Genomic DNA, 123,739 nt, shown 5'->3' on the forward strand with positions numbered 1-123,739 from the left:
AAAAGAAACTTCAGGAAACAATAAAATATATAATCACGCTACTATAACATACATTACACAGTGTTCGTTGAGTCAGGGCAATTATTTGGCTTTACTTGTGTATCATCCTTGTAATTAAAACTGATTGTTTTGTTTACAGAAACTGATATGTTTACAATATATCCTTATTTTCTTGTATATTAACTCATAGTGTTGATAAAAAGCTGTATATTTAAATAAGTAGGGAATTTACTTACCTTTCTATATTTAAACAAAAGACTCTAAATAATAGATTGCACTAATTAATATTAAATAAGACTTCCATCTCCCCAATCTCTATTTTAGGGTCAATGTTATTATATTTAAGTTAATAAGTTTGCCTTGCCTTTATTTGGTTTACACCGCCTTCAAACGTGCTTAAATGAGACAGAGCAAAATGCTTTATTGATAAATGTCCTTCACACAAAATATTGTTTTCACCTCGGGATGTAATATAATATAATTTGTATATATATATACACAATAAATATATATACTTAAATATAGTGATATTACTTACACTTTTTTTAATAGAACCTTTTACACTAAGTTCCAAAACACCCTTAGTCGATTGTGATACTGTTTTTCTTAATCTATCCACATAGACGAACCCTTGTATAGATATATCGAAACCCATTTCTTTGTTTTAAATGTAAAAATCATCGTAGTACATCTTATAATACTAATAAACAACCAGTATATTTAAAAAGTTAACCGAAATAATAACACGGGACTATATGATCTTTGACTTATCTAACCTGAAGCTGAGAAATAAAATGTGTTTCAATTGTTTATTTTTAAAATAACATCAATTATGTTCTCGCAACAACCAGTAAATTTCCGACAGCTGAGATCAAAGTCATTTTTCTTCAGAAAAAGGAATGTTATTCTACTGCTGTTTCGCGTTAGAATATCTGACGAAAGGGTAGTACCTCTCCAAACCGGCTTGCACAAAGCCCTACCACCAAGTAGACTACTCTTTACTAATATGAAATATATCTTAAGATATTATCATATAATTAATTAAATAAGTTGTTATATTTTTTAAATTAAATTTCGATTAGTATTGCTCAGTTATTTTATTTAAGCGATTGAAACAATTAGGTAGGAGCAGAAATATAATTTATAATAAAAGTTTTAATACTTAAAACACCATGATCGCGAGGACATTGAAAGCCTCAAGAATGAGTCTTATACGCACCTACATAATATAAAAAATATATTTACGAACAACTTAATTAAATTTTTATGGGTTCTAGATATAAGTATAGGCTGCCCAGAGATGTAAAAATTCGATTCAGATCCTTTGGGTTATTTTCATTCAAAATCTTGATTGAATGGGAAAACAGAGATATTAGTAATGAAAAACAAGTTTATTTTTCCATTGTTATTGTTATACGCCTCTGTACTCTACATTGATAATAAGATAACGCTGTGCCATATAAAAATTAAATCAACAAAGTGGTTTTCGCGTGATGAGTGCACGCAGATAGATAAGTAACTTCAAAAGCCCTGTAAATAGTACAATATAAATACCTAATACATTATGTCACTGGAGGTTTCTGGCGAATGACATTTGTGAAAATATAGTTAATAGAAAAATTGAATGTGTTTTGTTCGGTTAAAGTGGTAAATGAAAATGAATTCATTGAGCCCTCTCCAGCAGTACTATTAATTAAAAATCGTAAAACATTTTAAAGCAGTGGTGCTATTTTGTAAAGATTTACGTATGTAACCCTTGAAATATTAACAACCGATTTAGAGTGAGACGGTATGACACGGTATGTTCATGTTCTACTTGGTGGTAGGGCTTTGTGCAAGCCTGTATGAGTAGGTACCAACCACTCGTCATATATTCTACCATTTAACAACCACACTTTGTAATGTTATTTCCCGGTTCGAAGGGTGAGTGAGCCAATGTAATTACAGGCACAAAGGACATAGTAACTTAGTTCCCAATGTTGGTAGCGCATTGGACATGTAAGGATTGATTAAAATTGCGTACGGCGTCAATGTCTATGAACGGTGGTAACCACTTATCACCTCTTTCATAAAAGAAAATTAAAAAAATAATGTAGCGTTTAAAATGTTATTACTTTTTATTTATGTTGTTATTTTAATTATACATTATTAAACTTAATGTAATTTTTTTCTGCTATCTCACGCCGTGTTCCGCGGTGAGTTTCGAGTTTGTTCTTCCCGAATAAATAACTCTGAGGTTCCATCCAATCGTATCGTATCGTAATCTGAAATGTAGCTACAAACTTTTGACGCCGAAGTCTATATAATCTAGGATACCTACTAAATATTCGCATTAATAAAAATCGATGACAAATCAATTTTTTTTTTTTTAAATACAATGATTTACAGTTAACATATTAGGCAGTCTATCAAAATACCGTAACATTATTATCTTCTTGATTATTATTGTTGATATCGATAATTCTTATCGTCAAAAGAGGTTTATCGCTGAACGTGAGACGTCTAGTCTGGTGAATGAAGATAGCGTTAATAACATTGGCGCCAATTCAAGCTAAAAAAAATATATAACCTATGCATGTAATGTTTTGTAATATGTGTAAATTTTTATTTGGATATTTTTTTTTATAAATATAGATAGGATAGACAACAGCTCTACTCAATTAGCAACTAAAGGCATAATAAGTAAAGTTGATATTCAAAGTAAACTTGTTACTCCAAGTACCCGATTACACAGGGTTAGTAACTCTTTTTTGGGGCAATGTATACGTTTTTACAACAGGATCCCAGAAAACGTTCAAAATTATTCAATTATAAAATTCAAAAGAATCGTTAAAGAGCGTTTGTGTGCTAAAGGATATTACAACACTAATGACTTTTTAGTTGACTGCACACCTTGGGAATGAAATGATCGCCTCCAGGCTGTTTCAAATAACTAAAATATAATTATTATTGTACATGCAAAATGGAAAAAAAAAAAAAAATATCCCGCTGAGTTTCTTTCGCCGGTTCTTCTCAGGTCCGAGGTGCTAAATTCCGAACCGGTGGTAGATTTTTGACAATCAATAAGCAAGTGTAAACACTTCTATATTGAATAAAGATTTTTGATTTTGATTTGATTTGATTTGAAACAAAATCATAGCAGAAAATCTTCTTGTTTGTTTTTTTTTTATAATAAAATTTGTATTGGGAAAGTTAATATACATCATGCATATTAAGTATACGTATGCGTTATATATTTGAATAACACTTAAAAAAAATCCTCGTTAGTTCACTGGCTCGTATAGCTGCAGATTTCGAGGTCCGAGAAGTATCCTCGTCGGAATGCTGACATAGCCCTAGGATTAGTAGTGTGAGGGCATAGAGAGCGCATCTATGTTGCAAACACGCACGCACACTACAATATCTCTGTGTATGTGACTGGTCTTAGTAGAGATTAGTCGCCGTGTCTGAAATAGGTCACTAGGACATCATCATAATATTTGAATAAAGCCTACGTACAGTGCGACACGGGCTATATCAACATAAGTTAAAATCGGAACCAGTTTCAATGTAATTTTAAAACCTCACAAAATAAAATTCTTAAGCCAATGATTGATCAAACTGAAATTATCTAGAACAATCTGGAATTGTGATTTTCAGCTACATAGTTGTTTCTGACACAGATCTTAATTGCTCCCATGATTCTTAATAGGTTACATGTCAAGATATCCTTTCATGAGGGGAGGTAATTAGTATCGAGTTTACTTTACATTAATGAATTTAAATGACTAAGAATACTAAAATTGAACTAAGAAAGAAAAAAAGTGAACTTAATCGTGTTATATGTTTATGTACTTTTTAAATTCGTGGAACTATATATTGTAGTGTTTTGTTTTACGTATTCTTTTTATAAGTACTCTACAAAAAAGGATGTTGTTATATTCGTTAAAATAAATCTGCCTTTCTGGAACCAACCTACTTAATTAATATACATATATCTATTCATTTAATGAGTATAATTGTGTATATGTTCTTACTGACTTTTAAAAATATTAGACTATTTTTTTAAGTTATAATAATAATCAACAATAACATTAATTACTATAAATAAAACATAAATGCCAACTAAAACGAAAATTTTTTTATCTAATATCACGGTTATATAAATAGTTTCGCGCCAAATGTGTATCCAAACCTCTGTGAGAGGCGAGAGCGTGCTTTTTTAATGAATTACGCTAATTAAGGTATGAATGCATTAGGCGTTAAGAATATATAATATTTCAATGCACTAAGGTGACATAGCAAAACCTAAGTATGATAGATTTAAACCTAAATTTAAAGAAACTTAAAAAGTATAAAAGAAAACATCAGAATTTTTTTTATTTAAATCGGAGTTATAAGAGCGGTCAGTATGATGTCATTCATGGCGTGTAAGCGTATTTTATTTGAGATCAGTTGGTTTTTATTAAATTTAAAATAATCTAATGATGTCATAAAACCGTTCAGGAAATTCATTGCTAGAGTTGAATTTAATAGAATCAAGAAAACTTGCAATTTATGAAAATAAAATTATCTCTATCTGTATAGAAAAGATCTGTATAACTATTTTTATAATTAACAAATCAAATGAGGAACGAGCTTATACAATCTATACTATTATCTATTCCAACCATAAGAGGAAAAACTTAATTACTTTACCTTACTTAAGTACTTAACTACTTAAGTATATCCACTTTAATTTTACTACCAAAATTCCAATAATAGTTTCGTCGACGTTCAAGACGCTATTATTTTGCAAATCCATAGTGAATATCATAGATTAATCAAGCCTTCGACCAATGATATCGCGTCAATTTGCCGCCAAATGTGGTTTACCTATTGTAAAAATCTATATTTGTGTCAAAATTTGTACGTCTTTAAAATTTAACAATATTAACAGTTTATTTTAAACTCGGTTATTATTTCCGTTAAGTATACAAATTATTACAAGTTGTTTGATGTAAAGCTGTTAACTCTGAACGCAACCAGAGCACAATGACATCAAATCATCGATCCTCAAAATCAAATGGTCTGAAACAGGCAAGAAAAACGAAGTGCAAAAGAATAATCGTAGATCATAAAGTCACTCATGAACCATTATGGAGCTACAGTAATGGAAAGCACGAAAAATATACCAAGAACACGCAAAACACTACTACTCACGCAAAGGAACCTGTCGGTTCGGAACGTTGATTCCACCGAATATAATCTGCAAGAAACTCAGAGGAGCTAGACAGAGTGCATTCGACAGTTGTCGACTTAGTTACGAACAACCTTTCCACAAAATCGATAATAATCATTTGGCTAAGTCATTTCTCAGTTCTCTTTTTTAATATCCGTGATTGTTGATACTTGTAACTATTTACTATTTTAAAAAACCTTTTAAAGTCGGTTAACCTTTTATATGTATACACATATAAAGCATCCGTGTGAAACCGGATATGGCGTTAAGGTTGTAAAAATGAACAATAGATCAGAAATTCATCAACAATATACCTGAGTACACGGAGCAGTGACCTAAGTGCTCTGATCCCATTTCATTCAACCGTGTCAAATGTCAGTCGGTCATTATGCGTTGGCTAGCTAGCGAGAGCTAATTGCAGCATAGGTTGCCAGATACGTAAATTTTACCACAATCATTACATTTTTCACCTATACCTGTATAGCTGATATTTTATATTAATAAATAGTTTATTTTCGTAAGTCATATGTTACTATAGCCTATTCCAATCAATGTAGGAATAAAGATAAACAAATCTTAGATTTAAGTATTTCTTGCGATTTGCTAAAATAACTCAGCTATATTGTGCACTTCTAAGAGTTTATGATTAATATACCTTTATTTAAAGTACAACACTATGACATTTAACTACTTATATCCATTTTAATTTTGCTTCCAAAATGTCAAAAAGCCATTTTCGCAAATCCATAGTGAATATCATAGATTAATCAAGATCTATGATATCGCGTTAATTTGCTGTCAAATGTTGTTTATTTGGTTTTTCTCCTCTTATATTTTGAATAGATTATATCTACTATACGAATGTCGTCACTAAGCGAAATAGTTTGATCAACGACTGAGCGGCGTTGTTAAAAAAATATCAAAGCAATGCTTATGTTAAACAACGTCTACACAGAAGTGACTATCTGTACTATACAAATAAATGCGTTACGTACTAGGTGTATAACAAACTTGCGGAGTTTCATGAATTGTATTCATAGAGTGTCATTCATATAAATATATTAAACAATTTAGAATTCTTTTGTTAAGTCTTACTAGTTTATTGGTTATATTTTTGTTTACTGCTTTTAGTGTGATAAGAAGGATTTTTGTAAATACATATAAAATATATTATTTAGTCATTATAACCGATGTTTCGATTTAACACATATTATGTAGTTGACTAGTTGATTAATCAAAACATATTCTACGTAGTTAATTCTGTTTTTTTAATACTACGTACCTACAATCATATAGTAACGCACAAAGCTAACTTCTTTTTAAATAAGTAATTGACGAATGAAATAAATATCTTATTAAAGTATTTGCTTTATTCTAAATAACGTAGGTATTCTTTCCTCATATTAAAAATAGACCCGTCTCAAGTAATAAAAATAAAGTAACTAAACAAACGTTTCATTAATAAACTTATATTTACACAAAAAGGCTAATAAGCAGCAATAAAATGGTACATCTGGTTTGCTCGTAAAGCTACTGTTCTGATGGCTATAAAAAATAAGTAACTCACACCACAAAAAAAACAACCAACCAACAATTTTCGCTAAATGGCGCTTTCTTCATTACCGTAGTTACCGTAGTATCACTTTTATTTATTATTTTTATACTTACAATGGGAATGGTACCGGAGGATGGATTATAGCAAAAAAGTAATTACTTGTATTCTTAATTTCGCGGGCAAATGTCAGATAGTGTTGTACTCACCTCTAGAAAAACCGATTATTGATATTTTTATTACATATAAATTAATGTATATGTCACAAGATAAGTAACAATACATGATGAGTTGATATAAATTGATACGAGTGTAGTACTCGTTCAATTCAATTAACTATATTACACAATACAACCATTCTTTTTATTGTTTTATCAATGAGATTCTCCCAATCGTAAAAATACCTAGTTGGAGTTTTAAAAATAGTTTATAAATAAATCGACATAATAGATTTCTTTAATATTTAAATATTCGAGGAATAAGTTATTATTTTCCTTGTAACACCATGACAGACATTTAAAAAAAGTTACCTTCCTAATTGCCAATTTGGCGCAAGATGGTACATCGCATAGCCAACTTCCGTGTGATTTATGCCAATCCATGTATATACATTTTTTATTATATTATTATTACAGTAACGAAATTACATATCTACGAAGCAATTACAAAAAAGGAGTAGCACTACTTTGTAGTAGAACATTTATTCCTACGTAAAAATAATTAAAGAATGTCTCTGCATCGGGTTTCTTTAAAATCTATATATATTATTATTTTGTAAATATCCGATAAAAAATATTTAACAATTACCGTTTTACATGTACAACACCTAATATAGTTCAACTGTCAATGTCACCATATCACCAGACACCAATATGTCGAATAAAATGGCGTCTAGCGAATAGCAAGTGACGCTATGTTTGTGATGATTTAAAAGTGAAATTTAACAAAATATTACTTACTTATAAGGGTACAATTTAAAACAGTATAAATATAGAAAGTTTATTTTCAGGTAATTTAAATTAATTTCTGTGTATATTAATAACTTAGTAAGTAGTTTAAATAAAATCAAAACGCGTCTTGAATCAACATTTATTAATTTTAATATAAATCTATCGTAATAAAACGCCGTGACGAAATGTTCCTAATAACTGTTTGACTTTGATATTTGTGTAAAAAACTTAATCATGTATATAGAAATGGGCAAAAACATTAACTTAATGTTGTCCATATATTCTTAATTTTCCATGAATTTAAAGATGCATTCGTAACATATAATATGTTCAGATTATATATCTCGTATTTATTACTTTAGTAAAAGTGCTCTATAATATTTGTAAGACACTTGCTTGAAATAAATTGTATTTTCTAGTTAATAATAAAGTAGGGTTTAAAGAGTATTGTAATACAATTGCAATTATCAATCAATAGCATATGATATTATAAATATATTGTGACCATAGAAAAAATACAGACTTAATACTACATATTAAAGTAAAGCACATCAAATTCAATAGCATAACCTATAAATTTCTACCCATCTACAACTTTACTTTATAGTCGTAAGATATAAACATTCAATACCATCACTGTTACCACACTATTTCACATACATTTTTGTTACCATGTCTAAATGTATATCATTTTGTTATAAAAAAAAAACAACATAATATTTAATAATCGGTCTTAGAAAATGTTTGAGTAAAGTGTTAGCTTAATTACAATAGACAGCCACACAGAAGGTATTATAATGCATAAGTATGTGAGCAGCCATAATCTGTCCTCTGATTACCATTATCCTATGGGATGGCAATTAAACACATGAAAGGAAGCTTTTGAAACAGAATTGGCTTCACCTCTTTCCCACGACACAGACGAAAACACTCAAACTTCCTAACTCCAGGCACACTACTTCCCGATGCAAACCCAATAAATAGAATCTCAAGACTTGCTCACTTCCTCTTAATTAGATCAATGATACAGTAAAAGTGCTTTGAATTAAATGACACTCGCAATACTGTTTCAGATATCCACGTGTTATGGCTACACCGAACAGCTATAAACAAAACACATCAATGTCGATGCCAAGCCCTCAAAATAATCCGCGTTCGTATTCCTCCATTTTACTTGAATATAATTAATCATTAGTAAATTATATCATTAAAAATTGTTCTAGACATAGATTCATTAGAATAAGGCAATAGTGCTGCCTTTTTTGCATCTAGTAATTGTTATGAGTTATGATTAATGTTTAGAATGTTAGATACTAACATACTTAACATGCAAAGTACGAAACCTGATGTGCAAGCTTGGTTGAAGTACTTAGTAATGCTGGTATCTAACCGCTCTGTCCGTCGGACAAGCATGACGCATTCTCTCTGCTTTTATTTCAAACAAAATTGCATCTGCAACAATACTTTATTTTCTCTTTTATTCTTTATGCATTAGACTTACATTCTTATGTTGGATTTGTTTCATGTTTTGTTATGTCGAAACAGACTACATGATTGCGGGGCCCCCAATGAGTTTCGGTATGATGAAAGGTAAACACAAAGTGATTTATTTTTTCTAATTTTCAAAATTTCACACATTCGTTTAGGTTCTGGGGTATCTAATAATTGATAAGATTTCATCTCGCAATCACATCTGTTTATTTCTTAGAGCTTACTAAACTCGCTAGTGCCGCTCAGACTAATTTTATTTTTTTAGTATTATTTGCCCGTTCCGTTCCCGTCCCGTCCTTTACGCTTTTTGTTTTTTCTTTCATTGTATTGCCGCGCTGCTTGGCTTGAAGGCGGTATGAATGCACCGCCGCCTAACCAATACCAGTACCACCCTCAATACCAGGGCGGGCCAGGCATGGGCCCGCCGGGGGGGTACGGGTGGCAACATCAGGCGCGTTTCGGTGCAGAGAGCGCGCGGCGCGCCGGCGGCTCCACGCAGAGCGCGCAGGCCGCCAAGGACGATAAGACGAGCCCCTTCGTATCCACGATACACTCGCATCCTGGATTCCAACCGCAGAAGATTGGAAAGGGCACCGGTGGTGTAAGTTCGATTTGCTATCTATTTAAGTCTTTAAAACATTACGTTGAATTTATTTTACAATTTAGCCTTGTTTTTTAAAACATTTTTACATGCACTTATTAACAGATGTATAGAAGTAAAATAAGTTACATTTTTTGTTGTATATCTATTTCACAAATTAAAAAAATATTATCCATTGAATCTTAAAATCAATTGTAAGCATTGTTTTGTTATTATGTCACAGGGTGCGGGTCTTCCAAAGCCACCGAAGCCTCCAGAGAAGCCTCTTATGCCATACATGCGTTATTCCCGTCGAGTATGGGACAGTGTAAAAGCGGCCAACCCAGATCTGAAGCTATGGGAGATTGGACGAATTATTGGAGGCATGTGGAGAGATCTACCTCAGACGGAAAAGTACGCTTTTGTTGACGAATATGAAGCTGAGAAGGTATGACTATATTTCGATTTGAAGATGAAAGTGACAAATAGAAGTTTTAATAATGCTACTATTGTAATTATTTTACCAAATATTTGTTATTTTTATGTTAAATATTTCGTATATACTGAGAACGTCATGATTGTTCTCATAAACATAATTTGCTACCATTTAATATTAAATAATAGTAAAACTTTTGGGTGTAGGCGCAGTACACAGAAATGTTAAAAGCGTACCAATCCTCGCCTGCGTATATACAGTGGCTGGCTCACAAAAACAGAGGTACAAATTAATATAGACCCTGTTGCCACAATACAGGGATCAAATTTGTGTAACACTCCATGTCACTGGCTTGATTTAACGTGGGCATAGGTCTTGATCTGTTTATTCTTTCGTATCGGCGAGTATTTATAAGCAGTAATTCGTATATTTTATTAATTATATAAAAAGTAACAAAAAATATTATTTTTACTTGCCATTCCGTTTAAGATGGTGTTAGTTATCTTGTAAAATATACTAACTCAGAAAAAAATATACTAAAGTAATTTAACTTATTGGAATTTAACATTTATTATTTAAAGATACATTTTAATAATTTTACTGGCAACACTATTCGCCAGATATATACTCAAATAGCCAGCTTATTTCGTGCACCTAAACCATAACATCTTATGTTAATATTATAGAGGTGGCACAATACTACAGTTATGGTCCTTACATAATATATTAATGTCCTGTTATGATATGTGTACAGGTTTAATAAATAAATAAATAGTTGTTTTAAAGTAAACTATACAAATGTTAGTCAAAGAGTTACAGTTTAAAAAACTCGCCGATAGAAATTATAACATCAGTGTTACTAGTGGTGGGTTTAAAGTACAAATTATTACGTTTGCGTTGACATAATCACATATTTGCATATGCGCGCATGACATGAAGCGCAGTTTAGTAGTTATATACTTTGCGACTTCGGCTGCTGGTGGCACTAGACTCGTTATTTTTTTGCGGCAGTCTCTTTTATGTATAGTATTTTTTATTCACTAACAGATGCATATTGATAGTTAATTTCATAATCATAATAAAATGTTAATATCATAATACTATTGGAATAAGGGATTAATAAGCTTCGGAAAAGACATTATTTACACCACGTCTAATGAATTATATATATAGACTTCTCAAATGCGTTTTTAACGTGCGCCGACTGTCGCTAGGTGACACTAATGAAGCAAAAACAAATACTAGCGAAAACGTAAATGGTCCAATTTGAATGTGCATGGAGTATCGAATTAAATCGCGAATACGCATGTGTAAATATTATATACCGTGAAACGTGCAGCGCCCCTGGCGGGCAATTATTGACGTACTTTTTCTTTTTTTGTAAACGCAAATGTGATGCTTTGTACTTAAAACTTAACACGTGTTCACTAGATGTCTTCCTGGTTTTAATCAATGTTGATAATTTTCATTCACGAAACATTTAGGCACATGTCAGTAAAAGCTATGAGATATTTTTTTAATTCACAGTAATATCTGCACAATATGGTTTAAAAAATGTTTGTCAAATATATCATTAAATCGGAATATATTTATCATTATAATGTAGTTTATACCATCATGAGTGTTTCATTAGACATCATTAACTTATTTATCTAAATAATTGAAATAAAAAAAATATTATCGTTTATTTTTAATTTTTTTGGGAGGTAGTTTTTTTTCAATGACAACAAATTGAGTGAGAAAATACCACAATGTCTGAACGCTACCGCTGTAGATTTTATATCTTGCGAGTTTTAGAATAATTACATAAGCTATAAAATATGTTATTAAAACGAAGATATTATAGAATGAAACGCTATATACCTAGTAGTTTTTTTTATTTCACATTTTTTTACAAATAAAATTGGAATGTTCAATACATACATAATCACTATAAATTGTGACTAACACACAAATTGCTAATTTCTCCTCCACATGCACCATCACCTCACATATATTATGCACACGGGATCACATGTACGCTATAGTCGGAGTACGAAAAGAGTCTGAAGACGTACCACAATTCGCCAGCGTACCTGGCGTACATAGCCGCGAAGAACAAGGCTGTCGGTAAGGGTATGGAACTATTTGCATGTATTTTTTTAATAGTTTAAGTTTAATTCATACATTAATATTTTTTTTGACATTGCAACACTGAATAAGGAGGTTAAATATTACAGTTTCTTCATACTGTACACCTACAACACTGCCCGTATTGTTGGTTTGTGAACTTACATTTTTATTAATTGGATAATATATATTCTATAATAAAATTAAAAATATTAACATAGCAAAGACGAAAGGTTATAAATATCCACAAGGATAACATTGATTAGTATTAAGTAGTAGTGATCAGTATTAAGTAATGTCAGCCTCAAAACTAAAAATAAATCATATTTTAAATAAATATTAAGAAGATAAAATTTAGATAGCAATAATGGTAAATCTTTCAATCAAACAGTTGGTAATTTGGAAGAAGAAAGTTCGAGCAAGAAGGGGGGATCCCAGAAGGAACAACAACAACAAGATCGAAGAATTGATATTCAACCAGCAGAAGATGAAGAAGGTGAATTTTGAAATATTAAATTATAGCTTTATAATATATATTAAAATAAGAAATAAAAAACTAAATAATTAACTTTACTTTTCTTCAGATCAAGACGAAGGCTTGTCAGTAAAGCACGTGGCATATGCCCGCTATCTCCGCAATCATCGCCTCATTAATGAGATATTCTCGGACACCGTCGTTCCCGATGTTCGCTCAGTGGTTACCACCGCTCGGATGCAGGTACTTACTAATAATACGGCACAGTATGTGGTATACCTCATAATGAAATTAATTGTCTTCACTCCAAACTCTACTTAGTTTTAGGGCTATTTGCAAGGCCGTCTGGGTAGATACCACCCATATTCTACCGCCGAAAGCAATACTTAGCATTGTTTTGTTTCGGATTAAATTTTATTTATTTATTTATTGGAAAAGTTACACCATCAACATATCACTAAGCACTTAAAATTAATATCTGTTGGGTAACATACAAAATGATACGTCATTAAAGGTGTAAACAACATTACAGGGTAGTATCCAAGTACAACTACAGGCACAAGGATAATAACATCGTAGTTCCCGTTCCTTGCAATTTGTTTATTGCTCTGCTATATTTTGCAAAATAATTCGTTCTTAATTTATATATTTTTTCATAGTTCCAATAACAATTGCACTGACATCATATATATTTATTTTAGATATTAAAAAAACAAGTGCAATCCTTGACAATGCATCAGAAGAAGCTCGAAGACGAGCTGCAACAGATCGAGGAGAAGTTCGAGGCCAAGAAGCGCAAGTTCATCGAGAGCAGCGAAGCGTTCCAGGAGGAATTGAAAAAGGTATGCCGTGAATGTCGCACATATCTTGGCAAAAATGTTATACGGCCGATAGAATTATAAAAAAAATAACCTGTTGATGTACCCGATCCACTAATCGACCGGAACGTCGCAGCACTGCAAGCCGGCGGTGGACGAGGACACGTTCGGGCGCATGGTGGAGCGCGCGCTGGAGCAGCTGCGCCGCGGGGCCGCGCCGCCGCACGCGCGCGACCGCCCGCACGAGGTAGCGCCGAGTGGCCACGCTCTACACTACGCTCACTGTACTTTGACATGGCCGCGATGCAGTTACATTAATTAGTGGTGGCAGCATCCCCGAGCCGATATGGCCCAGTGCATTAGCCGAATATTGCGCGTTCAAACCCGGGCAGGCACCACTGAATGTTCATGTGATTAATTTGTGTTTATAATTCATGTCGTACTCGGCGGTGATGGAAAACGTATGGAAACCTGCATGTGTCTGATTTCAACTAAATTCTGCCACATGTGTATCTATCAATCCGTAACGTGGTGGAATATGCTCCAAACCTTCTCCTCAAAAGGGAGAGGAGGCCTTAGTCCAGCAGTGGGAAATTTATAGGCTATCAGCCTATAATATAAAAATATGAAAATGAATAGAATCTCCAAATAAACAGAATGAGCCAAGTTTAACCATATAAGTTAGCCCAACTTGTAATGACCTTGACCTTCGTTAACTCTAAGAGATATATAGGTATTTACGTTTACCTTATTTTAAATGTCACATAGAGATTAACCTTTTCAATCTAAATGAGTTATTGTGCTGTATTCTCTAGCCAAAACTATTAAAAACACCGGGACTGATGGCTCTTGTGTGTTTTATGTACAAAAACCACATGTTAGTTAAATATCTCTTTCATCGCCAACAAAAACTACTTCCAATATACTCATGTTAATATATTTAACTTGTTTGTCAATCGATTTTAACGATACATTCAATGAATGTCAGCCCATGGATCAGAACGCGATAAAAGCTGAGTCTGGACCGAACGCACCGACACAAGTGGATAAGGTTTCGACGACGGAAGTGAAACCGGACGCCAATGTCACTACGGAACTAAATATACCGGAGGGCGAAGCGAAAGAGGCTGCACCCGAGAACAACGCTACGCAGGAAACCGAAGGTACGATCACTAATTCCTTTTTTTTAATCATTCAACTTTGCCCTGTCTTTAACTAACGCGCTTTTATTAGGTTATCCGTATGTATGTACTATACATATATGTATCGGGACGGAATATGGAATCTTTCAACGTGATTACCATTAGAATACCATTTTCAAGCATATAAACTTGAAAATTAGCATCTGCCCAGGATACTAAGTCTCCCAATTCTCCTAGCCAGGATAACAAAGTTAAAAAAAAGGGTTATAGCACTCCTAGGTAATTGATATTCTTTGGCGTGTGTTTTTAACATCTGTCCTAATGATAACTCAATCAAACAAATTCTTCGCCTTTTTAGTATTAATCATAATAATAATAATATCTGTTTCAAATGCTGTTAAGATTGCTCCCTCAACAGTTTCAATTAATTATGATCATATTTTTTTAACAAATCCGTTAAAGATATTACCGAAATTCTGTATGTTCAGAATAGTCTGGGTATTGGGCGTTGCTTAAATTTTTTCATCGACTGATAATATTACGTGTATTTCTCAGTAAACTTTATAGTTGGCGAACTTCGATCCTAAAATTACTTAATCTGTATTTAAAGGTGAACGCAAAGAAGACAAACCAGTTGAAATGAAAGTAGAGAACAGGGAAGTTCCAGGGCCAGCAGCTTTGCCACCACAGTCACAAATAACTTCACCAACACCCCCTGGTAACAACATAATAAGATATCTTACATGATATGTATTTATGAAGTCCAATATTTATTTTTTCACAGTTGTAGAGCCATTGTTTGCCTAAGTTTATATAAAATTTAATTATCAATAGATATAATATGAGTATAATTCTATAGTCAGTTGATGATTATTGTTTCAGTAACCATGATGATGCCTCCTAACCCTAATGCTCCAGCTCACCCAACACCTCCTCATGGAGGACCACCACCCCCACCAGGTAAACAAACCATAAAAATATTTTTTTAATGAAACACATTCTTCTTCACCTACCATTTCTCAACATGTGGCATGTTATTATTCTACTTCAAACATAATGATAGATAACTGTTTTTTTTTTTTATGTAAGGATTCTTAAAACGAATAAAGGTGCCGGGGTAAAAATACAGAGTACAAAATAAACTAAATTTGCACTGCCATTTTGTTGCTTTCAAAAGTACTAACACCATATTCATTCATTTCTGGAGTACATCCCATTTTAAAACCGTCAAATAGCATTTAATATTTCGGTATGAGAGAAAATTTGCTCTTTATTGTAAGCTTTCATGATGATAAATGATTGTTATCTTGTTAAAGGCGATCCACATAAGTTACCCCCGGACTTTTCGGATATTTTCTTACTAAAATTAATATAATTATTATTGAATGGTTATAATAAAGTATTACTAAACGCGCATACGAAACTTAGTAGTTCAATTGAAATATTATAAATTTAAAATTTTATTATCTTAGGCGGTTATGGCGCGGCAGGATATGGTGGCCGCTACTACCCGGGATACGCGGGCGGCTTCCCCGCCTACCCGCACTACTACCCGCCCGACCACTACCCGCCGCACCACGCGCCTCATCCCCACCATGAACTTAAGCGTGAGTGTTCATAATGTCCTAGAAAAACGATGATCGTATTTATTCCATTGAACGCAAAATTTTAAGAAACACGTGTCATAGTCAACTGAATAACTTGACTGGCAGTTACTGTGATATATTAACTACGAAGTCTCATTAGTATAACCTTTTTTAGTACTTGGTGTACTTATAATTTCGCGATAAAATAGTTTCGCTCAGCTTTTCGATTCTAATCCAGATTCATTCTTTCGAATATAACTTGGTACTAATTCCTCGTAATAATGTTACCTGGTAATAATAACCTCATTAATCATATTCGTCACCAATTTCATATAGCGTTACTAATAGCTAACAATTTGGAAACTCTTGGAACATTATTTATTTTTAATTTAAAGCAAAACAAGCACGATTTTCATTTCTAAAGACTCATAACCACAAATAACTTATCATTATCACGTGTTCTATATTTATATTATATGAAACTATAATATACATTATAGTTGTATGTTTAGAAGGTGAGATAAAACTATACTTACTTATGCAATATATTCTTGTGTATTGAAATAAAAATCCCTTTTAACACTAACATAGAGAATGGAATTTTAAGTTGACATTCGTAATTCAAATCATTTCTAATTGTTCCGATTAATATTTAAAAGTGTATTTTTATAACTCATCCAGATTATTCAATTATTACACAAATACTTTCTTAGGACTGTATAAATGTATCCCACTGAAAACACACTAGTCTTTGTTCACATTAATATACATTTTAGATGTAAATAAATGTAATTTAAGAAATTACATTTCAATTACTCTACAATTACTCTACTTACAGCCGAGGAGCCACCGGCTAAGAAAGAGGCCGAATGATTGTCACCGAAACGCGTCGTGAAACGGCGCAGAAAATCTTCATCTAAGGAGACGCAGTAGAGTACATCGAAGATTTTCAGTGATTTTAAATCGGACAACTTATGAATATATCTCAAACACTTGTGAAATATCGTTAACGAGATATTTATGATTAGTGAGGAAGAGTGAAAACGGAAATTTCATCTGAATATTTTTAACTAAACAAGGACTACAGGAAGAATATTCTTCGGAACTTCATTCTTCCATTTTTGGCAGGAAATTGTTAAGTGATTGTTGTTGATATTAAAACATTTAATGTGAATTACAAATTTAAAATCAATTTTCTAAAATTGTGATTATATAAGGAAAGGTTCTCAATAAAATAGAAGTAAGGTGTTTATGACTGTGTACTTTAGTTAGTGCGTACATTATTTAAGAAATATATTCAATAAATCTTAGTGATACAATAATCTGATAAAACATTTATAGCAACATCATTCCTCTATACTGCAAAACATTTAACTAAAAATTAATAATTAGCAGAAGATATTCTTACACACATCTTAATTTAATATCAATGATTTTGCAGATACAGTGTGAATATAACAATTGTTTAAAAATAGGATAAAATTATATTGATAATACTTTATTTACATTTAGTATGCTTAGAACCTAGGTATATATTAATTACGTAATAATAAATTAGTTACTTAAAGTATAACTTAGATGTCAAAAGCGTGTAAAAACTACAAATTGCAAATGTGTTTATCTGTTCTCCTCCATCTGAATTCTGTTGCTGTTTCGCCCAAATTGCGCAATTATTGGGCGACCATCCAAAATTGTTCCGTTTACTTCTTCCAAAGCCTGTATAGCTAAGTCCTCACCTGTGGAATAAAATTTGTATGAAAATGATTTGTTTTATTTTATCTGAAATTCAATTTATACAAAAACACATGAAACAATAAATTACTTTGAAAGGTGACAAAGGCTTGCCCCCTCATCCGTCCTGTCATCAGCCGTAAATCTACTGGCCCTCCATTCTCCAAGTGAAACTGGTTGAAGAGCAACATCAACTGTTCTTGTGGTACAGATGGTGAAATGTTTTTTAGGAACAGCACCTTAAATAATATAGTCAAATAAGAGAATTAATTTAATCAATCCAGTTTTTATTTTGATGTAATATAGTAATTTTCGTCTAGTAATTGTAAGTTACAAATATTTTTTATGTAATTTATGTTTTTTTCTATAAATTTTTTTTAGGTGATGAGTTAAACAATGACATATGTCTACTATTTTTGAATATCACACAAATGATATCAGAAAGAGATCCAAACACTCACAAAACAATATTTATATTCTTTAATTATGTGTAAGAAAGTCAATTTGTTTAAAAACGAGACACAAAAGCTTTACAATATTGATTTACAACAATTCAGCAAAAATACCAATACAAGTAATCAATCAACTTATAAATTGTCAAATGTAATTTGTGCAATTTTAAAGCCAATTAAATAGGTGAGGAATGAGGCTTATAAGGAAAGAAACCAATTATATCCGATAAGATTCTGATTCGATTAAACATTTTAAAAAACATTAAACTTACTTTAGATGGTATTCCTGGCTCATAGTCCTTGAACCTCTCAATCTTTTTAATATCATCCAAGCACATCTTTGTCCCTTCTAGAAGTTGTTCTTCAGCTGCATTAATCGGTACCACAATGTCGACAGCTCGGTACTCTTCTGCTTCCTCATGCTGTACTGGCTCCAACCTTACTATTTTATTCTCCTTCACAGTGTACATGGTCTGTTGTTTAGGTCCTATTATATCTTGGTGTGACTTTGGACGTTGAATTTTCCCAGGCATATCTTTTACATCCCAAAAGCTTCCCGGCTTAACTTTCGATGGACCTGCAATTGGATCCTTGGAATGTATTCCGGGATCTTTTTGCTGCAAAAGTAATTTTTCTTTCTTCCTTTCAAGACGTCTCAATATTTTACGTCGCTTAGTTATTGGTAAAAGATTATCATTCTTTAAATGCCCAAATAATTCTTCTTCAATTTCTTTTAATTCATTCATAGGATGTCCTTCTGGATAGAATTTCATTGGGTGTTTATGTATTCTGTTAATGATATCTTCAGCTGCAGCATTGGAAGTAGTGGGAGCATCCTTGTTTTCTTGACTACTAAAAATTATTATTATATTATAGATTTCTGATCTATCAACTCTTATCATTCTACGATTATTTTATGAATATTAACTAAGTACAGACTTAACTTTGTGCTTTTATTGCTCATATTATAATGTCTTGTAATTGCTACTTTACTTACCTCCCTGAAGCATTTTGAAAATCATTAATTTTATTGTAAAGTCCTTCTAATTTTGACTTCAAAACATTTGATTCAATCTTTTTCCGTTGATCTAAGAGGCCCGCCTCGTTTTCCTGGTACAACTTTATCTCGTCATTGGTTAAACCAATCTTTTTCAGGCATTCCAAATGCTGAATATCTTTTTCGACTTTTCTGAATTCTTCAGCTGTTGATATCCCATATTTCGTAAAAGGCAACACTTCGGACGTCTTTTGAAATTCTTTTGGCATTTCAGAACTAAAACAGTAGAAGAAAACTATAAAATATATTCAAAAATTCTAATTGAAAATGATAATAAATATTGCCGTAAAGTATCATACCACATTTCAAGAGAATTAATGTGACGTCAGAAGTAAATAACACTATTTATTTTGATACATTTAGTTAGATTAACTTTAAGCTATATATTTTTAAGCAAATATCCCATTATTACGCTTAAATTGAATTGCTCTTTGCTAATTCAATTTTAATAATTCACAAACAAAATCATCTGTCAAATCCGCTTCAGGCTATAGACAAAGTAACACTATATTTTTATTAAATAGAATAAATGTTCCATCTATGGTAATTTATTGACTACTGTAATATAGTTATGCAAAAAATATTTTTATTTGATTCCAATTCACCAACATTATAGCATATACTATTTATTATACTCGTGCTTCGTCCTCGAGATTATTAATGTGTGAGTATTATTGAACAAAATGTAGTAACGCATAGGTGGCACCGCTTCATCACTATAGTTTAGAAAAAAACAAATTCCCACTACCAAAGTGGCAACACTAAAACAAAAAAATAAATAAAGTATGTTCCTACCCCCCTCAAGTCAGCCCACCTGCGCTGAGCTTTTAGTAGGCAGCCTCATTCGCATTTTACTGCTCAACCACTTCGCTTATTCGCACACAAATTAGGCAAAAATCATGCCGAAACATGTAAGTGATAATAGTATAGAATTTATAGCAAAAAAATTGCGAAAACTAGAAAAGAAAGTGAAACGTTCATGTCGTAAAAAACATAATAATGTTTAAATTAAGTTCGTCATCATCGTCGTCGTGTCCATCTGCAAGTCCATCTTCTTGTTCATCGAGAATATCCTCGCCAAACCCAGACTGTAAGTATTTTAACTATTTTATTATAATCGGTTTGAATGTATTAGAATTGTCTACGCAACGCCCAAATTTGTAAATATGCATCAGAATAGTCTGTGGGACTAGCTCATCGCATTTATATTGTAACGGCCTTAAGCTCATAAGTTTATAAATATGCACCAGAGTAGTCTGCGGGACTAGCTCATCGCATTTGTATTGTAACGGCCGTAAGCACATCAGTTTATAAATATGCACCAAAGTAGTCTGCGGGACTAGCTCATCGCATTTGTATTGTAACGGCCATAAACGCTAAATTTCTTAATATGCATCAGAGTAGTCTGAGGGACTAATTCGTCATATTTAAATTGCAATGGCGATAAACGCCAAGCTTGTAATTATGCATCAGAGTAGTCTGCGGGACTAATTCGTCGCATTTAAATTGCAATGGCGATAAACGCCGAGCTTGTAATTATGCATCAGAGTAGTCTGAGGGATTATCTTGCCACATGTGAATCGTATCTAAGCTTAATCTCAAGTTGCGTCAGTGTTCTGTGGGAACATTTCGCTGCAATTCTACACCTACCCTCCACATAATAATATAAATGTTTAGATGATTTTTTACTCTAAATATAACAATATAATATAATGTTTTTACGACATTAGAGTAACCACCGTCGTCTCCTTACAGGCTAGGAGACAATTGCAAATATTGACATAGAACAGCATATGGCCCAAAATAGCGAAATTCCGCTCATTGAGATATACGACAATTCAGAAAATGACACAAGCCCTCCATGTTTGCATGAAGAACCAAGCGGCGTCGTTAACACCGAAATACTGGACGTATTGGGAGCGGATCCGTCCGTGACAATTGAATATGGCCCAGACATTAACAAGGACGTAGCATCCAGATTCACACACGTCGCTTGCTACGTCTGGGTTAAGCAGAGAGACTCTTAAAGATCTTCTTAAGTATCTAGTACCTGAAAATTGTAAAAATATAGCGGCACCACAGCTAAATGCTGAAATTAAGGCGGCTCTAACGGATCGGGTGGTCAAAAGAGACAGAGCCATTGAATCAAGACAAAAACAAATGGCGGCTGCCATTTCATCCTTGGGCAAAATAATTTCGGATCAATTGAGTGCCAAAGATATAAACAACGCCTTGATAAAGTACCTTATGGACGTTGGTAGAATATTCTGCGACATCCAACATACCGAATCGGAGGCAAGGCGTAACTTTGCACTTTGTAAACAATGGTCCCTAGTAACACGTGATCAGTCTATCTTATCATGGATAAACGGTAACCAAATAAAGTTTAATCAACCAGTCCATCAAATCAGTGCCAAAGCCAAACACATTCACAGATTCTGTAAGAACCCACTTGGTTGATACCTTACGTAACCTTTTATCTATTGGAGCAATATCTCAGTGTGAACCTTGTTCTGATCAGTTCGTATCACGTGTATTCTTGGTACCGAAACCGAATGGCAAAATTAGATTTATAATTTTTTTTTTAATTTATAATTGAAATGAATTAGTTAGAAAATACCAAAACATTAAAACGGTGCAAAATAAGACAATTCGCAAAGCTCATAGGCTTGTTAATTTCTGCCTGTCCTGCCATAGAATACGGATGGTTATATACCAAACAACTGGAGCGCATTAAGTTTCTTAATTTACGAGGCAACGATGATTACAATAAATACATGGTAATACCACTGACATTGTTGCCCGATATAAACTGGTGGCTTAATGTCATCAATGATTCTGTACATAGAATTAGGAATGAAAACTATGTGTTAGAGATATTCTCTGACGCCTCAACGTCTGGGTGGGGTGCGGTTTGTTATAAGCAAAAAGCCAGTGGTCGCTGCTCCAAAAGCGAGTTACTATTGAATATTAATGAACTAGAACTTTTAGCTGCTTATTTCGCTCCAAAAATATTTGCAAAAAAAAAATTGTAACTGTCAAATTTTAATGCGTATTGACAACACTACTGCTGTGAGTTATATAAATCGCATGGGTGGTGTTCAATATCCCCACCTGAACATAATCGAAAAAAGATATATGGCAGTGGTGTGAAGCTCGCAAAATATTTATCGTAGCGTCATATATAAGATTCTGATCTTGCTTGCAATGTAGTTGCTGATAGGGAATCCAGACGAGTACACCCTGATGTTGAATGGGAATTATCTGCCACAGGCTTTCAAAAAGTAATAGATAACTTTCAAGTACCCAAAATTGATTTATTTGGCAGTCGTCTTAATAAGAAATGTAATATTTATGCTTCTTGGCACAGAGATCCTGAAGCCTTTGCATTTGACGCTTTCACGTTAGACTAGTCCAAATACCTATTTTATGCTATTCCACCAGTAGCAGTTATTCTTAAAACACTAAGGAAAATAATATCAGATAAAGCTAAAGGAATTGTAGTGGTACCTGATTGGCCTACTCAACCTTGGTACCCTCTATTTACGCGACTTCTCTCTTCGGATGTAATAAAACTAAGAACTGATGTTATCATTCCTAATTCTAGCAACCAGAACATTCAAGCGCACACTACCCTGGCGGTCGGAATATTATCCGGACGGCGCTGCTACAGCGATGCGTCCCAGAATCCGCCTTAGACATCGTTTTCGTCTCCTTGTCGGAAAACACTGTAAAGCAGTCTGCCTTAAACGTTGGTATAATTTTTTGTTTTAAAAACTCAATTAACATGTATGAGCCATCAATTCCGATTGTGATAGAATTCCTTACAAATATATTTAACGATGGCGGTCAATATGGGACAATTAATAGCCATAGAGCTGCGCTTTCCTTAATTGTTGGTAATATATCCAATGATGATAGACTTGTAAGATTTTATAAGGGCGTATATAAGCTAAGATCACCGCTACCACGGTATAGTGCTACATGGGATGCAAGCCTGGTTATAAATCATCTAGCTTCCTTGTTTCCTAATGAAAGCTTAACACTTGAACAACTTTAAAAAAAAAATGTATTACTCTGCTTGCTCTTGTAACCGCTCACAGGGTGCAAGCGCTATCCAAAATTAAAACCGATCAAGTCATTACCTTAAAAGATCAAATAATTATTAAGATCACGGAACTAATTAAAACATCCAAAGTAGGCGGAAAGCATCCGATTCTATATTTACCTTTCTTTGGCGAGCGACCAGAGATATGTCCGGCAAAGACCCTTATGGCATATGTAAATAAAACTAAAGACCTGAGGCAATCGACACAGCTTTTTATTAGAGTTCGTAAGCCCCACATGCGTTTCAACTCAAACCCTTAGTCGCTGGATTAAGTCGACTTTAAAAGTTAGTGGAATTGACGTGTCTGTATTTTCTTCTCATAGCACAAGGCATGCTTCGACATCTATTACCCATAAATCTAGATTTTATTAGGCAAACTGCTGGATAGAGCGACAATTCCACTACCTTTGCCCGATTTTATAATAGACCTATTATTCAAAATGAAGATAACATGGCACTAGCACGAACATTGTGTTCTCTTTGATTAAGTATGCTAGGTATATGAATCCAAAATTACAATGTTGTTTTTGTTTTGTGATTTTCTTAAATTTGTGTATTTTTTTTTCTTGAGGAGAAATAAATATTAATGATCGATGACAATATCGTTATTATTTAAGATATTCCCTCTACTTTCTCTCAACATCTACATTTTGTTCAATAATACTCGCACGTAACTAATCTCGAGGACGAAGCACGAGTATAATTAATGATTAAACGAACTTGCCTGTAAGTGAAGTTCTATCATAATTATACGAAGTGCTTTTGGGTAGGAACATACTTTATTTATTTTATTGTTTTAGTGTTGCCACTTTGGTAGTGGCAATTTGTTTTTTTCTAAACTATAGTCATGAAGTGGTGTCACCTATGCGTTACTACATTTTGATCCTTAATACTCACACGTTACTAATCTCTTCGGACGAAGCACTTCGTATAATTATGATAGAACTTCACTTACAGGTAAGTTCGTTTAATCATTAATATTTTTACACAAAATTGCTTTCAATGTTTAGTTTATAAGACTTCTAATGGTTACTTAGTCTAAATGCTTGCTGTATTTTATAAATGTATATCTCTTTTTAAATTAATATGTATTTAAATAAAAAATTAACGATGACTTAGAGAAATTTGTCACACAGTGATAATCTTTATTAAAACTAAAAAAAAATTAAGGATTTTGCATAGTGGTTTTCAGGCCTCAGCACAAGGAATATTTCGCTTTTATTACAGTTTCTAATAATGCTAGAGTGAATTGGAATCTAAATCAGCATCTCGATGGCATCAGAATCAAAATTAGACGATAGATATTACAATTTTAAATTGCTACGACATTTTTTATATAATAAACAATATACAACTTTAAGTCTAAGTGCTTGGTGAAAACGTATGAAGTCACTGTAAAATATATGTTTCAGCCTTCAGGAGGTACTTAAATTGTTAAACAATAACGCATTTGGGAATCCAGCTGGTAGATTGGTGGCTGTAAGAGACTATTTGATTCGAAATGACTTGCTTAATTTATAGTATATAATAGTTAGAAAAATGTATTATAATTCTTATCTCTAATCATTGGTTATGTTTAATTAATATTTTTAATACATATTGTGCAACGTGACAGAGCATGGTGAGACAACCTGTAAATGGTAAAACATTTGCCAAGATAATTTTGATATGTAATTTTATTATTTTAATGTGATATTGTATCTACTGTTAAATAAAATAAAATAGAAAATGCTAATCTGTGGTTCACCGTTTATGATCATGTGTGTTTATTGTCATTCTCATTTGTCAAAATTAAAAACATAAAAGTTAAAACATCGGAAATCAAACAAATCACAAAGGAGAAACAGAAAATATACATGTTTGATTCACGCCAAAGAGAATATAAAAAGAGTCATAAAATATTAATATTTTCTCTGGTGTAAGATTGTCTTTACAAAAGTTGTTTATGTTATTTTATATTTATTAAAATGAATTCCTGGCGTCATGAAAGTTATAACATTGAGATGAATCAAATGGTATCTCCGTTAGTACCTCCAATGTGTTTATTGCCTCATAATATGAATATGCCTCCAATGAACCCGTCACCGAATGCACATGTGACTCTCATAGGTCCTGAAGATATGAACATCGAGGCCGAAGATTTGCCTAATGATCCAAATAATCAGGATCAAGATGTTCAAACAAGTCAACTGGACGATGTATCTAGTACACAGAATCAAAAAAGACGGTCTCGGGAACGTTCTACTTATAATAGTCGTCGTGATAAAGATAGAAGTGCTTCTGGTAACACAACTTCAAACTTACGGCCTCATAAACGTTGTTTAATGGGTGTTTAAATTATTAGTAATTCTCTTTCTGTTAACAATGGGGATTTGATATTCGGAAGGAGAAAATTCAGAATTGATTAACTAATAACTCCTCCACAGCATTTATAATCCATGCTATTCATTTAATAATTTATGCTTACTAGACCAAGTTAGTTATGTGCTTTTACATTTCTTACAGATCGGAGGCGGCGTTCACGATCACGGGATCGTCGTGACAGATATTCCAGAAATGATAGGAATAGACAGAGAAATGATGAGAGAGACAGACGCACTAAATGGGAAAATGCTGATAATGGTGTGGGACAAGGGGTTCTGCTTGGAAATAACGTGGGAAATATGAGTATGGGGATTATGCCAGGTATCTTTCTTTCTATATTGATTAATTTTTATTTATTTTGAACACTTTAGTCTCTTTCCATACAGCAGACACAATAATAAAACAATATCCATGAATACAAGTGCCTCATGGGACAGGGAAATAGTTAAAATTTTATTTATCTCCCATTCAAAAATGCATGCATAAATTAATTAGATTTTAGACCAAATTATTTTTAACTATTTTTTCCTTATTACTTTTGTTGAGAGTAATGTTTTCAAATTGACAAACAGAAGCAAATTATTTTATATATGTCACAAAGTATGTGAAGCAAATACACAATACCTTATTACTATGATGTCTACTGACAATTTCTATGGTGTCAATTTGCTTCCATATTAAATTCAGTGGTCATTGTATTTTATTATGAATATAAGATAAAAAAAAATTCAGTTAAACTTTTACTTCATGACTTTTGTTTTTATTAACAAGTAATTTTATAATCTCTAGGTATGAATATGATGCAGTATCCTAATATGCTGAATAATATGATGGGACAGCAAACAATAGATGGGTCTCAAGTGCAAATGGTCCCAAACATGAACATGATGGGCAACATAATGCCTCATATGATGGACCAGAATATGATGATGATGAATCAGCAGATGATACCTGCGATGATGGCTAATCAACAAATGTTTATTAGCAATGGTGTTCTTTTACCACCTATACCCGGTGTTTCCTTACGACAAAGACGAGATAAGCCTAAAGGGTGTCGTACAATTTTTGTGGGAGGGCTCCCATCAAATGTCACGCATGAAATGTTGAATGAAATTTTCCAAAGGTTTGGTATCGTACAAGATATAAAGTCGCCTAAAACAGGAGTCTATTATATTCGGTTTGAACGACAAGAAAGTGTGGAGCCGTCATTCTTTCTTTCTGGCTTTAGATTTAAATATCACAACCAAACTGAAAATGAAGCCACCACAATAGTTATTGATTATACAATAGTAAGCATATATGTACATAAATAACATTTAATTATTTTATGTAGCTAGATATAACATATATATATCATCACGTATTTAACTTTACTCTGAAATAGTAAAGATTAAAACTCAAGTATTATTATTTAATGTCATTTTTATAATTTAGATTTTATGTTTGATAATTATAATATCTTTATAGAACTGTGACGATCAGAATGAATTTGAAAAACATCAACGAAAAAGAGAGCCAACTCCTCCTCGTGTTGAACCTTTTACAGCAACTGCTTTGTCAAATATAACAGAGAAGATTAAAAGTGAGTCAGAATTTGCAACTGCTGCACATGTGAGTATTTATATTTATTATTTAATTAAATTAATCGCATATGTATATAACACATCCGAGATAAACTAAACTACAATATAATTATTCTATGTTTCATCACCTTTATCTTGGTGTATAATAAAAACTTGAATTGCAATTTTGGTTTAAAAGGTAGTGAGCCAGTTTAATTAAACATTGATGGTGTGGAATCGTAACTAATAAATACAAAAGTACTCAACCAATTATTCGGATCCCATCCTGTTTTTTTAATTCTTATTCTTGTTTTAAGAGCCGAGTCACTTGGGTGACTATGTTGCTCTGGTTGGTTATCCCATCCAATTCTGACCCAAAATATGAGCCCCCGTTCTTTAGACACAAACGAAGAAGAAAATAGTAGTTTCTTGCCATTAAAAATGGTCTCTTTTTCAATTTAAATAGTTTTGGCCAAATTAATAAAACACGTTAATCTTTATCATTCTAGACGTTAGCAGTTTGGTTGGAACGTGGTGAGTGTAACAAGAAGTATGCGAATTCATTCTACTCGCTAATTCAAGCCAGCAACAATCAAATTCGACGATTATTTAATGAGAAAATGCAACTTGATGACGAGTTCCTGAGCATGAAGAATACTATCAAAGACAAGTTTTCACATGTTGTGATGCAATGTGAGTAATAATTAAAATATTTAGCGGTTATATAACTCTAGGTTTTCGGCGAACCGGTTCGCCAATGTGGCAGCAACGGTACGGCGGCTTTGACCTACGCCACCATATTTCACATCATCAGGATCGGAAGAAATGTGATGCTGAATGTGTTCTGGGAAGCAATTTTTTTTTATAGGTTACCAGAGTAAAACTCCGGGGCCAATAAAATTTACGTCCAATTTCGGAAATGATTTGAATACGTAGTTTGGTTCGCGTTATATTACTTTGCAATCATCTGTGTAAACAAATGGAGGTTGCCTGTCTGTTTTTTTATTTTATTCAATAACTCTATTTTATTATGCAATATTAAAATATTTCTGTATAATTCCTTTATAATTCTCCTTAAGTACTACTTCTACAATGAACTCGAATTATCCACGTTAACTGTTAATTCTAAAAGGCAAGTGCGATGAACTTTGTGCAAGTTATGACTACTGCGCAGACAATTGTTACATAACACAAGAACGGCAAAGAAATATGATGCTAACTTTAATGTAGGGGGCTAATAAAATATTTCTAAAATGGTATATTTCTGCCATCTACGACCTTGAAATTAATTTGCACCTGAGTAACACCGTCTAGTAATCGTACAAACGTATGAAAAAAGGTAATGTTGAATATATGATTGAACAGAAAAACTACGACCGCTCGGTTTTTTTATTTCACTTCTCAACCTGTTGTTTATACTTCAAAAATCATCGGAAGAAGACACGAGAGATGCGTTATTTCAACTCGGTTCCATTCATCGATATAAAAATGTAACACGTTGGTCGTATGAATAAATAAAGTGAGTATACATTACTTTTATAGATAGCATTTCACAGCTTCAGTGTCCAGCGCATCAAGCAAGTAACAGCCTCCTTCAATTGGTTTATTTATGAAACTATGTATTCGAAGGTGATTTTTAATAGATCTACACGATGCTATTTCTACTCTACTGACCAAATAAATGTCAAAAAATGTAAATGAATTGTCAGAACCGAATTATTATCAATCTGTCCAGTACAATCGATATAACATATAACTGGTCAATTTCTCACATATTTTAAACTTTTTACATTCTAACAGTATTTAAAACGGGATATTTACCATGTTTTTTATTTTTATTTGGTGGAGCTCGATATTTCGACATTATCTACGAATGTCTTGTTCACGAGAGTTGAGTCTCGTAGTAATAAAAATAACCATGTTAATTTAAAATCTTTTTACATTCTATTTGTACTACTTAACTCTCACGTGGTAAATTAAAATAAATATATTATTTGGGTACAGAGCCCAAGAAACTATTTTCATGCAATTCTTCATTCTCAATCACTTCAGCTTTGACCTTTCATAATGCCGTCAGTACTAACATGTAACGATAAAAAAAAAAATCAATCAACTGTTAACACTATAGTTTTCCTCATAACAGTCGAGCAGGTAGCCAAAATATTGTCGGCGGCAAAACATCAACGCGTGTCGGACCATTTCACGAAACAGCAGCGTCGGAACATCGAGATGTGGCTCAAAATGACCGAGGTACAGTTATTTGTGGTTGAAGAGTTGTCGAGCATGTCCATATACAATTTGCTCATGTTTGATTGTGATCAAAGTTCTTGTCTTGTAATTTAAATGCCTAATCTCTGCTTTAGAGTTAAGAGCAGTTTAAATTTAAGGATTAAAGATGCTGCTTTAGGTCAAAGTTATCTTTAAATCTTGAAAATAAAGAATGTCTATGAGGCAAACAAAATGCTCTATAGTATTTGCCAACGACATAGAGGATAAAAGCTAAATAAGATATATTTGGCGTTGAAGTGACCAGATATCATTGGTTAAGAACTTGAATAATCAATGATATTCATTATGGATCTGCGCAAAAAATGTCACTTTAAATATTGCTACATAGCAAAGTTGTTAAATAGTAGTTTACGTAGTTTTGTAGTGCACAATCTAAGATAACTGTAATGCGTTTATGTTGAATATATTTTTTTTAATTTCATCGAATAATTCAAAATTGCAAGGAGTGCTTATATTTATTTTTTAAAACAAAAATTTACTACCCTTTGTGGGTTAGAGAACTCCGTTTTGAAATTTCGTAATATCAGTCTTAGAGATATGAGCTAATTATATATGAGCTAATTATATATGAGCTAATTATATATGAGCTTCATGTAGTCTGCCATATGAGATAATAATTTTAAAATTTTGGTCGACAGCTCCCTAACCATTTTGATGAATCCATATTGACCGTGCTGTGATTATATAATTCCCATATAAAAAAACACGTTCAATTGATATTCAAAGTGAAACTGTTGCAATATATCTCCAACTTTCACTATTCACAAATTAGAGAATAATATTTGTAACCTGAACTATGTTACAAATATTTTTCTGTTGTTTGGTCACAGCTCGGTTGATCTCTTTATATTTCCTTTGTTTATCGATACTCTATTCTTTCATAAAATCAATTATGCCACGTATGTCAAAATGAAGGTAAGTTAGTTAAAGTGAAATACGCGTAATTTACGTTGGCTAGTCCGAACCTCTCAGAGAAATTCGCGCGTGTAAATTATCGATATTATTAACCGCACATTATGTGTATTCGCATACCATAAACAACGGCAGCGGTTAGATGATTAGATGAAGTGTGGACGTCGGTGACATCAGTTTTCAAACAATCAAAAAAGTTAATGTTGAATCAAGCATGGCCGACGGAGATCGCCGCACTGCTTACCTACTTACCTTACTTACACATGTATAAACTGTATCGGCGAAGCCACTCGTGACTAGTATCTGACTGGCCAACTTAGATTGCGTATATTGTTAATAATCGGCAAGGCCATCTAGATGACTGTTCTAAATGGCTATCATTATTTATAATAGTTAGCTAGGCTTGAGTATCGCTTAGAGCTGATCTTCAGTGGGAGAATCAACAGAATATCAAATATGCTAAACACAAAATTCTGAATTGGTAAGAATGAATATGGCAAGTGGATTACCTAATTTTTATGCTCTCCACAACAAAAAAATAGTACATAGTACTTATTTAATGAAGACGTTTACATTATTGATTAAGGTGTAAAGGATAAATTGACAGCAATCCACTTGGTACATCCATTTATCAAAGGAGTTCCTGTATGGTACCTTTGAACTAAAATAGTATACCGTATAAGCAAAAAGAAATAAACTACTGCGACTTCGATGATCCTGGGTATCGTGTAAGTATAATGAAACTATGAAGAACAGTTTTTTGTACGCGATCTCGAATGCATCTGAGACACCAATTTATCTCGTGGATGATAAGGTAATTGATATACAAATCTGAAACATGCTCTGTATCTTGCAATAAAAACGATAGCAACATATTTATTATCTGTGTCGCCGAACTTTATCGTCGTGAAATCTTCGAGCGAAGGACATCAGGCAGAGCCACATATTCTCCAAGTTGTCATCAAATTCAGCAGGGGGTGAAGTGACTTCGAGTTTTTTTTTCAACATTCGAGGACATGGATAATAAAATATGTAATTTGTACATTTTGACAGATTATGAATAAATTTTACTTTATTTTTAAACCATGTTAAAAAAAAACTTTTATTAATTAGGTTCCTAAAAAAATATGGTTTGTTACCATTAAAAAAAAATAAACTTAATAAATTTTGTGCATAACTTATTTTCTTGTTTAATTAATAATGATAAATAAATGATTTACAGGAGGTAGAAAATATAAAAGAAGAATTTAATGCAATCTTTGAAGATGAAGAAATGGAGAAATTAGGCAAGAATGTAGTGGCTTTGGAGCGATATGAAGAGTTAAAGGTATTATTTATTATGTATGTATTAAATTATCAGTGACTTGGTTCATTTGTTTGCAATGGAAATCTCTGTATAGAATAGACAATTATTTTAATTTGTTATACTTTGACGCCTTTTGGGATATCTATTATTTAATAGCTCTCAAATTAATTATAACATCGAAGTGTCAAAATATAGTAAAATAATAGTTTAAATATTTTGTTCTAATTAACAAATTTGACGATTTAATTTTAGAGAGAAAACGAAAACTTAACATACGAATTAAAAGGTTACAAAAATGAAGCACATCTTGCAAAAGACGAAGCTGAGAGAAAATTTGAGAAGTTCAAGGCCCATTTTATCGCTCAACAAGCCTTACAGAACAAACAGGTAATACTGTGTAACAATAATCCTACTATCCTAATAATATTATAAATGCGGTTTGGATGGATGGATGCCTGTTAATCAATCGCGCTAAATTAGCTGAACGGATCTGGATGAAATTTGGAACAAAGATATACCTACTATTGATTAAACACATAGGTTACATGTTTACATTTTCCGGAATAGTTTTATTCCGGTAGGATATGTATTTGTTTTACAGAGCAAGAGATCGACATGAGTTTTTGCATAGTGATTATTTAGGGGTCAAGAATAGGGTACTTGTTATCTCGAAAAAATGCACGGTTCCTATGAGATAGCATAAAAAGGAAAGATTTGTTTATTTCTACTCGATAAAGTCTTATACTACTGATCCAATTTAAATTATTAATTTACCATCAGAAGTAGTAGTTTCAGCTAGTATTAATATAATTTGTCATATCTAATGTATGAGTAAAAAAAGTATTTTGACCATGAAATAAACAAACAAATTAATAATTAAAATTTAAGGTTTACCCGCCGTTACCATCTCATCATAAGGTGGAGCCAACATTAACAACATCCGTGAAGCCGTTACCACCACCTCCAACGCCGGATGACGACAAAGTTGTCGTTACTGGTCCATCAGTACCACCGTCTGAGGCTAAACTCATAAGCATATTGACGGCTTTTTTAATGGTCCATCCTTTAGGAGCATCATTAGATTATCTTGTTTCTTATGTGAGGTCTATGACACCAAATGTAACACAAGCTACTGTGCTGGCAACATTACAAAAATACGTAGATATTTTTCATTGTAAAACTACTGGTGTTGGTGCTTGTATTGAACATAGATGGTCTTTTATAACATTTGAAACAATTAAAAAAGAAATAATATAAATATTTATTTTAATTGCATAGTTCTAAAGATTAAGGTAATTATTTATAATAAATAATTAAGACAAAATTTATTATTTTCATTTTTACCCTAAACTTTACAGTACCCTTATGTTTAGTTTGTAAATCGCGCACAAGAGCCTTAAAGGACGCGAACGGAAAGCTTGGATCCCATATGTTCTTTGCGGCACCTAAACTAAATAATAATAAACTTTTACATACAAATGTGGACCGAATAAACAGCTGTAAAGTTACATCAACTTCTTAAATGCCCCAGAACCCTGGGTTGACTTAGTCCGATACTATAATTTGACAACTATTAATCCTACAACAGGTAGTTTCTCTCAAACGGTAGATTGTACAAGTGTCAATTCCCTTGAAATGATACTTGTTGGACACTTGATGAACTGCAAACAACTCTTCACAATGAGAGATATCATGTAACATGAATGTTAAGCTTTAAATTAATATATTATCTGTAATCGGATGACTAACACACACCAACTGTTATGTGTCAGATAATGTCGAAACAAGATGTCAATGTCATTCAAATTAAATAAAACATTACTGATAATGGGCTCCCATTGAGTGGTCGGTGTTTTCTGAATTTTGTTTGAATCAGTAACAATGAAAAAATGGTGGAATTGGATTCTTGTATTAACATTAGTGGGCTTATTATTCATTGTTATTCCTCTTACTTATCCAAAGAGCAAAACTAAGGACGAACTTCGACCAATTTTCGACAGTTATATACAAAACTTCAACAAAACATACAAATATAATTTAACCGAATATGAAACAAGACTTGAACATTTTTGTGTAAGTACCTACAAATCCAATAAATCTTATAATAAATAGGGAAAAAAAATCATTACGACTTCAAACTTAGCTAAGAAATATCATTAGGGGTCAATAACATTAAATTATAACAAAGTTAAAGAAATCGACAACATTATCGTATTATCTTAAAAAAAAGTTTATCTTATAACGTATTACTAATTTTTTTTAGCATTCCCTTAAAGAAATAGAAACGTTAAATTCAGCATCCAAAGGTCCTGAACACCTGAGAGCTAAGTATGGCCTTACAAAGTTATCCGACTTGTCCAAAGCCGAGTTTCAAGAAATACATCTATCAGATGAAAAACCACACCATAACAGAAATACTAGGAGGAATAGGCACAGAGGGAGATCTGATAAAAATTATATGAATGATAGAGATGCATATACTGTGTCACATCAACATGATAATGAAATACACAATGGAAATAAGAATATTCTTATAAGAAAGCGACGGGCTGCTATTCCACTGCGTGTCGACTGGTGAGTTAACTAATTACTTTTTAATTAATGAATAATTTTTTTGTTTTTTAAATAAAATAAAATAAAATTTGTGGCCCTTTAATACCTAGGCCTCTAGGCTCTCAGATGTAGCCCTGTTTGCGTACCTTGTGGGACAATTTCTGATTTAACCAGTGGTAACTATGTTGTTAGGAGAACTGATCTAATTCCACAAGATACGGCTCAGCTATATAGCCCATGGGTAGAACATAATCATGTATATATGGGTGGTTATCTGAAATTTGGTTAACTTATGACATAATTTTGAAAGTGGTGTTTTTAGTAAAAAATCAGAACAGTTTATATTCTATGCTGTGGGTATAACATTTACTTTGCTGCATCTAAAACTGCCAGTCACTTTACTTAATATTTTTGGAGACATTTATGATTTTTTAAAATCAGTGTTCTAGGGACTGACGAGACATGATAGGGACTGACACCAAAGGCAGTTATTATATCAAATCACATTTTTATTGTAAAATCAACTGTAACAACAAATTGTCTCTTAAATTCACAAATTCAATGAACTATATCACAGGATTTATCTTATTAATTATGCACACAAAAATAATGTATCAATATTTCTTAACAATCAAATTGTACTTTGAGTTTATTAATTACAAACTAATACTCTTTAAAAAATTAACAATTGCTTTAAATAATCAGCCTTATATAGTTCTAAGTAACTAAATTATAATTTGAACACAATATTCAGACTTAGTACCTAGTACCTCATATTTATTTTCATCACTATTTGTTTTACTTCTCGTAAACATTTACTGGTTTTTTAAATTTGTAAAATATTGTATTTCTCTTGACGATTAGATTAGGAACTGGCAGTTTTTCTAAAACATCTTCGTAAGGCACGTCGGCAATATCATTATCATTTATTTTAAATACTGTACCATCTTCACTGCAAACTTTAAAAAAATTAACTGTCAGCTCTCCTACTTCATCATCATATTTTGAACAAATTGCGGCATATTGGTATCCTTTTCTTCTCATTATTAACCTAACTAGAACAAAATCTCCACTGCCATAGCTCATTTTAGACCTTTCTTGACCAATGTGGCTCATACTTGCTAACGGCATCTTCAGAAAATGTCTGAAACTTGAAGCCGCTGTTTATTGGTTTGGTAAGTTATAGTCCCCAAGTTATAATGATCACAACCGACATTATTACAGAAGCAACTTAGTGACTTCAAGACAAGTTTATTAGGGTTATGAATATGACCCGAGACTTGATGCACTAAGAGAGTTCCTTTAAACGGTTTCTGCTCTTTCTCATGTTTCTTAATCATTTTGTTAACTTTTTCTATGTCAACATCTTTGATAACAGAGATCTGAATATTTGGACACCTTTCTCAAAGTACAGCTACAAAGTCGAACAAGTTTGCTATGTCACCTCTCTGAGCTATGAGTTGATCCGATTCCATCTGGTGCCCCTTTCCCATGTCCCACCTCATGGAAATTCCACATGTATTTCATTGCTAGTGGATAGAAATCCTGGATTCTGCAGCCCAAAATATAAAACATTGTTTTATTTCGATATTGGGTTACAGGACCGTCACTCAAAAAATGCAGGTTTTCTACAGAGGATGGCAATTCTATGAGGACAGGCTGTAAATGTGCCCAAATGACTCCAGGGTTGTGAGATAAATTTAACGACACAGTACAATGAGATGTTATTTTATCTTTTGTGTAAAACACAACTGTATGCAAAGAAATTTGAGTCCTGGAGCCGCCAAAATGATACGACTGTATTTCTTGGTTGCATTTAGGTGTAGTTTTCCGAGAAGTCCATGTGAATTACTGCATCCTTTTCTGTAAGTGATTCTTTCAAAGATTTAATCATTTTATATTGATGGACGATGTTCTTGTTCATGTTGGAATAATTTTGGAAGATCACTCTCTTCTAATTGCATAACTAAATCACAAGGTTTTAAGTTGTACATCTCTTTCTTGTACTTTGTGACGTATCGATCCTGTTTAGTTTTAATGTCCTTAATCAACTCCTTGCTATGCTTCCATTGTTTGACTGCAATGTCCATACTATTATCAAACTCCTTGTATGGTAAAATCTTTATCGAGCAGTCGTGGCAAGTTCTCGCTAAGCATTTTACCGAATAACGATCACAGCAAATTGATTCCAGTGCAGTTTAATATGTTGCAAAGTCAAGAACATTTGCATGTTTTAAGGCACTTAATTTTAAATCGATATTGTCATGAGTAACACAAACACAGGTGTTACGGTCTCTAAGCCTAGGCACAACAACCCAAAATGGACGCATTTTGCAGAACGAATTATACCGAACGAATTTTCATCAAACTCGTATTGAGAAACTTTTGATGCAAGTTTTTCAAGGAATCCAGCAAATATCTTTTTTGTTTTTTAATTTTTTTGCGAGTGATGTATTCTTTCTTTCCTGCTGCACAACGACTATTATTGTCATCTTCATAAAACTTGTGTATGATTTCTTCAACTCTCATTCTCTTTCGCTTAGCTTCATATTTTGAAATATTAAATCCCATCTTTTTATATGTAATGGCTTTGTTTCCAAGTCTCCATATCTTATACTTATGCGTGAGTGGACTGGACAAAATCGTTTTTAAGCAGGTTTTTTCTTTATGTGTCTCAATCTTTTTATCTAATATTTGTCTCTGAAGAATATCGCCAAATAACGCTTTTTTTATCAATTCTTCTTTTTGATTAGGGTCGTTGGCCATTTCTTCAATTTTACTTTTTGGTGTCAGTGCGTGCTTCTTTTTAATCATTCTATGCCTTAGTCTTCTGTTTTTTTATTTTTGTTGTTTGCTGGCAAGTTTTTTCTTTAAATTTTCAATTAGTAAGTCCTTCCTCTTCAGTATACTATTTCTTTTTTTTCTTTGAACTATACTCCTCCTTCTAGCTTCAGCTTCTCTTTTAGTATTTAATAAAGGAATCTTAGGAATGATTTCATCTTCCGATGGTGGTGGCGTATTTTGGTCCACGTATTTGTCTATATTTTCACCAATCTTTTGTTTTTCTCTGTAATCAGATGAATAGGCTACCCAGTTTTTCATTGCCTTTCTGTGCTTACGCGGAGTCATGTCTTTTACACATTTCCGTAGTCCTTTTTCTTTAGGTATTTTAGTCTTTCCTTTTCTTTGTACTCTGCCAGCGAAACAGGGTCATTTTTTATTTTTTCCAATCGCCTTTTTGCCTGTTCATACTTTTTTTCTGCAATTTCCTCTTTAGACAAAGTTTTTTTCTTTCTTGGCGACATATTCTAAAAGAAATAAATTGCTATTATGTTTAAAACCATGCATCACACAGTATGATCATCAGTCCCTAGATGTGACGTCAGAGCCTAGTCGAAACAGCGACTAGGGCTTAGGGTCTAGGGACTGACGAAACGAAACAAAATCAAATGAAACCTATTATTTAAAATCGACATCAAAACCAATTCTCAGTAAAAATAACAAGGCTGACCGAATTCATATTTACAATAAGTAATTAGATCAATTAGTAATAAAGTATCTTCAAAACGACTTACCTAGGGCCTGAGAGTTTGACTGGCACAGCACGTGTTTCCGCAGCGAAGTCGGCGACCGCACTAATAACAAAATGGCTGCCGCAGCTTGAGTCGTGTTTGCAACCAACTTCACACCGATGCTATCGTATTGAGTGAGTTATGAAAAAGCCATATACTTGGATGGCACATATTTTTGAATTTTGTAAATGAGTAGGGCCTGATATTTTTTATCGCTTACACTTTTTGACTTAAAATAATGTGATGAAACATATTGTTTTTATGTATTAAATCGTAATGATAATGTTATTAATGTTTAAGTAACGAATTTAAATAGAGTTTGATCAAATTATTGTTATAGAATTATAATTGCAGTGAAATTAATACTAAATTCGTGAGATCTTACATGGCTAGGGCCTGATATTTGGAATAAGAAATGTCAATTTTTGGAAATAAAGAATATTATCATATATATCAAAATGAATGACCGAACTAAATGGACTTTATAACATCGCTTAGTAGTTTCAAATATTGGACAATATTTTTATAATATTGTGAAAATTGCCAACATAACCAAATTTCAGATAACCACCCATATATAGTATAATATATATATATATATATAAGTATTACATTTTGAATAGATTAGGTTAATTACTAAACTTTTTGTAATATGTTACATATTACAAAAAGTTAGGTCACATCATTAAATTAATTGACTTTGCTAAACAATTAGAGTTTTAAACCTATTAGTTATTCAAGATAATTATTAAATAGAATTGCAGTCATCATTAATATTAAAAATAATGTAATTGAGCTAGAAAATATCAATATTTAATATAAAAAGGAAACTCAAAATACCACAGACCTAAGAATCTGTGGAGTCTGTTATTGTGAACAATGGAGAGTAAATTGTCTTACAATATGTATGTTGACAGTGACACTTCTAATAAAATAGTTATATCTGTCATAATTATACTTGTGGTGTAACATGATGATCAGTACGATAAAGATGGGTGTATTGAGTCTTATGTTTTGCTAAATAGTGTCCAATAATTTATTTTAAAATCGCCCCATATTGAGGAAGAAAATTGGAGAATATTGACTACCCCATTTTAAAAGGAACTTTTTTTTTAAATTTAAATATAACTTCATTTAAACATCTCACTCCTGGCTTAAGACCTTTTTCGTAAGGTTATTGGAAGGTTCTATCATGCTTTTATTTTAAACGGCCTGATGCCTCTGCTAAAGAAATCGTGACGGGAATCGATGAACTCTGTAAAGGAGCTTTCCGCCGCCTCATCTTTGAAAATTTTCACTGTAAATAATTATTCAAATAACGAATAATTTAGAGCAGTCTGCTGATTGTGTTGGGTGACGGTGCCTTTTTTTATGATATCTGTAGGCGGACGAGCTGCTCACCACCTAATGGTAGGTAGTCACAACCGCGTTTGGCGGTGGAATGTCTGATAAGTGGGTGGTACCTACTCAGACGGGCTTGCACAAAGTCCTACCACCAAGTGAACATCCTGGCCTAGCCTCAATAAACTGTAAAGAACAATGCCGGCATCGGACCTCCATAAACTTACACGCGGTTTCTTTTAGACTCCCAGTGTTTTCTTATTCACAATGTCATTATTGCAAACTTTTTGTAACGTCTTTATCGATAGTTTTTGTAATTAAAGTAATATAAAAGACGCGAGAAATATACAAAAAAATAAATTAAGAAGCCATTAAATGTGAAAGAGCTATGTAAACAGACCGCGCAACATTGTAATTAGCTATTTTTTGAATCGGAGAGATATCTCTAAGTTCAGATCTCGACGAGGAAAACAAAAAGTTTTTTACGAACAAACACACAAACCAATCTTTATTATTTAAGTTCTATAAATATAAAAATCATGCAGTTCTAATGAAATAATGTCACCTGAATATATAATATAACTTTTTACAACCATTGACTTTATAACGTTATTTATGAACATAAGATAAACTTTGAATGTCACGTATGCAAAACAATAACATTATTGTAACATTATTGTGTATTTATATGATCATTTTATGTGTCTTGTGCCTGTTTTCGATGACGTTTGATCTAAAAACACTAGTGTCTGTTGGTATCTTAACATTTGGCACTTACTCTAAAGTTGCCCATTGTGTTTCATTTAAAAAAATATATGCTAGGTTATAAGTTATAAAGACATGTTATAATCGCTCATCTACATCAATAATTGTTATCAAATCTATATATATTTGTTCATTATATATAAGCAAAATACCACAGCCTAACTCATCACAAGATCTCGGCAATTATAGGTCCGATTGATTGATATTAGTGTAGATACTCGCTAAGAAAGATTTTTGGAATAGAATATTTTTTTATGAATATTACTGGTACGTAGCTGGACGGACAACAGATCTAACATAATGTTAGTTATGACAAAATGTATGTTCAGAAAGTTATCTTTTATTCCGAACAGATGTTGTTGCCATACAAGTTTTATAAAAATACACCTAAAGTCAAAGTCAAAGTTAAAATCTTTATTCAATATAGAAGTGTTTACAGTTGCTTATTGATAGTCAAAAATCTATCACCGGTTCGGAAATTAACACCTCTGACCTGAGAAGAACCGGCGAAAGAAACTCAGTGGGATATTTTTTTCTTTTTTTCATTTTGCATTTTGCACAATAATAATTATATTTTAGCTATTTGAAACAGCCTGGAGGCGATCATTTTATTCCCAAGGTGTGCAGTCAATTAAAAAGTCATTAGTGTTGTAATATCCTTTAGCACACAAATGCTCTTTAACGATTCTTTTGAATTTTATAATTGAATAATTTTGAACGTTTTCTGGGATCCTGTTGTAAAAACGTATACATTGCCCCAAAAAAGAGTTACTAACCCTGTGTAATCGGGTACTTGGAGTAACAAGTTTTTCTTGTTCCTAGTGTTAATAGAATGTACGTCACAATTGGGAAATCACTAGGAAAATCATTTATGTTTTTGCGTACATACATAACATTATCAAAAACAAATTGAGAAACGACAGTCATTATTTTAATTTCTTTAAATTTACCTCTTAACGAATCTTTTGGGCCCAGGTTATAAATTGCACGAATAGCCCTCTTCTGCAGTACAAAAATGGTATTAATGTCAGCTGCATTACCCCAGAGTAGGATGCCATACGACATTATACTGTGGAAATAACTGTACTGTAACTGAATAAGTACACAAGGCGAGTAGTAAAAGTCAAGTAGTGCGTATATTGACGGACAGGTCCACCGCTAGCCGTCTCAATCCCACGCGTGAAACTGATCTCAACAATTATTATAAGGTGACGTGTATTATAATATAAACAGACGGACGTACTATCTCGGACAAATCCTGATTTCCTTAGCATAGAAGCCTTATTTTACCAGATAATTAAAACCAAATTTACTAGAATAAAATTTATTTCGAGAATATTCGACAAAAATCTCCTAGCCATTAAATCGGTAACCGTCTTTTTTATTTCTAAATTTGCGCGGCAAAACATTTTTAAAGCCATACGAATTACGTTCTGAAATCGGATACAATAACAAAATATGAGTTAATTATATAATTATAATATTTGTAAATGTAACTGCTTAATAAGTATTTCTATCACAATCGTTTTACAAAATCTTTGGTCTAGAGGACCGAATTATTATACATACAAATATATATAATTTGTGTTGTGTTGCGTCCAGTAGCTTCTAGATTTTTCTGTATAAATAATTTTATTAATTTATTATTATAATTTCATTACATTAATAAGAGTGAATTCATATCAGCTAAAATTAAAATATATAGTTAATCGTTTTATAATTATTTTACATAAAAATCGAGTTGGAAATATATCAGCTATGTTATATCAAATAATCACATCTATTATTAATATAAACATAAATTCGACGGTGTTTTTGGAATTTGTATAACATTGTAATCCTATTAAAATAAACGACCGCTGTTGTCGTGTCGTATTGTCTTATTGCCGCCTAGCCACCGACACGCTTAAATATTTAATAAGGCACTATAAAATATATTTTTTTTATAAAAAAAATTAATTATAAAGTTGTCCTCTGTCCTATTCTACGACGAGGTCACCGAGTTTTATACATGATAATTCGTCCCGTTCTTCGGCCGAGTAACAATTAATATACAAATTATCAAATTATGTATTATGCGTTATACATAACCTTGATAAAAACCCTTATGTCTAATTGATTTTCTTTAATGTATAAAACAAGAAAAGTTTTTAGTATATTCTTTTTTTTTTTTTAATAAAGAGTAATAAAACACAACCGCTATTAGGTCGCCTGCTTCGCCTTGTGCTCCGGTAACTTTTTTCTCTCGTTTATTCAAATCTCTTGTACTATCTAAAAACTAATCTAATTTTACTAAATTATGTTAGTAAATTGCAACATATGAATAATTATCTTTTTTGTCCTTTACTGTTTTTATAAATGGAAGCGCTGTAGCGCTGTAGGATCTTCTTATGCTGGACCTAATCAAGTATCAATATCGATTTTAACTTTTATTTGTATGAAATGTTATTAGTATACACATCATTATAATGTTTACTAGCTTGCTCCAAAGCCATAAATGCTATGATATTCTAATATTGAATATTGCGATCAATGTAGGCACGATTCTATCAACAATAATATTTCATTTAACTATTTAGTTTTAATAATTCTTAGTTCGCGAGATATTTCACATGAGTGTTGAGTCTTAATATATATTTATAAATAGAAAAATACTGGTTCTGTTTGTATGGCGAGAATATACAAGACGCGGGCAACGTACTCGTGAGTCCAATGCAGTTTTATAAATAAAAATTCATACTTCGGATTTTTTGTAATATTTTGATTAGTGAATTATGATTATCTTATACAAATTTATGTAGCCCGATTAATATACAAATGTATTTACTTCATTGTGTATTCTTTTTTTAAATATTTGTTTTATTACATATCCGTTCTAGAATCGCACGGAAAATGAATGTTTTAAAATAAGTTTTTTATTTTTATAATTTAATAAATATAATACAGCAACTATTGAGTCTAGTGATCGATAGGTATATCTTGTGTTAAATAACAATGTAGCAATGTAGGTATTATAATATAAATTTTCAAGTAACTAAACAAAACAAAAATATATAAATTCGAAAATGGTACGAAGAAAAATAGGAAAAGTAGGGATACAAATATTAATATAAAATATAATAATATTAGCCGTTTACCCGACAGGATATTCCATCACAAAATACTAACGTTGATCTTTTACTTATAAACAGATGTATTAACAAAAACTTTCATCACCAATTACGTCATAAACAGATTCCTAAATATTTTTTTTCCATATTTCTAACCTTTTAAAATGATGAACTTCCAAACGTTTGTATGGAAGTTTGGTCTTTAGTTTCACCCTCTCAGGTGATGAATGAAATTTATCCATTTGTCTAAGTAATGTATAAAATATCCAGTTAGACATTGGAATTGGCAAGATTGCTTCATGCAAGTCGGCTTACAAGCACTTTTGAATTAAGCAATCGCACTTTTGGAAAGTAGATTATAGCAAGGAGAACCGGCCCGAAATTCACTACTTACTCTTAAACCAAAAAAATAACATAAGACACAACTGAATTTATACATACTGCCTAAAAATCAAACACTCCACACCTTTTTATAATTTAAAAATATAACATTTCAGTATTTTTGATTCTCTGTTTGTTAACCGATTTTTTTGTTGTTGTGAGCTTTAATGTTATCGATAAAAATGGAAATAAAAGTAAAAAAGAAACGTTCGAAATTTAAAAATTCATTTGATATGTGTTCCTCAAATATTCAATAATGATTATGGTCATATCGAACAATGATCGAACGCTAATCTTATATAGTCTTTTTTTTTATAATACTACGTAATGTAATACGTAATGTTTTTTTTTTTATTTATATAAAAGCAAAAAAAAAAACAATTTATATTTAGGGAGTGTAGACCACTGGTCATAAAGGTATTTAGTAAATCCTCTTCATCAGTATATAAGACATCTTCGCATCGGCGTATACGTGATCACATATAAAATATATACACTGTTATCTGAACAAGGATTATATTTTTAGAAATATTCGATGTGTCGAAACAGGTTTTGTTTTGAAATATGTATGTCTGCTTTGTATCCTTTTTCGAATAGCCAAATTTGAATTTGATTTTTTATAATTATGACTGGCTATCCGATCAGGCTTTGCATGACTAGAATAACAGCCTACAGAAGTATATTATACACATTATACAATTATACACATATATATATATTTTTTTTTACTTCAACTTCAAGAATTGTATTATTATAATTATCAAATATTATATATTTTATAAACTATAGCGATGCAACTTTCTAATTTATAAATAAATATGATTATTTTTGCTTATTTAATGTGTTATGTTTTAATGAGTCTATATCTACTTATTTATTTAGATTCGTAAAGCTGCATATTAAGTACGTCGTAACTTATAAATAACTTTACTGATTGAGGTCACGTTCGGATATTTTATTTTGTTCTGTTGAGTTGTTTTAAATTTTTTTATTTTTTATTTTGTGGTTTTGGGCTAAGTTGCGATGTGGTACTAGTAACTTTATAACTTATAAATATTTTTTGATGTTTGATTTTTTTTATCGTAATGTTGTATGTTTTGGTTATCCATAAACAGAAAACAACTAATATATAATTAAATCTTATAAATAAACGTCGTATGGTTACACTGCTTCCTCTTTCGAATGTTAAATTGCATATGATAGAAAGAGATGAAAATATAAATCTGTATTTTTGTAACATACCCATGAATTTTATGGGTATGTTACAAAAAATGGATCCTGCCTGTTTAAGATTGTTATTAACAATCGAATTAAGATTACATCGTTTTACCATTTACAATGAAAATCGGTACATGTTTTTTTATCATTACCCGGCCATTTTTTCCTCAGTAATCTTAATTGCTGAGTTATAGATTTTGGCTTGAAAGTTATGGGTCAATCTTCAGTCGCTCGACTATGTCTCTTCAGGTATGTGTTTGTTGTCTATCCTACGTCACGAAGCTCTTTTTACGGTTTATTCAGTATTCACTTGTGTGCAACGCTTGCCCTTCATCGAATCTACTTCTATAACGTTCGAATGATCGCTATGAAGATTTGTATGTTATACAATTTTACTTGGTAGGGTTTTGTGCAAGCCTGTCTAGGCTCCGCCTACTTATCATATATTGTACTGCCAATAAGAAGAGTATCGATGTGATCAGATCTAGAGGTAACTCTAGGCACAAGGCATGACATCTCAGTTCCTAAGGTTGGTGGCGCATTGGTGATGTAAGGAGTGGTTACCTTTACGTTGTCAATGACTGAGCAGTGGTGACCATCAGGTGGAATATCTACCCGTCCGCCTACCACCACCATGAAATATACAAATACAGGACAAAGTTTGTCGGGTTTTGCTAGTTGAATATAAAATGAATTTGTCACCAATAACTGTGATCCAAGATTTGCTCAAATACTTTTAGATATAGATATATAGAAAGGCCAACGTGTCTGATACTCAGCCACGTTGGCCTTTCTATATGGCCACGTTTATATAAAACACTGTACTCGTTTTTGTTAGCATAGTATTTTTCCTACGGAATGCCTGAATATATGTATTTCGAATGTGTAATTAATTATATTCTTTATGACAAAACAATTACGATTTTTGATTGATTTTCGGATCTGCATAACGTGTTTTTGAACTTTTGAAAAATATATGAAATAGGATAAGTACAGACAGTCTTGTCTTCCACATTGTAGGATTATTTGACGTGAAGCTGAGTTTTATTAAAGTACGGTTACTGTATAGAGTGTCACTTAAAAAAGGTTACGGTCTTTTTATACGAACAAATTGATAATTATTTAAAAAAACATATAATTTTTTTTTAAAATCTATACTGCCAATGTCTGTTTTCGAGGTATTACAGTCTGGGTGGGTATCATCATATATTTCTCGAAACAGGTGTTGATGCCTTGGTGATATGAGGAATTATTTCTATTTCTTAAATGCATGCACTTCACATAGACTTTGGTACCAATGATTGAATGATGAATGAATGATGCGCCATGGCAATGTGCCAGTATTTTCCAGTCCGCCTACATATATAACATAAAAAATCATTTTGTTCTTTTGTTGGTTGGGTTAAATGAACAAATCTGATGATCTATTGGTATGATTTGGAAACTTACTTTTGCGTTAGATGGCGTGTCAATAAAAGGTTCGACCAATGTTTAAGTATATGTAATTATATATATATGTCCTTACTAATTATCCTTAATTTGTTATATTTAGAATAAAAATGATATTAGAGTTTAAAGAGAGGAAGATGCGTCATTGTTGCAAGATTATAGCGAATTAGTTGCAACGTAAGTTTTAGTACGTCATTACATATGGACTTACGATGACGTATACGCGATGTATCGTATCGCTATTATATATGAATTAAATAAATATGTTCACATATTATGGAAAATATGATTTTGATAAATCATTGTTATTTCTGTATGCATTGCGAACAAACAAATAATATGAATAAGCATCTTACTTACCTTTATATTCGATAGTTGAGTTTTATGGTACATGCATGACATTACAAAAGAAAAAAGAATTATTAAATAATAAACATTAATAAGTTAGTTATTAATAATCTTTCGTTTGTCCCGTCATGATTTATCAACGCACGAAAAGCTGAAACTACTTATTCTAGAAAGTTGAAATTTGAAGCATAGGTTTATTTTAAATGATTTTATAACGTAAGTATTCGCTAAGCTAATTTCAACATAATGGGAGAAATAGGATGAAACTATATATGAATTTTAGATTTTACCCGTACGAAGTTGGGACGGAGTTTTTAAACGTAGTAATAGTAATAAACTAACAGTACAATGATTAAATTGTTTGATTTTAGATTATCTTTTCATACGATTACATTATTTGACCAATTCTTGAATTACCCGGCGATTAAAATATGGAATGATTCTCCTTTTGATTAAAAAAAAACTATGTCTATTTCTGTATTCAAACGAGCTGTCAAACTGTTTTTAGAACGGCATCATTAATGCCAAACGACTTTCGTATTTTTTAAATAAACCCATTTCATGATAATACATTGATCGTGTGTCGTATATATTTATGTAATATTAATTTGTGAATTTTGACATATTTATTTTCTACAAGTGGATCTCATGCGAAACTTTTTTGGGAATTTCGAAACCTATGACAGGTTTTGTTTTGATTTTATTTCATGGTAAACTGCAAGTCACTCATTTAAATTTGGCGCTAAAACTATGAAACCTTTTTTAAATGAAATTTTGAAAATGTCAAATAGTACACATTAAGTTAGAATTTGAGTTTTTCGATGACAATTTACTTTAATTTTGTTTACGTTATTCATTTTGAGACCATAACCGATTTTTTATGTGCAGCTATCGTCCCATAATCACTGGGACAAAAATCGGCTTACGCTATTAATATATAAGATGTTATATGTAAGGTATTGTTATTTAGTTATTGGTACACATACAAATACACCACTGACCTGTATGTCAATGTACTGAACCAAAGGTTGCTTGAAAGAAATTGCTATAAAGCGATAAAGCATAAGCTACCAATTTTTTTTTTGGTTGTGTAATCGGCGTGCAATAAACAATTATGTAACTGGTTTTTGTTTATTTTTTTGTTTATGTTGCCAAAAATAAAATTAAAAAAGTGCTATTGTTGAGATCGTTTACTAAAAGATCTTAGTTTTTAAATAGCCATAAATATGTTTTCTATGGTTGATTATACATGCTTTTTGTTTTATTTTTCGTTGGATTTATTATATTTTGTTATTGTTAACAAAAGCATAATATTTACAAATATATTTGAAAGGATCAATATTTATTTTGCAGGAGAGAAAAGGGCGTAATAGGTCCAGTTAGGGACCAAGGGCTATGCGGCGCTTGCTGGGCGTTCAGTACCGTTGGTACCATGGAGGCTATGGCTGCAATAAATACGGGAAAGCTGAGCTCTCTCAGTGTACAGGTGAGATGTTTAAAAAAAAAAATTCGAATTGAAGTAAACGCTCACGCTCAATTATGGACATTTACACATACGCACACTACACGTCGAAAAAAATATATATACACAGACAATAATATAATAAACAATACACAATATGGATTTCAGTCTCAAAAAAGTACGTCACAACTCTTGTCTAAATTCACCAATAGTATCAATAAATATTTAAATGACAAAAAACATGTGCTAATTGTCTTTATCGATTATAGTGGGGCGTTTGATACATTACGACATGATAAACTTATTGAGAAATTAGATAACTGTGGGATAAGAGGACCCTTAAAAAAATTATGCGAAAATTACTTAAAAAATCGATCGTATCAAGTTAAAATTGGTAACGAATACAGTGACAAAATTCAAGTTTCAGAAGGCACGACGCAAGGCTCAGTACTGAGACCGCTACACTACATTTCGTATGTTAATGACGTAAACAACTTGTTTAAAAACTGTGATATTTACCGGTATGCTGATGACGCATGTCTTATAGCAGCGGACACTGACGTAAATACAGTACTCACAGAGTTACAAACAGATTTTACTTTACTAACAAAATGGTCTCATGACGCAGGCCTTGTAATAAACGTTAGTAAAACTAAACTTATGTATATCAGCTCCAGCCAAAACAGAAGCTCTGTATTTCCAAAACGAATTGCTCATAGCCATACATGTTTGCATCTAAACAAACTAAAGACGTGTAGATGTAATTCGGTCGAATTAGTTAATAAATATAAATATCTTGGACTTATAATTGATGATCGCTTTAAGTGGACAGAACACATAAACAACGTATGTGATAAACTACGTACAATGTTGGCAAAATTTTCTATTATAAAAAATAATATCCCAATCAAAATAAGATTATTATTATTATATAAGTCACTTGCGGAGTCGATTATAGCATATGGTCTCAGTAGCTACGGAGGAACGTGTAAATCACACTTAGACGCAATTTACCATCTTCAAGTGCGACTATTAAAAACCCTTGTACCGTACAAAATTAAAAGTAAGTGCAAAAGTAATTATCATCAACTATTCTCTTATTGTGGAATCATGCCAATACATGATAAACTTAAACATACATTGCTTATACAAAACTACTTTAAACAAGACTTACAAACATTGACCGATATCCCAATAAGAACACGAAATGTAACATACTCGAAACTTATTGTCCCCCGGTGTAATAATACCTACGGTAGGCAGACCTTAGAATACCTTATACCAACATTATTGGACAGTCTGCCATATAATTTAAAACTGGAAATAAATGTAAAAAAACATTAAGAAACGATGTTGTTCTAATCCGGTTAATGAACAGTCACAGCTACAATTCACTGCGCTGTTTTATGAAAAAAAAAAAAACAACTAATTGTTACATTATTTATTTGCTATGTACCTGCTTTTTGTTTCTTTTATATTTTATTTTGTTATTATTGTATAGTTTTTTTGTTACATCGTTTTTAATACATTACAATATAAATAAAATGTATATTCACTTAAAATAAAATACATGTTATTATTTGATTCGACGAAAATAAAGACGATATGGTTAGAAAGTTACTTGTGAGATGTCGTACAACAGAGAAGTATGGAAGAAGAAGACATGCTGCGCCGACCCCAAGTAAAATTGGGATAAGGGCAGGAAGATGATGATGATGACGAAAATGTATTGATTCCATTAATTATTAATTATTTTATTTCAAAAACGTTTCGTTGTGAAGTTTACTTGAATAAAATTGATTTGATTTGATTTGATTTATGTAATAGGTCTTGATGCCTGAAATTAATAATATAAAGTGCTCGGTAATTAATATTTATACTTTTCTAAAATTTGATAAAATAATAACTATACATGCTTAAAATGAATGTTAAATAAAAAGTACAAGTTTCATTGCATGTGGCAACACTTGTCAATTAACGAATATTTTTGAAATTGGTAAAAATATGTCAATGTTAAAACAAAATTGGAAACAAAACTTTAATTAATATGCAGCTTAGTGTAGTGATGTTTACTTTATTTTATTTTAATTAAAGTCTTCATTAAAATTCAATAGAAATACGAATAATGACTATGTAACCTAGCTAGTTCATTAACTAGAATCCAGTTTATATTGTATTTTATTTTGCCTCTTAATAAAAGTAAAGAAATACGAATCAATACTCCGTTCGCCATCGAAAACAAAATTTGGACCTGTTCAAGGCTTCTGACGTATGTATTTTTAGAACAGGTTTAGTTGTTGCAAATATGGGCTTCCAAAATTCTTGTTTTCAATTTACTGGTTGGTTACTGGCTAAATTTCAATGCACCGGTTCTTACATTTTTTTTAAACTTTATTTTAATATTATGACTGTATTGAATTACAAAGTTAATTGTAATTCACATATATAATTAAGTAGGTATTTAAATAAAATAAAACAATAGCGTTTACTGCGCGTGTCGATTTTTCCTTAAAATAAAAAACCTGTATAAAACCGTGTTCATAAGTATTCAGATAATGTTTCCGGTAAAATTGTAAATCGTATTAAATTTTAAAAATCGAAGTCATTTGACGTTTTGTATGAAATGTTTAAAACGTTGCTTAAGAGCTCTAACTTTGATAATTTTTATGTCTAGATAGACTGACAAAGCTAGAAAGCGTCAAATAAAAAAAAGTGGCTATCATTTAGCAGCTAAGTACACGCACACTAGTAAAGTAGTATGACGTTGGGCCAGTATCAAGCAAGGCTGCCACGCACGCTAAGTTAATAAAGTTGGCTAGTTTGTTTTAGTTATTTTGTAGTGTAACACTATATATAGATTTAGAATAAATAAGTAATCTAAGTTTTAAAACATACTGACTGAAGTATGATAAGTAAGAATGATTTTATTAAATGTAATACTGAATTGTAGATCTTGAAATTGTCTACTGAAATGTCTGTGACGGTACTAACTATCTTCTGTAAATAAGTCATCGTAATTTAATGTAAAAATTTAAACGATAGGTCAATGATCAGTAATCTTACTGTTTATTTCCCATCGTACTAATAAATATTAAAATAATATATAGTAATGTTAGCCCGATTCTTACAGAATATTGAAGTTATAATTACTACAAGTATTTAAAACGGCATATTTTCCATGTTTTTTATTTTTAATCGGTGGAGCTCGATATTTCGAAATTATCTACGAATGTCTAGATCACGAGACTGCATCCCGTTTTAAATACTTGTAGTAATAAAAGTAATCATGTTAATTCAAAATCTTATGAAGTTATAATATTTATGAAAGTTAAAGACTACAATTGAAGATTATAAATATTTGCAAAGGCTATCGCGCGTATAGCAAACGAGATCACGGATTATTATGTAATTAAATTTAACTCTAAAAATATAATTAGATGTGTGTTTTTGTTTATATAATTTACATGGAAATGGAAACAATAAAAATAAGCATAGTCAATGCTTTACTTACCACATACTACCTTTAACATAACGGTAAAGCGGAAAGCATAAACTGTAAAGTAGTTGGCCCTACGCCTGAACTCTGCGGTCGTGTCGGATTTGCGTCCCATTGGATTACGAGCGTGTTGGAATTGAGATTGTACTTGTTTTTGTCTATATGTCTTGCTCGATTGACTATATGTTCCAATCGAAGTAGGAATTCGATAAACAAACTTTAGATTGACGTATTTTATGCGATTTGTTAATAACTCAGCTATGTTATGCACCACCAAGACTTTATGATTGATATATCTTTGTTTGTAATGCAATACTATTACAGTTAACTACTTATATACACTTTATTTTTACTTCCAAAATTCCGATAACAGTTTCGTCGAAGTTCAAAACGATTTTTTTTGCAAATCCATAGTGAATCTCATAGTTTAATTAAGCTCTCGACCAATTATGTCTGCGGCAATTTGCTGTCGAATGTTGTTTATTTGACTTTTCTTCTCTTATGGTTGGAGAGTATAGGTTACCAAAAGAAGGCTCGCTGGGCCCAAAATCGGTCAGGGGTCGAGGGGCCACTCGTCCATTAAATATTGACAGGCCAACATAGACCACACAATTGTAGAACCAGTGTATAATAATGTAACTAAATGAATCGTATTAATATGTAAACATATTATATATGTATCTATGTCATACACATTTATTTATGACGACCTCCGTGGTCGAGTAGTGTGTACACCGGTTTTCATGGGTACGCCACTCCGAGGTCTCGGGTTCGATTCCCGGCCGAGTCGATGTAGAAAAAGTTCATTAGTTTTCTATGTTGTCTTGGGTCTGGGTGTATGTGGTACCGTCGTTACTTCTGATTTTCCATAACACAAGTGCTTTAGCTACTTAAATTGGGGTCAGAGTAATGTATGTGATGTTGTCCAATATTTATATTTATTTATTTATATATATTTATATTGTCACTTATTGTCAGAGTATGATGTTTATGTAAGATTATGATTGTTTGCAGGAAGTGATCGATTGCGCCGGTCTCGGCAACAGCGGCTGTTTGGGCGGCGACATCTGCCTCTTGCTTGACTGGCTGATGTTAACTGATACCGCAATCCAACCAGACAATGAATATCCTTTGAAGTTGACCAATGGCGTCTGTCACAAGAAAGCCAACGCGACCGGCGTTCGTGTCAAGTCATTCACTTGTGACGAGTGAGTACATTATATTATAATTTAACGGATCGTAGCGATCAATAGCGACCCGATCCAGCTTCACACGCGTACAATAAGGGCATATATACCTCCTACTTCGAGATTGTAGAATAAATAAAAAAGAAAAATCTTGTTTTATTTTGTGCTAGGAAACTTGGAATACTCGGCTTTTGTCATAATACTTGAATTACTCTGTTCATTTATGAGAACCGTATTAAAATCCGTTGCCTATTTTAAAAGACCTAAGTGCACAGACGGTGGTAAGCGACTGTTGGGTACTATGTAGGAGTTATACATACGACAATTAAGAGTACTTAAAGGCCCTTTGCATCTATTAAAAAGTTAAATTTTTAATTGTTGAAAAAATTATATGCGTCTTTTAAAATTCAGTCAACGCTGATTGTTTAAAAACAAATGTAGATAATAAAATAAATACCACTACATACTTTTAGTTTAAGTATGTTTCTTGTTTGGTTATCTATGTTACACGATTGGTCCAAATTAGTAACTGTCTTGCGGCACAAATTTTAAACTCTTACAATAGGATCAAGAGATTCATCAATGTTCTCAGTTACTTTTGAAAAATTATAGTCTAGGATGTTTTTGTTTGAGCTTATTTTTATATAGTGATTAATTATTGGTTATTTTTTTTACTTGTGTGTAAGAATATCGCACTCGAACTGCTAATATTTATTCTCGATCGTTCTTCTAGGTATAAACTACTCTCCGAACTGATGATCGCTTTCCATTTAATTCAACACTGTATGACGTTTTAAAAGTGATTTTATGAGCCTATTTGAATAAAGAATGTTTTGGTTTTATTTTTTTGATTATATAACTAACAGTTTACTTGCAATACTTGTTGGCTTCCAGGCAGGATATATTTATTTTAAACATATATCATTGTATTTAACTAACAATTTTTTATTTCAAATATTGAAAAAGAGTAACTACTGGGTTTCTTGCCGGTATTTCTTCAGTAGAATATACATTTCGAACCGGTTTTAGCTTCACATAATATAGTTTTGTTAAATAACAATCAAATCAAAAGTGCTTGTAAAAGCCTACTTAAATAAGGTATATTTTGATTTTCAATATACTCGTATACAAGAATTATTATAAAATAATGAACGCTGGTCACGGTCAGTGTCTTCCGCCGATTATTCCAAGATCTGATTGATTCGCTCAGACTCATTCATGAATGAAATGAATGAATGAGTGAACGAAAATGAATGTTGTTATTCTTTACAGCTTGATCGGGCAAGAGGAGACGATTCTGCAACTAATAGCGACCCATGGCCCGGTGGCTGTCGCCGTTAACGCCCTCACCTGGCAGAATTATCTCGGCGGAGTTATTCAATTCCACTGCAGGTAGATAACACTATTATCAAAGTCTTTTTATTTTTACAATTTTTTGTTAGGAGTTACTAAATAGTGTTTTACTATTTACATACAAAAAAAGTTTGTACAACTTCTTCTATTCATATAAATAAAAATGAATATTAGTATGTTTGTCCTCTAAGCGTTAACAATAACTTAAAACATCAACCGATTTTGATGAAACTTTTGCGAGTTCAGCGTACGCCCACGACGGTTTCTAGTCATAAAAACCCTAGACAGGTTAAATACCTGTCTCGTTTTTAATATATATTGAAATAATTTCTGTTATTTGCATTTTCAGTGGCAGCCCCTTGGATCTCAATCATGCCGTGGAGTTGGTGGGCTACGATATAAGTGCCGATGTTCCATATTACATCGCGAAAAATTCTTGGGGTAAAATGTTCGGTACCGATGGTTACATCCTATTGGCAATTGGTGATAATATCTGCGGGCTCGCCAATGAAGTTGCCAGTGTCGATATTAAACCGTAACTTCTGATTGGTGTTCGTAATTGTGCTGCCATTAAAAACGTGTCTTTATATTTGATAATCAAATGATATTTTTATACTTAAAAGATATGTGGGACCAATTTACCTCGAAAGTGGTTTTTTTTTATGTCTTAGTATGTAATGAAAACATTCGAATAATTTTGAAGTTCTGTAGTCAGATTTAAGTCGGATCATATCACAGTGCATGTTCGATCTATTGGATATAATACATAAAATAATTAAGCTTAATAAGATCTGTTCACAAAAATTTTTTTTGGGAAGATTTGATCATTATTGAAAGACCCAAAATACGATTTACGATAATACTATCTGTAATTTACTGACGCTCTAATTAATATATCTTGTGGGTTTTTCATCAACAATTCTCAGATTAAGACAATTCTTTGTCCAAAGACAAAAGTTGTCACAGGCTCAAAAGTCATCTAATATATTTTCCGTCCTTTGATATACAATATGTTGTTATTAATATTTTAATATACTATCGATTCTTAATGATAAGTTTTCTAGGATATAACGTAAACAAAAAGACTCATTAATAACGTTGTTATAATTAGAAATATATTAATTAAGTAAACAGCTCATGTTAGTTTAAGCTACATCACTTTCGAACAAATCTTGCCATTATATAGTTTTATTTTTGTTAAACGTTTATTTTACGTATAATTACAACAACCTTTTTATACTCATATATACAACTAAATAATATAATTAGAATTTATAAAGACAGTTGGGTGGATTGTACAAGTTGAATGTCAAGGTATAAAAGTAATGCAAAAAGTTAACTTAAGCTGAGAATACACATACGAGTAAATTGGATTATAATCTGACACAATGAAATTGAAAAAAAAAAATGTATAAACGTGATAGTAACTAGGATGCCACTGTGTTGGCTAATGGCTATGTGTATTCCCGGCTTAATGTTGGGCAATTTATTTTAAGAATGTTTTGATTCTAATTGTATTATTTTGTTTACATTTCATTTTATTGGTATGTTTAATCTATGGTTTATATAATAGATTGATTTAAACACAAGTGTATTTAATTGTATTTCGTTATTACGTTTATTTTTTTTAATTATTTACGAACTTTTTTGTAATCAATAAAAGTGCTGGTATATGTGAACGTGCCTTGTTTAAGCTATTTCTTTATGAATAGTCAATGAAATTTTTTTTGTAAGAATATTACTTTTTTTACTCGAATAAATTTTTTAATTAAACATTTTTTTTTATATTTATTTCTACTATTTTTCTATTTCCCTTGCCTTATTGGCTGACAAAAAAAAAAGTCTAAAGTCGGCCAATGTCGTTTATATTATATTATTTATATTTGTTTTCAAAAAACAGTAAAGCAAATAGTAAATTTAAATACAGTTAAAAAAAGCATATAAGTTATAAATCCATATGACGATAAAAAATTAAATACCTATTTTATCTTTATCTTATTTAAATACTAATATGTTTGTCACATTTTTTATATTTGTATTTTATATACAAATTTTATCATTCCAACATTATGGTATATAAATATTTATTGTGGTTAGTTATGATAAGATAACGAATCACTCAATTGGCGGGTAATTTACCCACACTTAAAATAAGTACGTTTACATGGTAATAACAGTGAATTTTTTTAATAATAATAATCTTGAAGCATTAGAGTTGCAAGCGATTATACCTTTACCTGTTGTCTGAATGTGTTATTTCTTATATTAAAAAAAAAAAAAAGTTAGTCACTCTTTTTTGTTGAAACTGTTGAATAACAACAGTTTTGGGATGCGAATGCGAATTTAAAGACTCACATTTTATTAACCTATCCATAACATTGTATTATCTAACAACGTATCATTTCTTACACATCAGGTCAATGTACTAAATATATATATTTTTATTTCTTCATCACCTTTATTACTGATAATTATTTTCCCACAAACAAAGCTATGTTTTATAATTAGTTTTAACCGCGAGCGTAGGTGTTCTTCTAATTTTATTTGACATTTGTATGAACTTCAGTGACACTTGTAACTAACTTAACTCCGTAACAAATTGCTTGGCAATTGTCTGATAAGTAACCACTATAAAAAATACTCTTCAAAACAGTCATATTCAAACTGAAGTGAGGAGCGCGCGTATTTAGTGAGTTTTTTTTTTACATCTGTTACTATCCTCTTGAAAAATAAATACATTTATGTATTATGACAAAGGAGTAAATTTATAGAGTATTGTTATATAAAATGGAAACACACTATAAATTTAAAAAAATATGATCAAATGAATATTAATTTAAGATCGGTTACCGGCATTTATATTAGATAATCGGATCTTGAATTATTTGAATGATAATACGATAGCCTTTGTTTTTACGATTGTTTATTGAAGATATATTTTAATACGAGTATGTATTCATATATTTTACCTATATATGTAATTGCTATTTTTTTTAAATAAACTAATAGTTAAAAGTAACAAACACTTGCTGTTTTGTATGAATACTATATTATTTGAAAAAAATGATGACGATGATTATTTATAATATTTTTCAAAATGTTATCACAATGTTAATTTTATGTTATTAGAAAATGGTGCAATTACACGAGGAAGATTTTGGTACCTTTAAAAATGAACCTGTGAGGAAATTTATATGGACTACGGATAGCGGGTTCTCAGTCTCCGTAATATCTTATGGAGCAATCATCCAATCAATTGAGGTACTTTAAATACGCACAAACAAACCCATCGGCAGACGTCTGTCATGTATTATGTACCCTACTAACACCTTTTAATAAAGACTGGCTATTTGAAAATGCGAAAAATAAAGTGTCAATTATTGTAATCAGCAAATATTATAAGTTTAAAAATGGTTATTTATCAACGAAAGTTGAAAATAATAATTAATTTATTCAAAAATGCATAAATAAAAATTCATTTTTTTAAACGTTTGTCACGTGACACAAAACGCTTCTGATTGGTCACCGACCCCATTGCAGCGCCATATTGTCAAAGTAGCGTTTTCGCGCGCTATTTAAATATGGAATTTTTATTTTGATATTTTTCAGCAAATGTACTAGAATTTAAAAAAACAAATAATTATTTTAAAATACATTTTAAAAACCAGTCAAATAGCCTATTCGAGCATTTAACGAATATCTATTAATAAAATAATTAATATCCGTTAAAAACCTTAAGTATTCTCGTAGGTTCCAGACAAAAACGGCACTAACAGCGACGTAGTCTTGGGCTTTGACGATATCGATGGTTACATAAATCGAAATTTGCCGTATTTAGGCGCAACTGTTGGGAGGTGCGCAAACAGGATTGGTGGAGCAACTTTTGCAATAGACGGAAATACCTATTCATTGGCGAAGAACATTGGTCAGGACCATTTGCATGGAGGTTTAATTGGGTTTGACAAGGTGAGTCGTTGGATAACTTAATATTTTTCTTACTTACGTTTTTAAACTTAAATGCAATTAAAATTAAATTGCACCAAAATTGGCTATGTCTGAATCTTATTGTCTTTTTTGTTTAATCAGTACGCCAGAAGGCTATGTTTTACACGCCGCGGAGGTAACGAGACAAAAGCAGGTCTTTATATATGTATATCTTTGTCTGTTAGGCCGAAAAGAGCCGAGATGGCCCCTTAGCTAGAACTCGCCAATGTTACCCGTAGCTTGAGGCGATTTATTTGTTTATTATTATTATTTTATAATTTATCACTTGCTCACCGGTGAAGGAAAGAATCGTTTGGAAAGCTGCATATGTCAGATAAAAATCTTCCACATAAACATGCGCTCCACCACCGCGTCAACGCCCAAAAAACATTGTTCAATTAGCTTTATATTTCTTCTAACGGAGAAGAGACTTCAGCCCAGAACTGGGACAATTACAGACTGTTACCTACTTTACTTTTTCGTTTGCAAGAAAAAGTATATTTACAACGATATTCTTCTGTTTCCAGGTCAACTGGAAGTCCACCGTTAACGGTAATAAGGTTGTTTTCAGCTACTTGTCCAAAGATGGCGAAGAAGGATACCCTGGTGATTTAGTTACCAATGTTATTTACGAAGTTAAAGACGACGATGTGCTGTACGTGGAGTTTGTGGCAACCACCACTAAGAAGACCGTGGTCAACTTAACCAACCACTCGTATTTTAACCTGGCCGGTCACAATGCTGGTTCAGCTGAGATTTACAACCACATTATCAACATAAATGCTGATAGGTCAGTCGTTATATTGTATTAAGGGACTCGTAATAAAATTACTGAGTGGAACCACGCGTATGACGCGTTTTGTCACTCCTACGCTACGCCATAAGATACACTACGTTAGAATCAATGTATTTTATGATTAAGAAGGTTACAGTGCAAAAGACTTATTTAAAAATATAAATGTCTAAATTTCAATTAACTATAAACTGGCAGAACGACCGGCTTCCTTCGTTTCGTATTCTGTTTCTGGCAAAATGTTTCAAGAATTTATAAAAAAACTCTTCATCCCTACAAGGGCGATAAATAGATAAGAAGCTTGCTTCGTAGGGAACAAAATTTCATCAAAATCGATTCGATCGGTTTAGCCATGAAATCGTAACACACAAACAGACTATATTCATATTAATAATATTAGTAAAGATGAAAAGAAAATATTAAGATAAATTGTTTTAACTTCATTATTAAAATGTTAGTATAACGTTATACAAATACATAATTAAACCTTTAATGGGAAACTGTAAAGACAAACTTTTTATATTATTATTTTATGTTACGATTTTCTAGTATTCTCTTTGTCTATTATGAACACATTTTTAAACTATATTTAAAACCTTTCATGTTTTTGTAAATACAAATCAAATCGGATTTGATTTATTTTTGTTTGATTTTATGGATTTAAGGTTTGTTAAACGTGACATGCACAGGGCGCCAATTTTAACAAATTATTATCACTAAATCGTATCAAATCAAAACGTAATCGTTGCCGTTTAGCCATTTTCTTATTCTACGATCACAGCGATCCTTTTAGGGATCGCATAACAGATATAAATAAGTAATTGGCCCCTTAACTAATTTTAAACACGTTAAAGTTTATAGCAAAAATGTATAGGTATGCAGACGAGCAAATGGGCCACCTGATGATAAGTGGGCTCATAGACAATGGCGCTGTAAGAAATTTTAACCATTTCTTACATCGCTAATGCGCTTCCAGCCTGCGGGTTCAACCTTGGGAATTAAGATGTTATCTCTTGTGCCTGTAGTTACACTAGCTCACTGACCTTCAAACCGCAGCACAACAATACTGAGTACTGCTGTTTGGCGGTAGAATATCTTATGAGTGGGTGGTACCTACCCAGAGGGGCTTACACAAAGCCCTACCATGATAAAAATCTTCAAATTATACTTCGATAATTTTTATAAATAAATTAGTCTTATTTGTCCTTCAAAGAAATTAAAGCCGTGATTTGATATGGAAGAGATACGTAATTTCCGAGTGTGTCAATCACGATTGTTCTTACAGAATTACCGAAACTACATCCGAGTCGATTCCAACCGGCCGTTTCATTAAAGTCGGAGGTACACCTTACGATCTCCGAGTTCCAACACGACTCGGTGACGCCATGAGAAGAGCGACTGACTTATATGACGATAACTTTTGCGTTACTTCCACTGGAAAACAGGTAATTTATAACGAGCTTATAGCTTAACGAGTTACTAGATATATATTAACATTATATTAATTAATATATAATAAGATTATATTAATATATATCTAGTAACATAATAAAATCCTCGTTCACGTGGACGAACACAGGCAGTGTGCGCCAAAAACAGCTCATATTAGTTCCTAGTCTTTTAGTTGGATTGTTGGTTGTCTGGTGTGTTGGATGATTTGATCCACATGCAATATAGCACCCTATGAAAAAATAGTAAGCCCAAAATAGTGTGTAATAGTACATTATTGTCGATACTGGTAACTTCCGGGAGCGTTCTATGTATAGGACAAAATCATACAGCAAAGGTTTGTCTAGTAACAACGCTTACGATAATGTATTTAAAATTTTATTATAAAATATTTTGAACTTACAATTCAGCTTATTATACCTTAACAGGATATCAACTTCGTCTCAAGAGTTATCCATCCAGCCTCTGGAAGATACCTAGAAGTTTACAGCAACCAGTCTGGTGTCCAGTTGTACACCAGCAATTTCTTGCCATCACCAAATGAAGTGGCTCTGGTAGGGAAAGGGGGAGTTGGATACAGACGCCATGGAGCCTTTTGTCTTGAGACCCAAGATTATCCTGACGCGGTTCACCATGCTGGCTTCCCGAGTGCAATACTGATACCAGGAGAAATTTATAGACATAAAGTAAATTATCACTTTGGATCAGTTTCTGTGGATGGACCGCAAGTGGTTCTGAACTGATTCAGCCTAATTTTTGATAAATCTATTCATTGATTCTGTTTTCAAGTTAAAGTTTAATTTGATTTAATTATGTCAGCATAAATAATAAATTTGTTATCAAATTTTAAATCTTGTATTTCCTTTTCGTTTTTTGATTTCTCGGTTTTTTTATTCCCTGAAGGCCAACCTGAATTTGAACGCACATGCAAGCTTTTGGATAGTGCAAATGTTCATGAGCGGTGGTAATCACTTTTCATCAGCCGAGCTTCGTGCTCATTTGACAACTATTATATTAATAAATGTGAGTTATTCCTGACTGACCATAGCCAATTCTGGTACTGGCCTCGGGCATTTTACCGTAACCGGGAAAGGCCAGGTTCCATCTTAAGCCGATGTCTGTCTAATAGTTTTTTTATAATACAGGGGCAAATTGGTCACCTGATGGTAAGTGGTTACCACTGCCCATAACATTGGTGCTGTAAGAACTATTAACAATCTTTGACATCGGGAAATAAGATGTTACGACCTTTAAAATTGGAAGACAACGACAATAAGTATTGTTGCTCGGCGGTCGAGTGATTGATATCTATACAGCCGGGCCCACACAAAGCGCTGCCACCAAGTAAAATTGTGTAAAAATATTAAAAAAAAGAAAGTCATATTGTCAAAACAAATTTATTACCATTTAATTATCAACCAAAGCCACTGGAAAACTTATAATTAACATTTGAAGATTTTATTAATTAACTAAGACATGCCTTAATTACATTTTAAATGCACCCACAATAGCCTAAAGTATACAGTCTAAACTTATACATCGTATATACGTACATACATAATATATATGGATATATCAGCACAACTATATTCCACAGAATAAAAATGTTAATAATTTATAAAATACTTTTTTTTTAAACATGAGCAATTTTTATAAATGATTAAAAATGTTTTTTTGTTGCACAAATTCTTGATATTTATTAATGAATTATACAGGAAGTTGACTTCATAAATGAAAATTATAGCTAACTAAATTATTATTAAGGATTAATCGACAGTTTTGATACAGAATCATCCAGGCCATTTTGTTGGTGATCTCCGTTCTGGCCGTTCTCCTTGATTTGTTCACCCCATGTTAAGTTAAGATCTTTCTTCATCCCGTCATCGAGAGGGGGGATGAGAGAACGAGGTAGGAGGAACGTAGATAAGTTAAATAAGTCCAAGAATACCTTGTACCGGTCACTGGTAAACAGAAATGTTGTAATTAGTTACATCGAATACGAAGTGCAGACCGAGAAGAACCAAGAATACAAGTAACTACGCTTATTTATCACTAAATAATCAATCAAAAAATCTTTATTTGGACATACACATTTTACAGATCATAGAAATATATACATACAAAATAACAAAAGACACAGAGAATGTGATGCCCAAATTGGTAAACCACTCAGCTTATGTTGAAATCATTGTAAAATGAGTTTCAACGCTGGTATTCTGTGGTCGCCAGTCAATTCGTACGTCACGTCACAGGTAGTGAATAAATACAAGATAAATAAAAAAAGAAAAAATATAAAGATTTGTGTGATTATATATAAATAACAATAAAGTGAACGCCTTAGTTAAAGTCCGGACGCTCGCTTGATCGAACTTTAACAAACGTCACGGGACTTATCGAGATAATCGTACAGATAATAATTTAATATTACAGTATATAATAGTGTCTCCTAAATGAAACTACCTAAAGAAGAACTGTTAAAACTAAAATAAATATAAAATGAATGCTACAACAGGGGTAAGTTGAAAATAAATTTTGTTAATCCCTCATTATGGAATAGATTATGTATGAAATTGAATTTGGTAATATATAGTACAGTCATAATCATTTAATACGCGCTTTTCGCAGTTAGCTGTGGGTATAAAAATAGTAAATTTTATATAATAAAGAACATTATTTTTATGAAATAGATAGATGAACCTGCACACGATAAATATCATGGGCATCGATCATGAACATTGGCGCTTTAAGAAATAATCGCCATGAAATCGACAAAAATGTGTCACCAATCTTGAGAAGCAAGATATCCCTTGTGCCTGTAGTTAAAATAGCCAACTACCTGTTCAAACCGATACACAATAATCTCGGTATTGTTGTGTTCCAGTTTGAATAGTATTACATTTCAGCGGTAGAATGTCCGATGAGTTTGGGTTCACATCTACCCAGGCTTACACCAAGCCCTACCACCGAGTAAAATATACCACTAACTCATTTATCATTTAAATAATCATTTACGGTATAATAAGCCTTATTTATCAATTTAACTCTTATTAGGTATCTTTGTTATTTAAACCTTATTTATAAAAGTTAACTCAATTTCAAAATATATTTGGATTATTTATTTCTTACCTGAGCGTAGATCGTAGATATTGGTATCCCGAGGAACCGCCTGTTCCGAGCTGCTGGGAGCCAATCATGCGTTGAACCATTATCACGTGATTGTCTGCACCACGAATAGAATAATTAATTAAACGTAACTGTTTCATGAAACAAAAAACCATCATTTTATAATACTGAGAAACATTACCTTCGCTCATTGTAATGTAGCAAAGTAATGCGTAAAAGAAAATATCCTGATCTGAACATAGCAAACTGTAAAATTTTGCTGTTTTTGTCTTTTTTACTCGGATGAAAATATCCTTTTGCATGTACTCGTTAAAGCTATGACAATACATTTTGTGTGGATATATTTTTAATGCGTTCAATTTTAGAGTTAAATAATATAGATTGTCGATAATCGATAATCTATTAGTTCTTGTTAGGAACATGTCAAACTAGTTAAAAAGTAAAATTGTCTATGGGAACATCTCAATATCTATTATTAGTATCAATTATTTGACAGTCTGTCAAAATGTATAGGTTCTATGCTGGATACCTTTATAGCAATTATAGTTGTTATATCGTGTATTAAAAGATAATCAAGACTGAAGATTAATAGTAATAATAAAATACTTACAACGCCATTTCGTTATCAGGCTGTCCATGTCCATCAGCAGAGTCAGCAGTTGATGCGGCTGAGAGAAGCGTGGCTCATCACGGTAGAATGTAATCATGATAGCGCCTTGTAGTGCGCGATGTGAAAGCCTGGAAATGTTAAAAACAATTAAAGTTGTTATTCTTGGATACAATTCTACAATTGTTTAACGGATACGATACGATTATTTCTCACCAAAATATACTTCAGCTGAATCGTAAAGGGGGAAATTCTACTGCTAAATTTATAATGGTTACAATCCTCTATCCGTATTCCGTTTCTAGTCTATTCCGATTCCAACTTCGACCGAACCGTAACTAGATCGCTATCAAATCGTAATCACACAAGTGACTATGTCGAGATTTGATATTCATAAAAGTGGTTTCGATTCGCTTGCGATAATGTAACAATTTGTTTGTAGGATCGCCCTTGATCGTTTGTCAATCAATCTCTAAACTCAATTAGAATAATAAAAATTTACACCAAAGGAGGTATGTACCCGTCTGTAGAAATTATAACAAAAGGATTTGTGTCTGAAGTAATTATGACAGTAGCTTGAGATCAATAACCTTATAAAAAATACAACTGCCTCGATGGTCGAGCGTTAAACCATCGATGCAGTAATATTGAAGTGATGACTTCTTATGGGATAAGCCGCTTCGTTACGTAACGCGTTACGGCGCCAGTCTGTCTGGCTTCCCTTTCTCTTACACATACGGCAGCGGTAGGCAGGCAATAATGATACTAATAATGTATATACACAAAATTGTAATGTACATATTCAAGAATTGTAACTATGAATAAAATTAATTTAATAATCAATAAAATATTTTATTAATTAATAACCTTTCCTTAGATTATAATATTAATATACATAAAGTAATAACCTAAGCTCTTTTCAAGTTAAACTATTTCAATATTAGACGAGAAGCACGCGTAATTTTTTTTTGACAGTATCGGTGATGCCTCTTTGTACAATTTATTCAATAATTTTTATTTTTAGGTGACATTCCGATAACAAATCGTAGTGATGTGTAAGCACGATTGATTATATCGATGGTTCCGGTAATTCAAATGATATTTATTATATTTTGGTTATTTATATAGCAAGCTATAATACTGGGAACCCAATGTGTTATAAATAAAAACAGTTGTATAAATATAATTTTATAAAATTAATTAATACACGATTAAAACATAATGTATACAGGTGTAGCATTGAGTGTTATAAGGTGACCATGAGTTTAGGATTTTTAGTTTCATTTATGTATCGCCTTATCAAGTTGCATCTACTATTAAGGAGCAAAAACTGTATATGTACTTATAAGTTACTACTGTGTTTTATTTTATTCAGGTTTTTTATATTACGAATAATTGCATTTTAAGATAAATGTTTTGAAATTAAAGCCTGGTCGTTGAAAGAATGCTTTCCTGGCAAGTGGCAGTCTGTCTCAATATAAACTGTAGTATAATTGTAGACTTGGGATTGGTCATGCCTATAGTCTATTACAATCGATGAAGGAATTAAGATAAACAAACCTTAGATTGAAGTATACCACGCGATTTGTTAGAAACTCATCTATATTGTGCACTACTAATAGTTCTTGACTGATATATATTGTTTTTAATACAACACTATTCCACTTAACCACGAAACTTCCAAAATTCCCATAACATTCTTTGTGAATATTATAGATTATTCAAGCTCTCGGCCAATGATGCCGCGTCAATTCTAAATCAAATGTTGTTTATTTGTTTAATGTCCTCTTGTGGTTAGCATAGACTATAGGGTGGTACTATACAATAATAAACAATTGCCATAACTTTGCAACATGGTCATAAGGATTTAATTATATATATATATATATGTGTGTGTGTCTTACCGTCTTTCTCCCCTCGAGCGTAGCGCGTCGTGAACAGCTGGGTCGAATATGGATCGGTATATTTCCCGCCTGTTTTCAGCGTCCTGCAGACGATGACGACGCACCACTTCGTTGGGTTCACGCTTAAATGTTATAATTAAGTGTATTACTTATTTAAACATAATGATTACGTCTAGTAACAGAGCATTCGCTATGGAAACGACTTTTTCCAAAATTATCCGCTATAATATTGACGATCATCTATTCGTTTTAATGTTCTTCAATACATATTATTATTTTGTAATTTTTATTTGTAGAAAAAGACATATAATTATACTATATGTTCGTAATTATGTACTATGATGTTCGTAATTATGTAATGATGTGTAATATGTGACTATAGATACATAGTCATGATTTGTAAATAATTAGTCTGCATTAGTCAAATATTAGAAATTACAAATGTTACATTTTTAGTTTGCAAGAAATGGTTTCGGATATTTATATATTTAATTTATAAAATTCTGTAGAAGTATTTTACTTATAAAATAAACGACATCTGTTTCTTATACAATAATTATTTTTTAAATACCTAATGAGTGACACACTGTTAAAAATATTTTTGTTAAACCTACCATGGCATCATCGATGTCACCTTTGATCAGCTTGTCTACAGCCGCCTGAAATTTACCCCAGAAGTTGAACCCATAGGTATTAAGACCAGGCGTCCGTTCCAGCCATCGTTCTATAAGTGCAAGAAGCGCGGGCTCTTCTTCAGACCTGATAAATGAAAAAAATGTTTAATAAGATAATTGTCACGATATGGGATACCCCATATTATTAATTATATCTAAACGAATATTAGTGTCTTTGTCTTTATTATTAATATTAGGAAAACAGCAGTGCTGTAATGTAATGTAACTCGTTACGTATCTCACTCGCGAAATTTTAAAAAATCACACACGGTGATACGCTGTTTTATGATACGTTTATTTTTTTAATATTTTCGGGGTCGATTTTAATTAATGGTAAGTGGTAGTGGAGTCCAAACGAGAAGACGACCAGTACATTCAGCCGCCCGCTATGCCGGGCCGCAAGATGCCTCTTCGCGCCTCGTTTGAAGGACCCCAGGTCATAAGAAACACGTGTGCTGGTCAAGAATGCTATTTTTTAACGGTGTGACAAAGAGAAGTGTTGTCAAATTTCTTCATGTGCGATAGAATTAATGTCACAGTTAGGCGGCGACTTCGAGAGCCAGCTAGTGTAGACTCGTGAAGGAAAAGGTAAGCAGAAATTTCAGGGAATATTTCCTCAGAGCACTCACCGTAATACAGTAAATAGTCAGCGCTCAGCGTCACTATCTCTAGACGCAATTGGAAAGGTTCGAAAAGACCTTATATGATATTGACCGTATATAATAATTAGTTACTAATATTAAACATTATACAGACAATGTCATATATTACTTTCAGGCTGTCTATAGTCTCACATTCTTTTAATTCTTTTGGAAGGCAAATCCGCCACGATTGATACCACAACGATACAAAGATACAACCACGGAACCCAACTGCTTTATTTGCTTTCCGAGGCACGCGAATAGAAAAGAACTTTCAACTTCTGAAGTCCAGGTTGCTATTGAGAATTTCTCCTCAGAAAACTATATTAACTTATACTGGCCCAACCCAGGACTAGAAGCCAGGGCATCTGCAGACTTATAAACTAGCTACTAGACGAACGAAACAATTGAAGATATTTTTTACTTATGTAATGATTCCATGGCTTCTGGGTCATCTCCGAATACAGTTTGGTAATTTTGATTGTATTTAACACGTAGAGCTTGCTTTAGACCCAACTGAAACAAATAATTGAATTTAGATTGAAGGCGAGAAAAGTCAAAACAAAATGCATTGATAGTATAATTTCGCCAACATTATAATTATGTAAAAATAATACACTTTAATTTATGATATTTGTAATTATTCGACGTTTTTGAACTAAAACATTGTTTTGTAGTATAGTAAGTATTGTGCTATTTACAATGTTTTAATTTTAATTAAAAGATACATTGTTTTGTACGTTTTAGTAAGGCTGCACGTAAAGTAGATTGTTGTGCTAAGCGCATCAATCACACCAATGCGCTTCAACCACTTGTTTGTTTGTAGAGACTTGTTTCAGCCAGAATTTAATACATCACTGCTGTCTGTCGTCTCGTGACGTGACCGAGTAGCACTTATATTCCGACGAACGTCAAAATCATTCTCATAGGACCTTTAGACGTTCGAATCATCGAGTTAATTTGGACTCGGTTCTTATTTTCAATGACGCTGCTGTAGCCAGTAGGGCCAAGGACGATACAAAATTTTCTTAAAATGTATCTTTATATGTATGTAGCAAGACATTGATTGCGTCTCGTGTATGAAATACCTCAATGTTAAAAATTGATTATCCAATATACTTACTTTATTTTCCAGTAGTCGAAATTGTAGACTTTGGAATCCAGACGCCGGTCGTAAATAGTTCCTGAAGTCCATAAAGTCTAATGGCGTCATAGTCTCTAAGATCATTACTTGGTCGACTAGAAGCTGCAAGAAAATAATATCGTACAACAACCATATTTACTATTGACAATGATTAGACGTCCGAAGACTACATGTGAGTGGGGTCCTTTATTATACCACATTTTTTCTCAAAGGATAAATTAAATGAGAGTCAAAAATAATATTAATTGAGGAGCGTTTAGTTGTTATCTATCATCGCTTAAAATACTTATTTATAAAAATATTAAACCGATGTATTACAATTACCTATTCAGAAAATTTCAAACTAGCTACCCGTCTCAGCTTCGCATGCGTAGAAAGACATTTATGTCGAAGGAAAAACATACGCCGAAAAACTCATATTATTTTGGGTCAAAAACCTTTCCGAGCTTACGCGGAACAATTTACTAAATTTTCATCACAAACGCATCAATGGTTTAGGAACGCATAAAGGACAAACGTAAAACATTCTTATATAATATTTATTTATATAAATTAAATATACATAATAAATAAATAATATCACATCCAATTAGACATCTACAGTTAGACTTGAATTCGATTTTTTGAATACCTTTTACTTGTCTCTCTGGTCATAGTTTTAAGCAAGTGAAGCTCAAACGTAAGGGATTTAAATCAATTTAATTTGAAAAACATTAATATGTTTTCTAAACTCTATAACAAAATAACAATAATGTTAATTAATCATTAATTTCATCATCGTCACGATAATCATCAATAATATTAGAACGTCACTAGTTACGACTGGTTTATCAATAAAAAGTGATGCGACTCCGAGTGCCGGGTCGGATGTCATGGCTCTAAGCGTTGTATTATCAGGCCTATGCGTAATTTAATAAGTAAACAATATAATAATTTACAATGAATGCGTGAAATACGAATGTACGGTCATTTTATGTGATAGGTGATTGTGATATTATTAAGTTTAATAATAAGATTAATAATTTTATTATTAACATTGTTCAGGCTTATTGCTATCAAGTCAAATTTATTATTACAAACATGGCAATAATTTAATTAGAAATAATAATTAGAAGTTTATTTTCGTTAGATATTTTGTATACTATTTTAGTATAGTTTACGTTATGGTTTGGTTGGTTTTATTATATGTATTTTACATACAGACTTATACGTCTGTTACAATTTTTTTACTTTATGGTCTTTATATTCGGTTTGCTATTTCGTTCGGATACTTGTTAATTTAAAAATAAATACACTACATTGAACAAATATAAGGGCAGGTTTAGTTATCCTTTGTCCATTATTACACTACTGACAATGTGTAGGATATACAAACTTCATGATGATCGTTTGAGTAGCTATGACGTAAAAGCCTAAAAAACAAACAGACATTTGCATTTATAATATTAATTAAAACATTTTTTTATCGTTTTAAATGTCGTCTTTGAGATGCAGCCGTTGATTCCGTTGTGAAGTTTACATGGATATTTAATCCATTCCTCTTTTTTTTTTAAATCTTCTTCTGTTCAAGCTTATTCAGCTTGTTCGGCTGAAGAAAAAAAATGAATTGAATGAGTGAATGGACTTTAATTGATAGTCTAAGTGGCTTTAACAAAATGTACTTCGGTAGACACGATAATAAACGGTTGTTTATCAGTCATTCGGAAGTTGAATGTTAATTTTATTATGAAGAAAACGTCTAATAAATACATAAGATATTATCTGTTACTGATAAATAGGTATGTGTACACATGTTCGTGAATGTTTCTTTCGTGTCCCTTAAATTAGTAATTACAGATATACATAATTAGTACGCTGCGTGGTTAGTTGTACGTCCAGTTTTGCTTGGTTAGAATATGTTTTATCTTCAACATTCTGTTGCCGACAAGGCAGAAACATAATGAAACTGTTTCTTTATAAAACGTTTAGTGAGGCCGCAGTTATAAGGGTGGAACAAAAATACAATCAACCTTTAAAGAGAGTATAGAAAACGAATGAGAGAAAATTTGTTACCTTTAATATTAAGACTATTCGGTTAAGACGTTTCAAAATCTCCATCGTGTGGCTTTCGTCTAATCCTTCTACGTCTAGTAATGATCTCACGGAGTCCACTTCAAATATTATCTGTTTAAACCATAGCTCGTATGCTGAAACATTATATTAAATAGATTAGTTAATATTACAAAAAATATCTGAATCTTAATATCATCAGGTCTTGTATTGAGTCTAAGTTAGCTGTGCCCGCGACTTCGTGCGCGTTGTTTGAATTTAAGTTATTTGGATATTGTAGCGTGATTTTATTTTTATTCTATATATAATTCTAAAATAAAAGTAGCCTAAGTTACTCCTTATTACAACCGCTATCTGCCAGTGAAAGTCCCGTCGAAATCGTATCAGCCGTTCCAGAGATTAGCCGGAACAAACAGACAGACAGACAAAAATTGTAAAAAATGTTATTTTGGTATATGTACCGTGTATACATACATATGCATTTAGTAAAAATAGGTTATTTTAATATTACAAACAGACACTCTTACTATATGCATAGATATTATTTTAACTAAAAGAACTCCTCTCCTAATTAGTAGTAAATTTGATGTTTATTCCTCTACGCTATTACAATGTGGGTTCCGGGATGGATAGTTGATACACATGTGGCAGAATTTCATCTTATAGATAAGGCAGGTTTCTCTTCTAAGCTTTCAACTTCAACTGAAAGACTTTAACTGACTAATATACACCGGTTAATTTAAAAAAATCACGTTAGTTTACTTTCATCCTTTCCTCTTAGTTCTGTGGTATTTAATTCATGTTTTAACTTTAAATTAGGATCTAACTCTTTCAAAAAAAAAAAAATCCATTATACATATTTTCTTACCTTGATGTGTCACAATAAACAGATGTTCATCATGCACAGGTTTCGATGATTCGGCGCTGAGCATTCTCTGAGCGCTGAGCAATTTATCAAGCATCAGGTACTCTCCGTAAAGCATTCCTGCCTCATTACCGAGGTGGTTCCCTTCTTGCCCTGCTTCATCTATTATCGATCTAAAAAAATAAATACAAATTTAATTAACATATAATATAATCATCGTAACATCGATGACTTCCGTGATCGAGTGTGTGTACATCGGTTTTCATGGGTACGCCACTCCGAGGTCCTGGGTTCGATTCCCGGCCGAGTCGATGTAGAAAAAGTTCATTAGTTTTCTATGTTGTCTTGGGTCTGGGTGTTTGTGGTACCGTCGTTACTTCCGATTTTCCATAACGCAAGTGCTTTAGCTACTTCCATTGGGATCAGAGTAATGTAGTTTATGTCGTCCAATATTTATTATTAGTAATAACTTTTAATTTTCAAATCTTCATATAATTTATATAAACATATATATTCAAACTGTTTAATACCACTGAATTGTAGTAAAATTTAAATTTTATATATACTTAAGGCAATTAATTGTTACAATTTCATACATAAAAAAAAACAATTATTTTTTAGTAAATATTGTAAGTATTAATCTAAAAAAAAATGTTAGACAGGTAAAAAATGTTGAAATAAAAGTTGTGAATCGTAGCGCTTATAAAAAATAGTCGTACGCAACTGGTTTAAGAGTAACTCGTGCTTATGATATTAAACCATCTGTTATTCGGATTAAAATCTCATTATCACGTGTCAAGACGAATTATTAATGGTACCTATATATAAAAAGGGAGTTTTACCGCCTAAATAATAAACTTTGAAAAGCGATAATTAATTAAAGTAATGTTAGTTACACTATTATGATAAAACTAAAATTTGAGTGTTTTTCTTATGGATAATAATTGTAATGAGCAAACAATTTAACAAATTTTATTTTCTTTTTGCTCATTCAAACGGGCTATAATGCAGAATCTTAATTGACAGGAACAATGAGGATGGAAAATAATGGATTCGTATTGGTTTGAAGTTTAATGAAGAATACTTGCATGCTCGTAAGTTGAATACCTATGTTTTATTTTTCGATTTGTTTTATCATCATTATATGGATGTATTATGGGTGCAGAATCTATAGCGTATATATTTTCTATATTGTGCTGTTGGTCATGTGCCTGAACTCATTCCTTATTTGCCCTTCCATCGGATTATGAGAGCGCACCTGTGTTTGCGCAAACACTTATGCACACGTCCTTTTTATTCCAACCATAACAGGAGAAAAGCCATATAAACAACATTTGACAGCAAATTGACGCGATATCATTGGTCGAGAGCTTGATTAATGTATGATATTCACTATGGATTTGCGAAAAAATGGCGTTTTGAACGTCGATGAAACTGCTATCGGAATTTTGAAAATAAAAAAGTGGAAATAAGTAGTGCAATGGTGTTCTATTATAAATGAAGATATATTTATCATAAACTCTTAGTAGTGCACAATATAGCAGAGTTATTATCAAATCGCATGAAATAAGTAAGTATAACGTTTGTTTATCTTTTTTCCTACTTCCATCGGAATAGGCTATAGCTAGTCTCCCTTGTGAATAGCCATCGTGGCCGAAGTCGGTTTGGATGACATCAAATAATTCGATAGATAAAGAGGTATATAACGACTTGAAAAAGATATCCAATTTTACATATATTAATATTACACACATAACATAAAACATAACATAATCAGCCTGTAAATTTCCCACTGCTGGGCTAAGGCCTCCTCTCCCGTTGAGGAGAAGGTATGGAGCATATTCCACCACGCTGCTCCAATGCGGGTTGGTGGAATACACATGTGGCAGAATTTCGTTGAAATTAGACACATGCAGGTTTCCTCACGATGTTTTCCTTCACCGCCGAGCACGAGATGAATTATAAACACAAATTAAGCACATGAAATATCAGTGGTGCCTGCCTGGGTTTGAACCCGAAATCATCGGTTAAGATGCACGCGTTCTAACCACTGGGCCATTTCGGCTCGCTATTACACACATTCTAATTCATATTTAAATATCTATTTAATTTTTGGTTCATTTGAAAACTTGTTACATCCTTATCGAAATCAACTTTAACCGATATGTTTAACAAAAACATTATTGAAACTCGTTCGATTGCTTCATAAAAACTGGTTTGAATACTATCTAAAATAAAAAGTGTATGATAATTTAATAATGTTACAAATAAACACGACTTCACCAATCGCGTGTTTTAAAATATATAAGTATTTTTTTTTTAGGTTTAAACTTAAAGATAAATAAAATGAAAGTGTTAAATTGGTGTTAACTACGCGCTTTAATTTCGATCAAAATAATACGAATATATTATAATTTATTAGCATTTTTATGGTTTTTTTCATATCTTATTAAATTTGTTATGTTAGGGCTCCACATGTAATTTGCGTAAATTATAATGGGATGTATCTTTATTAAAATTTATCGAAAACAGTTATAGATCGAAGGATTATTTGTAAACAATTTTTGGGAGACATGGTTTTAGTAGATTGTTTTTATGTATCTACCTAAATAGAAACGCCACCAAACCTAACTTAACACACATACCTATGTTAGTCTTTGTATGTATGTATGTTTAACTGACAAAATAATTTTACGATATTGACTTTTCAATTTTTATTCTCTAAGATGAGATGTGTAGTGTCTGTAGTTAAAGCATCCCTCAAATCAAAATACTTACAATAAAACTAAGTATTGCTTATTAAGTTATTACCACCGCCAGGTGCCTAGTCCCACGGGCTTGCACAAAGTCCTACCAGTAAGTATATAAGTCTCGCAAGCATCAAGTTTAAACGGACTGCGCGTTTCAGCTCCAAAACGTCACATGACATTCTGAACGCGCGCAGTTCATAAAAATCATTTGATTTACCTTAAATAAATAACATTATCATTACTATCGGTTTCTACCCTTAAACAGTGTCCAAAATTTGCGATCTAGAGAAATATGTGTAATGTTTTCTATAAAAGTAAATAAATTGAAGCTAACTCACTAGACTTACTAACTTAGAAGACTTTATTTCTTAGATAGTTTATGGCGGATTTATAAAAGACAAAAAAATTACTGGCTAAATGGCGGGTTTGAATGTAAAGTAAATAAAAAGTGAATCGTCGGTTTGTATGGCAGAGTTTTCTTACAATAATAACGACTAAATTGTGTTTGTTTTGTATCTGTATTCTTTATTTAATAAATATTAAAATAATTAAACTATGTATTGTACAAAGTAGTTTTCTCAGCACGATACTGAATTAAATATCTTGTTATTTTATATATTTATTACAATATATACTTAGGTACCTTCCTTTTTTCATTTACAATATATTTTTTTCCTGGCAGAATTTTGACTATTTATAATTTTGGTATAATAATAAAATGTAATACTGTTTGGCTGTTTTTTATTTATATTAATATATATATATATATACGTTTTGTGACGTCTTGAAATGTATATATTTATTTATGTTATACAACCTATTACTGCTGGTCTAATGAGCAGGTTTAGACACTACAAGGTGCTCCAATGTGTGTGCAGCATAGGATACACATGTGGCAGAATCGCCCATGACACATTTCCCTATTTTTATACTTCATCACAAAACACTTTACTAGTGGAGAGCTTTGTGAAAGCCCGTTTGCGTAAGTGCCATCCTACCAAATGGCTAACAGCTGTTGAATGTTCGAGTGAGCGACAAACTTTTGGATAGGTTTTTTATTTATTAGTTTGTTATTTACAAACTATAAATAACAAATATATTAATAACAGATTACTTGGTGGTAGGGCTTTATGCTAACCCGTCCGGGTAGGTACCACCCACTCATCAGATATTCTACCGCCAAACAACTGTACTCAGTATTGTTGTGTTCCGGTTTGAAGGGTGAATGACTCAATGTAACTACAGACACAAGATCTTGGTATCTTAGTTCCCAAGTTTGAACCCAACCTGCAGGTTGGGGGCGCATTGACGATGTAAAAATTGGTTAATATTTCTTACAGCAATATTTTCTATGGGAGGTGGTGACCACTTACGATAAAACAAGTACGAAATGAATTATAAACTCAAATTGAGCACAATTTGACAATTCAACGATGCTCGCCTGAGTTTGAATCCGGACTCATCGGCTAAGGTTCACATTTCTGATGACTAGGCCATTACGGCTTTTTATGTTTTAAAGTTAAACAAAATAACTTAATCCGATCGCTTTTCACAATCCGGATTTCTCTTATTTGAAGAATTAACATTACTTATCTAGCTAGTATTTCAAATATTATGAACTCATTTTTTTTTTAACTAATTATTCTTGTAAAATATGTCAAAAATATTGAGATGCTATCCTACGCTTTTTGGGTTCTGCCACTGACAATAATGATTACAAATGAAAACTTGCATTTCTATCTGCAAAGTAGAAAAAAGTCTGGCTTCTAGCAATATTATTTTATGGTTTTGTTATAATAATTTATAATAAATTACAGCTTGTTTTTAATATTTTTTATTTAATTCTGAAACCTTAATCATCGGCTGTTTTAATTGAAGTAAAAACGTTGATTGACTTTTATTTTTATACCTTTAATTTGTGTTAATAAAATTATTAAACCGTATTAGTAATAAAAAAATACAGAACACAGATATTATAATAATCCATAGTTGGTTTGCAACTGAATTAATTTAATCGTGGTCGAAAAGGCATTTTTATATCTTTCCTTTATTTTTATTATTTTATATGTCTTGTGTTTAATTTAAATTAAAATAACTTTTCACTTATATTCCGATAAGAGGCAACAATATTTACATCATTGCCAAAAACTAACAATTAAAAAATTCACAAACCTCATAGGACAGGCCATTATTAAAATTCGAAACTTTCGAAAAAGAAATGTCAAATAAATAAAATGTTCCAAGTTTAAAATCACGTGGCACAACACAACGATGCACACGCGCAATCCCTGCGCGATTTCACTTGAAACTAAAGTGTAAGCATTTAATACTCGATTCTCGAATGTCCAATAGGGTGTTTTTACATGCATCAACGTCGATTTCATCAGTCTGCAATACCAGCACTAGTAAATTAGTTCAATGTTCAGATTTTTTTATCCGAAACGAGTTTCTATCGTAGATATTAATTATAATATGTAGAGTTGATAAACACCTTCGTATGATTAGAACTGTTACTGTTCTACAACAGTGAAACCTTATAAACGAATGATAAATAAAATACGTAAAAAATATTTGAATGCCGCCGCTACTTGAACAAATTAAATCTGTAACAAGATTTATAATCATATAATGTGTCCTCAGTTATCATAAATTAAGATAAGGATAATTCAGTTCAAAATGTTTATCTTTACCTATTTACGATTCAGTCTATTAAAAAAAACAATACAGTAGTTAACATCATAACGCTTACATTTCGCTGACACCAGGAAAGCATAAACAACAAAAAAGGGATTTGCATTTTTATTCATTTCAGATTTAATATAATTTTTAATCAGAGTTCTTTTTTTATTAAATAAATATTTTTTAATTATAAAAAAAATATAATTTTACATAAATAAAATTTCTTTTTAATAATAATTTCGTCGGCCGTGTTATCATAACTCGCATGGGTATAAATATTTAAATATATGAAAAATTTAAATAATTAAATATAAAAGTACGAAATGTTAAAGAATCGTTCAATTGTAATATTGGGTACCGATTACCGTACTAACGAGAAAGCATTAGAGTGAAAGAGAAATAAAAAGATCTCATAAAAAAACATTCATTCTCAGAACTTGCAGGTATTTTTTTTAGACAATATTAAACATTTATATTATAGAAAGCAACTAAATTTGTGCCTTCGTCTTTATAGTTTTTTTTTCTTATAAAATGAACAAAGCAAGGACGTTTGCTATAAAAGGAGAGATTTTAGTCTACTTAATAAGAATACTTGAAAATTAGTTAGTTAAATTACCTAAATAAAACAAATTTTAATATCTTGGTTATAACTTATTTCTTCATTCATCCAACGACAATAGAGACCCTCAAATATAATTTGGAGGTAAATATCGAGCATATGTATACTATTTAATATTGCAAACGAATGTGAACCATTATTCATTTAAAATCAGTAAAATAATCATGTTATTTATAGACGATAACACATTCTTAGCAGTTATTCTCCCGCCAAATAGCCTTTGCGAATACAAGTAATTAACATAAAACCATTAGTAAGTAAAATAAAACCATTAAGTCTCCATAGTCCTTAGGTAATTGGAAATCATATAAAATGGTTTACGTCTAACTTACAATCATCCTCTCGTTTGACCGTTTTCTGAAGAGAACCAAACAATATTATGAAGACATACAATACTATATCGGTGGTCGAACCACCTTTGAAAATTACTTTCAGAATATTATTAAAATGCGCCAGAAGGAATGTCTTATAATATCGAAGCAAAGATGTGTGCTAAATTCCACGACGAATTCGGTTTCCGCATACTATAATATATTAAACCTTGATGACGTAAAATTCGACTTTTCAAAACTAAAAATCCCCCAAGGATACTCTTAGATAGTCTGATGGAATACTTGAAACAATTTTCATGATGAAATTTGGCTTCTGCTAGTCGTATGTACATAGAAGTAATGACGTAAACTAACATTAGCATAAATTACATTTGATAAAAAACAATAATATATAGTTTATTCGAGCAACCTCTTAAAAACATTTGGAACACGATTTTACTGTTTTAATTTAAAGAGTCTACCGTGAGGAACTGCAATGAACTAAATTTTTTCACCAAAAGTAATTAAATGCAATTACCTATATCCAAGAAAATAACTGAAGAAAAGAACCGAAAATTAGTGTTACAAGTTTGTCTTTACTTCTCGTATTTAAACAATGTTTTCTTTTTCTTTTAGTAGGTGTAAATGTCTTACTTCGAAGCTTCTTCTCCTTTTCAGCTGATTTGGAGTTTATTAACATGTGACAGTTTTTTTTTCATAATGCAGCCAGGCGAATGTGCAAATGAGTAACGGTGACTGGTCAAAACCGCCCATAGACATTGGCGATGTAAGGAATGGTTAATATTTCTTAGAGCCCGATATTTCATAATGCACCACCTACCTTGGGAACTAAGATGTTATGTCCCTTGTACCTGTAGTTACACAGGCTTACTTCAAACCGGATCACAACAATAAAAACAACTTCCTCACGATATTCCTCTTCACTGCCAAATACGATTATAGGATTATTATAGTACGATTATTATAAAACACAATTAATTCATATTCGAAATAGATAGCTAACAATGGAAATTAAAACAGTTTTTTTTAAAGATAATTTTAGTGCTTTACTTTTTTAAGAAAAGCAAGTGAAAGCTCGTTCAATATTTTAAATATAGAACTGCAAAGAATCTTAACTCAGAATACGGCGTCAGATTGGATATATACCTATTGATTGTTGTAAATATTTATAGGAATATATTAAAATAAGCTTCGGAGAAGAATAATTAGTATTGTATCTGTATTGATGATAACTGGCCTGATTTGCATTATGCACAATAATATGGAAATAAGTCTAATAATATACATCTAACGCTTAACTTATTGATTAACTACATTTTACGAAAAAACTGCTCCCAAAGTCTGATGTCGACACAAAAGTTTGGATTAACTTGATTCTCTTCGTGGTCAAAGATCTCCCAAGCATTCTTCTACAACATAAGCCCTTTTCCCTTTGCTTTTCCAATTGTCCATGCCTCTGCGCCATAAAGGAATCATCCTTCCTAGAGAAGACTAAATATTCTATGGGGCTCCTTTTCTGATGTTAGATATCTTTCGTTTTCGCACACAAACAATCGCTGAAAAACTTCAAATTTTAAAGAGTAGACAGTATTAAGTAATAGTAGAGACTATACTAAGTTAAGCAAGTTTATTCTTTAACTTTATTTAAATCAATACAACACTTCATTGTGTATTTTCCACAGTTGTTTCCAAGAATAGTAGGTAGTCGACCAAACATCCACAACAAACATTCTTATCTTACCTTAGTTTAATTTCTGTCTTGAATTGTCCGGAGATGATGTAAGTTACTAAGTCCATGTCAACCATGCCCATTTTCTTGGATGTGTTGATTATTTTTCTCATGTTGAATTTTTTTTTTGATATTCCTGATTTTGCAAATCTTTTTTCGAAACGTGGTTGCTGACTAGTCAATAGGTCCATGTCGTATTGATCCAGGTAAAAGTCCAAAGTAAAATCGATATCAGTAGGATTTTTGTATTGATCACTGAAATATATATATATAGAAAAAAAGAAAAAAGCTTAAGGAAGTAAAAGTATTGGTTCTCGATTCTCGATAGGTTTATATGTATTTTTTAAGGTGATTTGTGTTCGAACAAACAAAAAAAACTTAAAATATTGTTGCAGGCACATACAAGGAAATAACATCAACTTGTTACCCCCGTTATCAGCCTCCACAGGGCTAGTAATTCTTTTGTGAACAATGACGCTTTGACAGCAGGATCCCAGAAAACACAAATAAAGTTTAACGTAACACAACTTTAAAAAAAAAAAATTGCCTTTTGAATTAAAAAAAAATATTGTAAGCAAAAAATATTGATAAAAAAGGTGTTTCTTTCATCGGTTCTACTCAGGTCTGTGGTCAATAAGTCAGTATAATATTTATATATATAAATCTTCTGTTTGGACCGGTTTCGATGATTTTTTTGTGTGTATTCAGGGGGTCCCGTGATTGCTTAGATTGGACCGAGTAGATTGCACTGCGATTGGGAATTAAAAGAAATCCTTATTTCGCCCGGAAGAAGTCAGGATGGGCAGTTATCGTTATATAATAAAAGTAAAAGTGCTGACTAAGGCCTCCTCTCGCTATGAGGAGGTATAGAGCTTATTAAATCTTCAATGCGGGTGGGATACGAATGTGAAATACACATTCCAATGAAATTAGACACATGCAGGTATTCTCACGACATCTTACTTCAAGTACAAATTTAATAATAAACTTGGGCTTGAACTCACCAGTGGGCTGTCTCGGCTCAGCGGTTAGGACGCGTATTTAATACTTAACTAATATGCGGAACGCCCGAGCGATAAGAATTTTTGCTGTCTTTTTATTAGGCAGGATATGCTTGTAAAACTAATCAATATGAAATTTATTTGTTTTTGATGGATCAACATAGACTTTGGTTTTGTTCAAATTACTTTTGGATATCGGTTATCTGGCCATGCAAGATTCGGAAAATAATGTCGGTTTAATTTTTTCGTAATAAGTGCTGTCTTTTTATAAAACAATTTTTGTTTTTTTTTTTTAACAACAAATAAGTCTTTTTAAATGTTGTACTTAATATTTTTACAGACTTTTCTGTATGGCCTGTATAAGAATTTGTAGAAAATTAATGTATTAATAATGATACTACATAAAAGTATTGATTTTATATCAATAAATAAATTATTATTTACTATGGTAGTGATATGGTCAGCACCTCAAAAGGAATTTTGACGAAATACATCGTGAAAAACTAATGTAAACCATTATTAGTAGTTTAGAAAAAGTTAATGCCAAAGTCTTTATTCAATCTAGAAGCGTTTCACGTGTTTATTTATCTTCAAAAATATATCACCGTTCGGAAATATACACCTCGGACCTAAGAAGTACCGGTGATAGAACTCAGCGAGACCTTTTTTAATGTAATATATTACTATTTTAGTTTTCATATACAAATAAAATTTTATTTTCGTTATTAGCATGGAGCTATCATCTTCTTCCCAAGGTGAACAATCAAGAAAAAAGTAAATAGTATTTTAATATTCCTTAGCAAACGAACGTTCTTTAACGAATCTATTAAATTCTACAATTGTATATTTTTGAATGTTTTTTTGGACCCTGTTGTATAAACGTATAAAAGATTTACTAAAACTCTGTAATCGAGTAAGTTTATGCCTGTTCCTAGTGTTAACAGTAGGTACGAGTATGTACGCCACAAGTTTTAGAGAAATTCGTTTATCTTATTGCGTACATACATAAATATTATGGACGAACCACATAATGATGTCGACATACGTTATTAAAGATAATAAAAACAAAATCGTAGGCAAAGTTGCTTATGTAATGAACGCAATGAAAATACACAGCAAAAATTATGCTGATTTCAATCGATAAATTATGACATCATATTAAAGGCTGAGGCAATTCTTGTTTATTTTGCGTTAGGCGGTGATCGATTTAAATAACAACCAGAACTAACAACCTTAGTATAATATAGGAAAAATTAAAACATTTACTTCTAATTAGGCAAAGACCTTAATCTTATATACTTAAATATAATAAAAAGTAAACAACTAGTAAATGTCTATATGAGATGGTCTAGAGCTTATTTCACCACGCTGCGACAATGTGACAGTTTTCCTCACGATTATCATCACCAAAAATAGTTTTGCCCGGGCTTGTGCACAAATTATTTGGTTAGTATTTTAACCATCTCAGCCAAGCAGGAAAAATGGCATTCATACCGAAGTAGATGGTTCAAAGTGTTCACTTTTATTGGTACCAGTTTTAAATAATGGTACAACTTAACAACATTCCAATAAATTGTGAGGAATTTAACACGCGTCCAGACCCCAGTCATTTTTAAATAAAGCTGTATATTGTTATAATTATTATGATATTTAGATTTACCGTAATATACCATAGGTCGCTAGATTTTACAATATTATCGGCATTAAATACTTTTATAACATTTAATGCAGTGACTGGATTAAATGAAAATTTAATTTTACATTTTTATTGATAATATGTCTGCATTTAATGGTGATATCAGTTGGGTACCTATTGCATCTAAAAATTTTAAAACAGTCTTCTAATTCAGTTTTCTTTTTATACTACACATAAATACGTTATCAATATTGGCAACATTTGTTTTTATTTGGTGCAGCTTTTTCGCTCTTTCATTTTTCCATAAATTGTACGTAATAAGTATCCGATTTTGGTTTAGGAAACCTACCGAATACCTAGCTATATAATTATTATTACAACATATTATTTAACAATTATAACCTACAGTTGGTTAATAATCAAATTTTATTAAAAATAAATTAAACTGACAATGTATTCAATGACCGAAGTCCTTAGAATTAAATTATAATTAATGTCACCTCATGGTAGTTAAGTTTGAGGCCATATTTCTATTTTGCAGAACAAAATCATTAGTTTGAGGAAATACGTCATTAATAAAAATATTTATCCAATAATGCTAACGCAAAATCATTTTAGACAGACACTTAAAACAAAAAGTTTTTAATACATAAAATATAATATTAAATACTAATATGACTAGCATACGACAAAATTACATTGACAAAAATTAAAAAAAGGGCTTGTCGTTATCAATGAAATTTTAGTAGTTAGTTTTTAATGTTGTTGACTTTATATTTCTGGTTACAATAGTTTGTTAATTAAAGCATAAATCAATTTATAGGGTATCTACTTCTTATTTTGAAAATATTAATTATGTTTGCAGCATCAAGAATATTAAGGTTGGCCATTTTACTTTTACATTGAAGTTATTAATATCTGTCATTAGCTATTTGTATAATTTTTTTTTTAAATACAATGGATCTGCAAATAGCTGTTGTTTTATTTTAAATAAGGTGTAACTAGGGTTAATAGGTACAATCTAAAGGTTATAAAAGTTGTCTATGATCATATGTTTTTAATTCATTATTTCTGACGTTTCTGCATCATAGACACATTAGTTGATATTTACCTACGCACTTTACGATACTTATTTTTCAGAATTTGTACAGTATTAAATAACAAATCACGACCAAATTAGTGTTTTAGTTACAGTTTTAAAAACATTGTAAGTATAGTTATCTATAATTTAGTCGAGTTGTTAGGAAAATGTGTAACATATTTATATTTTTAAATATATATTGCAATTATTATCTTGTGTTTTGTTATTTCTGTATTATCAGTAAGTAGTCTGCTATCTTATTATATACTTGTCTGAAATAGTTAAACATACTTTTATTTAAATTAAATTCAATAGTGATCTTCCAGAGAAGACGTATTAATGTCTTATGCATTAGTGACATCAGATCTTAGTCATGTATGACAATTGAAGGCTTAGTTAGGTGTTCTATTTCATAGAAAGTATGACCGGCTTTCTGTAATATAAGTCATTTTTTAATTGTGCTATTAGATTTGCACTCAAAGACAAGTTATCTTCATTTTAATACTCATACTTGTTATAGAAGTATCCTTAACTAATCAAGGTAAATTAATATAACTTTAAATTATAGCTTAGTTATGTTTTAAAATGTATTAGTGATATTAAAATTTAGTTGATCTAAAATATTGTAATTATTATTTACTTTTATACAAGTTGTGTTCAGTGAAAGAAATCAATACATACATCCTCTTTACATTTGTACCTAAATCATGAACATATGAAAGTTTTGTATGTGTGTGTGTCAGCAACACTAATTTATACTGATTTCAAAATGAAAATCCCCATATTCATTATAATGAATAAAATGGAGTTTATCTATTTGCGATTTTGCCTTGCACTATTGTGATAATGTTGTGCATCTATAATATCAACCTCAGTTGATTAAAATCATGAAATATATACCAAGCTAGTCAAATAAATATCAAGTCTTAAAAGAAACATTCATAACTTATTATATTGTTTAAATAATGATTAATTATTGCCTCAATAGAGTTATGGGGCAAACCCTCTCTGAGCCCGTGACAGAGAAGCAGTCATCAACATGCCAGGACTCCAGATATCTTGTGGGGTCCTCATGTATGCAAGGATGGCGTGTATCAATGGATGACTCACACACACAGATATTATCACTGCCTGATGACCCTGGTACAGCATACTTTGCAGTTTATGATGGCCATGGAGGTATATATGAACTATTTTTAATCTTAAAGCTTAATAATAATAGTAATAGTATTATTGAAAACCTGTAGAAATAGTGACTATTTAAGATTACATTATTTAAAAAAAGTATCATACAAGCTTATAAGCAATAAGTAATTATTGAATTGAACAGTTATTATATTTAAAAAGTTTAAAATAACCATGCAATAATACTACAATACTGTTTACATTAAAATTAAGAGATATGCACATAATTTATTGTCTTACAATACATATATTTACATAAGCAGAGCTCGTAATCAGATAAATATTATAATTTCAGGGTCAAACATAGCTGAATATGCAGGGAAACATCTACACAAATTCATAATGGCAAGACCTGAATATCACCTTGGAAATATTGAGGAAGCAATGAAACAGGTTATTAGAATATTAATAATTGTCATTTTGATCAATATCAAATTGTGTGATAATTAACTTTATAGTATTCCACAATGATGAGTAGTTTTAATTTCTATAAATTAAGTAAAATATAGTTAAATTAATAAATCATACTTTCGTCTACTTACTGATGCACTTATTGATGGTATCAAAGATGTAATTCATCAGAAAACTTTGTATAAAAATATATTCACCCCATCAATATTACATTTTATGCATCTACTAAAATGCATCAAGTTTAGTATATTTGATTTCACCTTAACCAAAAATGTGTGACATATATAATTTGGGTGAAACTGGTTCAAAGATCAGATCAGATCAGATTAGATCTTTTGCACTTGACAGTTGCAAGATTTAACTCAGTAGAGTTAATTCATTTTCTAGCTTAGAATTTCTTGTGTCATTAAAATGAAAGTAAAAATTACCAACCAAAACGGATAGACAATTTTTGTTTATTATATTTGTCTTGGAGTTACTGAATTACCTTCTTTATTTATTTTTAATTAACTTCATAAGTAAGTACCTTGTTATTATCAAGAGATTTAATTATAAGTAGACAATCTAGACAGGCTGCAGTGGACAGGAATAAATGGTATTTAATGGAATTACAATTACATATGAATCAATGAAATCAGTATATATGGTTATGTTTTTAGGGTTTTCTTGACCTAGATCAGGCAATGCTGGAAGAGAACATGCAAGAGAAGGTAGCAGGTAGCACAGCCGTGGCGGTGCTTATAAAAGATAACACACTGTATTGTGCTAATGTTGGCGACTCCCGAGCTATAGCCAGTGTCAGGGGTGCGGTAAGTGATATTCATTAGTGTTTATAATATAAGTAATTGGCCTATAAGCTATCTTGTGTGTTAAAATGTCTATTACATTTTGTCTAATAGCATCTGAAAACTTAAAAGTGTTGATAAAGAATTATAAATGTGTCAATATTTTATCATCACAAGGAATATCCAAACTATAATGTTGCTGTTATTTTTGTACATATTAAAGTTTTTTATATGCATATATTGCTTAATGAAGAATTAAAAATGAAATATTAGTATTGGTATGAGTATAGCATAAATTGTTATACAGCAATCAGTGATAAGATAATAAAAATAATTAACGGTGCAGATGTGCAAATACCAAGTTCAAGATTACTTGTATTCTTTTCTATAATTTTCTATTTATATCTGAAAATTTAATTTCTGCATAAATTTCTTCAATATGACAGTCATTTTTTAATTTTTATTTATTATGTCTTGTTAATTTACATATTTAATTTTATGATGAGTATTTATGTTTTATTATTTTATGTTATTGTAGGTCGAGGTCCTGTCATATGATCATAAACCATATCATAAAGAGGAACTTCGCAGAATAACAGCAGGCGGGGGCTGGGTACAGTTGAATCGTGTGAATGGAAATCTAGCCCTCTCTCGTGCATTGGGCGATTACATTTTTAAGCGTAATTACCGCATGTCACCCCGGGATCAAATAGTTACAGGTTAGTTGTAAATCTTTGCTACAGATTATTATTGTGGTATTGTTAACAGTGGCTGGTTGCTATACTATCACGTCGACTTTGTTAAGGTGAATTACGAATATATTTTTTTTATAGTCAAATTGCTTTAATATATAGCACAAAATAATGATTTGAATATTTTTATAATCCATACCTATCTGACTATTACGGCTTACATTATAGGGTGTTTCTTTATGTGGAGTTACTTAGTTTCTTTTCCTACATAAAGTAGAGAAAGAGGATGTTTGGTGTTGATTAGGGCACTACAACTCTTCAAGTTTCAACTTCATCCAATCTATAATTTCAGTGTCAAGTTTTTAATTATATTAAAACAAATAAATATGCATATTTTGAATCAAATAATCGTGTTAAGCTTATAATATAGCGTGTATCTATATATTTTAACTGTGCTATGAGTAGTGTCAATGTATAACTATTTTATATTATGTGTTTCAAATCATTACGTGTACTCCTTTTGTAACTTAAATCTTTTTTAACTTATAGCATATCCAGATGTTCAAGTGAGGCAACTCAATGATGACTGGGAATTTATTGTGATTGCATGCGATGGTATTTGGGAAGTGTTGTCCAATGAGGTATGTAAATGTGTGTCTATATTTTAATATATTATATATTCTACTATCATAATGTTTTCTTGATCATTTTAAATTTCAGAATAATTTTCAATACTAGTGTTCATAACTTTCTTGAATACCGGGTCATGCCTAATTTCCTTACTTTACTAGTCCCAAAGATGGTTATCTCGTAAATTCGAAATTTGCAATCGTGCAAGCTAGTTAGTTGATCAATGAGGCATATATTCATTGAATATAAAAATATATTTTATCTCAGGAACTATGAGGTAATTTCACGGATAAACAATATCGTAGGTATTTTTTAGTAAAGCTAGTATTGTCCCTAAATGCTCATGTCGATCAGACTTCGGTTCGACTGACGTTTCAATTAAAAACGTCCTTTTTTTTTTAAAAAAAATCTTTTCTTTCTTTTTATAATTCTGATGATGTCATATTATTCTAGGAAGTTTTATCATTCTGTCGTGTGAGGTTGTTAAGTGGATGGGAACCCGCTGCCGTCTGTGAGGCTCTGATGCAAGTATGTTTGGCTCCCAACTGCGCGACTGGAGGTCTAGGATGTGACAACATGACGGTTCTGATTGTATGCCTGTCTCCATTCCCGAGAGCTGATATGGTGGTAAGTTGATTTAAATATTAACGCTATGATATAAAATTGATATATAATGTAACATAAAGTAACTTGGACCGTTCATAGAAATATAAACGGCATTAAAGGTTTAGAAACTATTTTTAATTGAAAAAATGAACAATGGTAAGTTTGTATGTTTGAAGTTGTCGTTGTTTTCTGTTATATTTTATTAACATTTATGTGCATGTTTGCATGTTGTGTGTCGGTGGTGTGTTTATTTATGCATATGTTTTATCGTTTTATTGACAAGGCCAGGCTCAATCATTTTAAAAACTTTCAATTAAAAACTTTCAATGATCTCAAATAAGATATAAGTTTAGGGTAAAACGTTTTTTATATTCATTTTATTTTACAATGTATATACATTAAATCACATACTCATAAAAATGATCGTTCTACATATTTTTGTTTTTAGTTAAATAAATGTACGGTATCTGTATCTTAAGTAATTTTCTTTTTTCACAGTCACCATTCCAATGTCTCGATAACTCACGTCCGAACCAGTATTGGACGATGCCTCCGAGACGGTTTTCATAATTTTCTTTCTAATTACACCAGCACAAGCTTTAATCTGAAAACTTCGTTATAAAGTAATGAAATTGTTAAATACGTTCATACATCAGTATTCTTAAATTGAATGCATATATAATATATTTTTTAACGACAGCCAAGATTATGACGAAGTTTTCTTATGTTTTGATACCAAATAGTGTATGTGTTTCATTAAAATATACTAAATGCTATGATTAAATTCATAAGAAAAACCTCAATAAATAGGTTATGAATTAAAAGTTTAGATGTTTTTATAATGTATAAATTTTAAGAGATTTTTGTGACAATAAATACGATATGACAAAAATTTAAATTATAAAAATGAAAACTTTCTCGAAAATATTTTCTGAGTAATGAAAAAAAGTAACTTAATAAAAACCATTTGCATATTTTTGAACGAATTGCATGTAAGTTGACTAAATCCTATTTTGTAATGTATAATAATGTGTGTTTCGCTTATAGTATGTCATGCATGTTTTACGTTTTTGCAATATTTCAGAACTTGACCTCCTACCACTGCCGTGCACGTTTATTATTATTTTAATAATTTCTTTTATTGCATGTTACATTTTATTAGAATTTGATTGTGTTACTAATTATCGCTTAATTTTAAAGAAAATAAAAAAAAAGACACCTTTTATTTACTTTACGGCCTTATATTAAAGATACATTCGCAGATAATATAACATAATATCGTTGTGTACAAATTATTAAGTCTAATATTGAATTAAACAGAAATGTTTATTGTAATTTTTATAAAAGTATAAGAAGTATTTATTGTTAGTACAAAGGACAGTACTATGCATTGATAAGCCAAAAGTTATATAAGTAACAATCATGATTTTTTTACACATTTTTGTATACAAGTAAGTTTAGTTTAAATTTTGTTTGCTTTGACATTTTGATAACGTTTCATAATTATTTTGTCTGATATATTCACATTGTTTTAATAAATATTCCTTAATAATTATGTCTTTTTCTTTGTGGTACTTGCGGATAATTTGAACACTTGTAGTAATTTAGTTCAATTAATAAATCGTCTACATTTTTAAATTAGCAACAGGAATCTTCAAAATGAGGCATTAAAAATATATATCATTCTACAAATAAAATTAATGATAAAATTGTTTTTGTATTTTAATTTTTTTCATAGCTATTCTAAGTTTATATACACATTGCATGCTGTAAATAATTTATGCAAGTAATAATACCGACATGAAAAGCAGCTACGGTAAGTAGATTTTTTATCAAACATGAGAAGTGAGAATTTATTGCTTTAAGTGTAGCACTGCATGAACTTGAAAGTATGTAAATTTCTTCGGTGTCTCGCGTACATGACCTTGTTTTACAAACATTTATCGATTTTTATAACTTTCTTTCCTATTTGTGTTATTTTAATATACATCAAACATATGTTTATGTTCCAATTTATAAGATTCTGTCGTCGTTACGACATTTCATTTTCTAAGTAGGAATATCAAGTCCAAAATAAGATGTTACGGAATGCTAATAACCTAGTCGTCCCGTAACAATCTTTTTTTGAATACGAGGAATATTCTATAATAAATTACCAGCTTCAAACGACCAGCATACGTTATTTTTGCTTTATTAGGATATAAAATTAGATATTGTCAATATTCCAACTGGATTTGTCTAGTTTTACTAGACGATCTTGATGGCGCAATGGCGACGTAAGAATGGGTAATATTTTTTAAAGCGCCAATGTTTATGGGCGGTAGACGGTAGGCGACCACTTGGGTGGGCCATTTGTCCGTTCGCCTTCCTACAACACTAGAAAAAAACTATATTTTTGGCATTACATGCACTTATTTGTATGTTTTATTTTGAATTTATCATGTAAATTTTAAGGATCTTAATGAAGTTATTAGTTATATCCCTTGTGACTTTGGTAATACAGGCTCAGTCACTCTTCAAACAAGACCACAATAATACTAAGTAGTTCTGTTTGGCGGTAGAAAATGTGATAGGTGCTACTGGTCCAGATGGGCTTGCACCAAATGCTTTAGACGTATTTTGAATGTTTATATCGAGATTACTAAAAATGTATTATTTTATATATTCCAGAAACCTTTGCCAGAAGAACAGGTGTTAAATAACAAATTTATGACTAAAATGGAGGATTTGCTTTACGTCGAGGAAGAGGAAGATTTAAAATGAGGAGTTTTAGGATATATAATAAACGTTTGTAAATAGTCTTTAGACTGGGTGTTTATTATAAGGAGCTTCGTATACAATTTATTATTCCTTATTAGTATACTATCTAATAAAACAAGTTAGGTATCAAGGAGTTATAAGGAAAACCAAACTGTCAACCAAACAAAAATGGCGGGAAAATAGGGGTTTATTAAAATTTGAAATTAGTTAAATTTTAATTTAGAATTGTACCTAATTATGTTCTATTGTAATTATATTAACGCATATAAGAAATTGCTTTATATTGACGTTACATCGAAACAAATTTTAGCTAATATGCACATTATAGAATAAAAAATCGTATAAATCATTTAATTAGAAGCTATTTTTTTCTTTCTTTGTCAGTATTTTTCAAGATGGCTTATCAATAAAAAAAAAACAATATTCCATATTCAAAAATCATAATAGGCGGTGATATTTTTAATGTCCTCGATATTTATTATGTTTTTATTTTCTGTAAAATTTTATATAGCTTTTTGTATATGATTTAAAAATAATAATGTTTTGAAAAATGGAGCAGAGTAAAATTTATTTTTATTAAACTTTTAGTTATTATTGGATGTTTTGAGTTTATATGGTTTAAAAATGTTTAAATTATAATATTAACAAGTTATATCTTTATAAATATTATTGTAGTTTTAAATCTAGAAGAAAAAAAGGCTTGCTTCGTATAATTTTATATATTGGAATTGATATAGAATGTTGTAAAACAACATTTTTTGTAGGATCCGTCCATATTATTTGCAAAAAATAATTATCCTTATTGCACAATAACATTGCCTTTTCCAAGAAGGAAATTAATACACACGCTATCAGTGTGACATCATCGAATTTTAATTTTTATCAAATTTAAATATCTTTGAAAATTTGCATTACTAGTATACGCGCCATAACAAAAAAAAAATGCATTTAATTAATAATGTTACATGAATAAAATAAGTTATGTTATTTTTTACCATTTATGTGTTGCCATTTTTTTTTATTGATATCAGTTACTATTTCATGGCTTATTAGGGAGTTGAAGTGCAATAGCATTTGTGAACAGCTTTGTTAATACATAAAGCAACCTTCATTGAATCAGAGTTGTGGAATAATTTTCAAATCTTGTTATGACGATAGAAAGCCCGCTTTGGGTATATACAGCCTGATACTTCAATGTCAATAAAATACACGACTATCACTTATGTTTAACATAATGAATATTTTTACAGAAATTATACATACATATAATTGAAATAAATCCTACCAACCATGAAAGAGTAATTAAAATATCAATTTAAAAAAAATAAACTATAATACGTAAATAGTAGGCTGGTAGTTTAATAAGTAAGAAACATTACATTTTGAATATTTAGTGTTTGTGATATAACAAGAGGCCATCGTAATCTAGTTTTTAAAATCAATTCGAGTTTTATGCAATGTAGTGCCATTTCTTTTTATTAATTTAGTTATGTATTATTTGATATTATATAGATGTTGTTATGATTTTTTTTTTAATTGAGTATTAATTTGATTTTCTTTTTATGGGGAATAGATAATAAATAGTTAACTTGTATCTATTTTTTACTAATTTGATTAATTCTTTTATTTGTTGTAATTCTATTATAGAAAGATGTACAAAAATATTGTGTATCTCGTTGAAAGTTATTTTTATTATTATTCGACTATATTTCTATTATTTGACGTCATTGTTTTCAATATAATATGTTTTTTTAATATAATATTTAATGTATGTTTTGTTATATATAATTTTAAAGTTATTGATTATTTCTGTATATATTGATGAGCAAATAGAGCGTGTACTGTGTTATCTTTATTATAATTTGTTATTTTTTTTTAAATGTGGAATATATTTATTAAGTACATTATATATAGTTATAACCCACTAAAGTTAGGTTGATTGTCTTATAACCTGCTATACCTAAAAATAATTCTGAGTAAATGTTATGGTATAACAACTGCACATGCCTATCGATTTGTGCAAACGTGTTTGCACAGTTAGGCGCTACAGGGGCACACCTAATGTTGGATTAAGTTCATCATCCCTACTACTGATATTTAAAATTTTACATCAAATAATATTATGGTATAAGTATAACGACTGCACAAAGTAATCGATTTGCGCAAGTCTGTTTGCACAGTTAAACGCTAAATAATCACTCCTAATGTTGGATTAAGTTCATCATGTCTTCTATTGGCATTCAAAAATTTAATTGGATTTTGTGTCAAGATTTTACAGTGAACTGCCAAATTTCCAGTAGCAATAGTTTATATGTTATAAATTGTTTAGTTTATTTCCTAACGAGTGTCAAATTTTGATGATAGTCTTGATATCAGCGGGCATAGACAAGATTTTAGATATATACGGGCATAGGTTGATGAAATTCATTTGAAAAAAAAACATCAAAATTAAATGCTTTGTGATCAAATAAATGATAAAAAAATAAAAATAGCTTTGAAAATGAATGGATGGATGGATTTGTCTAAACCCGCTGTACTGCTTACCTCAAATACAACGATTTTAGTAGACTTTTATATCTGGACTTTTAAAAATTAACTCAATAACCGCTGACCTAAGGTAGAGATTACATCACCAAAGTAATATTTGATTAAAGGAAGTGATTGAAATACATTTATGATTTAGTTGCTATAAGTTTTTTTTTACAATTCATTAGTGACTAAGTAAATTAAGAAAAAAAAATAGTTTATTTTATTTATACTAATTTAAAGTTGGTTCATTTAAGTTAACTAATATAACATTTATTTTTATTTATCCGATTTTTAATATACTTATTCTGTATACCCATTTTTTGAAAGGGATATGTAATTGCCGATCAACTATTATTGTCAGATATTCAGTATATAATTTGACTAGTGTCATGCATAGTCGAAATAAAGGCTACCTTTTAGAATTCTGATTTCCACAAAATTTTTTTTTTTGATCCGTACTAAAACTAAATATCAATTTTCACGTATTTTATTATTATTAATATTAGACATTTGATTCCACAAACGATTGACATAAAATATATTTGTATAAGACCTGTCATTATTTGACTCAATAAAACACAAACGTGACTATTCTTGTGTTACTTTATATATTAAGAAAGCACCAGAAAGTGCAACGTATTTACACCAATTTCAGACATTCATTCGGAAATTATTTTGAACAATTTTTTTTATTTGACTAATAAAAAAAAAAATATTTTTAAAAGTTTTATTAGTAAACAGTGCTTATAAAATTAATTTTGATTAAATTAGCAGTTGGTTGAACCGTTGACGTATAACCTTTCAGAAATTGGGCGTTAACCTGTCATTTTTTTCTGACTATAATAGAACACTATCCGCAAAAAAGCAAAGCTATAATAATTTATTTACATTTATGCTTAAGTTTTTAAAAGAAATAAAATAAACACAATTGGTATATTATAACTACATTGCCATAAGAAAAAAATGTTGTTTTTAATAATTATATCATGCGTATTAAATAAAATAAACGTAAAAATGGAGTTTAGGGTCTACTATTATATAGAATGAATAACGTATGTTTGACGTAAAAGTGTTGTAGTAAAATTGAGATTATTTTTGGTTAAAACTTGGTAGAAAAGTGTCCAGTAATTTATAAGTGTTATTTATTATGCTGTAGCTAAACCATAATAATCTTTTATGATGAATTTGTTCAAAATTTCATCTTACGTTCTTTATAGAGCACCAAGAGATTCAAATTCTTACTGGATTTTAATATTCCTGTATTAACCATTTGTAAATTTATTTAAACTGCATTCATAAAATAAAGTATCCTGGTTTCTCAAGCATGATGCAAGTTTTATGCCAAATATTAGGATCATAGCTTAAAATGTATAGTCGTACAAACGTTTACTTATTTGGTTCATATATTTTAGTCTGCAATTTATTTTCAGTCTGTGTTAATATAACATATCTTTGAAACACTAGTCAAGTTTAGTGGAGTAGCCTCGTGTGTATGTACAGTAACTAATATTGATGATGTTGAAATAAAGTTTTACATTTTAAACGTTATTTTCATTTAATACCATCCATATACATAATGTTCCTTAAAAAAACGGTTATTATATTTTTACATTAATTAACGTAATAAAAGTAAAAAATAAAATATATTCGCTGTCTGGTCGGTCTAGTAGCTTTTCTCTTTGAAACTAAAAGGGAGGTACACCACGGGGTGCCTTCTTATCTTAGGAGGCTGTTAGGAGCATACCTCCGGGACCGGGTGATCCTCTGGGAGGGGGCAATGATCGTTCCACAGGGTTCGGATCTCGGCCATTCCACATCACATTCCGAAAAATTGTGGAATGTCTTTGACTGACTCCTGCCCCCGAGCACCCGTCCTTCCCGGGATGGGCGTGCTGATTTACGTAGACGAGACACTCATCACAGTGAGAGGGCGGAATTTTTAGGAGGTAGCCCGCTCGGTCGTCTCTCACGATGGAACGTATTGGTATGTACGGCTTAAGGGGCTCCTCAGAAACAGAGGCCCTCTTAATCCACGGTCCACGTTGGGGCTCTCTCGGGGCCCGCCTTAAGAAGGTTTCGAATTAGGACATTTTAGAGACGTAGGATTTTTTTTTGTTAAACATTTTAATCCTTCTCTTTATAAAACCAACTATTTGTACTGCTTTCTTGACTATGATTACAATATAAGATGTAAATGTAAGCTTTGAGTCGATAATAATCCCCAGATCTCGAATATCACTAACCTCCTGAACGGAGTCTCCGTATATAGTATAGACAGTTGAAAAACTTTTTATTTTTTTGGTGAACCGAATATGAAAACATTTTTTCGAGTTTAGTTTTATGTTGTTAAGTTCACTTTGAATTCTGTTCAAATCTTCTTGAACGTTAGAGTTTGCTTTTATTGACCGATATATTTTGAGATCATCGGCAAAGAGCAAGTATTTACTTTGACATATGTATCGAGCAATATCATCGATGTAAAACAATGGTCCCAGGTGCGAACCTTGGGGGACTCCAGATTTTTTGCTTTTGATAGATTGAATTATACATTCATACAAATGACTTACAACCCTTAATGGATTCCGTTTGAGGGCGACAGATTAGAAACGATCTAATCCAGTCCAAGATTGAGTCACCAACACCAATAGACTTGATATTTTCAAGTAATATTAAGTGATCTTCTTTAGCAGAAGCACTATTAAAGATCGTGTAAATAGAGTTCCCTATATTTCCTACATCTATCGGTAAATTATGAAATTAAATTGCTTTTCTTCCTAAAACTATGGTGCGTTAAAACATTATTTATTATAGGATATAAGCTAGAACAAATAAGAAATTCATATATTTTAGAGAGACAGGGCAAAATAGAAATTGATTTAGTAATAAGTTTTTGATGTCACCAGGAGCGCTTTATTTGGAAATTGGCAATTTCTAAGCCTAAAAAAATTCTAGACTGTTTCCATCGTAGAGGAAATATACATTATTGAACGAATGATGACTACTAATAGTCAAGATAAAAAAGCTGCACAACATTTCACGAACAAAGATGAAATATTGTCAGGTCTAACATCCTTAGCAGAATCTAAATTATATAATTATTTGAAAGATTAAAAAAAATATTTTTTGTTTTGATTACAATTATTTTTCACCCCTGAAATATAACGTGATTTTCTCAGCATCACGTTATTGCAAAGCTGTAATCCACGTCGAGGAACGTGAATAAAGAGTGAACTACAATCCTATGTGACCCCTAATGGGATTACACGGGGTTGTATATAAGTGGAGGGTATTTCGTGTCGCGCCGGAGTGTGTCGCGTCAGCCGCAGCGCATTGTAAGTATTAACGATACTTATTTCAATTTTATATTATTTTTCGGAAATAATTATTTATAATTTTAAAAAGTAATTCGAAATAATTACATATGTAATGGTTAATTTTAATTTAGTTTATTAAGCTATTTTAAATTTTTTTTATTCACGTTATAACGTAAATAATAACAAAACGTTATCGAAATTTTAAGCAGTCTGTATTTTTATCCAAGCCTTATGCTTAGCTGTTTCAATTTGTATTGTACTTACATACCTGTTTGATACACATTACAAAGTAATGACATAACCAGATGCATCTCTTCAATCCGGAATAATTTCACTCCGCCTTGTTTTGGTTTTTTATTTACGATTTAGTCTTCACAGACTCAACGGTTGTGCGCTTGTTTAATTGAAATGTTACGAATGTCTAAATATTTAATTAGAGATATTTGTATTGGGATCATCTTAATGTCTTTAACATGATAGTATTTCGGTATACCATTTGACAGTACACCAGAAGGCTATGAGTAGGGTCTATGATGTTTTATAATAACTTCTTAGGGACATAGCGTTAAGCTTGTTAAATCTATCAGACAAGCAGGCGACAAAATTGTTATTATTGAAAACGACAGAAACAGTTTCAGAGAATAGATTAGATTCGATTAGATTGACTGACCCTTTGGTTTGTGTGACTGCAGTTGGCGAGGTGCTGGATTCAAACCGTAGGTAGGGTCGATTTAGAGATTTAGAGAAAGACTATTTTACTACTTTTAAATTCCTTACAATGACATCATAAAATAGATTACTTTCTGATAAAGTATTCATCCATTATTACGAATGTTATTCGGAATAATTGTACGACTGAGATTAAATGGGTACTCTTCTAAAGCCTATAAAGTTTTCGCACTGATACACGTTCGTATTCGATTAAATTTTCTTAAAAGTGTATTTAATATTTCTAAAACAAGGTAATAATTTATATTTATTTACTCTATTGAACAACTTTATTTCAGTTCAATATTAATTGCAACGTTGTTAGGAATATGTCAAACTAGTAAAAACTATGGGAAAATCATATTGTCTTTGATTAGTTAAACAAGTCTAAATACTTAATAGTTATAATAATTTAACCATAATAATTTATTCTATTATTTCTTATGTTTAATATTAGTGCTCAAACGTCGGGTTTATACATAAGGTTAGTCTACAGTTATCGTTCCCTCGCCCTCATCGTATTTATTAGGTATGACCATAACGTGCACTATATATAAAAGTGTTATATAGCTGGAACTGGGATATTTATTAACCAGATTGGTTTGTTTAGTATTTTGGTTTATGGTTTTTTTGGTAGGACTTTTTGGCAAGTCCGTATGGGTAGCTAACAGCCACTCATCGTATATTCTAGCGCCAAACAGTAATACTTTGCATTGTTGTGTTTCTGTTTAAAGGGTGAGTGAGGCAGTGTGACAGGCATAATGGACGTAACATCTTAGTTATTCCTCTTTTTATATTGATCTACCAAAGTTGGTGGTTTCGTATGGAATGCATTTATTAGTCGTTTGGGTTCCTGCGGCATGTTATATGGGCATTGTTTTGATACATGTAGTTATGACATAACTACCATGACCTCTTAACCCAAAATTACTAATGCCAGAAGTTCTACAATGGCTTGTGTAGGCAATTTGACTGAATACTTGTAATCTAATTATAACATGTGGGTGATGCTTATGATAGAGGATTAACGGAATGTTATTGTATCAATGTGGCTTCAAACTGCGTTGAAATTTGAAAATGGAATAATGGAAAACATTTATTTCATTAATAAGTTAAAATATTGTATAGCACATCTTTTTTAATTTTATACCAATATTTATGCGTTAAACGCAAAATATTCTGCCATTATCGATTTTAAACCGTATGTATTTGATGTCGCTATGATAATCAAGCTTGGACAATAGAATAGATCTGGTTTACCATACCTGACTATAAATAACAATAAAACCACTTAAATAATGAAAATATTCTAGAGTACTTTTTTGCTGAATAGTTTTTTCCTTTTTTTATAATTACATTAAAACATAATTTTTTTTTGTTTTGGTAACATCGGTTTTTTTTTGTATATTTTTAAGTAAGGACGTCAATTTGTTTGTTTGCATTTTATGATAGATTAAATAAATATGTTTCTCATATAGATTTAGCCTGCGGGGACGGATAGCTCTTCAGCATCTCTTTAAACAACCAATTATCACAATGGGCGAAGGAAAGGATTTGGAATGCGTAAGTTAAAATATATAAATATTTTATGTTTTTTTTTTATTTAAGTATTGTGTACATCACTGCATAAAAATAATAAGTTTTAATCATTTAAATGAAGTAAATGTATTTAAATGAGATTTAATTTTTATTTATAAATAGCAACACGGCGTCGTTTTAGAATTAAACAACAATTTAAGTAGATTTATTTTGCTTAAGCTAGTACTTAGTTTTTTTTAGTATATTATTTTGGTAATATATTTTAATAATTATATACAGTTCAATATGCTTACAGCGAACATTTTAGTTACATTTTAAGTACCCAATAATTAAATGGTAAGCCAAGGATGTTGCTGAAATGTTATTTGTAAGTATATTTCATTATAAGCAGATTAAACGGACCTTTGATTAATTTGTAAATTTCTCTTAATTTCATAGAATATACTAAAGTGTAGAGATTCCTCTAAAACATACTGAATACTTATTTATTTGTTTCACAAATTTATTTGTTTTTGTACACAGATTAAACAAAAGTGTGTTGAAAAAAAGTTATACTGTAAGGAGAAACTTTAAACGCACCGTAGTACTGAGACGTGATGTGTCAGCAAGTAATAAATCAAGTGACTCGTTCTCAATTCATACACAATAATTATAATATTAAAAAGACACATTCATTGAGATAGCACATCGCCGTATCTTTATTAATAATTTAGTGTAGAGAGTTACAGACACGATCGAAAGCTATCCACAATTTCAATCGTTAAAAAATAATGTATTTTAGTCGATAACATATTTCTGCAAAATTAGTTTAATCGAAATATTAGTGAAAATCATTTAATTTAATTATTTTTTCAACTTGTGAGTATTATTACTGAAACTTCAACGGTTTATGTAAACAGGAATGTCCTATGTTTTACATTAAATAATATTTAATTTTAATTTATATTATGATAAAATAAAACTAAATCCCTACTAAACAAATTCGCCCTTCAAACGAAATTTCAAGTACATAATATTAATATTGTTTATCGTCACGTGTTGTTTGTAATCGCATTGGCTTCATAATTTAATAAATGCATATGAAGTCTGTTACTTTTACAATCTCAAATGTAAATGTATTCGGCTTCACTTGACTTCAAGGCTGATAATTAGTATTATGATCGGTTCTTATAAATTCGCAGTTTTTATGCTGATATTTTTTAATACTTTAATATTTAACACATTTAAAATATAACAGCTTATATGCATTATGAATCAAACAGACTTAAGCCCATAAGATCTTAAGATAAAAGGATACTTAAGTATCAGTACATGTATTTTTCCATGACTTATTAAATGTAAGATTTTTGTTTAAGGAATGAAATACACAGCCATAATTTAAATTTACACGTTCAATTGATGGATCGATAATGGTTATTTAAAGTAACAAAATAAGATATTAAAACGAGATAACTCTCCTCAATTGTGAGCTATCTCGTTAGCTGAGTGAATCGCGATTTTACTTTATACTGAATAGAGCACCACGCCGCTTCGAGGCGTGCAACATACATAGACATAACATTGACTCGGTTAAAAAAAAAACAAATGTACCAGAGTTTCGCTCGGCAGAACTTCGTAGTTCGACACAAAATCTGAGTTGAATGGTTAGAGCCGTTTCGGAGATACACGAAATAAATGGATAAATAAGAATTGCCCAATACTCAACACGTATCTACAATGAAATTAAGCTATACATAAATGCCAGTATAACTATTGAATGTTTTCTAAAACGTTATTATATAATAAGATTTCAATTTTATATGTATGTCACCGTAAAATTGTTAATACCGTTAGATTATAATCTATCTCGCGACATATATTAAGAATAATTTGCAGGCAAATATCATACATTTCATAAAATATCATTCGTCCCAAAAACATGAATATAAATGAACGAAATGAATTTTTAAAATTTGCAAAGAAAAACATTTGCGTTTTGAGTGTTTGTCAGTTAGCAGAACTACAAAGATATTTGCCATATAGTATCTAAAACGTTTTAAAATCAATTGAAATTTATAGAGATTTTTTTTTATAGCTATACATATAAACTGCATGTATTTTTCAATAGTTTATGTTATGTCTCTTGAAACAAGGACAATTTTTAATTATTTTATTCTAATAGTTGACAAAATTGCTATAACAGGGTGATCCTGGTATCACAAGGCGGCAGTCGGTGAAGTTACCGATGCTGCCCAAAGCCTTAACCCTCGAAGAGAAGAAATATCTTCTAGCGGTGGAACGGGGGGACTTGGCGAATGTAAGAAGGTACGTTAGCTATATTAAATCAAACTATATAATGATAAAAAATATTTAATGTAATCTTTAATGAAAACCTTTGTCAAAAATGCATTCAAAGTGAGACAAAATTGAATGAAAGAACAAGCTGAGAATTTCTGACGTATCTAATAGTCGTCAAAGGAGAAACCATCAAATAAATATATAGGTTATGATTTAGTATTTTTTTATTTCCCGGCAGGATATATCTATATATAAATGTTATTGTACTTTATTGACATAACCTATAATTAAAGTGGAAAAGAGATTTTATTGCCGGTTATTCTCGGTAGAATCGAGTTTCCGAACCGGTGCTAGCTTTAAAATTAATTCAACACTGTAACGTGATTTAAAGGAGCTTTTATGAGTCTGCTTGAATAAAGAATATTTTGATTTCATTTACGTCGTAATCGTATAATATATAAAATGAATAATATACATTGTGAAAGATTAATTATTAGTTTTAAGTTTATAATTCACCTTTGAAAGTTACTGAAATTCATTGAAGTATCGTGAAGGAGTAATCTTCTAGAGGATAGGATTTAGTTAATGGTTGGGCTGAAAAAGCTGGGTAGGTACCACTTACTCATTAGATATTCAGCATATTTAGTACTGTTGTGTTCCGGTTTGAAGGGTGCCAGTGTTCCCAAGGTTGATGGCGCATTGGCGATGTAAGGAGTGGTTAATATTTCTTACAGCGCCAATGTCTAAAAAACAAAGAGTCCAATGGTCATACAATAGGTAATTATTGTTACTATTATTGTAATTGTATTGTATTATTGTATATATTAGATGTCGATATATATGAAAGACTACAAATACTTTGAATATTTTTTCGCAGTAAAATCTATATAACACTGACGTAAAAAATTGGATCAGCTCGATCGCGTAGCCTTGATTAATGGATACATCGCATCATTGCTTTTAACTAACTAGTTTTAGAATCTATGTCACTCCCACTATATATTCAGAATCACTGCTGCGTGATATTATTTAAAATAAAAATAGTAATTTGAATAAAACCAGATACACTACGTACAAGTAGTACAAGAGCAACTGCTCTTGTATGTGTTTGTTGTTTTATAAATCCAATAATATATTTTTTAAGTAAATAATTACTAATATTTATATGTACTTTTTTGAATAAGAATCAAGTTTTACAAGTAGGACGAAACCCAAATGGTCAGGACCGGATCTTGGACTATGACATCGGATATATAACGTTGAGCATTTCGGCTGAAAATGAAAATAAACGTTCAATCCTTATCCAGACGAAACTGGGATTTACATTAAGGGGCCTCTTGACTTATCCCAATTTGAAAATCGTTTTCTAACTCTTCTTTTATCGACATTTTCTTATCTTTCTTAGACTCACTAATGGCTAAAATGTGAGCGTGATAGTACAGTCTGTCACGGCTTCAAATCCGATCGTAACTGTAAGAAATAAATGCAGATGTAAATCCAAAAAATATTAACACTTAATCTAGTAATTTTGTAGAATCATATGTTTTTATTTCATATATTTTTTAGTTTACATTAAGCAGACTGTCAAAAGGGTCACGTGATGATAACCAATGCCAATAGATATCGGAAGGAATATCAACGGTTACTTTTCATCGCCAATGTGCCATTAACCTCGAGAACTAAGAAACAGCAATTGGTGATAGATATTTTGAATGGGACCTACCCATAAGGTCTTCCATAAAACTTAAGTTTACATAAGTAAAATAAATAGGTATATTTACATTAAATGTATAAATTGCGTTATGTATTTCGACCCATGTATTCAATTCAAACAAATAAATTCGACATTTTCAAGGTTTAATTTTCAATGTCCCGTTTATATACCAAATGTTGATTAGATGCAAATTACATTTGCAGCGAGGGATAATGCTTGCAAATGTAATTGTAACAAATTCACTAATCCGATTGTATCGAGAGATCGTATCGAAAACAATCGTTAATCATTTGATTATTCAGTGGAGTGCTTTTGTTATTAGGATCATTTTTGTATGATAATTTTTTTTAGGAATTAAATAGTTATGTTACGCAAGTATTCTGCCAAGTTCAATGAAAGGGTTTATACAGTTTTGAGTCTGGAATAATTGGCGTTCATATTGAGGGAAGAGGTGGATATAAATAATGCATATTTGTATTTTGACAAGTTTTATGAGCTTCATTTGTTTATACTTCATTTCGTGTTCGATAAAAAGGAAAAATGTAATTAACGACTAGTACTTACTTGTAATGGAGAATCACGTTACATTAAGCTCTAAGCATTCTCAATACCAGGAGAAAAGGACTAGTGATGATATTTCATGTATTATACCGCCAAGCAGTAAAACTTAGAATTGTGATCCGGTTATTGAGCCAGTGTAAATTCGGGCACAGGGGACGTAACATCTTAGTTTCTAAGGATGGTGTCGCATTGGCCTTGTAAGGTATGTTAAAAAGTTTACGGCGGTAATGTCTGTTGGCAGTGGTGATCACTTACCATCAGATGGCCCTTTAGCCCGTCAGCCTACCAATGTTATAAAAAATAATTTAAAAAATAGTAATGTAAAGCAATACCTTCGTTTATTGTGGCCTTGACATTATGCCGAGATCAAATCCATTGCATGACATCTATATTTATTTACATTATATTGGGCATGGTATATAGTATCATATTAGTATATCTGGCGTCTGTCAAATATTCTTTAACTTTTATACTTAACCTTTGTACTTTTAGAATGATACAAAAAGCGCATCGCAAGAAACACATAGATATTAACTGCGTGGATGCTCTGGGTCGTGGCGCTTTGACCCTGGCTATCGATGGTGAGAATTTGGAGATGGTGGAATTGTTGGTAGTCATGGGCGTGGCTACGAAGGATGCTCTATTACAGGCCATCAATGCTGAATTTGTGGAGGCTGTGGAACTATTGCTTGAACATGAGGAATTAATACATAAGCACCCCGAGCCTTATGTAAGATATTATAAGCCATTTTTATATTGAGTAGTTCGATACCAATATATTGTAGTATAAATAATATTATATTATGTTTTGAAGTTAAAAAGTCTAAAAAATCATTGCATTTTGAAATAGTTTTTTAGTCCATTGATTCAATCATTTAACAAATAATTTAAATATTTAAACATAAATATTAATGATTGGTATTTATTTAGTTATGAACCAATGTGGAATTTTTAAATTTATTTTTGTAATTATTACGCTTTTCTACTTAGAGTTGGCAAAAAGTAGATTCAAACACAGCCACGTTTACGCCGGATATTACGCCTCTGATGTTGGCGGCTCATAAGAACAATTATGAAATCATTAAGATTCTACTTGATCGGGGCGCTACGTTGCCTGATCCTCATGATATAAGGTAATATGACTTAAAAGTCTAATTAAAAGATAATGAGGGCGTGTCTTCTTAAGGGAGAATAGACTATACTAGGGCATATATTAGCATAAATATATGTGTTCACCAGGGTCCCCTTTTCCTCACTTTTATTATTCGATGGGATCGCTAATCCGACACCGAGAGTTTAGATGTGAGACCAAAGCCTTTACGTGCTCTATAAAGCACGTGGGATACTGCCAATTTCCAAATTCCGGACTGCTACTGATAATTTATTGACAAAAACACCCATATATTGGAATACACAGTCTACGTCCTTTTAAAACAAAATCTTAGGATTAATTTGAGACAACTCCATCTTTTAAAATTGCAATTTAGTATGTTTGATGTTAGTAGTTAATATTTTTTTACGATACATAGCCTTAGGTAATTAGATACACATAATTTCACTTACAGATAATTTTAGAATGCCAATTTATTATATAGTTATTTGAATAAAGATAAGAATAACATTGGGGAGGGATTATTAGAGATAGTATCACTGCGCAGGTGGATAGATCGCTAGTTTAAAACTGATAGTTTTCGTATATTTGTTTATAAGTCATTATTTAGAAATGTAAATGAATAAGCCTTTTAATTCTGTAATATAATTAAGGTGGATTGTGAATATACTAGGAAACTATTAGTAAAGTATCTAAACAATATAAAATTTTCAGTTCATAGCTAAAATGGAGTTAAACGAAAAATGTTTGCAGATGTGGCTGTGATGAATGTATTAGGGACACAAATGAGGATTCTCTGCGTCACTCTATGGCCCGCCTAAACGCTTACAGAGCGTTGGCCTCACCATCTCTTATTGCACTGTCTGCTACAGACCCCATACTAACAGCTTTCCAACTGTCTTGGGAGTTAAGGAATTTGGCATTTGCTGAACAGGTAATTGAAGACCCATAATTATTTTAAGTACATGACGTTTAACAAATTCAAATTTATATACAAAAAAGTTTTATACATTTACAAAACCACTTATAAAATGTCTTTGTGTAGGAAAGTAAAGCCGAATATCTAGAACTTCGTCGTAAAGCGCAAAAGTTTGCTGTTGATCTCCTGGACCAGTCTCGCAGCACGCAGGAACTGGCCATAATTTTGAACCATGATCCAGAAGAGCCGCCTTTCGAGGAGGGAGAACATATGAAACTAGCAAGATTGGAGTTGGCTATTGACTTTAAGCAGAAAAAGGTATGTAGATAGTAATTAATTTTTTCGGGACATTTCAGTGAATAAATTTAGATATCATATTGAAAAGCCATAATTATCTGTTATTAATGTCTTTGTTATTTATAGTTTTTAAACAATAAAATATTAAATAAAAATGCTATTCAACAGTTTGTCGCTCACCCGAACATTCAACAGCTGTTAGCCACCATTTGGTACGAAGGTGTACCAGGTTTCCGCAGGAAGAGTACCTTAGAGAAGATTATGATCATTATACGAGTGGCATTATTATTTCCCTTCTATTGCTGCACGTATATGATTGCTCCAAACTGTTCTACTGGAAAATTGATGAGAAAACCTTTCATGAAGTTTTTGATCCATGCCTCGAGTTATTTATTCTTTTTATGTAAGTTTTAATTTATTCAATTTAGGTAGAAAATCCATATGAAGTAGATAGGTTAACCAAATTCATCATGCCATTCGCTTAAGAGGTTATTTCTTCTTAACCGGTTCTAGCCACGACTTTCATTCTCAACGGAGTATTGCAAATTGGGCAAGAAGTTGTGGATAAATGTTTGCATGGATATAGGTGTGCATCTCACTCTTTTAATCCGATGGCATGGAAGCCGACTTTATAGAGTTTTGGTGCAGGACAAACGGCATTACGTTTTTTCCAACTCATTGGAGCGTGTGATATGAAGACTACCAACGCCCATACTTGTTATTGATAGTTTATTGGTAGAGCAATAGCTTTTTGTTGGTCTCGAGGTAGTTACTATTTTAATAATAATAATATTATGAACTTTTATATAGTGATCCATCGTACTGTTATAGTTGATTTTAGGTATTTGTAAAAATATGTCTATGCGTAGTAGTAACCATGCATTGTTACTAATACGCATAACCTAAAAATAGTACGGCTTCATATTAAAATATCTTGCATAATTATTGTAAGCAAATGTAATAAAAAATTTGGTGTCTTATCAATATTATTTTTGTTTATAGTGATTTTGATTCTTGTATCACAAAGAGCAGAAGTTAAAATAATACAGATGTTTGGTCCGGATTGGATGATCAATAACTTGGAGAAAGAATTATTAAAGCAGAGGGGCATTGGACCAACTTATTTGGAGATGCTCATTTGCATATATGTTTTGGGTCAGTATCTAGTAAGCTTGGTGAAACAGTATTCCAGTATTCTATTAAATTAATTATAAAAATATTCAGTATTTTTTTTTTCTGAAATATAGTGGCTTTTGCGTGTGATAATATTTGAAATTGGTAGGAAGCGAACAACAAGTAGGACTTTTTTTAATAAACAGTGTTTTATTTTCTTCAGGTTTTATATGGGAAGAGACCCACGAAATATATGTCCAAGGTATACGTTGCTATCTCCGGAACATGTGGAACTTTATCGACTTCACCCGAAATTCCCTTTACGTGGCTGTCGCGGTGTTACGTTTCGCTGCATACATACAGCAAAGCGCAGAAATACAAAGAGATCCTCAAACAAAGTACATACCAAGAGAGGACTGGGATGCCTTCGACCCGCAGCTGATCGCGGAGGGGCTGTTTGCAGCGGCGAATATATTTAGGTTAGATCCTTCAGTTGTAAATAATTTTTCTTACTAAACAACTAGTATTCTAAATATGTTTTTACTAAATTCTATAATACTCTTTTAAAAATCAGTAATGGCTGTTTTCTTTATCCGAGAGTAGATTTACTTTGATCGGTTATAACAATAATGTAACGCGTAGGTATACATATTCCTGAAGTAAAAATCTCCAACCAGGTTTCCACATCCAAAAAACCTTCTTTGGGCAAGATGTTCACTTCTATAATAAAACTCCGCAAATATTTTTAGCGTTGCCTATTAATAAATTTAAGCACACGTTAAATGAAAAATATTTTATCAAGTAATATGGCATTTACCCCTAAAATATTTTAAAAGTAAATGTTACAAATCGGGAGGCTGTGTTTTTTTGGAAAAGAGCAACTAATGAATTTTTCGATACGATTCTTCTTTACCATATTATCTTTAAATCCAATTAAATCTTCTTAATTGGTTAATTAAAACCTTTTTTTGTTTTCATTCGATTATATTGTTTTGTTTCAGTGCCCTTAAGCTGGTTCATCTGTTCTCCATTAACCCACACCTGGGACCGCTGCAAATATCGCTAGGACGCATGGTTATAGACATCGTCAAGTTCTTCTTCATTTACAGTTTGGTTCTGTTCGCATTTGCTTGTGGTGAGCCATTTTTAATATAAAACATTAGATTTCAATAATTTATTTGTTCGAATATGATAATCGGAAAACATTTCTGCAATTGTTACTTTAGATGGAATAAGTAATATATTTTGGTGTAAACAAACAGAAAAATCAATCAAAGGTGGAATATATTACATACTTATTATTATTAACTCTTACTAGAGTTAATTAAATACTTGAGTTATTTGCTGCAGATCTGAACGTTCTGATCATCAACATCATCATTTTTTTTCGTTATTTAAGATAGTTCACTTCATATAAATCGTTTCATGTACCTAATTATCAGGTCTGAACCAATTACTATGGTACTTTGCTGATTTGGAAAAGCGCAAGTGTTATGTTTTACCCGGCGGACTACCGGACTGGAATAATGCGGGTGATTCGTGTATGAAGTGGCGAAGCTTCGGGAAGTGAGTTAAATGTTGAAATTGAAGCTAGGTGATGACACAGTATATTACCAAAATTGAACATTTATACAGATTTACATAGTCAAGTACGATAGTTAGTATTTTATGTTTGCTTGAAAAATTGTTTTTAAATTGCAATTAAATTGACTGTTAGTAAAAATAAGACTTCAAAATTGACAAAAAAAATTTTATGTCATTGGTATTATTTATTAAACACCAATCATACATCACCTATTGGCCATCAACCTTAGGAACTACAATGTTAGGTCACTTGTGCCTAAGGTTACACTGGCTCACTCACCCTTCAAACCGAATCATAAGAATACTAACTATAGCTTTTCGGTGGTAGAATATCTGATGAGTGGGTGCTACTTACCCAGACGGTAGCCACAAAGTTCTAACACTAAGTCTTTGTATAACATTTAATTAGTAAACAAAAAGTCGCGTATAAGCAAAGTTTGGTAATCTTTATTTTTATTCATAATAAAATTTAATTTATCCTCTATTATTTCTCATCATTTATGTATTTATATATAAGTTTGCTTGGATTCATAAACAATCTGGGAAACCATAATATCTAATTTGTTTGATCGAACATTGCGTTACCACGGTGATATACTATTTTGTCAATTTCGAACTCTTATTTTTAGTACCAGATTTTTATCTGATTTCTTTCGTGAAATTGTATAAGTTTTCATTGTTAAATATTAATCAAAATGGGTGAAGCTCAATTCGGTGTGCGTCATGTTATTGGAGTACCGGTGGCAACAACCAGATTGGCAGAACAAGCTCTTGTCTGTATGCCACCAAGAGCCGCTAAGTTTACTCTTAACGAATGGAAAATGAGCAATGAACAACGATGTAGAAATACTGAGGATCAGCAGCAATTAGCAGATCGTATTTTAGGAGAATGTGAGAGAATTCGAGAAGAAACAGCGGAGAGAGCTATCATCATGAAAGCTACGTCTGATAGAAGGATTGAAGAAAGAATAGGCGATATTGAATTCAACAAAAATGAACTACAGATGCAAAGAAGAGAAATCTGCCTTGAACTCGAGTCTTTAAGTGTATATAAAATTCGAGTGCTAGACTGTCTAGCATCTTTACAAACAAATGCTTTAAATATTTGCCGAAAGTGTTTAATGCTTAGAGATGGAAGAATTGGTATTGATTTGGTCGTCGATGAAGTTGAACATGCGTTGCAACAAGAGATTACGACAATACTTGGAGGTCAGAGTCTATTAAAGCGGGCTTTGGAACAGTTGAATGAACAAATGCGACGTCTTCGATCTACGCGATATCTCTTAGATCGTGATCTTCAATACAAGCAAGCAGCAATAGATATTGACAAAGGTTCTCTTTCCCTAAAACCGACCGATTTGTGTTTATCTGTTTATGAAGGTTACACAAGTCTTGACCCAGCAAATATATCTGCCGAGGAATATAATGCTTACTCTGCTAAAAATATTCAGTCAGCCGCTAGAGAGGTAACCAGTGCTCGTCCTATACGTATATTTATCGACACTTTGCTGAAGCAAGTTATTGATGATCTTTGGAGTGCATATAACAAATGCAATCACGAGTTTAAAGAACGTATCGAAGACACGAAGCGAGCTAAAGCAAAACTTGAAGATATGCATCGCGAAACAACGGAAAAGATTGCTGATATGCAAAATAATATATTGGAATTGCAGAAAGCTTTATCAGCCAAAGAAGGAAATGTTGGACTAGCACATACAAGGCTTGGAAGACGAGCTCAACGAATTGGTGCAGAATTGGTTAAGGATCCTCCCGGACAGGCATTGTACTATGAATGTGAAATGCTACGACACAGTACTGAGCAACTGCAACAAATGTTGCATGAAGCGAATGCTGCTTTACGTTTTTTACTCCAGACACAAATACAATTGGAAGAAGACATAAATGTGAAAATGAACACATTGAAAATAGATGAAGTAGATTGTATGACATTGCGGGCAACTATGGACTACCATTCATACTGAAACCACGTTAAACTCTCGGATTTTGCTTGCGTAGAAATGTAGTTGTTTGTGCTTAGAAAATGAATCTTAACTATTTTTTATACAATATTTAGCTAACATTTAGACTCTCACTTATAAAAGATAAATCTTTTTTGTATATTTTCTATTTAGTACTCTGTAAAATTCAGAATATTTTTGTCAATAATTAACTTTTAAAATTTCAAGTATTTATTAGAATAATAAACTTAAGATATAACCAATAATTTTTTTTATTGCTCTTGAGTTTTGTGGTTACTAAAATCTTTTAGGTAAAGATTAATGTTATCTAATTTGTTTTTGTTACGCTTTAGAATTGACAATAACATCGAAGTGTCTTTTTTATTATTCATATTTTATTTTGCTAGTGTCTTCGAAGCATCTCAGTCACTCTTTTGGGCGTCCTTCGGAATGGTTGGTCTTGAAAACTTCGAGTTGGCAGGAATAAAGAGTTACACTCGTTTCTGGGGTCTCCTCATGTTCGGATCGTACTCCGTGATCAATGTTATCGTTTTGTTAAACTTACTCATCGCCATGATGTCTAATTCCTATGCGATGATCGATGTAAGTATTATTGTTTGTAGAATGCTTATCCTTTCGCAATCATAACAAATTTATGAGTATTCAAATTTATTTAAGAACACCTGTACTTATGGACTTATACGTCTAATAACGTCTTTTTTTTTTCGCACGCCTCTTTTATATTGTAAAGTTATTGGCTTAACGTTACTATTTAACAAACATATCCTTAAATCATTTGTAGCAACATTCGGATGTTGAATGGAAATTCGCACGAACCCGCCTCTGGATGAGCTACTTTGAAGAAAGTTCTACTCTGCCACCTCCCTTTAACATTTTCCCGACACCAAAAATTATTATGAAGCTTTTTGGCAAGAATAAAAAGGACGAGTCAAAAAAATTGGAGGTAAATATTAAGAAAATAATAAATGGAAATTAATATATATTACTAACGTCAACCATAAATATGTATATTTAAGTAGGCGGACGAGCACATGGACCGCCTGATGGTAAATGGTCATCACCGCTCATAAATAATCACGCTGTGAGAAATTTAACCATTTCTTACATCGTCTATGCGCCTTCAACCTTGGGAACTAAGATATTATGTCCCTTGTGCCTGTAGTTACACTGGCTCACTCACTCGAGTAGTGATGTTTGGTGGTAAAATATCGGATGAGTGGGTGGTACCAACCCTGAAGGGTTTGCCCAAAGCTCTACCACGAAAGTAAAATTAACAAGACAACTCATTATTACACTGAACATCCGTATTATATTATTTTACACTGGTACTGGGAATTATATGGTTATTATTATAATTATGTAAAAATATTATTTTTCTAAAGTATTTCTATCTTGTATAATTTTTAACTTTGTATAGGTTTATTAAAATGATAATGCAACCGCCTGATATTGTTTAATTAATTTACATCCCAGCATGTGTACAGATTTTATTAAAAGCCTTTGAAATATTAGACTAGATTCAATTTGAATAATAAATTATGCTTGTATATAAAATCTGATTATGACTTTGAAATTATAATTAAAAAACAGTTAAACGGAAATATTTACGTTTAGTATTTTTAAAAATGTATAGAATATTTTTGATTGTAAAAAAGGCAATAGAAAAATTCCAATTTTTGAAATGTTATGGAATTGGAAGATGAAAATTTATAAAAAAAAATATTATATTTATTTTTAATAAATAAATATTGACCGAAATTCGATTATTATGGTTTTCTATTGACTGATAATCCAAAAGCATTTTAATGGATTTATTGACTGTACGTTTTTCATAATATTTAAATACTAATTTCAAGATAACCAATTTATTAAATAGGAACAGAAAGAAAAGGACGACGTGCGATACACTGCAGTAATGCGTGCTCTCGTATGGCGCTATGTCTCAGCTATGCACAGACGAATGGACGATGATCCAGTTACAGAAGACGACATCAATGAGCTGAAAGGAGATGTATCCGCTTTGAGATATGAGCTTCTAGAAGTATTTGAGAAGAATGGAATGGATGTTTCGTTCACTGACAGGAAAGAAAAGAGTGAGTTTTAAAACGTAATGGATGTTCATAATTGTTAATCACAAGACGTGTTTAAAATAACGAGTTTAATGTTATTCTTTCTTGCCTTGCTTGTCATTCATAGATGGCCTAATGAATAGAACACTTGCATTTCAACCAAATCGGGGCAAAGACTATATAAGAAGACTTAACGTTTTTTTTTTAAATGACCTAATGTAATGTAAGAAATAATCTGTATGAATCGAGATTAGTAGTGTTTGGGAATAAGTTTCGAAACCAAGGATAATATTCCTTAACAGAATGAGGCCCTACTGCTAAGCTTGGGTCCTCATTCTAATACAGTCCTTACATTAAACTACGTTATTTTAGGCAATATTTATAGTTGATGTTAAGAAATTACAATCACCTCATTATTGATATTTGACGGCATTTGAAAATTTGTTCTTTTTAATATTTTTATACACTGATAGGTTCATTAATAATTCAAGCAATAAATCGAAAGTGTAAAAGTGATAAAATATTATCTTATATTTTATACAGCCGTTCTTGCAAAACGCATGAAAGTATGGGAACGACGATTAATGAAAGACTTCCAAGTGACTCCAGTGTCAGTGGAGGATGATGGGAAGCCTGTGCATGAGGACAGCCTCGCCAGGTTCAGAAGGATCGCCAAAATGGCTGCAGCTGCTGCTTCTGGCTCCAAGTGGGATCAGACACTGGCCGCGACTGGGATATCGTAAGTATTGTGTTACATATATTAGAATATGATTTCCTATTCTAATTACTTTTAAATAATACATGGAATTTTATAATATTATATACTTATAAGTATATAGACAAAGTTGTCTGGCAAAATATGTATACCTTTATATTATATCTTAGCATTTGTATTGTGTTTTAAAAAGGTCTCAAATCGGTCGCTGTCGTACTCGACAATCTTTCAAGAAACAGCAAAACTTGCAGCGCGCGATCGAAGAAGCTAGGAAGTTGGTCATGCATTCACCCATGCCCGGTACGTTTATTTCAACCTCGTTCTTTAAACCTTTAAAGGAAAAAAAGTGAAATTATAATATTAGAAAAACGAAGAGGTAAAAAAACTGAGACGTTTGATGTCACGTAGAGGTATTTCAACACAGTAATTGAATTTTTTGGTCACATTTTCTATTTATATATTGTTGACATTCTCATGGTATATGTTCAGGTTCAAGGGCAGCGTCTCCAGTAGAAATGCCAGTGACTCCTGGTCACACCATCTTAGAGCTCATCAAGGATATCTCCACTGAAATTAAGGAACAGCATTATTCCAGTGCACGTATACCCAGATCTCCGTGGAGAGGAGAGCCAGGTAATAGGAATGCTTTAGGATAAGAAAATATAAAAATAAATGAATATACTATATACAACACTTTTAAGAAGTAAGAGTTTGACAGTATACCATGTCTTTTCCTCGAAAAAGCATTTATATATTTATACATGTATTCGGGACACGACTTAAATGTTCGACGACTAAATAGTAGCCAAGCAATTACGACAAAATGATAATGTTCGTTGGTCCGTCTTGTACCATCAGGAGTATCTTGATGCTGTTATTTCCAAATATTATAACTATACAATTTGCATTAAGAACTTTATTTTATAAACATATATGTATATATTTTTAATTTTAGGTCCAAGTGGTGTACTACCTAAAGTAAGACTTCTGACTCCGAATGGCATTCAGAGCAGGTCTCTCTCTCCCATTCCTAGAGGATCCAGCCCTACTCCTTCCAAGGTACCGTAAAGTATGAGTTGTTAACAATTCGACATAAAACTTGGAAGCTATGCTTATTAAAAAAGTTTTTAATATAATTCAGATATCTACTACAAGTGTGTCTCAAGATCGAAGCCTGAGTCCAGTGCCAAGGCCTGTTAGCCCTACTGGAAGTGACAAATGTCAACCAGGTATGTTCTCAGAAAAATCGTATTTTCCCAATAACTAATTGCAAAAAAATACTATTAGAATTATTTGGTGTGATCTGTTATTATAGAGACCAATCAATTCTGAGTTTTTACCAGTTTAGTCAGTTTTGCAAATTGTAAAATTGCAAATTGATGTTTTTTTATGAACTTTAGAGCCAAGTCCTCTGAAAGCTCAGCGTATTTCTGGTAGCGGGTCGCCGCCACGGGTGGTGAAAAAGAAGCCCCCCGCGCCACCTCAGCAACCAACAGACAATGTGAGATGACCTTTATTTTGATGGCTACAACTGATAGACTTTAAAAATGAGCCTTAGCTACATTGATAGCTAAAAGTCCGTCAAATAAATTTGCAATTGAATACTAAATTATTCTGAGCTATTGGCAAATTTCAAAATTTTGGCAATCTTGGGATGACAATAAATACATAAATCCTTCTAATATTGTCCACAACAAGGCAAAACATTGTTGCTTCGTAATTAGGCATAGTGTATACTTACAATTACTTTAATGAGATATTATACAACTTCATATTAAGGGGTCGCGTTAGATCAAAGTCAAAATATTCAATAAATATAGAAGCCTTACATTCGATTATTGAGCGTCAAAAATGTAACATCGCCTACGGAAATAAACACTTCAGATCTGTGAAAACAGTGCAGAACCAGTGAAAGAAGCTCAGCGGGATTCATTCGTCTTGTAAAATTAATTTCAAAGTGTAAAAGAGGCTACTATGGCAGTTAATGAAAGCAATGTTACGATATAATAATATATTTTACAAATGTACGAGGATTATTGCAAGTGAAAAAAGACATTGTATGTGTATTTATATTTTGACGTGAAACATTTCACGTGGTACGGTGACACGCAGGGCTGGATCTACCATATGGCTTTTTGGGCTTTAGCCCAGGGACCCGTGGATTCAAGGGGGCCCCAGCTAAGTCAAAAATAGACGATGATGCCAAAGAATCCATAACTTTATTAATTAAACAGATCATATGGTTTGCAGCCCTGCGAGTCCTGCAATTAATCAAGCCCATTCAATTAATCTAATTCAAGTCTACGTTTAGATATGTCTTAGGTGGGTCCCTAAGTAGTGTCAGCCCAGGGCCCCCTAAACTTACGGTCCCGCCCTGGTGACGCCTCACGTCGACGGCGAATGATTGTACAACTCTTTAACGATTTCGATGTTCCACATCCGCCAGCGTCTCGCGATGCCAAATTTTTTTAAACATCAATTTATTAATTCCATCAGCAATTTTTGCTAAAACATTACAAATGTATTGCTTTTAAATTCTCAAACGGAGCAGATATCCTGTTTTATTCCCTTAGATCCGGGTCTCTGTTGAGGTGATGAGACTTAAATGATTAAACATTGACAGATAAGAGATGCGAGATGCAATGACAGATCATCTGATGCCATAGCCGTCGCTCGACCAGTCGCTCTTGACATCAAACCCGTTAAAGACGCATTACCGCCACCACCGCCGTATACTAAGTCTAAGGTAAGCTATACTTTACGATAATAAAAGCATTTGTACTATGAAACTTAATAATATCAGTCACGTTCACATATATAGCCTATTCCAAACAAAGAAGGAATTAAGATAAACAAACCATAGATCTACGTATTCTATGAGATTAGCTAATACCACAGCTATATTTAATGCTACTAACAGATCTTAAATTGTTTAATTTTTTTATGTCTATGTAGACGAGCAAATGGGTCACCTGATGGAAAGTGTTCACCACAGCCCATAAACAACCTCACTCACTCACCCTTCTAACCGGGACACAACAATACTGGATACTGCTATTTGGCGTTAGAATGTGTGATGAGTCTGTGGTATCTACCCAGACGGGCTAGCACAAAGCAAAGTCTTTAATAATATGTCTTTATTTATAATACAATACTCTTCCATTTTACTTTCAAAGTTCCTATGACAGATTCGTCGATGTTCTAAACGCCATTTTTTCAATAATACATAATTAATATCATAGATTATTCAAGTTCTCAATGATGTCCCAATGAAGTCGCGTGAATTGGATGTCAAATGTTGTTTATTTGGTTTTTGTCCTTTAGTGGTTGGAATATATAAGAATATGCATGACTCACTGACTGAAAAAAAATGTTTAGAAGTAAAGCAATATCTTAGTATTCGTTGTATTTTTTGCTTCGTGCTTTGAAGCTGACAGTACAATTTCAAAGAACAAAATTAAGAAAGTGTAAAAACACACTATTAACACAATTAATGCAAAAAAGTATTCATATATTTTTAGAATACACGTATAATGCAACTTTGTTATATTTCTGGTATCTCAGCCTACAACGGAAGTAGGTCCAGGTGCACCGTCAAGCAAGCATCCAGTTGCAAAGCCAAGGTCCAGATCTCCGTCTCCAGGACCGACACAGATGGTGGTAAGATAAAGTAAATAGTATATCTATGTATATGTCTATGATATAGATATTTTGTATGCCGGAACGTTCTTTAATCTTAGAAACGTCATTGGAATTTTTCGTCACACAGCTATTGCGTGTAATTATTGAATCATTTATTATTCGGTTTACTAAAAATCACTTCAATAAAGTTATTAAAATAATGGACACGATGAAAAATAATAATAAATTGAAACAATATTTTTTTTATATATAATTAATAAAATAATAATGAATATTATTTTTCATTCTTTTGCTAAGAAGAAGAATGTTTTCTGACTTACTTCTTCGTAAAGGGTTAGCAAATAGGTCGCAAGGGATCCACGATTTGCATAAATTTCTTCTGAACATATACAATTCATATAAAAAAAAAATCAAAATCAAAATATACTTTATTCAAGTAGGCTTTTACAAGCACTTTTGAATCGACATTTAACAAACTATTTAAAGTAAAGCTACCACCGGTTCGGAATGTAGATTCTACCGAGAAGAACCGGCAAGAAACTCTTTTTCAATATCTAAAAATACAGTCATGTTAGTTAAATACAATTATATATGTATGTTATGTCTCCTGCCTGGAAGTCAACAAACATTAACTCCACGCTTTTTTATCATCAATATAGGTACTCTTGTATCGAATAATATGCCTTCTTTACCAATGTATTTTTTACAATTGACTTGAATTTATGAAACGGCAAAGTTAAAATAACTACACGCTCCAAATTTATACGTAAATAGAGGCCATAACGTCATTAAAAACTATATAGTTTTATAATTTTCAATTAAAGAAAATTATTATTATATTAGTTCAAAAAAGTGGTTAATTTTACAAGACTTATATTTTTATAACTTGCCTATTCTATTATCAAAATACTCTGATGACGAATAGGTTCTAAAAATAGTGAAATGTCGGTATTTTATAACGAAATTAAACATTTTATTTATTTTTTATTAACCATTCCGCTTCTTAAGATCGTAAAAAACCTCCTTGCGTTAGCTCAAATGTAAATAATCTTTTTATAACCGAGATCAGAAGCCACTTTGTAAATACTAAGTACCAGTTTGTAAATAGTAAGTATCCAGGATTAAAAATTAACCCTTACATAAACTGTTACTGAAAAGACCGAATCATTTGGCTTACTAAAGAACTACAACAGCCTATATTTCCCAGTCGGGTTAGACGACAGAAGGCCTCCACTTTACATTAATTATTACCATCCCTACAATTATTGCATCAGTCCTTCGGGGGTCAATCGGAGACTAAATTCATCTGTATATATATATACATATATGTTAGAGATAATTAATTTACATGGGTATACGACCTCATTTATTAGTATAACACATAATGCGATTAAAGTTTTAAAGATTGTCAGTTGGGAGATGTCAATTGTAAGAAATATAAGACGGGCAAGTATTTTGTTATACAGCCCAAAGATGGAAATATAAAGATTTAATGGTGTATCAGTCAGTGTGTGTTTCTTTGTTGAGTGAGGCACTTGGTCTCTTGGTCTTGGGACAGCGCCAGCGCCAGACGTGCGTACTGACTGAATTAGTAAAATCAACATATCGGACGACAACAGTAATCGTTTAGATGGCTATCCATGTGAATGTCCGACATATATATATATAAACAGTAATTTAAATAAAATATTAGTTCGTGTACATATTATTACATGTTTTTTTTATTAACTAGTTATTTATTATGATATCAAAACCTTAAAACTTTAAACGTAGACGAAGACGTTTTTAACTTTGTTTTGCAGAAAACACCTGACACTTCACGTCTGCTTACTTCGACTAGCACGGAACTGCTCATCCCTCCATCCCCAGACGTTCTCCCTCCAGGGAAGAAGATTAATGACGTCAATACAATCAAGCGGCAACCAAAAACTGGTTGGCTATAGAACATTCTAGAAGGTTATAACATTTCTAAAATGTACAACGATATTATTTTTGATGCAATAATATTGAGTTAGATAGGTTTTGTTTAGAAGTATTTTTATTGTTTTATTTTATTGTCTGTGAAAACACCGTAAATTTAATGAGACCTGCTGTATACTTTTTTTTTATAATTTAAAGGACAAGCATGCATAATGTTTTTGCCCTATAATCAATTATTTTATACTAAAGTTATTTAAAACAAAATCCGTCATTCAGATTTAGTTTATAGGAAACAGCTGTTAAATTAAAGAGAAAAAAAAATCATCAAAGATGTAAACAAAAAAAAAATTTTCATTTTTAATCTGTTTAGATAAATGCACTATTTACTTTTTAATCTATGCCACAGTGGTGCCATTGAAAATTGTTCTAAGAACTTTTATCTTATAACTTACATGTTTTTTTATATCAATAATAATAAAAAAAAAATTAAATGACACAGATAAAAAAAATATATTATGATTAATGAAGTAAAGCAGATGAGATAGTTTCGAGGTAATATATATCGATAGATTTCTTGGCTTTTCGAAATGACCATAATTCCTTACTAATAAAAGTTGTTTAACCATTGTATATACAGTATACAGGTGACGTTGCCTTGCTGTGTCTGTACTTGCATCTATTTATTAAGCTTTGTACTTATTTGTTAACCTCACCTTTCGTTTCTGAAACACCGATCAAAGAAAAATGAGTTATATTGGTTTTAATCTGAAAGCTCATTGGTCAATTATTACGTCATCATGCCACTGACCAATGAAATTGGATTGTATATTTATTATTATAGCCAATCTCGTTATCCTTGACTGACGTTTCAGTAACTAAAAGTTAATTTTGTGTTAAGCCGTAAGTATATTAAAAACAATAATGTGTGTGCTATATGCATTTTTTTTTAAATTGTTTAAATTTGTATTATTTTTTATTATTTATAAATAGTTGTAATTTTCTATATATTATCTGTACAAGATGTGTAAAATAATAAAGATGAAGGGAACAGAATGAAATTCGAAACATGCTCTGAAGAGGTTGAGGAGGTCGAATACGATCTGTGACCGATAAAACATTTGCTACAAGATATAGGTACGGCTTCATGGTCATTGTTATTTTTAATATAATTGAATATATAGGAGTTTGCCTGTCTTTTATTATAACTAACGTTATGAATTCACCGACCCATTATGCTTCGTATATTACTTCTACGTATGTTGTAATCGCCGCTAAAAGATTCGACAATTATAATTATTGTTAATATATATCGTAATTTTAATTATGTTTGTTAATAATGTACTTATAATTTATGATAATATACGAGTGCAATTTTATATTTATAATTAGTAAAATTATACAAACGAAAAGGCATTTTATTTCTTTAGAATTTAAAATCGGTATAATTCACGTTTGAATGAATGAGCCCCTGCATTGCGATTCTGAAAGTTTTCACTTCGTATCTCACTCGTGAAATATTGACAAGTGATACGCCATTTTGATATGTGTATCCAATAAATTTTATAATTGTTATAGTCAATGTCACATATCACATTCTAACACTCGTGTTCTCCGGTGAGATTCGAGTTTTTTGTTTGATAATAGTCCTCCTGAATCAAAGTCTTAAGTAACTAAGCGGAAGGTGTAGTTCTTAAGTGAGTACGCTAAGTCGACTTTACATTTTCTGATTGTCATAATTTGATGGTTCTCTATCTAAGAGAGAACAGTCTCAGGATGTACTCCCATACTTAGAAATTCTGGATAGACAAACCTCCATATTTTTATTTGTCCCGTTTTATTCTGGCCTACTTTAACCTGGTTACTACAGTCAAGAAACAATTCGTTTTAATTCCGCCATTTTTGTGCTTAATTTCGTCGTCTCTAGACTTTTCGTACGAGAGTCTATGGTATAATTTTTCACGGTGATCTGACAGTAGAAAATAATCCGGAGAGTGCATACCCAGAATAGTTTATCCAAAAAGTTTGACATTTGAGGAAGGTTCCTGATATAATAGCGTTTAAATTTTTTATTGGTCACACTGATCGTAATAATAATATGAGAGATTTGTTTTAAATTGTTTTCAATTTTTATATTTGTCTTTATATTTTAAGGATTTATGAATGACATGCTAAATCATCCATAAATCCTTCAATCTGCTAATTTGCTTCAATCTGTGATACAGACGAGGTGAGAAACATCCATTAGAAGTACTTTGAAATGTTTTAAAAGGATTGACCTACCAAGTAAATAACTCTTTAAAGTAAAAAGGTAATCTCTATGATATATATTTGCATAAAACTGAACTTCTAAACGAATGGACGGATTGCAATGATTTATATGTGTATTTGATTGGATGGTTTAGATTGTACCTGGTAGGTTTGAGGTGAAATCGAGACGGGAGACTAGTATGATATACAATTTTAAACAACATCGAACTGTTTAAGGTAAAAACATACGAAACGTATGATGCTTATATACGTTATCGCTTATCTGTTATATAATATAAGATTATTTCTTTCTAAATTATAAAATATATATTGAGTACGTCCTTGTCGTAACACCGTATGTTAAACTTCCTTCTAAGGTTGAAAAACAGTCCCGAAGGTGAAACATAGGGAATCATAAACTACAACCTTGAGGTAACATTTTTCTTCGGAGTGATTTATTTTCCTCAATGTAAAATTACTTCCAATACGAAACTACCGCTGAGGTACTTTCAAGTTAAAATATTTCGAAGAATACTTCGTTGGGAGACCCTTTGGGCTTTGAATTATGTCGGGTCGATAGTTTTGTTAATGGCCCGTTCCCTGGCCGGCTGTTTAGTTTATATCAAACTAACTGTTACCCGCGGCTTTGGTAGCGTAGAATATGAATATATTTACAAATTAACTTGAAATGTTACGTTAATGTAATACCTCATTGTTTACCACATTGATGTGTATTTCAGTCCTTAGGGTAGAATATCCAAAAATGCTTAAATGCGAATCAACACATTTAATCAGTATCCCAAAAATAAAGTTTCACGCTTGTTACTTAAAAAATGACTGACTCCCATAAAAACTTTCAACCCTTATTTCACCTCCTTAATGAGTAGTTTTGGCGTGAAAGCGAGACAGACAGACAGACAGAGTTACTTTCGCATTTATAATATTAAGTACGGAAGTATGGATTGTTATTTCCTTCGCTAGAGACCTCCGATAATAACCGCGTCCGATCGCTGCTAAATTCAAAATGCTCTAGGGAGAACCGCGGCCTCCGACGCGCCTATAGCACGCTCCCGCCGCCCCAGCCGGCCGGTACCACCGCAAACGCTACGTTCCGCAATTTTTAAATCTGTAATATCTTCGGAAATATTCATTTAAATCATATGCTGTAAAGGGCCATATATCAATATTAAATCAACAATGTATTTAAGATATTTCATTGGATAAGGATTAATGCTGTATAGGTTAAAATCGCTTCGAAAATTAGCCAATATTTGTGGTAAAAAATAAACGATAAAAAAATGTTTATTGTGGGTTATCTTTAAGCGATAGACATATACCATCGCGGACTTTTTTGTAGACATTTTTGAGGTGTACAATTCTGTAGTACATTATTTTGATCTATCTAGTAGGGTTCAGCCAACGTTTACAATGTAAGTGCAAAGAATGTATAAATTTACGACTTCACATTAGAAACTTTTAAAATGATCAGTGTTACTTAACTATATTGTCTATGTATTATATACAACAACCTTCCTCTCGAATCACTCTATCTATTAAAAAAACCGCATCAAAATCCGTTGCGTAGTTTTAAAGATTTAAGCATACAAAGGGACATAGGGACAGAGAAAGCTACTTTGTTTTATACTATGTAAAGATTTACACTTCTAACACCGGCATGGCAGGACAAATCTTATCCCGAACATACGTTTTATCTGACCTATAGTTAATACTTTGATTATTTATATGACACGATAGATTTCAAAAGCTGAGAATGCGTCGATATAAATAGTGTCCAATAGTTGGTAACTAAGTTCACGCACACTAGTAAAGTATGACGTTTGGGTAGTATCAAGCGTAGCTGTCATGCACACCAAGATAATAAAGTCGGCCCGTTTGTGTTAGTTCTTTTGTAGTGCGACACTCTATCAATAGTATGTTACTGTAAAAGCTCGAACTACGGTAAATCTTAAGATTTTCCAGTAAAACCTAAGATTTAATTTGAATTTAACGCTAATAGGTTACCAGATTCTATTATAATTTTATATTATACATAATTTTATACTTTAGATATTGATTCATACGTCACTATAAATTTAAACCAATATATAAATTTGTGCAACGAACGAACGGTAACGTTGAATAAATAGGCAGTTATAGAACGAACATTTATTTAACTTTAATTGAAATAATTTATTCTAAGCTAAAACAATTGTTAAAATATATTAAATACAGTCACGAAAAACTGAATAACAAACTCATTTTATACAAATTAAATAAAATTAATTAAATTAATTTATTAAATTTCAATAAAATTATTATTTGATAGACTTAATTTAATGGGATGATTTTTAATTTATAGATTGTCTTATAATTATTAATTAATCAATTATTGGAAATTTGGAAATTAAAATTACAGTAAAACTAAATAAATAAGAATTTGATACAGAAAGTGACCACAGTTAGAGTTTGAAAAAACTAAGGACGACTTAACATTAGTCTGTTTCAAAACCTTTTAACAAAATGCGTTTAATAAGGTAATTATTAGTGTTATAAAGACTGACATATAAATTACACAAGCAATCGCATATTTTTTAACACCTTATCGTTAAATAGTAATAATAAATACATTTAAAAGAAAAACTTTTCGTATATATTTTAAATACGTTTTTGTCACGCATTTTCAAGCGACGTTTATTAATCTCACGGTGGTTTTAAAATTAGGTAAGTTATCGATTTCATTTCATTAATAACATTAATTTAATCAAATTAAAAATTGTAATAAAAACTGTAAGATTCCGCAAACGGTTCTACTAACAGATATATTTTAATATAGATTCACTTTATATTTCGATTTCCGTTTAAGATAATTATTCTAAATTATTCTAATTATTGCTATTAATAATATATTTACTTATCATCTCACTAATATGTCAGTACTTGGTCATTCCTTGTTTAATGTAAATTCGTTGAGTATCATGCACTAATTTTATTCCGCGAATAAATGCTATGTTGATAAA

General features: G+C 31.6%; 9 protein-coding genes across 17 annotated transcripts; 7 read left to right on the forward strand and 2 right to left on the reverse strand.

Moving 5' to 3' along the window:
* Positions 1–7,612: 7,612 nt before the first annotated feature.
* LOC113396610 (SWI/SNF-related matrix-associated actin-dependent regulator of chromatin subfamily E member 1) lies at positions 7,613–18,100 on the forward strand. 6 transcript variants are annotated; one of them, XM_026634611.2, is made up of 15 exons: positions 7,613–7,761; positions 8,776–8,855; positions 9,248–9,292; positions 9,544–9,794; positions 10,018–10,221; positions 10,416–10,491; positions 12,710–12,814; positions 12,903–13,036; positions 13,495–13,635; positions 13,748–13,858; positions 14,600–14,774; positions 15,364–15,471; positions 15,636–15,713; positions 16,226–16,360; positions 17,178–18,100. In XM_026634611.2, the coding sequence occupies exons 2-15, from the start codon at positions 8,789–8,791 to the stop codon at positions 17,210–17,212; spliced, it is 1,665 nt and encodes a 554-aa protein (XP_026490396.1). In that variant the 5' UTR covers positions 7,613–7,761; positions 8,776–8,788; the 3' UTR covers positions 17,213–18,100. The 6 variants fall into 6 exon arrangements, with proteins under 6 accessions (XP_026490396.1, XP_026490393.1, XP_026490395.1 ...); XM_026634608.2 differs by lacking the exon at positions 10,416–10,491 and adding an exon at positions 12,237–12,324; XM_026634610.2 differs by lacking the exon at positions 10,416–10,491 and adding an exon at positions 12,237–12,318.
* LOC113396611 (RNA-binding protein 41-like) lies at positions 17,581–20,072 on the reverse strand. 2 transcript variants are annotated; one of them, XM_026634616.2, is made up of 5 exons: positions 19,879–20,072; positions 19,520–19,795; positions 18,795–19,371; positions 18,162–18,309; positions 17,581–18,075 (listed from the first exon to the last, which is right to left on the reverse strand). In XM_026634616.2, exons 1-5 carry the CDS (start codon positions 19,881–19,883, stop codon positions 17,957–17,959), a joined length of 1,125 nt encoding a protein of 374 aa, XP_026490401.1. In that variant the 5' UTR covers positions 19,884–20,072; the 3' UTR covers positions 17,581–17,956. The 2 variants fall into 2 exon arrangements, with proteins under 2 accessions (XP_026490401.1, XP_026490400.1); XM_026634615.2 differs by having other exon boundaries at positions 18,795–19,374.
* A 5,441-nt stretch (positions 20,073–25,513) lies between these two features.
* Positions 25,514–33,406, forward strand: LOC113396609 (ecto-NOX disulfide-thiol exchanger 2-like). The gene is made up of 9 exons (XM_026634607.2): positions 25,514–25,970; positions 26,193–26,372; positions 26,841–27,340; positions 27,519–27,662; positions 28,123–28,306; positions 29,757–29,863; positions 32,037–32,141; positions 32,373–32,507; positions 33,009–33,406. Exons 1-9 carry the CDS (start codon positions 25,655–25,657, stop codon positions 33,375–33,377), a joined length of 2,040 nt encoding a protein of 679 aa, XP_026490392.2. The 5' UTR covers positions 25,514–25,654; the 3' UTR covers positions 33,378–33,406.
* A 511-nt stretch (positions 33,407–33,917) lies between these two features.
* LOC113396589 (cathepsin O-like) lies at positions 33,918–56,128 on the forward strand. Its single transcript, XM_026634582.2, has 6 exons — positions 33,918–34,193; positions 34,384–34,694; positions 48,211–48,343; positions 52,830–53,023; positions 54,275–54,394; positions 54,705–56,128. Exons 1-6 carry the CDS (start codon positions 34,002–34,004, stop codon positions 54,892–54,894), a joined length of 1,140 nt encoding a protein of 379 aa, XP_026490367.2. The 5' UTR covers positions 33,918–34,001; the 3' UTR covers positions 54,895–56,128.
* Positions 56,129–56,919: 791 nt separating this feature from the next.
* On the forward strand, positions 56,920–61,421 carry LOC113396563 (galactose mutarotase-like). The gene is made up of 6 exons (XM_026634547.2): positions 56,920–57,044; positions 57,485–57,616; positions 58,106–58,321; positions 58,867–59,129; positions 60,418–60,577; positions 61,010–61,421. Exons 2-6 carry the CDS (start codon positions 57,488–57,490, stop codon positions 61,322–61,324), a joined length of 1,083 nt encoding a protein of 360 aa, XP_026490332.2. The 5' UTR covers positions 56,920–57,044; positions 57,485–57,487; the 3' UTR covers positions 61,325–61,421.
* Positions 61,422–62,250: 829 nt separating this feature from the next.
* LOC113396562 (tryptophan 2,3-dioxygenase) lies at positions 62,251–76,659 on the reverse strand. Its single transcript, XM_026634545.2, has 10 exons — positions 76,511–76,659; positions 71,592–71,761; positions 70,727–70,860; positions 68,654–68,776; positions 67,955–68,046; positions 66,830–66,974; positions 66,216–66,337; positions 64,315–64,442; positions 63,708–63,801; positions 62,251–62,542 (listed from the first exon to the last, which is right to left on the reverse strand). Exons 1-10 carry the CDS (start codon positions 76,525–76,527, stop codon positions 62,341–62,343), a joined length of 1,227 nt encoding a protein of 408 aa, XP_026490330.1. The 5' UTR covers positions 76,528–76,659; the 3' UTR covers positions 62,251–62,340.
* A 6,750-nt stretch (positions 76,660–83,409) lies between these two features.
* Positions 83,410–90,661, forward strand: LOC113396564 (probable protein phosphatase 2C T23F11.1). Of its 2 annotated transcripts, none has more exons than XM_026634548.2 (8): positions 83,410–83,541; positions 84,404–84,594; positions 84,896–84,993; positions 85,671–85,820; positions 86,335–86,515; positions 87,038–87,129; positions 87,572–87,745; positions 90,395–90,661. In XM_026634548.2, exons 2-8 carry the CDS (start codon positions 84,408–84,410, stop codon positions 90,485–90,487), a joined length of 975 nt encoding a protein of 324 aa, XP_026490333.1. In that variant the 5' UTR covers positions 83,410–83,541; positions 84,404–84,407; the 3' UTR covers positions 90,488–90,661. The 2 variants fall into 2 exon arrangements, with proteins under 2 accessions (XP_026490333.1, XP_026490335.1); XM_026634550.2 differs by lacking the exon at positions 90,395–90,661 and adding an exon at positions 88,223–88,601.
* Positions 90,662–96,246: 5,585 nt separating this feature from the next.
* On the forward strand, positions 96,247–118,592 carry LOC113396602 (transient-receptor-potential-like protein). 2 transcript variants are annotated; one of them, XM_064218411.1, is made up of 24 exons: positions 96,247–96,345; positions 98,514–98,598; positions 100,757–100,878; positions 103,619–103,856; positions 104,117–104,259; positions 104,991–105,171; positions 105,283–105,474; positions 105,622–105,856; positions 106,456–106,608; positions 106,790–107,045; positions 107,568–107,701; positions 108,009–108,132; positions 110,516–110,711; positions 110,911–111,072; positions 112,006–112,222; positions 112,742–112,937; positions 113,107–113,213; positions 113,403–113,546; positions 113,869–113,972; positions 114,055–114,146; positions 114,321–114,414; positions 115,537–115,659; positions 116,478–116,573; positions 118,358–118,592. In XM_064218411.1, the coding sequence occupies exons 2-24, from the start codon at positions 98,572–98,574 to the stop codon at positions 118,496–118,498; spliced, it is 3,477 nt and encodes a 1,158-aa protein (XP_064074481.1). In that variant the 5' UTR covers positions 96,247–96,345; positions 98,514–98,571; the 3' UTR covers positions 118,499–118,592. The 2 variants fall into 2 exon arrangements, with proteins under 2 accessions (XP_064074481.1, XP_026490384.2); XM_026634599.2 differs by having other exon boundaries at positions 114,055–114,142; positions 114,314–114,414.
* On the forward strand, positions 108,355–110,361 carry LOC113396603 (tektin-1). Its single transcript, XM_026634600.2, has one exon. It carries the CDS (start codon positions 108,846–108,848, stop codon positions 110,130–110,132), a length of 1,287 nt encoding a protein of 428 aa, XP_026490385.1. The 5' UTR covers positions 108,355–108,845; the 3' UTR covers positions 110,133–110,361.
* Positions 118,593–123,739: the final 5,147 nt, after the last annotated feature.

The sequence above is a fragment of the Vanessa tameamea genome, chromosome 22 (genome assembly GCF_037043105.1).
Source record: "Vanessa tameamea isolate UH-Manoa-2023 chromosome 22, ilVanTame1 primary haplotype, whole genome shotgun sequence".
Taxonomy (NCBI): Eukaryota; Metazoa; Arthropoda; class Insecta; order Lepidoptera; family Nymphalidae; genus Vanessa; species Vanessa tameamea.

Bases quoted from the DNA above. Each gene is read 5' to 3' on its own strand.
- LOC113396610 (XM_026634608.2), top strand. From the start codon at position 8,789: ATGGCTACACCGAACAGCTATAAACAAAACACATCAATGTCGATGCCA. The intron at 9,795-10,017 runs GTAAGTTCGATT...ATTATGTCACAG, and splicing joins TTGGAAAGGGCACCGGTGGT to GGTGCGGGTCTTCCAAAGCC. The intron at 12,815-12,902 runs GTGAATTTTGAA...ACTTTTCTTCAG, and splicing joins ACCAGCAGAAGATGAAGAAG to ATCAAGACGAAGGCTTGTCA.
- LOC113396611 (XM_026634615.2), bottom strand. The intron at 19,375-19,519 runs GTAAGTAAAGTA...AATAATTTTTAG, and splicing joins TTTCAAAATGCTTCAGGGAG to TAGTCAAGAAAACAAGGATG. The intron at 18,310-18,794 runs GTAAGTTTAATG...ATATTATTTAAG, and splicing joins AGCCAGGAATACCATCTAAA to GTGCTGTTCCTAAAAAACAT.
- LOC113396609 (XM_026634607.2), top strand. From the start codon at position 25,655: ATGAATTCCTGGCGTCATGAAAGTTATAACATTGAGATGAATCAAATG. The intron at 29,864-32,036 runs GTACAGTTATTT...AATGATTTACAG, and splicing joins TGTGGCTCAAAATGACCGAG to GAGGTAGAAAATATAAAAGA. The intron at 32,508-33,008 runs GTAATACTGTGT...TTAAAATTTAAG, and splicing joins AAGCCTTACAGAACAAACAG to GTTTACCCGCCGTTACCATC.
- LOC113396589 (XM_026634582.2), top strand. From the start codon at position 34,002: ATGAAAAAATGGTGGAATTGGATTCTTGTATTAACATTAGTGGGCTTA. The intron at 34,194-34,383 runs GTAAGTACCTAC...AATTTTTTTTAG, and splicing joins CAAGACTTGAACATTTTTGT to CATTCCCTTAAAGAAATAGA. The intron at 48,344-52,829 runs GTGAGATGTTTA...GATTGTTTGCAG, and splicing joins TGAGCTCTCTCAGTGTACAG to GAAGTGATCGATTGCGCCGG.
- LOC113396563 (XM_026634547.2), top strand. From the start codon at position 57,488: ATGGTGCAATTACACGAGGAAGATTTTGGTACCTTTAAAAATGAACCT. The intron at 58,322-58,866 runs GTGAGTCGTTGG...TTCTGTTTCCAG, and splicing joins GTTTAATTGGGTTTGACAAG to GTCAACTGGAAGTCCACCGT. The intron at 60,578-61,009 runs GTAATTTATAAC...ATACCTTAACAG, and splicing joins TTACTTCCACTGGAAAACAG to GATATCAACTTCGTCTCAAG.
- LOC113396562 (XM_026634545.2), bottom strand. The intron at 63,802-64,314 runs GTAAGTATTTTA...TTCGTGGTGCAG, and splicing joins CCTGATAACGAAATGGCGTT to ACAATCACGTGATAATGGTT. The intron at 62,543-63,707 runs GTAAGAAATAAA...TCTGTTTACCAG, and splicing joins TATCTACGATCTACGCTCAG to TGACCGGTACAAGGTATTCT.
- LOC113396564 (XM_026634548.2), top strand. From the start codon at position 84,408: ATGGGGCAAACCCTCTCTGAGCCCGTGACAGAGAAGCAGTCATCAACA. The intron at 85,821-86,334 runs GTAAGTGATATT...ATGTTATTGTAG, and splicing joins TAGCCAGTGTCAGGGGTGCG to GTCGAGGTCCTGTCATATGA. The intron at 87,130-87,571 runs GTATGTAAATGT...ATATTATTCTAG, and splicing joins GGGAAGTGTTGTCCAATGAG to GAAGTTTTATCATTCTGTCG.
- LOC113396602 (XM_026634599.2), top strand. From the start codon at position 98,572: ATGGGCGAAGGAAAGGATTTGGAATGC. The intron at 107,702-108,008 runs GTGAGCCATTTT...CCTAATTATCAG, and splicing joins TCTGTTCGCATTTGCTTGTG to GTCTGAACCAATTACTATGG. The intron at 112,938-113,106 runs GTAAGTATTGTG...TGTTTTAAAAAG, and splicing joins CTGGCCGCGACTGGGATATC to GTCTCAAATCGGTCGCTGTC.
- LOC113396603 (XM_026634600.2), top strand. From the start codon at position 108,846: ATGGGTGAAGCTCAATTCGGTGTGCGTCATGTTATTGGAGTACCGGTG.